At 41.8% G+C, this 144,179-nt stretch overlaps 5 protein-coding genes, 2 non-coding genes and 2 pseudogenes across 8 annotated transcripts; 2 read left to right on the plus strand and 7 right to left on the minus strand.

Moving 5' to 3' along the window:
- The first annotated feature begins 18,016 nt into the window (after positions 1–18,016).
- LOC125999957 (U1 spliceosomal RNA) lies at positions 18,017–18,178 on the plus strand. The gene has a single exon (XR_007492380.1). It is a non-coding gene; the product is annotated as a U1 spliceosomal RNA (small nuclear RNA).
- Positions 18,179–29,768: 11,590 nt separating this feature from the next.
- Positions 29,769–50,278, minus strand: LOC125999059 (YEATS domain-containing protein 4-like; annotated as a pseudogene).
- LOC125999809 (small nucleolar RNA SNORA51) lies at positions 43,952–44,084 on the minus strand. Its single transcript, XR_007492278.1, has one exon. It is a non-coding gene; the product is annotated as a small nucleolar RNA SNORA51 (small nucleolar RNA).
- A 437-nt stretch (positions 50,279–50,715) lies between the features above and the next one.
- On the plus strand, positions 50,716–51,045 carry LOC125999558 (developmental pluripotency-associated 5 protein-like; annotated as a pseudogene).
- Positions 51,046–65,962: 14,917 nt separating this feature from the next.
- LOC125999569 (spindlin-W-like) lies at positions 65,963–66,349 on the minus strand (the record flags this gene model as incomplete). The annotated part of the gene is made up of 1 exon (XM_049767650.1): positions 65,963–66,349. A coding segment is annotated over one exon (387 nt), but the record flags the coding sequence as incomplete, so codon positions are not given.
- Positions 66,350–70,514: 4,165 nt separating this feature from the next.
- Positions 70,515–84,070, minus strand: LOC125999550 (YEATS domain-containing protein 4-like). Of its 2 annotated transcripts, XM_049767634.1 has the most exons (7): positions 84,023–84,070; positions 83,028–83,147; positions 78,077–78,143; positions 77,889–77,983; positions 76,819–76,911; positions 76,643–76,730; positions 70,515–70,681 (listed from the first exon to the last, which is right to left on the minus strand). In XM_049767634.1, exons 1-7 carry the CDS (start codon positions 84,068–84,070, stop codon positions 70,515–70,517), a joined length of 678 nt encoding a protein of 225 aa, XP_049623591.1. The 2 variants fall into 2 exon arrangements, with proteins under 2 accessions (XP_049623591.1, XP_049623592.1); XM_049767635.1 differs by lacking the exons at positions 77,889–77,983; positions 78,077–78,143.
- A 10,753-nt stretch (positions 84,071–94,823) lies between these two features.
- LOC125999566 (YEATS domain-containing protein 4-like) lies at positions 94,824–109,897 on the minus strand. Its single transcript, XM_049767647.1, has 7 exons — positions 109,856–109,897; positions 108,763–108,882; positions 103,144–103,210; positions 102,957–103,051; positions 102,158–102,250; positions 101,985–102,072; positions 94,824–94,990 (listed from the first exon to the last, which is right to left on the minus strand). The coding sequence occupies exons 1-7, from the start codon at positions 109,892–109,894 to the stop codon at positions 94,824–94,826; spliced, it is 669 nt and encodes a 222-aa protein (XP_049623604.1). The 5' UTR covers positions 109,895–109,897.
- Positions 109,898–114,019: 4,122 nt separating this feature from the next.
- On the minus strand, positions 114,020–117,223 carry LOC125999060 (zinc finger BED domain-containing protein 4-like). Its single transcript, XM_049767036.1, has one exon. The coding sequence runs from the start codon at positions 117,221–117,223 to the stop codon at positions 114,020–114,022; it is 3,204 nt and encodes a 1,067-aa protein (XP_049622993.1).
- An 8,541-nt stretch (positions 117,224–125,764) lies between these two features.
- Positions 125,765–127,535, minus strand: LOC125999513 (heterogeneous nuclear ribonucleoprotein L-like). Its single transcript, XM_049767582.1, has 2 exons — positions 126,041–127,535; positions 125,765–125,954 (listed from the first exon to the last, which is right to left on the minus strand). The coding sequence occupies exons 1-2, from the start codon at positions 127,533–127,535 to the stop codon at positions 125,800–125,802; spliced, it is 1,650 nt and encodes a 549-aa protein (XP_049623539.1). The 3' UTR covers positions 125,765–125,799.
- Positions 127,536–144,179: the final 16,644 nt, after the last annotated feature.

Below are 144,179 nucleotides of genomic sequence, written 5' to 3' on the forward strand. Positions count from 1 at the left end.
GTGTTTTAATCATGCTGAATTCTACATACAGAGAGTAGACGTTTGCTTATTTTTTCAGGCTTCAGTTTAAAGCAGACAACATATTTGACACCAGCAATTTATATTGCACAAATTATACAAAATGTTCTGGCAGACTTTAGACTTTTAAAAATTTTACAATTAAAAATCACTAATTAAAAAAAAACCTTTAAACTGCACATCAATGTTCTTCTTAAATTCTTGAGTATTTTCTTTAAAACAAAAGCCTTTATTTTTTTAGCTGTTTATAGTACCTCATTATTATGTCATCTTTACCCAATAACATATGAACACTGTATATGGTTTAAAACATTTAATTTGGGGGGGTCACACCGGGCCGTGCTCAGTGATTACTCCTGGCTCTGCACTCAGAAATTGCTCCTGGCAGGCTCGGGGTACCATATGGGATGCCGGGATTCAAACCGCAGACCTTCTGCATGTAAGGCAAACGCCTTACCTCCATGCTATTTCTCTGGCCTCATAATTTTTTTTACACAAAACATTGGCTAATTTCTGAGTTAGAGGCATTTTAATAATTAATAATAATGATAATGATAATCCAACTTAATCTGACAGTTTTTTTTCTTAGTACACCTTTTCAGTTCCTTTTACATTCTCAAATTTTCTGCATTCACCCACTTTCCTGTTTTCTTTCTAAATTTACTCTACAAATTTCCTTCAGTTTTACGAACTGGCTGCTCTTTTTCAGTTTTATTTTCTTTTTCCCACTATTAAATTCATCTGGCATAACCACATATCCTTCTACATAAATAATGTTTGATAAGACTTTTAATTAAAACACTAAATAAAATTTTAAAGCTATGATTTTCTATTGTACTTAAATATTTCATGTTAAAGTTCCTATAAACCAGGTTGACAAAATTTTTAAACCAGTGCAAAACATTAATTTTCTTAAGACTATTTTCAATTTAAAATTTAGAGGAGTTATAGTTCTTAAAGTCTGATCTTTTCACTCAATTTTAATTTTAATTACTTTTCTGAACAACAGAACATTATCCAAAATGGTCATTTTTCTTTAACTATTTCAGACATAGCATTTTTCAGTTTCTAAAAAAAATTATCTTACAATCCCTTACTGCTCTATAACTAATCATAGGTCTATATGAGTTTACTTCAAATCTACCCTGCTTATTGATCAAAATGCCCAATTTATGACAGTGTCCAGAACATATTATGCCTTAAATTCCAATGACCAAGTTACTTAGGCTTTACAAGATGCAACTCCAGCAAATGAGAGGTAGGTATTGTAACCATCCAAGCACTACAGTATAACTTAAATTATAAAAATTTTAGAGATATTAAATATGACTAGTTTCACTCCAATTTTAAAAGGTCTGCACTTTATACAAATACTTAAAACTTTTATTTTTTAAATTTTTCCAATTAGAAAACAAATTGCTAGAATTACTTTTATCTGACAGGACCTAGTCGTCCTTTATTATATTTAGTAAAGACGTGTTAAAACATTTTCATATTTAGATCTTAAGACTTCATTAAATTCCATATAGTTATCTAAATTTACTTATCTTTACAATATTGAGCACTTACAATGTTAACAATGTGATCAAAATGCTAACCACATTTTCTAAACAGTTTTGGCCTCTTAAAATTAATACAAAATTTTTAATGAACATAGAAATAGAAAGACTCCTATTATACCTACATTACAATGTTGTTGTAACCCGTTTTAAAATTGTAAAAGTTTCTTTCAACTGGTTGATAATTTCTCCTCCCTCTCCAAATTCCTTAGGACAGGTGGCATTTTTTACTTTATTATAACTCGATTTCATCAGAAAAGTTAATTCCAATAATTTGCAACATTTCCCACCAAATTATTCATTCAAAGAAACCTCTAAGTCAGAGAAATTTTTCAGAGAGATTTAAAGGCCCAATTGTTCCTTCTGGACTCCCCAACCACATCTCTCCTTTGATATGTAAACCCTGGGGGGAAGGGAGTTGGGTGAGTCTCCCTTTCTTAGATAAGCTCCAGTAAAGAATTTTAAACTGACCAAATTTTTCGCTCCCCAGCCAGAAGCAGCAAGACAGCAGCTCTTAAGATTTTTCTGATTTTATCTTTCTGCTGAGGTGTCACAAAGTCCGGCCTCTCCAGGACAAATTTAAGTCCTGCTGACCAGTAAGGAGGCAGAATTTGCGAACACCACCCTGCCCTGTCCCTAACAGAGCCTGCCTTGAAATACAAAAACACATAAAACACAATTAAACAGAAAGTAACAAGGAAGTATAGAAATTGTCACTCAAGACAATTTTTTGCAACTCTGGGAAGTTCGCCAGCAGGAGACCTTGGCCTGAGCGTGCTTCATGGTTGACTGAGAAAAGGCAATAGATAATAAAACAACAGTCAAGAAACTAGCTATCACACAAATTCCCACACATTCTGCCAAGCACTTCACCATTCACAATGGCTGGTCCACAGAAACACTTCAAGCGGTTTGACATTCATTTGCCACAACGGGCCATGCCCTCTTAGGGTCCGGAGGGATGGTCTCGCTGATCCTGGGTGGTTTCCAATTTAAAAGGAAAAAAGAAAAATGAAACCAAACCAACCTATAAAGGATCTGCCAAGGGATCGGGCCCAATTTGCAAAGCCCGGCCCGGACTTGAACTGATCTTAGAGCTCTGTGGAGTCTCCTTGTTTGGAGCCAGAATTCCTGTTTCCTGCTGAAAAGGCCTTGCCCGACCTCCTCCCTGCTGAGAAAAGCCCGCTCTGGCCATGTCTCCCTAGAGCTCCTCAATAAAAGCAAGCCACAGGAGACAAGACAAGACAGACAAGGAGAAACAACACACAAAAAACAGTAACAGAGAGACAAAGAAAGTCTGACCTGGGTCCTAATTCTTGGGCAGTTCACAAATGTATACCACACTTACATACAAAAGGATATACTTAAAAAAGGGGCTTCCAAGGGTCCTCGGGATCCCCAAACTTCACTTCATGTCTGTGACCTGCAGCCCTCTGGACAGTTCTGTTGGTGGCTACTGAGAACCTCACGGGCCCTTATAAGAGTCACACTGCCCACACAAAGTTCAAATTTAACCTCCTGGAGCCGGTAATCACTAATCCCGGAACGGAGACTTGGTGTCCTTGAACGTGGTCTACCTCGGTGAAACCTCCAATTGAAAGAACCAGAGAGCTGTTCAACGACACCAAGACTCAAAGTTCATGCAAAAGCGGGGGTTTTATTGTTCAAGCATATATGCATGCATGGGCACCCAACATGAACATCATGGGCTAGAGGCTGCGAGCCCTGATCACAAACCCAGCAGTTCTTTTATAACACTCCAGTATTATAAATGGAAAATTCACATTCCCTATGGTCTCAAAAGTCAGCCAGGAGCAAATTTTATACTTCAGTGGGTCCTATAGCAATGAATACAGCTGCATAGCCTCTTTACTTGAGAGCTTTATATTTATGAAGCGCTTTGACCCTTTTACTACTCTAAGATGGGTCAGTTTTATAACTGTAATTATTGATCAATTAATTATTTCTGCGTAGGTCTCCTGATCACATTTATGTTAGGCTAATGTCTGTGTTGTACATAGCTCTGTTCATATCTATGTTCTACATAGCTTGCTACATTTCCCTTTTTCTGCCTGTCATTCAGCAAAACCTTTTCTTTTTTCTTTTTTGCGCCACACCTGGTGACACTCACTCTGGGGGATCCTAGGTCAGCCACATGCAAGGCAAATTGTCCTACCAATGTTCCACTGCTTATGCCCTGGAATGTGTATTTTTCTTTTTTTTTGTTTTTGTTTTTCAGGCCACACCCATTTGATGCTCAGGGGTTGCTCCTGGCTAAGCGCTCAGAAATTCCCCTGGCTTGGGGACTATATGGGACGCTGGGGGATCGAACCGCGGTCCTTCCTTAGCTAGCCCTTGCAAGGCAGACACCTTACCTCGAGCGCCACCTCGCCGGCCCCGGAATATGTATTTTTCTTATAAAATAATGTTATTGGTGGTGGGATTTTTGCACTTATGAAGAGGGGTATTCTTTACATGACTGAAATCATACAGCTACAATCATATTTGTAATCACAGTGTTAAATAAAGATAATATAACCTTAAGAAAGAAAAAAATAAAAATAAATAAATGGAAAATTTACAAAACAAAACATGACCATTGATTTAGTGACTTTTACATTTCAGGGAACATTTGGAACATTTTCCACAGACACTATAACAGGTTGTACAGGTTCAGTGAATTGGCCATCACAGTCACCTTAACCTTTTGGGGGCTTTCCAGGCTTTTGCAGAGACATTTTAAACTTTTTAATTAATTTGTGTCCCTTTTCAAAAGGACTATCTAATCAAGGCAGGAAGAGGAATGTAAGGTCATCTGTTTGACTGGGGTACAAAATGAGAAAAGCATCCTCACTAGAGGATCCAGGTCTCAACCAGAAATGCAAGCAACCTTCCTGCAAGGACATACTGCTTGGAATAAGGAGCCCTTGGGAAAGTACAGACAGGCCTCTTTACAATGCAGAGCACCAGTGCAGAATACCAGTATCAGCTTTTAAAGTGGTATAACCAAAAAGGAGCGCTTTACAAAGCTGCAACAAATAAATCTGCTCAGGAGGTCACTGCCTATAGGGTACAGGACTACCTAGTCAAGACAGGAATGAGGACCCTAGGGTCATCTGTCCGATTAAGGACAAAAAGAGGAGAGCTTCCTTGCTTGCTAGAAGCCCTGGATCTCAGCCAGAGATTCAGTCAAACTACCTGAATGATATTCTGCTTGGAAGAAGGAGCCTTCAGAGGCTACATACAGAGAGGCCTCTTTACAATGCAGACCTCAAGTGCAGAATACAAAAATCTGGTTTTGAAATGGGATGGCCAAACAGGAGTGATTTAGAAAGCACCAATGCCCATTGGGGCTGGTGTAAATCTCCTCAGAGGGTCACGGCCTAGTCAAGAAAGGAAGGAGGACACTAGGGTCATCTGTTCGACTGAGATACAAAATGAGAAGAGGGTCCTCTCTAGAGGACCAGGTCACAACCAGGGATTTATTCAACCTACCAGCAAGGATATCCGCTTAGAAGATGGAGTCCTTGGGAGGCCACAAACAGGCCTGTTTAGAATGCAGAGCAACAGTGCAGAATCCAAAAATCAGCTTCTGGAATAGGATGGCTAAAAAGCAGTGATTTAGAAAGCTGCAACACTTAAGACTGCTCAGGGGGTCATGCCTCCAGGGTAAAGGACTAACAAATCAATACAGGAATGAGGACTCTAGGGTCATCTGTTCGACTAAGGGACACAATGAGGAGAGTGTCCACACTACAGGCCTTGGATCTCAGCCAGAGATTCACTCAAACTGTCTGGAGTGCTGCTTGGTAGAAGGACTCCACTGTTTGGTACCACTGCTTGGTAGAAGGACTCCTTCGGAAGATACAGAAAGGCCTATGTGGAAGGCAGAGAACAGAGAACCAGTGCAGAATCCATAAAGCTACTTTTAGAATGGGAGGGCCAAACAGACGGGATTGAGAAAGCTGCGACAAATAAATCAGCTCAGGGGGTCACCGCCTCCAGGATACAGGACTAACTAATCAAGACAGGACTGAGGACTCTAGGGTCATTTGTTCAACGGGGGTACAAAATGAGAAGAGGTCCTCGCTAAAGGACCAGGTCTCAACCAGGGATTCATTCAACCTGCCTACAAGGATATCCTGCTTGGAAGAAGGAGCCGTGGGAGGCTACAGAGAGGCCTCTTTAGAATGCAGAGTTCAAGTGCAGAATTCAAAAATCTGCTTTTGAAATGAGAAGGCAAATCAGGAGTGATTTAGAAAGCTGCATTTCCCATTGGGTCATGGGTAAATATCCTCAGGGGTCACTGCCTCCAGGGTACAGGACAACCTAATCAAGACAGGAATGAGGGCTTAGGGTCATCTGTTCTATTAGGGGACAAAATGAGAAGAGCGTCCAAGCTAGAGGACCCAGGTCTCAACCACTGTTTCATTCAAACTGCCTGCAAGGCCATACTGCTTGGAAGATGGAGCCCTTGGGAGGCTACAGACAGGCCTCTTTATAACGCAGAGCACAAGTACAGAATACAAGAAATAGCTTTTGGAAAGGGACAGGGAAAAGGCAGTAATTCAGAAAGCTGCTGTTGAACTCTTAAATAGTTCAGATGGTTAAAGCCTCCAGGGTAGAGGAATACCTAATCGACACAGGACTGAGGAATCTAGGGTCATCTGTTCTATTGATGGACAAAATATGAAGCTCGTCCTCGCTAGAGATCCCATGTCTCAGCCAAGGATTGATTCAACCTGCCTGCAAGGTTAACTTGCTTGCAAGAAGGAGCATTCTGTGGCTACAGAGAGGCCTGTTTAGAATGCAGAGCTCAAGTGCAGAATCCACAACTCTGCTTTTGGAATGGGATGGCCAAAAAGGAGTGATTAAGAAAGCTACAATGTCCATTGGGTCACGCGTAAATCTCCTCAGGGGTCAAGACTCCAAGGTACAGGACTGTTGTGTATGTTAACATTTTTATGGGATTATTATGTTACTGAATCTAACCTGATCGGTGATTGTACCCTACCCTAGGGTGTGACCTGGCATTCTGCTCCCACCCTAGAGTGGTACCTGATTCTGCTCCCACCATTGGGTGGTATCTGATCCCACCTTTGGGTGGTACCTGATTCTGGGGCATAAAAGCAGGTTCTGTGGAAGGTGAGAGGCTTCTTTCCTGGGGCCTATTCTTAGGCCTTTTGGCTTCAGCCTCTTCAGGGAATAAAGAGCTGTTTTCTTCAGAAGCCTGCCTGCCTGTAGGCTTTCTTCACGCCTCATTCACTTCAGAACTGCTGGCTGAACAGGGTAACAGAACCGGAGGAGAAAGGTCTCATCCTCCATCCCTCCTTCAGTCAACCTCATCAGGGGCTCATTTGCAACACAGGACTACCTAATCAAGACAGGAATGAGGACTCTAGGGTCATCTGTCCTACTGGGGTACAAATGAAAAGACCATACTCGCTAAATGTCCCAGGTCTCCGCCAATGATTCATTCATCCTGCCTGCGAGGAGTACCTGCTTGGAAGAAGGAGCCTTGGGAGGCTACAGAGTGGCCTGTGTACAAAGCAGAGCACCAGTGCAGAATCCAAAACTCTGATTTTGGAATTGGATGGCCAAACAGGAGTGATTTAGAAAGCTGCAATACTTAAATATTCTCAGGGGGTCAACGGCTCCAGGGTATAGGACTACCTAATTTGGACGGGAACGAGGACTCTAGGAATATCTGTTCGACTGGGATACAAAATGAGAAGTGTCTTCGCTAAAGGACCAGATCTCAACAAGGGATTCATTCCACATGCCTGAAAGGATATCCTGCTTGGAAGAAGGAGCCATGGGAGGTTACAGAGAGGTCTCTTTAGAATACAGAACTCAGGTGCAGAATCCAAAATTCTGCTTTGGAAATGGGAAGGAAAACAGGAGTGATTTAGAAAGCAGCAATAGCTACCTAATCAAGACAGAAATGAGGACTCATGCAACATGTTTTCTAATGGGGGACAAAATGAGAAGAGCGTCCCAGCTATTGGACCCAGGTCTCCTCCACTGTTTCTGTCAAACTACCTGCAAGGCTACCCTGATTGGAAGCTGGAGCCCTTGGGAGGCTAAAGACAGCCTCTTAATAATGCAGAGCACCAGTGCAGAATCCAAAAATGAGCTTATGGAATGGGATGGCCAAAAAGGAGTGATTTAAAAAGCTGCAACACTAAAATAGCTCAGGTGGTCACCGCACCCAGGGTACAGACTACCTAATTGACACAGGACTGAGGAATCAAGGGTCATCTGTTCCACTGGGGTACAAAATGAGAAGAGCAACCTCGCTAGAGGTCCTAGTTCTCCATCAGGGATTCATTCATCATGCCTGCGAGGATATCCTGCTTGGAAGAAGTTACCCATGGGAGGCTACAGAGATGCCTGAGTAGAATGCAGAGAACAAGTGCAGAATAATGGAATGGCCAAACAGGAGTGATTTAGAAAGCTGCAATGCTTAAATCTGCTCTCACTGCCTCTAGGGTATTTACTCCCTAATCAAGATAGGAATGAGGACTCTAGGGTCATCTGTTCTATTGAGGCATTAACTGTGCAGCATGACCTCACTAGATTTCCCAGATCTCAGCCAAGATTGCTTCAACCTGCCTGCAAGGATAACCTGCTTGCAAGAAGGAGCATTATGAGGCTACAGAGAGGCCTGTTTAGAATGCAGAGCTCAAGTGCAGAATCCACAAATCTGCTTATGGAATGGGATGGCAAAAAGGAGTGATTAAGAAAACTGCAATGCCTATTGGGTCATGAGTAAATCTCCCCAGAGGTCACCACCTCCAGGGTAGAAGACTACATAATCAAGGCAGGACTGAGGACTCTAGGGTTATATGTTCTACTGGGGTACAAATGCGAAGAGCATCCTCGCAAGATGTCCCAGGTCTTGGCCAGGGATTCATTACTCCTGCCTTCGAGGATAACCGGCTTGGAAGAAGGAGCCCTTGGGAGGCTACACAGTGGCCTGTGGAGAATGCATAGCACCAGTGCAGAAACCAAAACTCTGCTTTTGGAATGAGATGGCCTAACAGGAGTGATTTAGAAAGCTGCAATGCTTAAATCTGCTCAGGGCTTCACTGCCTCTAGGGTGTTGATGACCTAATCAAGATAGGAATAATGACTCTAGTCCTCATCTGTTCTATTCAGGAACAAATGTGCAGTGCGTCCTCACTAGAGGTCCCAGATCTCAGCCAAGGATTGCTTTAACCTGCATGCGAGGATAACATGCTTGGAAGAAGGAGCCTTGGGAGACTACAGAGAGGCCTGTTTAGAATGCAGAGCTCAAGTACAGAATCCACAAATCTGCTTTGGAATAGGATGGCAAAAAGGTGTGATTAAGAAAACTGCAATGCGGTCTAGCAGGAGGAGGTTTGGTAGGCCCACGCCATGCCGGAGGCCTGCTTGGCCAGGCCTAGGGGGGGTGCAGGATTTGGGTAACCCCAGCACCCCTCGGCCACCTTGCTCCAGATCTCCAGGGCTTCCCCAGGCCACACGCCTGGGCAAGCCGGTGAGTTGGGTCCCTTGGTGGAGCTTGAAGGTACCCTAGGCCTTCCCCCACTATCCATGCGGCTCCTTAGCGAGGGTCTGGGTGGGGCTCTGAACTTCTGTTCTCCCAGCTTCTTGAAGGATCTCTCCTTGCTGGGAGCCGGGAGTCTAGCAGGAGGAGGTTTGGTAGGCCCACGCCATGCCGGAGGCCTGCTTGGCCAGGCCTAGGGGGGGTGCAGGATTTGGGTAACCCCAGCACCCCTCGGCCACCTTGCTCCAGATCTCCAGGGCTTCCCCAGGCCACACGCCTGGGCAAGCCGGTGAGTTGGGTCCCTTGGTGGAGCTTGAAGGTACCCTAGGCCTTCCCCCACTATCCATGCGGCTCCTTAGGGAGGGTCTGGGTGGGGCTCTGAACTTCTGTTCTCCCAGCTTCTTGAAGGATCTCTCCTTGCTGGGAGCCGGGAGTCTAGCAGGAGGAGGTTTGGTAGGCCCACGCCATGCCGGAGGCCTGCTTGGCCAGGCCTAGGGGGGGTGCGGGATTTGGGTAACCCCAGCACCCCTCGGCCACCTTGCTCCAGATCTCCAGGGCTTCCCCAGGCCACACGCCTGGGCAAGCCGGTGAGTTGGGTCCCTTGGTGGAGCTTGAAGGTACCCTAGGCCTTCCCCCACTATCCATGCGGCTCCTTAGGGAGGGTCTGGGTGGGGCTCTGAACTTCTGTTCTCCCAGCTTCTTGAAGGATCTCTCCTTGCTGGGAGCCGGGAGTCTAGCAGGAGGAGGTTTGGTAGGCCCACGCCATGCCGGAGGCCTGCTTGGCCAGGCCTAGGGGGAGTGCGGGATTTGGGTAACCCCAGCACCCCTCGGGACCTTGCTCCAGATCTACAGGGCTTCCCCAGGCCACACGCCTGGGCAAGCCGGTGAGTTGGGTCCCTTGGTGGAGCTTGAAGGTACTCTAGGCCTTCCCCCACTATCCATGCGGCTCCTTAGGGAGGGTCTGGGTGTTCTCCCAGCTTCTTGAAGGATCTCTCCTTTCTGGGAGCCGGAGTCTAGCAGGAGGAGGTTTGGTTGGCCCACGCCATGCCGGAGGTCTGCTTGGCCAGGCCTAGGGGGGGTGCGGGATTTGGGTAACCCCAGCACCCCTCGGCCACCTTGCTCCAGATCTCCAGGGCTTCCCCAGGCCACACGCCTGGGCAAGCCGGTGAGTTGGGTCCCTTGGTGGAGCTTGAAGGTACCCTAGGCCTTCCCCCACTATCCATGCGGCTCCTTAGGGAGGGTCTGGGTGTTCTCCCAGCTTCTTGAAGGATCTCTCCTTGCTGGGAACCGGGAGTCTAGCAGGAGGAGGTTTGGTAGGCCCGCGCCATGCCGGAGGCCTGCTTGGCCAGGCCTAGGGGGGTGCGGGATTTGGGTAACCCCAGCACCCCTTGGCCACCTTGCTCCAGATCTCCAGGGCTTCCCCAGGCCACACGCCTGGGCAAGCCGGTGAGTTGGGTCCCTTGGTGGAGCTTGAAGGTACCCTAGGCCTTCCCCCACTATCCATGCGGCTCCTTAGGGAGGGTCTGGGTGGGGCTCTGAACTTCTGTTCTCCCAGCTTCTTGAAGGATCTCTCCTTGCTGGGAGCCGGGAGTCTAGCAGGAGGAGGTTTGGTAGGCCCACGCCATGCCGGAGGCCTGCTTGGCCAGGCCTAGGGGGGGTGCGGGATTTGGGTAACCCCAGCACCCCTCGGCCACCTTGCTCCAGATCTCCAGGGCTTCCCCAGGCCACACGCCTGGGCAAGCCGGTGAGTTGGGTCCCTTGGTGGAGCTTGAAGGTACCCTAGGCCTTCCCCCACTATCCATGCGGCTCCTTAGGGAGGGTCTGGGTGGGGCTCTGAACTTCTGTTCTCCCAGCTTCTTGAAGGATCTCTCCTTCCTAGGAGCCGGGAATCTAGCAGGAGGAGGTTTGGCTGGCACTGGTAATCTCTGTCCAGTCTACATTTTCAAGAAACATTAATAGTACTCTCACAAGAAACATTAATAGTACTCACTATCATTGAATTATTTTTTTATGTATGCAGAATATCCATTTTGTACTCTGCCCTTTTGCATACCCCTTCATAAGTTCATACTTCTCTTTAAGTTCTTTAACTCCTATCATCATTACTCCTTTTTTACCCTTTCTAACTTAAGTACTGTTGAGTCCTAATTCACAGACCAAAGTGATGCCCTAGAGTTAACACCCACCCAACTATTTTAAAAGGCATAAAAAGGACACATATCTTTTCAACATTTTATGGGTGTTTTCTTTGACGGCTATAACTTTTGCTAAATACTTTCTTATACAGTTTTTTATCTTCTCTTTGTGAACTGCTCAATATGGAATTTGGTGTGAAAGAATCCCTCAGTTTAATACTTATGTTTGAACCAAGTCATGGGTCTTGTTGGAAATGTTCTTATGCCCCACGTGGCTTTATATCTTGTTTGCGTAGGCACACTAACATGGGAAAATACGATACATACCAATAAGTTCTTATCTAATAGAAATGGGAACACACAAATCTTGTAGTGCAATGAGACCTTACACCCTGAACATTGACATAAAGACCTGGCACAGGCCTCAGAAGAATGGGCATTCTCCATTTACCCCTTGATCTACAGAAGACATTTACAAAACATCCAAGGTTGTATATAACATCACCCGGAGGCATTCCTGTACCAGGGACGATCCTACAGCTGCTCTGACATCGATCTACTCAAAAGAGACATCCCTTAACACTGAGAAGACAACAAGAACAATGACCTGCTTACTGGACAGGGCTTGCTGTATTGCCCCTTTATGGTGCGGTTTGTCTATAACATCACCTGGAAGCAATCCTCTACCATGGAAGACCCTACCACTGCTCAGACATCGTCCTGCTCAAAAGAGACTTCCCTTAACACTGAGAGGACTTAACAACAACAACCTGCTTACAGGACAGGGCTTCCTGCATTCCCCTTTCATGGTGAGGTGAAATGAGAAGGCACTCCACATCATGACTTCAATGTAGGACATGCACATTCCAGAATCTTTAATACAGAAACATGAGGCCAACAACAGAGACTGTGTGATAAGTGTGTTGGCACTACGGACAATGTCTTGGAGCGAACGATAACTTTCCTGAGGCCTAGAGCTGGTCTTATGCCAGGAAACTTCAGGGGTAAGGATCTCTTTGTATTTAGGTCAAGGCTATTCCTTTCCATTCATATTTTGGTGGGCCTATGCAAACAACAATTGCCACTGTAACACCGTTTTTACTGTGCTCCTTTGACTCTAATCCTTAAAACACACCCACTTAAAATTTGAGGTTAACTTAAGCTAATATGCATGTACATGGAAATGTAAAAAATACTATGCCTCTAATGTTTAAGGAGTTACGTAAGTTTGATGGCTTTAGATTGCCTTGTGTGCTGTTAAGAAATATTATAATGTGCTACAATCTGGGGACTTGAGGGAAAAAGTAATTGCACATGGATTCTGTTTTATTTATCTTAACTTTCTTTGGTGAAAGTTCAAAGTTAAGATATCAGCAAGGGGACTTCTTCAGATAATTATGTTATGGGTGATTGTCCTTCCACTGTAACTTTACCTTATCCTCTTTCTTTGCATCTTTTGTTCTCATAATTCATAATAAAAAAAAAGTGAAAAAAAATTAAAAAAAAAAAAAAAAAGAAAACTGCAATGCCCATTGGGTCATGAGTAAAGCTCCTCAGGGGTCACCACCTCCACGGTACAGGACTTCATAATCAAGGCAGGAATGAGGACTCTAGGGTCATATGTTCTATTGGGGAACAAATGAGAAGAGCATCCTTGCTATGTGACCCAGTTCTTGTCCAGTGATTCATTCACCCTGCCTGCAAGGATCACCGGCTTGGAAGAAGGAGCCTTGGGAGGCTGCAGAGTGGCCTGTATAGATGCAGAGCACCAGTACAGAATCCAAAACCCTCCTTTTGGAATGGGATGGCAAAAAGGAGTGATTTAGAAAGCTGCATCACTAACGTAGCTCAGAGGGTCATCGACTCCAGGGTAAAGGACTAACTGATCGACACAGGACTGAGGACTCTAGAGTCATCTGTTAGGCTGGGGTACAAAATAAGAGGAGCGTCCTCTCTAAAGGACCCAGGTGTCAACCAGTGAATCATTGTAACTGCCTGGAGAATAACCTGCTTGGAAGGAGCCCTTGGGAGCCTAGAGAAAGGCCTCTTTATAATGCAGAGCACCAATGCAGAATCCAAAATCAGCTTTTGGAATGGGATGGCCAAAAAGGAGTGATTTAGAAAGCTGCAACACTAAAACAGCTCAGCTGGTCACTGCACCCAGGCTACAGACTACCTAATCGACACAGGACAGAGGACTCTAGGGTCATCTGTTCCACTGGTGCACAATATGAGAAGAGCTTCCTCGCTAGTGGTCCCAGTTCTCAGCCAGGGGTTCATTCGTCATGCCTGCGAGGATATCCTGCTTGAAGAAGTCACCCCTGGGAGGCTACAGAGAGGCCTGAGTAGATTGCAGAGCACAAGTGAAGAATTCACAAATCTGCGTTTGGAATGGCATGGCCAAACAGAGGGATTTGGAAAGCTGCAATGGTTAAATCTGCTCAGGGCGTCACTGACTCTAGGGTATTGAATGCCTAATCCAGATAAAAATCAAGAGATAAAATGTGCAGTGCTTGGTCCCTAGAGGTCCCAGATTTCAGCCAAGGATTGCTTTAATCTGCCTGTGAGGATAACCTGCTTGGAAGAAGTAGCCGTGTGAGACTACAGAGTGGCCTGTGTAGAATGCAGAGCAGCAGTGCAGAATCCAAATCTCTGCTTTTGGAATGGGATGGCCAAAAAGGAGCGAATCAGAACGCTGCATTGCCCATTGGGTCATGAGTAAATGTCCTCAGGGGTCACTCCCTCCAGGGCACAGGACTTCATAGTCAAGACAGGAATGAGGACTCTAGGGTCATCTGTTCTACTGGGGTACAAATGAGAAGAGCGTCCTCGCTAGATGTCCCAGGTATTGGCCAGGGATTCATTCAATCTGCCTGTGAGATAACCGGCTTGTAAGAAGGAGCCCTTGTGAGGCTACAGAGTGGCCTGTGTAGAATGGAGACAACCAGTGCAGAATCCAAAAATCTGCTTTTGGAATGATTTAGAAAGCTGCAACCAGGCCTAGGAAGGGGTTTTCCCCTTTGAGATCTGTTTTATAAGCAATACTGGTAGAAGAGTATCTCTGTATGGATTTCATGTTTGAACCAAGTTACGGGGAATGTTGGACTTTATTTTTTGGCCCCCAGATGCACCGACAATATCTTGTTGCATTGCTTCTCTTTTGCATAGGCACATTAAAATGGGAAAATAATACATATGCAAATAAGTTCTTATCTAATAGAGATGGGAATACAAATTTGGTAATGTATTGAGGCCTTTTACCATGAACATTGGCATAATGATTTGGCTCAGGCCTCAGAAGAATGGGCATCGCCCACACACACCTGAACAATGGAAACCATCTATGGAAACAACCACAATTGTCTTCAACATTACCAGGATCCAAGCCTCTACCAGGAAAGACCAACCACTGCTTTGGCATTAACTTACTCCAAAGAGTGCTCCCAACACCCAGACGACTCAGCAACAGTCTGCATGCAGGGCAGATCGCTCCGTATTTAAGGGTATGCTGAAACTAGAGGATGCTGCACATCAGCCTGACATCGATGGAAGAAATGCACAGAATCCAGAGTCTTTAAATATAAGAATCTTATACCAACAATAGCAAAACTGTGAAAAAGTTTCACCGGGACCTTGAGAATGACTGAAGTTGGATACACTGGTATGCCTGGAACCCACAGTCTGTCTTACGCCAATAAACTTCTGAGGTGAGGCCTTTTTGTTATCAGGTCAAGGATTTTTTTCCAATTTCCCCATTTTTCTGGACCTATGCAAACAATGGCGATTGCCACTCTCACACCTTTACTATATTTTTTTACTCTTATCCTTTAAGGAAAAAAATACAACTTACGGGGCCGGAGAGATAGTGAAGCGGCAGGGTGTTTGCCTTAGACAGTGAAGGACAGTGGTTCAAATCCCAGCATCCCATATGGTCCCCCGAGCCTACCAGGAGCAATTTCTGAGCACAGAGCAAGGAGTAACCCCTGAGCGTTGCCGGGTGTGACCTAAAAACCAAAAAAAAAAAAAAAATACAACTTACTGAACTTAAAAACAAATTACTGTAGTAGAATGCCTGTCTCAAATACAGGCAGGGGATGGGAAGGGGGAGAGGGTAATGTTTCACTGGTGAAGGGGGGTCTTCTGGTTATGACTGTTACCCAACTATGTTCATGTTACTTAAAGAAAAAATATATTTAAAAAAAAAGAAGAAAGCTGCAACACTTAAGTAGCTCAGAGGGTCACTGCCTCCAGGTAAAGGACTAACTAATCGACACAGGACTGAGGACTCTAGGGTCATCTGTTAGGCTGGGGTACAAAATGAGAGGAGCGTCCTCTCTAGAGGACCCAGGTGTCAACCAGGGATTCATTGAAACTGCCTGCGAGGATATCCTGCTTCGGTAAAAGAGCTTTGGGAGCCTAGAGAAAGGCCTCTTTGTAATGCAGAGCACCAATGCAGAATCCAAAAATCAGCTTTTGGAATGGGATGGCCAAAAAGGACTGATTTAGAAAGCTGCAACATTTAAATAGCTCAGGTGGTCCCCGCCTCCAGGGTACAGGACTACCTCATTGACACAGGACAGAGGACTCTAGGGTCATATATTCTACGGCGGTACAAATGAGAAGTGTCCTCCTATATGTCCCAGGACTTGGCCAGGGATTCATGCATCCTGCCTTCGAGGATCTCCTGCTTGGAAGGAGTCACCCTTGGCAGGCTACAGAGAGCCTAAGTAAAATGCAGAGAACAAGTGTAGAATCCACAAATCTGCTTTTGGAATGGCATGGCCAAACAGAGGGATTTGGAAAGCTGAAATGCTTAAATCTGCTCAGAGGCTGACTGCCTCTAGGGTACTGGACACCTAATCAAGATAGGAATGAGGAGTCTAGGGTCATCTGTTCTATTGAGGGACAAAATGTGCAGCGCGTCCTGACTAGGGTCCCAGATCTCAGACAATTATTGCCTCCACCTGCCTCAAGGATAACCTGCCTGCAAGAAGGAGACTTATGAGGCTCCAGAGAGGCCTGTTTAGAATGCAGCGCTCAAGTGCAGAATACACTAATCTGCTTTTGGAATGGATGGCCAAAAAGGAGTGATTTAGAAAGCTGCAATGCTTCAATCTGCTCAGGGGGTCACTGCCTCCAGGGTATAGGACTACTTAATCAAGATAGGAATGAGGACTCTAATATCATCTGTTGTATTGATGGACAAAATATGAAATGCGTCCTCCTTAGAGATCCCATATCTCAGCAAGGATTGATTCAGCCTGCCTGTGAGGATAACTTGCTTGGAAGAAGGAGTCTTACTACTTACAGAGAAGCCTGTTTAGAATGCAGAGCTCAAGTCAGAATCCACATATCTGCATTTGGAATGGAATGGCCAAAAAGGGGTGATTAAGAAAGCTGTAATGCACATTAGGTCACGAGTGTATATCTCCACAGGGGTCACCACCTCCAGGGTACAGGACTACCTTATCAAGACAGGAATGAGGACTCTAGGGCCATCTGTTTGACTAGGATACAAACTGAGAAGGGCACCCTAGCACAGGACCCATGTCTCAGCCAGGGATTCATTCATCCTGCCTGCGAGGATAACCTGCTTGGAAGAAGGAGCCCTTGGGAGGCTACAGAGTGGCCTGTGTAGAATGCAGAGCACCAGTGCCAAATCCAAAAAGCAGCATTTGGAATGGGGTGGCTAAAAAAGAGTCGTTTAGAAAGGTGTAAGACTTGGGGCCTGGAGAGAAAGCACAGCGGGCGTTTGCCTTGTAAGCAGCCGATCCAGGACCAAAGGTGGTTGTTTCGAATCCCGGTGTCCCATATGGTCCCCGTGCCTGCCAGGAGCTATTTCTGAGGAGACAGCAGCTATTTGTGAGGAGACAGCCAGGAGTAACACCTGAGCACTGCCGGGTGTGGCCCAAAAACAAAAAAAAAGAAAGAATGAAAGCTGTAACACTTAAGTAGCTCAGTGTCACCGCCTCCAGGGTACAAGACTAACTAATCAAGACAGGACTGAGGACTCTAGGGTCATCTGTTCCATTGGGGTACATAATGAGAAGAGCATCTTCCTAGAGGACCCAGGTGTAAACCAGGCATGCATCAAACTGCCTGCGAGGATATCCTGCTTGGAGGAAGTCGCCCTAGGGAGGCTACCGAGAGGCCTGAGTACAATGGAGAGAAGTGCAGAATCCACAAATCTGCTTTTGGAATGCCATGGCCAAACAGGGATTTAGAAAACTGCAATGCTTACATCTTCTCAGGGGTCACTGTCTCTAGGGTATTGATGTACCTAATCAAGATAGCAATGAGGACTCTAGGGTCATCTGTTCTATCGAGGGACAAAATGTGCAGCGAGTGCTCCCTAGAGGTCCCAGGTCTCAGCCAAGGATTGCTCCAACCTGCCTGTGAAGATAACCTGCTTGGAAGAAGGAGCCTTAGGAGGCGAGAGGCCTGTCTAATATGCAGAGCTCTAGTGCAGAATCCGCATATCTGCTTCTGGAACGGGATGGCCAAAAAGAAGTGATCAAGAAAGCTTCAATACCCATTGGGTCGTGAGTAAATCTCCTCTGGGGTCACAACCTCCAGGGTAGGGGACTACCTACTCAAGACAGGAATGAAGACTCTGGGGTCATCTGCTCTACTGGGGTACAAATGAGAAGAGCGGCCTCTCTAGCTGTCCCAGGTCTCGGCCAGGGATTCATTCACCCTGCCCGTGAGGATAAGCTGCTTTGAAGAATGAGCCTTGGGAGGCTACAGAGTGGCCTGTGTAGAATGCATAGGTCATACTTACCTGGCAGGGGAGATACCACAATCTTGACGGTGCTTTTCCCAGGCGAGGTTTATCCATTGCACTCCGCATCTGCTCACCCCTGATATTTCCCAAATGTGGGAAACTCGACTGCATAATTTGTGGTAGTGTGGGACTGCGTTCGCGCTCTCTCCTGAAAAAAAATAACGTACAGCTCAAGTGCAGAATCCACAAAACTGCTTTTGGAATGGGATGGCCATAAAGGAGTGATTAAGAAAGCAGCAATGCTTAGTTAGAAAGCTGCAACACTGAAATCTCTCAGGGGGTCACCGCCTGCAGGTTATAGGACTACCTAATCAAGACAGGAATGAGACTCTATGGTCATCTGTTCCACTGGGGTACAAAAGGAGAAGAGCGTTCTCGCTAGAGGTCCCAGTTCTCGGCCAGGGATTCATTCATCCTGCCTGCGAGCATGTACTGCTTGGAAGAAGGAGCCCTTGGGAGGCTAAAGAGAGGCCTATTTAGAATGTAGAGTTCAAGTCCAGAATAAAAAAAAATCTTCTTTTGTAATGGCATGGCCTAAAGCAGCGTGACTTAGAAAGCAGCAATGCTGACTGGGTCATGTGTAAATCTCATCAGTTGCCACAGCTTCCAGGAATAGGAATACCTTTATCAAGATAGGACTTCGAATTCTAGGGTCATCTGTTTGACTGCGGTAAAAAAAAGTCATGCTCAATTTGTAGGTTCTGGAATCCTCAGCCTTCACCGAAGAGGCAGTTTATGGCTCCTAACTGTATAAGCTTCAGACCAGGTGGATGCTTCAGCTGGTGGCTAGTGGCACTGCCAGCATCAAGAGGAATGAATAAAAAAAAATAAAAACATAAAAATAATAATAATAATAAAAGAGGGATGGATCCTCAGATGGGAGGAAGCAATGCAGACTCTCGAATTAGGCTCTGGCAACAGGTGAAGCCAGTTTTCAAGCACGGATCCAGGTGTTGCATATTCACAGCAGACTGTGGGCAGAGCTGGAGGGAATCTGGCCTGTTTTAAGCTGCTGTGACCTAATCAGAGTATCTCCTGTTTAGGCATCTCTGTCTTTCTTGCATGAGTCACTCCGTAACTTCCTTCCCAAAGGTTACAAATTAAAAAATAAAATGTTTAAATAAATTAAAAAATGCTTACATATTAACGAGAATGTTGGTGAAAAGTTAATGCTTCCTGAGAAATTTAGAAAGAACCAATTGGTACTGCCTTAGAAAATCAATGGGAGCAGTCACCATCAGCACACCTGGGGGCAGACAGGTGCCGACCTACCTCTCCTGCAGGTACTGGGACTTGAACCCGGAAGGTTGTGGTGCACGCCTGGGGAAGGACGGGTGGCGACCTGTCTCTCTCACAAATATTGGGGCTTGAGCTCAGGGGAGGCTGCCGGTCAGCCAGATGACCTGCTTCTCTCCCAGTAACTGAGGGCAGAGCTCAGGGAAGGTTATCATTAGCAGTACCTGGGGAACTGGACGGGTGGTGATTTGCTCATCTCACAGCTACCAGGGGTAGATCTGAGGCAAGGCTATCAGAGATTGCCATTATCAGAGCTGGGGGACTACCCCCTATCACAGGAATTGAGATCATGGAGATCTGAGAGCAGGATCAAATTTCAGTGACCACCCTCACCATCCCCACCTCGGGCCCCACTCCGGAGTAGGGACCCACCCACATGCCACAGGTGACATAGGAGGGCTGAGAACAAGAACAGAACACTATGAACCACCAAAAGCAAAGAAATATGGGGAAACCAAGGAAGACACTATCAGCCAGAGATATGGATAGAAATCCTAGCAAGTTTCTAAGTCCACCAAAATAAATGAACCCAATAGATGAGGACATAAAAGTGGCATTGAAAGCCGTCCACAGTAACACACCTAGAAACAATAAGCCAATTTAGCAAAGTGGCTGGATACAAAATCAATACACAAAAGACAATAGCATTCCTCTGTACAAATAAAGAAGCAGAGAAAAAAAGACATTAGAAGTTGATTCCATTTTAAATAGTATATAAAATATCAAGTACCTGGGAATCAACTTGACAAAAGAAGTGAAAAAACCTATATCCTGAAAACTTCAAATCGCTTCAGAAAGAAATTGAAGAGGACCTAAGGAAAGGGAAGTACATCCCCTGCTCATGGGTAGGAAGAATCAAAGTAATCAAAATGTCTATCTTACCTAAATTGTTATATATATTCAAACCAATCCCTAACCAAATTCAGACATCCTTTTATAAGGAACTTGAACAATCAATTATAAAGTTCATCTGGATCCACAAAAGACCTAGACTAGCCAAATCCATACTAAAAAAAAAAAAAAACAAAAAAAAAAACAAGAAACTGAGTGGCAATTTCTTTACCTAACCTGAAGCTTTATTATAAAGCCATAGTCATCAAGACAGCATGGTACTGGAACAAAAACAGAGTCTCACACCAGTTGATTAGAACAGAATATCCAGAAATAAGGCCCGGAGAGATAGCACAGTGGCGTTTGCCTTGCAAGCAGCCGATCCAGGACCAAAGGTGGTTGGTTCGAATCCTGGTGTCCCATATGGTCCCCCGAGCCTGCCAGGAGCTATTTCTGAGCAGACAGCCAGGAGTAACCCCTGAGCACTGCCGGGTTTGGCCCAAAAACCAAAAAAAAAAAAAAAAAAGAAAAAGAATATCCAGAAATAAACCCCAAAATATATGGTCAAATAATATTTGACAAAGGATCCAAGAACCTGAAACGGAACAAAGACAGTCTCTTCAACAAATGGTGTTGGAACAACTGGATAACAACATGTAAGGAACGTTTGTTTTGTTTTTTTTGTTTTTGAGTCACACCCGGCAGCGCTCAAGGGTTACTCCTGGCTCTCAACAGCCTACAAGAAACTAAAGATTGAGCTATACTTCACACCCTACACAAAAGTCAACTCAAAATGGATTAAAGACCTTGAAATCAGAGCCAAATCTAGAAAGTTCATCGAGAAAAAATAGGAAGGACGCTCCAAGACATATACCTCAAAAATGTTTTTGAGGATGGAATGCCAATGGCAAGAGTACTATCATCAAACCTGAATAAATGGGATTACATCAAACTAAAGAGTTTCTATATGGCAAGAGAAACACTGTCTAAAACCAGAAGACAGCTAACAGAATGGGAAAAATATTCACACTTGACGTATCAGATAAAGGAATGATACCTAGGATATACAAAGCACTCAGAAAGGTGAGCTCCACAAAACCTAATAAAGCCATAGAAAACTGGGGCATGGAAATGAATACTTTTCCAAGGAATATTGACAGATGGCCATGAGACACATGAAAACATGTTTACCATCACTTGTCAGTAGGAAAATCCAAATAAAGACAACAATGAGGAACCACCTTACACCAGTGAGGAGAGGATGGCACACATAAAAATAACAGAACCAATCTCTGTTGGCCTGGATATGGTAAGAAAGGAACTCTCATCCATTGCTGCTGGGAATGTTCCCTGGTCCAACCCCTATAAAAAACAGTATGGAGGGTGCTTAGAAAAATCAGAATTGAGATGCCATATGACCCAGCAATCTCACTCCTGGGTATCTACCCCCAAGATGGAAGAATATTCATACCAAAATATGTATGTACTCCACTATTGATTGCAGCAGTCAGCACAATAGCCAAGATCTGGAACCAACCTGGATGCCCAACAACAGATGATTGGATCGAGAAAATGTGGTGTATATATACGCAATGGAATACTACATAGCAGTTAGAAATGACACAATCTTGGATTTTTCAGCAATATGGAGCTACAAAACATTATGTTAAATGAAGTAAGCCAGAAGAAAAGGATAAATACAGAATGATTTTTCTGTATTTTCTGCACTTTTCTGAGGTACTCAGATTATACACCACATATACATATAATACCCAAGAACAATTACAATGGCCTAATAGGGTAGAAACTCCAAGCACTGTAGTTATCAGCATTTACTTGGGAGAAGTGTTCAAAACAAGTGGAAGAGGAACAACACAAAGCCTCAACTACGTATTATACCATAGAGAAACCAGCAACAATGGAAACAACTGTTTAGAGTGAACAGGTACATTATCAGCATCTTACTACGAAGGGCTATAATAATGTCTTAGGGAGCTTATACACAGATAAAGGTGAAGAATATTATTGGAAGCCAGTGACTCCAGTGGCAGCATTTCCAAACAATATGCTTTAGTGTGTTAATCTTACTAGATATAAAATAACCTCTCAGCTTCTCTGTCCACAGGGATTCTTGGATACAAAGGGCAGAAACCGTAATTTTGACACCTCAGTCATACCTGATACCATACTCAGTTTACTTTGTGAAAATGTCTTGATAAAACACTCCACCACACGCTTTTTTCTCTGGTTTATGTCCTCTATTAGGACCTGAAGCATATGATCATTCAGTCCACTGAAACTGTCAACTGCAAACACATTTGGGCAAATTAACATCTCCTTTCTCTCTCTTCACCTCTCTCTTCTCCCTACTTCTTTCCTTACCCCCTCTCTTCTTCTTCCTCTTCTTCCTCCTCATCATCAATTCAATCTATGTCAAATAAAGCCCACACTAATAGTTTCTCTTTAGTAAAGGAACTTCGATACATAAGATGCAGCAGCGGACAATACTATAAAGGGTAGCCACCTACATAAGTAGGCCTCATTAACACATTGTTTAGTACTAGACACTTGAAACCTATGTAAATCCTAAACTGCTCCAGCTATTATCTAACCCTGAAATCTTCATTTTGCAGGGCCCAACCCCATCACTGATGAAATGCCTAGAAACTGGGAAAACCTCCCAACTCCAACACACCAACCCAATCTCTTTTATTTGATTTATTATTATCTTTTGCTCTCCCTTCCTCTCTTTCTTTAGCTATAAGGTTATGATTTATATTAATTCAAGCAGTCCTTAAGAGCTCAAACCCACCTTATTAGCAATACCTTAAGAATAGATCACTAATGTATGTCTTTATGTGGGCATGAGTACACAGAGAGAGGTCTCCTCTATGAGAGCCAAACCTAAATTGTAAACAATTCATGCCTGAAATATATATAGCCCTTCCTATATACTATTGCTCCTCCCACTTCAGAAATCCTACTATCCCTTCACCCTCCAATTCCAAGCTGATATGCTGCATTATTAATGCTCTTTACCCTCAGTTCTTAACCCATTAGGTATCAAGAAAGACCACCTGCCCCAACAAGCCATCACCCAGCTCCCAAGCAAAGGGACACCCACTCAGCCCCACATCTCAGCCCCTGACAGGAAACTACAACCAACACTCCTGCTGACTCAAGCTCTCTGAACCTCCCACTCACACCCCCCAATATGTAGATAGTTGCTTGATACCAGACTCAGCTCCAGAAGGACCCCCAATGCAAGAACTCTACCCAAGCCTTTTCTGCCACAAAGCACTTCACAAAAGCAACAAGACCAGGGTGTCTGATGAAAATATGGCCTGGATTCCACTCCCCACAAAAAATACCCCAAAAGACAATGAGGAAGCCTATAAGTTTAAGACCTCCAGAATACTACCTCTTAAACTGTTCATATCCAAATGTAAGGTAGTCTCTGCATAACTTTATTCCCTTAATTATTTTTCTTTTAAATTCATTTTTTCAATGCTGATTATTCTTTAACTCATTTTCATTTCTTTTTCCTTTTTATATATACATATATGTGAGTGTATATATGTGTGTTTGTCCTGTTTTTGTTTTATTCTCTTCCTTAACTGCACCTTTTTTGGTTCTGCTTGGTACAAAAACCTACAAGAAAGAGTCTTGCCTGGGATAAAAGCTCAGGTCAGAACCAGGGCACAGAGACACTCTCACACCCAAATGCACCAACAATATAATATAGCACCAATACTTTTTCTACAGGAATACTAAAAGGGGAAAATTTTATGTATATAAACAAGCTCTTAATACTAGGGATAAGATATCATACATTTTACAATACAGGAAGCCAATAATACTTTCCTATTTTGCAGAGCAATAATAATTGCTTCCGTCAAAGAGTATCTATGTGCTAGAATGCCTGCAAATAAGACATATAGTCATGTGCTAGAGCAATAGCACAGTGGGTAGCATGCTTGCCTTGCATGCAGGTGAGGTAGTTTCATCCCTGGCATCCCATCTGGTTCCCTGGTCCCACCAGGAGTCACCTCTGATCACTGCAGGGTTTGGCCCATAAAACACCAAAGAGAAGTGGTCATGATACTATGATGACCAATTAACGGGAATCCAAGAGCTCTCCAAGTGCTTCCAAAAGGAAGAAACACATCAAACACAGGATCAGAAACAATAAATCACATTTATTAGTACTTCAGATAAAACATGGCTGGATAAGACAAGAACTTAAGAAAGTAAATAGACATTAACTTTAATAATTCTAAATACAAGGTAGTATACAAAATCTGTACAATAAGACATTATTATGAAATTCCTATGCCTATCAAAGAATAAGCAATAGATATAAAGGCAATACATAATTTCAAACTGTGAACGAAGTTTAAACATAACAGACCAATTAATCTCACAGTACAATTTGTATAAAAAAGGGCATAATCGTGTTTTATAGAAGTCTGTTATCAAAAATGTATGTCAAAAATCTTTACCTTATAAACTTGTACTTCCAAGGCATTTTCTTTTTGTTTTCCTCCCTCTCCCCATTTTTAATTCAATTTAAAACGTACAGGTCCCTATTCGGTGGCATCTCAGCTAAAACCAAATATAGAATACGAAAGAGGGAGAATCCAGTGTAATTCATTTTTAAAACTGTGAAAAAGTAATTTAATAATGTAACATCATTTCCTATCAGATGTTTAATTCCTATCAGAAGATTAAACTTCGTACACTGAAGCATAGGGAAATATTAATGTTACACAATAGGATCCAAAACACTAGGGTATTAAGGATTCCTTATTAGCGAATAATATATTTTTAGCCAGTGGTGCTTCTCTTAAGCTAGCAGGATGGAGAGTTTGGTGGAGAACAAAGACAGATGCCTCTGAAACAGACACACCAAGAAACAGGTTTTTTTTCCTCTAATGGACTTTAAATTTTGGCGTGCCCTCCAGTCCATCAGATTTTGAAACTATGTTCCCTGTACTTCTGATGTTTATTAGAAAACTATCACTCGTGAAGAGTAAAGAAATCAGCGTAATCCCTGCAGGAATAGCAGATGATGAGGTTTGTGGATAAGTCTCTATCAACTACAGAGCTATCGTAAACTGATGCCATTGAAGCTTCTCCCATTCTGTTTCAAAAATGCAAAAGCAGGGAGAGAGGAATATATCTACAGTCTTCCTATAGGACTGAGAACAGCTAGACCTGTTGAAGGCTAGATCCTTCTGCTACAGACAACTCTTCTCCATATAGAAGCTAGCTGAAACCTCTGGCTACTCCCTAACAAAGAGGGAATAACCTCAGGCCTCTTCCCTTAGGCATGGGGGAAAGTAGATCATAAGCAATAGTTGGTCAAATATGTGCTCTTGCCTTTCACCCTGGTGGTATTTGAGCTCCTTAATCTCCATTACCTTTTGAGGCACTTGCCTAGAATACAGCCCATGTGGTTTGATTCTCAGCATTTCATATCTGAGCATGAACTTCCAGGAGTGATTCCTGAGTACAGAGCCAGGAGTAAGACCTGAGCCCTGTTGGCTGTGACCAAAAACAAACAAAAATTTTTCAAGGAATAGGAATTATGGCCACTATTTGACCCAATTGGTTAGTTCTGCTGTTAAGACACATGAGCTAATGAATATTATTTATTGTAAGAATTTATTCAAGAGACAAAATTGATTAACATAATGAGGTAAACTAACATAACATAATATAGTGACATAACATAACATATAATATAATTGATATAATAATAATACATGTAAGTCAAAAAAAGTTTCTGATTAAAAACATATTTTTCAATAATGGCTTACATATCTTTCACAGTAGTATTTTAGATACATATTAACATTGGGTCAGGGGAATACCCATCACCAACTATGTCTTACCCCCATTCCAATTCCCTTTCTACAACCCATATACCCCACCATCACCCCCTGGGCTGCTAGAGTAGGTGGACCCCTCTTTGTCTGACTTACTATTAGTGATCACATATCTGTTTGGTCCTGGAACCCTCGTTTCCCCTTCTATTTAAGAGGCAGAGCTAGAAAAATCGAGGTATGTGGTTTTGTTTGAAGGCAAGAAAAGCAATAGAATGGGGTACAAAATAAGAGGGAAAAAAAAAGAAGTCAAAAGTCAAATATGTTGAAAATGGGCTGAGTCTCTCTAGAGGCTTCCAACCTCAGTTTGAGAGAGGATGTGAAAAAGGTAATTGAAATACCACAACAATACCAAAAAAATTATCAAATCAAATAACCGGTGAGCACTAAAGCAATAAAGATAGGCACCACACAATAGTCTTTGTTCTGAAATCAACTCATGCTTGAGTGCAAAAAGGAAGAGAAAGACAAGACAAAATAAAATAAAATAAAATAAAATAATATTGGAGACATCAACCGTAATCTCCACACCAAAATAAAGACGTCAAAAAAATCGATCAATCGATAAATAAACATGTGGAAAAATGATTGTTTTGTGCTTTTTTTTTCTCCTTTTCTTTATCCCCCTGCATAGGCACAGTAACTATTTTGGTTATTGTAGAGGGAATTCCCTTGACCTAAGAAACACAGGGTTTCTCCACCCCTGAAGTATACTGTCATGCGATTAACTCTAGACTCCTTGCTTTGATATGTGTGAAAGCCAAGATCGCTATATACTGCTTGTTGCAACCAAGACTGGACAGTACACATCCAGGGACCAACAACAACAACAACAGCAACAAAAAACTCTAGCCTAGCGTTTGCAATACAATCTGTTCAACAAACAAGAGCTCCAATTCCAGAAGGTTGACTGAGACAACCACAACTGAACGGGTCTTCCGGAAACATAACGAAAGACTTTATCCCATGCTCCATAACGACCCATGCAACATAACGACCAATAACACCAACTACAGAAGATGGATTAAAAAGGTAACTGAAGAAACATAACTGCTAGAACCACAAAGAAAGACTTCATCAACTCCATTCCCTGAGCTGCACAGCCACAAAGATCTCTAGAAACAGAGGCCTGATTTTACCATCCAAGACAAAGCAGAAGTCTTCCACACACCACGAAAGCAGCAAGGGGAGAGTAAATGATCATGCAAGGAGCTAATGAATATTTAAGGTCCTAGCTAACCTGTTTCTGTAAGATGAAAGTACTCCATAAGTACAGTGGATTGGGTGCTTAACATACGTGCAACTGCCCACGTTTGGTCCTCAGCATCCCATAAGGAACTGAGCACCACCTGGAGTAGTTCCTGTGGTTTTAAAGAAAAACCTAGTTTGTACCCCCTCAGTTTTCTGTTTTGTTTCTCTAGTTTGGGCTTACACCTGACTGCAGCCATCATTCTGGATCCCTAGAGGTACTCTGGAAACCTTACGTGTTTGCAAGAATCAGATTGGGATTGACTCCATGCCTGACCCCCTCTACTGTCTCCCTGAACCTCTCAGTTCAAATTAAATCTTGTCTTTAACTCTTGGCACTAACCCTCTGTTATCATTGTCCTGTGGTATACATCTGCTATATTATTTATACTGGAGTCGAAGATGGCTAAATGCAATCCAGAATACCAAAACCCAGCACCTGGAGACACAGAACTGCAGGCAAGAGTCCAGGCTTTTGTTTTAGTTTACTCCTGGCTCCATCATCAGATCAGCCCTGGATGGAGCCTAGAGTACCCTTTGGGGTTCTGAGATTGAACCCAGTTCAGACATGTGCAGGGCAGACACCCACACACTGCCATCCATTCCGTCCCATCTACAATGTTTTTAAAAGAAGTTCAACACTGTAAATCATGCAGTGATTTTAAGACCTGGTTTGAGGGTTCGAGGGAGAGTGCAGAGGGAAAGTTCACCAGGAATAGCCTCTTAAACTGATAGATGTGGCCCAATAGTCAAGCAGAAAACACCTGTTTAGAATTTCCCCCAAAGTGTTTTTCTAGGTACAGTTGATTATCATCTCCCCTGAGCCTGTCCATTCACCCCTTCGCAGATGGTGAAAGATCCCATGGTGGAAATTTGTCCCTGTGTTTATGAATTAAGTTTACCACCATGGAGATTTCAGGGTTGTGATGTACTTGCCCTCTGCTCAACTTCGTCATCAAAGCTACTTGGGATTTTTGCTGGTTTGACAGAAGCCTTTATTCCTTGAGCTCACATATGTTCAGATAATGAGTTTGTTACTTGCCACAGGAGGGGAAAGCTGCTTCCCCTTTCTTGAGCTGGTGATTGTACTCTGTCCCCTATGTGCAACCAGAGGACACTGTACTGTACTTATAGTTATCGTTAGCAAAACAGCTTTAGGGAATATTTTGTATAGAAACTGTCATTCTAACTATGACTCTGGCTTTGTCTCCAGCCTAGTGTTTACTAGCCTCTGCTCTGTAAGACTTTGGTAAACAGATTTAGAGGAAAAGTCTTCTGGCTACCTTTGCTTCAGGAACTCTCAACTATTAGGTTAAAAACACCTAATTACTAGCTGGTTGTCGTGCATGTGTTTATGGAAAGGGGGAGTGGGGTGGGTAGCAAAAAAGTTTGGGTATTGAGTAAATAGTGAAGTACTTAACCCTGCTCAATATATTCCTTTCCATAGCCAGATGTGGTTACCTCACTCTTGCCTTGCACACAGCTCCCAGAAGCCCAGGCCAGGTTCCACCTGTCTCCAGAATGGAGTCAGGGATTATTTGCTCCTGCTGCAAAAGCTGTGTAAACTTTCCTGGCCGGTACTGGAAAAGGGAATACTAGTTATCTTTAAATCCTGTGTATTTTGTCATGGTCTGCTGACTCCCTGTTTCACTTACCTCAATAGTTCTATATTGTGTATTGGATAATATTGTAAAAGAACTTTTTTAAAAAGCTTTGATCCCTGGAAGTGTGTAGATTTATTTCCATGTGAACTGGTTATTTTGTTTAAAGTACATTCTAAAACCAAAAAAAAATTTCGAACTGTGCTTAACATCAGGGAATTAGCTAAGAATGGGTCAATAATTACCTTATGGCTTTCATTTATTATACACACATATTTCTTGAAAGAGTACTTAAAACTTACAAACACTTTGACCCTACTGCTGAGAGAAATCGATGATCAACAACTATGTATGCAGTTTTCCTAAGCAACATTATTCTCCTTAAAGTCCATTTCTCCTTTAAAATTCACTTTCTTCTTAGAGTGACTATGGTGTGTAATGGGTAGGACGAACGCCTTGAATGCGGCTGACCCGACACAGACCGAGGTAGGAATCCCGACGTCCCCTATGGTCCTTTGAGCCTGCCAGGAGCGCCTTCTGAATGCAGAACCTGGAGGAACCCCTGAATGCCCCCCAGTGTGACCCCTTAAAGTCCATTTCTCCTTTAAAATGCAATTTATTCTTAGAGTGACTATGGTGTAATGGGTAGGTTGAATGCCTTGAATGTGGCTGACCCGACACAGACCGAGGTTGGAATCCCGACGTCGCCGATGGTCCTCTGAGCCTGCCAGGAGCGCCTTCTGAATGCAGAACCTGGAGGAACCCCTGAATGCCCCCCGGTGTGACCCCCTAAGCAAACAAACATAAAGATAAAAAAATTCACTTAATTTCCAATCATCTGATAATAAAATTCTCTTCAGAATTCTTGATATCTCATTTATCTGATCATTTCTAATTTCATTTGTAAACAATTTATACTTTCCTGGCTTGCTTTTAATTGCTCCTTAAGTTCTGCGATTTAAAGGCTTGTCTTTTTTTTTGGCAGCTTCTAATTTTTCTCTGGTTTTCACTTCAAGTTCTGCAGCTAAGGAAAATACTTTTAAGAAATTATTTCACTTCTCCCACATGTGTAGCTTATGTCATAGACTAGAGTAATAAGTATGCCATTCTTTTAAGCTTCTTTTCTATGATGAAATGTGAGTAACTTAAGATATATAACATTACACACAGGAAGGTGAGTAAGAAAGTCTGAACTCCCAAGAGAGGATAAAAATAGTTTCTAGAACTAAGAAGGAAATTCTGAGGGCCGAAGAAATAGCGCAGCGGGAAGGCCATTTCTTGCACACTGACGACCCAGGTTTGATCGCAAGCATCCCAGATAGTCCCCCGAGCCTGCCAGGAGTGATTCCTCAGTGCAGAGCCAGGAATAACCCCGGATCACACCAGGTGTGATATGAAATAAGAAATTCTGGGCACTAATATTTTAATTTAAGATTCAATGAACATTTCTTTTTCTTCATATACTTAGTAATTTAGAAACAAGGAGGTACACAATTCATAGACAGCTCTCAGTTTTCCACCAGCTCTCTACCTCCTAGGATACTGCACAACTTTGGCTCTTCTCCCCAGTGGTCAGGACCCTAGTGTCTGCATTTCCTCACACAAGCAAGAATCCCAACCCCTTAATCACAAGCCCTAGGGAGCAGGAGATGTGACTCTACCATGTTTCCCCACAGACCAGCATTTAAGCCTCAGGAGAGAGAGAGGGATGGAGCGAGGAAGGTAGGGAGGGAGGGAGGGAGGTGGGGAGGGAGGGAGGGAGGGAGGAAGGAAGGCACCTACTCCGCTGTGCGATCACTCCTGCCCTTAATCTATTTCTATCTCTAAAATGTATTTCTAAAATGGAGATGATAGCAGAAATACGTCCTAATATCTATTATATACTAATGAGGATGTCAGTGGCTTAATGTATATAAAGTATACACTGCCTAGTACATCAAGAATCTTATTAACTTATGATGATCAAACATTAAACAAAAACTAAAATATTGTTATTAAAAAAGCTCCTTGGTAAATTGCTAAAGAAAACATCATTACTGCAAAATAGAACCCATCTTTTAAATACTCCATTTAGAGCAGCATTGGGTTTGACAAACAGAAGAATGCACTCTCTCCCAACAGCGCCATCTAGTGGACTCGTCATTTAGGCACTGAAACAGCTCAGAAACTTCACAGATGATAAACCAGCCTTAAAGGAAAAACTGACAGGTCTACTCTAAGACAAGAGAGACCAACAAACACAGCAAACTTATCTACAAAGATGACATTAAATCCTATGACAATCATCTCCCTCAATGTCAATGGACTAAATTCACCAATTAAAAGACACAGAGTGGCAAAATGGGTCAAAAAGATGAATCCAACCTTTTGCTGCCTACAAGAAACACATCTGAATAGTCAGAACAAACATAGACTCAAAATCAAAGGCTGGAAGAAAATTATCCAAGCAAACAACACCCTGTAAAAAGCTGGGGTGGCTATATTAATATCAGATAACACCAACTTTATACTCAGAAAAGTGGTAAGGGACAAAGATGGACACTATGTACTAATCAAGGGTATGTGCAACAGGAAGAAATCAGACTATTAAACATATATGCACCCAATGAGAGACCAGCAAATTATCTAATACAATTACTGACAAATCTGAAAGAAGAAATCAATAATAACACAATCATTGTGGGAGACTTTAACACAGCCCTATCAACACTTGATAGGTCAACCAGACTGAAACCCAACAAAAACATACTAGCCCTGAAAAGAGTTATGGAAGAAAGAGGACTAGTAGACATATACAGGACACTCCATCCCAAAAAACCTGGATACACATTCTTTTCCAATATACATGGGTCATTCTCCAGAATAGACTACATGCTGACATATAAAACATGCCTCCATATAATCAAGAGGATAGAAATATTGCAGGCTACCTTTGCTGACCACAAGGCTCTGAAATTAGATGTGAACTACAAAGCCACACAGAAGAAAAACTTTAACAATTGGAAATTAAACACCCTGCTACTGAACAACCAGTGGGTCCGAGATGAAATCAAAAAGGAAATCAAAACTTTCCTGGAAACAAATGATAATGAAGACACAAACTGCCAGAATCTATGGGACACAGCAAAAGCGGTCCTGAGAGGAAAATTTATAGCTCTACAAGCACACATCAGGAAGGAAGAAGGAGCATACCTGAATAACTTAATGGCGCAGCTTAAAAAATTAGAAAATGACCAACAAAAGGAACCAAAAATAGGGAGACAGAAGAAAATAACAAAGCTGAAAGCAGAACTCAATGAAGTGGAAAACCAAAAAGCAATCCGAAAGATCAATGAAAGCAGAAGCTGGTTTTTTGAAAAAAATAAATAAGATTGATAGACCATTGGCAAAACTCACAAAGAAAGAGAGAGAGAGAAATCTGATAACCCGTATTAGAAATGAAAAGGGGGAGATCACAACAGAAATTGCAGAGATCAAAGGATAATCAGAGACTACTTTGAGAAACTTTATGCTACAAAACATGAGAACCTAGAAGAAATGGAAAAATTCTTGGACATTATATAACCTTCCACATTTAAGTAAGGAGGATGTAGCATATCTAAACACCCCAAAAGCAATCCAAAAGATCAATGAAAGCAGAAGCTGGTTTTTTGAAAAAAATAAATAAGATTGATAGACCATTGGCACAACTCACAAAGAGAGAGAGAGAAATCTGATAACCCGTATTAGAAATGAAAAGGGGGAGATCACAACAGAAATTGCAGAGATCCAAAGGATAATCAGAGACTACTTTGAGAAACTTTATGCTACAAAACATGAGAACCTAGAAGAAATGGAAAAATTCTTGGACATTATATAACCTTCCACATTTAAGTAAAGAGGATGTAGCATATCTAAACACCCCATCACTACTGAGGGAATTGAAACTATAATCAAACATCTACCCAAAAAGAAAAGCCCAGGCCCAGATGGTTTTCCTAATGAATTTTTTCAAATCTTTCAAGAAGAGCTACTACCAATCCTAGCCAGACTCTTCCATGAAATAGAAAAAACAGGAACACTCCCAAACAGCTTTTATGAAGTCAACATCACCTTGATACCAAAACCAGACAGAGACGCTGCCAAAAAAGAAAATTACAGACCAATATCCCTGATGAATGCTGATGCAAAGATCTTCAACAAAATCCTGGCAAATAGGATCCAATGCATCATCAAGAAGATCATACACGAAATCCGCGAAAGTACACCGGCCCAGTGGGGCTCAACTGTGAAAGACTGTGAGTGTGACCTGTCTATGTCTGTCTACTGTCCTCTTGCGTGAAACTCTTGCGAGTGGGGCAAAAAGAGGCTCAGAGGAGCACGGCCGCTCCGCTTCACTACGCGGCCGTGCACTCTTTCTAAGGAAAGAACTCTATTGCAACAAGAAGGAAAAATCACACTAAGAACGGCGCTATATCACAGAAGCAAACATTTCTCTCTGGACTGTCTTCTCTGTTGCATGCTCGGGCCTAAGATTTGACCCAGTGTGAGGCTTCATCCACGGAGGACTCCCCTCCCTTAGAGGCAAGTCAGCCCATCCAGAAAGGGAGGAGCCAGAGGAGTGTGCTGCCTACATCATATAGACAATGAATACCACTACAACACGTAGAAAAACCCACAATACAAGTGTGACAATGGGGAAACAACGCAGGCCAGCATCAGACATAGAGAATGAAGATGACAATTCTGAGGACCAGATAATGACTGAACAACTAATCAACCTCTCAGATAAGGACTTTAGACTAGCAATATGGAAGGTGCTCAACAGACTCCAAGAAACCATGGATCGAGTTGAACAGAACACTAATAAGAACCAAGAAAATATGAAGGCAGAAATGACAAAACTCCAAACTGAAATAACATGTCAACTAACAGGACTGAAAAAGTCAGTAAACGAAGTGAATGACAAAATGGATAAGCTCTGGGACAGGGTATCAGAAGCTGAGAATAGACTTGGTGCTGTGGAAGATGAGATACATAACAATTCCATACAGCAGGAGAGATTGGACAAAAAACTTAAAGCAAATGAGCAGACAATGGAAAAATTAGTCAAAGAATGGGAACAGACGAAAATAGAAGTCTATGATAAGATCAACAGAAACAACTTAAGAATCATTGGAGTCCCAGAGACCCAGGAAGAAAATTTCCAGGAAGAATCAATGGTCAAGAACATCATTAAAGAGAAACTTCCAGAGCTAAAGAATATATGTGATCAAATCCTGCATGCCCGAAGAGTACCAACCAAAAGAGACCCCAGAAAAACCACCCCAAGACACATCCTAGTCACAATGACAAATCCCACAGATAAGAGACAGAATTCTGAAAACAGCAAGATCAAAAGGGGAAATCATGTTCAAGCAAGCTTCCCTGAGATTTACAGCAGACCTGTCACCAGAAACGCTCAATGCCAGAAAGCAGTGGTGGGATATTGTGACAAGACTGAATGAAATGAATGCTTCACCCAGAATACTATACCCAGCAAAACTCACTTTCCGGTTTGATGGAAGAATACATGGTTTCACAGACAAAAAACAGCTCAGAAACTTCACAGACACAAAACCAGTCTTAAGAGAAAAACTGAAAGACCTAATCTAAGACAAGACTACCCAAAAGACACACCAAATTTTGAAATAAAGATGGCGTTAAATCCCAGGACAATTCTTTCTCTCAACGTCAATGGACTAAATGCACCAGTTAAGAGACACAGAGTGGCTAAATGGATCAAAAAACTCAATCCAACCTTCTGCTGCCTACAAGAAACGCACCTGAATAGTCAGAACAAACATAGACTCAAAATAAAAGGCTGGAGAAAAGTTATCCAAGCAAACAACACCCATAAAAAAGCTGGAGTGGCCATACTAATATCAGATAATGCAAACTTTATACTCAGGAAGGTTGTAAGGGACAAAGACGGACATTTTATATTAATCAAGGGGTACGTAGAGCAGGAAGAATTCACTCTCCTAAACATATATGCACCGAATGAGGGGCCAGCAAAATATTTAATACAACTGTTGACAAATCTGAAAAATAATATCAACAACAACACAATAATTGTGGGGGACCTTAACACGGCTTTGTCAACACTGGACAGGTCAACCAGACTGAAACCCAACAAGAATATACTAGACCTGAGGAGAGAAATGGAAGAAAGAGGCCTAGTGGATATATATAGGACACTCCATCCCCAGAAACCTGGATACACATTCTTCTCCAATGTACATGGGACATTCTCCAGGATAGACTACATGCTGGCACATAAAACATACCTCCATAAGATCAAGAGGATAGAAATTTTGCAGACTACCTTCGCTGACCACAAGGCTCTGAAATTATTTGTGAACTCCAAAGGGACTCAGAAGAAACACTTTAACACCTGGAAGTTAAACAGCCTCATGCTCAATAACCAGTGGGTCCGAGATGAAATCAAGGAGGAAATAAAAAGGTTCCTGGAAACAAATGACAATAAAGACACAAACTCTCAGAACTTATGGGACACAGCAAAAGCAGTACTGAGAGGAAAATTTATAGCTTTGCAAGCACACATCAGGAAGGAAGAAGGAGCTTACCTGAGTAGCTTAATGACACAGCTAATAGAACTAGAAAATGCTCAACAAAAGGACCCAAGAATAGGAAGACAGAAGGAAATAACAAAGCTGAGAGCAGAAATCAACGAAGTGGAAACTCAAAAAACAATCCGAAAGATCAACGAAAGCAGAAGTTGGTTCTTTGAAAAAATAAACAAGATTGATAGACCACTGGCAAACCTAACAAAGAAAGAGAGAGAGAGAAACTTGATAACTCGTATCAGGAATGAAAAAGGAGAGATCACTACTGATATGACAGAGATTCAAAGGGTAATCAGAAACTACTTTGAAAAACTCTACGCCACTAAAAATGAGAACCTGGAAGAAATGGATAAATTCTTGGACTCTTATAATCTTCCACGGTTGAAGGAAGAGGATGTAGCATATCTAAACACCCCCATCACCATTGATGAAATTAAAACAGTAATCAAATGTCTGCCGAAAAACAAAAGCCCAGGTCCAGATGGATTCACTAATGAATTCTATCAAACTTTCCAAGAGGAACTACTGCCAATCTTGGCAAGACTCTTTCATGAAATTGAACAAACAGAAACACTTCCAAATAGCTTTTATGAAGCCAACATCACCTTGATACCTAAACCAGACAGAGACGCTACCAAAAAAGAAAATTACAGACCAATATCACTGATGAATGCAGATGCAAAGATCCTCAACAAAATCCTGGCAAATAGGATTCAATGCCTCGTTAAGAAGATCATCCACTACGATCAAGTAGGTTTCATCCCAGGAATGCAAGGCTGGTTTAACATCCGTAAATCTATCAACATAATACACAACATCAATAACAAGAAAAATAAAAACCACATGATCATATCAATAGATGCAGAGAAAGCATTTGATAAGGTCCAACACCCATTCTTGATCAAAACTCTCAGCAAGATGGGAATGGAGGGAACCTTTCTCAATATAGTGAAGGCCATCTACCACAAGCCAGTGGCAAATATTATCCTCAATGGAGAAAAACTGAAAGCCTTCCCTCTAAATTCTGGCACAAGACAAGGCTGTCCTCTCTCACCACTCCTATTCAACATAGCACTGGAAGTACTTGCTATAGCGATTAGGCAAGAAAAGGATATCAAGGGAATCCAGATAGGAAAGGAAGAAGTCAATCTCTCACTGTTTGCAGATGACATGATACTCTACTTAGAAAACCCTAAAGACTCTATCAAAAAGCTTCTAGAAACAATAGACTCATATAGCAAGGTGGCAGGCTACAAAATTAACACACAAAAATCAATGGCCTTTCTATATACCAATAGTAATAAGGATGAAATGGACATTAAGAAAACAACCCCATTCACAATAGTGCCACACAAACTCAAATATCTTGGAATCAACTTGACTAAATATGTGAAGGACCTATACAAAGAAAACTATAAAACTCTGCTCCAAGAAATAAGAGAGGACACACGGAAATGGAAACGCATACCCTGCTCATGGATTGGCAGGATTAACATCATCAAAATGTCAATACTCCCCAAGGCATTATACAGATTTAATGCCATCCCTCTAAAGATACCCATGACATTCTTCAAAGAAGTGGATCAGACACTTTTGAAATTCATTTGGAACAATAAACACCCTCGAATAGCTAAAGCAATCATTGGGAAAAAGAATATGGGAGGAATTACTTTTCCCAACTTTAAACTGTACTACAAAGCAACAGTTATCAAAACAGCATGGTATTGGAATAAGGATAGGTCCTCAGATCAGTGGAATAGGCTTGAATACTCAGAAAATGTTCCCCAGAGATACAACCATCTAATTTTTGATAAAGGAGCAGGAAATCCTAAATGGAGCAGGGAAAGCCTCTTCAACAAGTGGTGTTGGCACAATTGGATAGCCACTTGCAAAAAATTAAACTTAGACCCCCAGCTAACATCATGTACAAAGGTAAAATCCAAATGGATTAAAGACCTCGATATCAGCCCCAAAACCATAAGATATATAGAACAGCACATAGGCAAAACACTACAGGACATTACAGGCATCTTCAAGGAGGAAACTGCACTCTCCAAGCAAGTGAAAGCAGAGATTAACAGATGGGAATATATTAAGCTGAGAAGCTTCTGCAACTCAAAGGAAATAGTGCCCAGGATACAAGAGCCACCCACTGAGTGGGAGAAACTATTCACCCAATACCCATCAGATAAGGGGCTAATCTCCAAAATATACAAGGCACTGACAGAACTTTACAAGAAAAAAACATCTAACCCCATCAAAAAATGGGGAGAAGAAATGAACAGACACTTTGACAAAGAAGAAATACACATGGCCAAAAGACACATGAAAAAATGTTCCACATCACTAATCATCAGGGAGATGCAAATCAAAACAACGATGAGATACCACCTCACACCCCAGAGAATGGCACACATCACAAAGAATGAGAATAAACAGTGTTGGCGGGGATGTGGAGAGAAAGGAACTCTTATCCACTGCTGGTGGGAATGCTGTCTAGTTCAACCTTTATGGAAAGCGATATGGAGATTCCTCCAAAAACTGGAAATCGAGCTCCCATACGATCCAGCTATACCACTCCTAGGAATATACCCTAGGAACACAAAAATACAATACAAAAACCCCTTCCTTACACCTATATTCATTGCAGCTCTATTTACCATAGCAAGACTCTGGAAACAACCAAGATGCCCTTCAACAGACGAATGGCTAAAGAAACTGTGGTACATATACACAATGGAATATTATGCAGCTGTCAGGAGAGATGAAGTCATGAAATTTTCCTATACATGGATGTACATGGAATCTATTATGCTGAGTGAAATAAGTCAGAGAGAGAGAGAAAAACGCAGAATGGTCTCACTCATCTATGGGTTTTAAGAAAAATGAAAGACACCCTTGTAATAATAATTTTCAGACACAAAAGAGAAAAGAGCTGGAAGTTCCAGCTCACCTCAGGAAGCTCACCACAAAGAGTGATGAGTTTAGTTAGAGAAATAACTACATTTTGAACTGTCCTAATATTGAGAATGTATGAGGGAAATGTAGAGCCTGTTTAGGGTACAGGCGGGGGTTGGGTGGGGAGGAGGGAGATTTGGGACTTGGGTGATGGGAATGTTGCACTGGTGATGGGTGGTGTTCCTTTTATGACTGAAACCCAAACACAATCATGTATGTAATCAAGGTGTTTAAATAAAAAAAAAATTATGCATTAAAAAAAAAAAAAGAAGATCATACACTACGACCAAGTAGGCTTCATCCCAGGAATGCAAGGATGGTTTAACATCCGTAAATCTATTAACATCATACACAACATCAACAACAAGACAAATAAAAAATCACATGATCATTTCAATAGACGCAGAGAAAGCATTTGATAAGGTCCAACACCCATTCTTGATCAAAACTCTCAGCAAGATGGGAAAGGAAGGAACCTTTCTCAATCTAGTTGAAGCCATCTACCACAAGCCAATGGCAAATATTATCCTCAATGGAGAAAAACTAAAAGCCTTTCCTCTAAACTCGGGTACAAGACAAGACTGTCCGCTCTCACCACTCTTCTTCAACATAGTACTGGAAGTTCTTGCTATAGCGATCAGGCAAGAAAAAGATATCAAGGGAATCCAGATAGGAAAGGAAGAAGTCAAGCTCTCATTGTTTGCAGATGACATGATACTCTACTTAGAAAACCCTAAAGACTCTACCAAAAAGCTTCTAGAAAGAATAGATTCATATAGCAAGGTGGCAGGCTACAAAATCAACCTTCAGAAATCAATGGCCTTTTTATACACCAATAATAATAGGGAAGAGATGGAAGTCAGGAAGGCAATCCCTTTCACAATAGTGCCACACAAACTCAAATATCTTGGAGTCAACTTGACTAAAGACGTGAAGGACCTATACAAAGAAAACTATAACGCCCTGCTCCAAGAAATAAGAGAGGACACACGGAAATGGAAACACATACCCTGATCATGGCTTGGCAGGATTAACATCATTAAAATGGCAATACTCCCCAAAGCATTATACAGATTTAATGCAATCCCCGTAAAAATACCCATGACATTCTTCAAAGAAGTGGATCAAACACTTATGAAGTTCATCTGGAACAATAAACATCCTCGAATAGCTAAAGCACTCCTAGGGAAAAGGAAAATGGGAGGCATTACTCTCCCCAACTTTAAACTGTACTACAAAGCAATAGTTATTAAAAAAGCATGGTATTGGAATAAAGACAGACCCTCAGATCAGTGGAATAGGCTTGAGTTCTCAGAGAACATTCCCCAGGCATACAATTACCTAATTTTTGACAAAGGAGCAAGAAATCCTAAGTGGAGCAGGGAAAATCTCTTCAACAAGTGGTGCTGGCAGAATTAGTTAGCCACTTGCAAAAAAGCGAACATAGACCCCCAGTTAACATCATGTACGAAGGTAAAATCCAAATGGATTAAAGACCTTGATATCAGACCAGATACCATAAGGTATATAGAACAACACTTCGGTAAAAACACTCCATGACATTGAGACTAAAGGTATCTTCAAGGAGGAAACTGCACTTTCCAAACAAGTGGAAGCAGAGATTAACAGATGGGAATACATTAAACTAAGAAGCTTCTGCACCTCAAAAGAAATAGTGCCCAGGATATGAGTCACCCACTGAGTGGGAGAAACTATTCACCCAGCATCCTTCAGATAAGGGGCTAATATCCAAAATATACAGGGCACTGACAGAACTTTACAAAAAAAAAAACAACAAAACATCTAATCCCATCAAAAAATGGGGAGAAGAAATGAACAGACAGTTTGATAAAAAAGAAATACAAATGGCCAAAAGGCACATGAAAAAATGCTCTTCATCACTAATCATCAGAGAGATGCCAATCAAAACAACGATGAGATACCACCTCACACCACAGAGATTGGCGCACATCACAAAGAATGAGAACAATCAGTGCTGGCGGGGATGTGGAGAGAAAGGAACTCTTATCCACTGCTGGTGGGAATGCCGTCTAGTACAGCCTCTATGGAAAGCGATATGGAGGTTCCTTCAAAATCTGGAAATTGAGCTCCCATTCCACCCAGCTATTCCACTCCTAGGGATATACCCTAGTAACACAAGAATACAATACAAAAACCCCTTCCTCACACCTATATTTATTGCAGCACTATTCACAATAGCCAGACTCTGGAAACAACCAAGATGCCCTTCAACAGACAAATGGCTAAAGAAATTGTGGTACATATACACAATGGAATATTATGCAGCTGTCAGGAGAGATGAAGTCATGAAATTTTCCTATACATGGATGTACATGGAATCTATCATGCTCAGTGAAATAAGTCAGAGAGAGAAAAACGCAGAATAGTCTCACTCATCTATGGGTTTTAAGAAAAATAAAAGTCATTTTTGTAACAATCCTCAGAGACAATGAGAGGAGGGCTGGAACACCAGCTCACTCCATGAAGCTCACCGCAAAGAGTGGTGAGCACAGTTATAGAAATAACTACACTGAGAACTACCATAATCAAGAGAATGAATGAGGGAACTGGAAAGCCTGTCTGAAGTACAGGTGGGGGTGGGGTGGGATGGAGGGAGATTTGGGACATTGGTGGCGGGAATGTTGCACTGGTGAAGAGGGGTGTTCTTTATTTGACTGAAATCTTATCACAATCACTTATGTAATCAAGATATTCAAATAAAGAGAAAAAATTAAAAATAATTCAATGAACATTTCATTTTTCTTCATATACTTAGTAATTTAGAAACAAGGAGGTGCACAATTCAGGCATTAAACTATCTATGATATTGTTAAATCTATTCTTTTTTAAATAAACATTTATTAATTAATAAATAAATAAAATAAACAATTTCACTCCTATTTGCCTTACAGAAATAATAAGATACATTCCAAAAGTAACTGGGGTCTGGAGCAACAGCACAATGAATAGGGCATTTGCCTTGCGTGCAGCCTACCCCTGGCATCTCATATAGTCCCCTGACACTGCCAGGAGTGATTTCTGAACACAGAGCCAGCAGTAACCCCTGAACACCACTGGGTGTGGCCAAAAAAACATAAAAGAAAAGCCAGGCTATCAAGGAAAAGACAGAATATGCCCGGAAGAGAGAGATGGGAGACCAAATAATGCTTCTCCCCAACAAACCTCTGCTCCTGTCTGTCCCAGTGTCCTGGCTCAAGAAGAGCTGCTGAGCCCTCTGCCAAATGGAATATAAAGCTCTGAGAAAGCTTCTTGGGGCGACAGCTCTCAGTTTTCCACCAGCACTCTACCTCCTAGGATACTGCACCACTTTGGCTCTTCTCCCCAGTGGTCAGGACCCTAGTGTCTGCATTTCCTCACACAAGCAAGAATCCCAACCCCTTAATCACAAGCCCTAGGGAGAAGGAGATGTGACTCTACCATGTTTCCCCACAGACCAGCACTTAAGCCTCAGGGAGGGAGTAAGGGAGGGAGGGAGAGAGGGAGGGAGGAAGGAAGGAAAGAAGGAAGGGAGAGAGGGAGGGAGGGAGGGAGGGAGGGAGGGAGGGAGGGAGGAAGGAAGGGCGTTAAATCTACTCTTAAACAAAAAACCAAAATGAAAATAATTTTAAATCACATAATCATTAATTTTTTTTTAATTTATGGGCAGATAAAATACAAAAACAAAATCAAACTTTAAAAATGAAGTCAGTATTTCTCGTAACATTATTTTAAGCTAGTTTAATATATTTGGTTTCTGGATCACTCCTGACAGCACTCAGGGGTCATTCCTTGGTGGTGCTTAGGTGACCATATGGGATGCCAGGAATCGAACTCGGGTCAGCCATGTGCAAGGCAGGCACCTACTCCGCTGTGCGATCACTCCTACCCTTAAGCTATTTCTATCTGTAAAATGTATTTCTAAAATGGAGATGGTAGTAGAAATACATCCTAATATCTATTATATACTAACGAGGATGTCAGTGGCTTAATGTATATAAAGTATACACTGCCTAGTACATCAAGAATCTTATTAACTTATGATGATCAAACATTAAACAAAAACTAAAATATTGTTATTAAAAAAGCTCCTTGGTAAATTGCTAAAGAAAACATCATTACTGCAAAATAGAACCCATCTTTTAAATACTCCATTTAGAGCAGCATTGGGTTTGACAAACAGAAGAATGCACTCTCGCCTAACAGCGCCATCTAGTGGACATGCCATTTAGGCACTGGCGTTCTTTGATAAGATGACTGTGGTATTTCAATTGAAATAAGCATTGCTAGGCCTGGAGAGATAGCACAGCAGTGTTTGCCTTGCAAGCAGCTGATCCAGGACCTAAGGTGGTTGGTTCGAATCCCGGTGTCCCATATGGTCCCCCGTGCCTGCCAGGAGCTATTTCTGAGCAGACAGCCAGGAGTAACCCCTGAGCACCGCCGGGTGTGGCCCAAAAAAAAAAAAAAAAAAAAAAAAGAAATAAGCATTGCTTGATATTAGAAACAAAACAGACAAAAACACACACCTTCGGCATCAGAAATACTTGATTATGTTATAATACGTTACTGAATATTAACTAGTCGAATGCTTTCTATCTCTACATCTCCTTTAATCTCTCGCTCTGTTTTTCAATTTGGTTTTTGGCCCACACCAGAGGGCACTCGGGTTACTCCTGGCCTGAGCTCAGAAATCGCTCCTGGCTCACGGGACCATATGGGATGCCGGGGATTGAGCCCAGGTCCATCCTGGGTCAGTCGCATGCAAGACAAATGTCCTACACTCCTGCACAATCGCTCCGGCCTCTATTTTCGTTTTGTTCTGTTCTTATTGGTGTGCATGAGCTCTTTAATATATGTATCTTATGTATCAAAGAAACCAGTAATTTGTGATATAATAGTTTTCAGGGCTTACATCGGTTTAGTTTTCATGGCATACATGTACCATGATTTTGCTGGGGTGGGTAACGTGGCTCTGGGGACCATCATCCAGCAATGCTGCATCAACTGTTTAGAAAAATCTATTCCTTCTTTACTCAATTTCCACACCCAGTGCAAGACAAAACCTAAGTGATAAGCACTTTTGATCAGACATAGAGGCATAGAGATAGGAAAGAACAGATACATGCCTAAAGGTGCCACGAGGTTTTCAGGAGATCTTAAGGCATGGATGGGATTCACAAAGAGGAAAGGAACGGCTGCTTGGACCCTGAGCCAAGCATGACAACTCTCCGTATTCTTTGTTTTGTTTGTTTGTTTGTTTCTTTTTGGTTCACATCCAACAGCACTCAGGGGTACTCTTGCCCCAAAGCTCAGAAATTACTCTTGGCAGGCTCGGGGGACAATATGGGATGCCAGGATTCAAAGCACCATTCTTCTGCATGCAAGGCAAATGCCTTACCTCCAGGCTATCTCTCTGGCCACTCTTTATTCTTTTCTACATGTATTATCTGAAAATCTATTGAGGATTTTTTTTTGTCCCCCACCCCCCATTCACAATACAGGCCAGGCAAAGGGCCTGGTTTGAGGTGCATATGGGGAACATTTACCGTACCTCCTCTTTCTATACAGTCAGTGTAAAGAACACAGCCTGTGGTAAGTATTGGAAGGCCTTATATTTTCTTTTCTTTTTTGATTTTTTATATGTGTAAAAAAAAAAACCTTCACCAGTGCAACCTTCCCATCACCAATATCCCAACTGTCCTTCCTCCCCACATCTAACCCCATCAAAAAATGGGGAGAAGAACTGAACAGACACTTTGACAAAAAATAAATACAAATGGCTAAAGGGCACATGAAAAATTGCTCCACATCATTAATCATAAGGGAGATGCAAATCAAAACAACTATGAGGTACCATCTCATGCCACAGAGATTGGCACACATCAGAAAGAATGAGAACAAGTAGTGCTGGTGGGAACGTTGAGAGAAAGGAACTCTTATTCACTGCTGGTGGGAATGCCGCCTAGTCCAACCTTTGTGGAAAGTGATATGGAGATGATTTCTCCAAAAGCTGGAAGTTGAGCTCCCATACGATCCAGCTATACCACTCCTAGGGATATATCCTAGGAACACAAAAGTACAATACAAACATCCCTTTCTCACACCTATATTCACTGCAGCACTGTTTACAATAGCCAGACTCTGGAAACAGCCTAGGTGCCCCTCAATAGACGAATGGCTAAAGAAACTCTGGTGCACATATAAAATGGAATATTATGCAGCCATCAGAAGAGGTGAAGTCATGAAATTTTCCTATATGTGGATGTATATGGAATCTATTATGCTGAGTGAAATAAGTCAGAGGGAAAGAGATAAACACAATGGTATCTATGGGTTTTGAGAAAATGAAAACCATTTGTGTAATGATTCTCAGAGACAAAATAGAGGAGGACTGGTGGGTCCAGCTTCCGACATGAGCTCACCACGGGGATTGTTTAGTGCAGTCACAGAAATAATTACACTGAGTACTGTCATAACAAAATGTGACTGAATGAGGGATGTAGAAAGTCTGTCTAGAATACAAGCTATTGAGGATTAAGATGAGTTCATGCAAAGACAGAGCTAGCAGAATACAAACAGGAAGCACTCAACAAATTTCCTATTTCGAGAATCCCAAATACTGACTGAATGCAACACCCTCCATTACGAAAAAGTATACTCCTGTTTTTGAGGACTTGGATCAAAATCCATGAATTGCTTTACTGGGAGACTAAAGGAGAATCTTCTGACACAAACAAGGCACAAGAATTTGACGTTCCCTATATCCACGTAACACCTACAAACTCCTCTTGCTGATCCAACACAATCAAGGGCACCCATTGAACTTGGTTTATATTTTTAAAATAATTGTTGGGTCAAGTGTCTCCCCATCTTCCAACTTTATTAGTCATTCTTTCTTTTGGTTTTTGTTTGTGTGTTTGTTTTTGTTTTTGGGTGACAATCAAAAGTAGTTACACCTGGCAAATAGGCTCAGGTAACCATAGGATGTTGAGGATTAAAACTGGGTCAGCTCCATGCAAAGCAAATGTCCTACCTACTATGCTATCGCTCTGAGTCAGTATTTGATCTTAGTTTTGTTAATTTATTAAATGGGCCTTTCTTTAAACCTATGCTAGGGTTTTCAAAAAGTACATTAATCCATCGCTTATTTTCGTTCTTCTTTTGGGGGTTAAACCTGGTGCTGCTCAGGGGTTACTCCTGGCTCTGCACTCAAGTCGTTCCTGGCGGGCTTAGGGACCATATGGGATGCCAGAAATGTAACTGAGGTCCATCCTTGGCTTGGGGAGTGCAAGGTAAACACCCTAACACTGTGCGACCGCTCCTGATCCCTTGGCTTATTTTCTATAAAAATTATGTGTTGGGGCAGGAGCAGTCGAACAGCGGTAGGGCTTTTGTCTCATATGCAGCTGACTCATGTCGCCCGAGCCAGTAGCGATTTCTGAGAGCGATTTCTGAAAGTGTAGCCAAAAGTAACCCCTGAGCAACACTAGGTGTGGCCCAAAAACCAAATAATAATGATAATGATAATAATAATAATAATAATGATTTTCTTCAACTTTTATAGGGCATGGCATGTACCTCATTTTTTTCTTCACAGTCATGGTTCTTCCCACATTTCTTTATTTATAGTCACCTCAACTGAAAAATGTTAAAAGTATCCAGAGTCAGTGTTTATCTGCCTTCGCACGTATTCCTTTAGTACCACGTTGTGTCACAATTTATAAATTTATCTTTATACGCTTCTCCATATATATATATATATATATATATATATATATATATATACGTATATACGTATATACATATATACATATATATAAAATCTTGAACGCATACTTTTCTGCAAATAATAAAGTCTTAGTACAATGGATACCCTTATTACTATCTGAACTATTAGGGGCATCCTCTATCCAATCTGTTTAAAACTGTACTAATATTTCCCAAACCTGCATCTCAGAATTTCACCACCTCTATGAAAAGCAATACTTTTATGGGCTGGAGCGATCACATAGCAGGTAAGGCCTTTGCCTTGAAGACAGCAGATCCAGGTTCAATCTCCAGCCACCCATTTGGTCAGCCGAGTCTACCAGGCTTTATTTCAGAGAGCAGAGCCAGAAATAGCACCTGAGTGCAGCTGGATGTGGCCCCAAAACAAAACACAACAAACACAAACAAAGTCACAGTATTTTTCAAGCCACTTGATTATTCTGAAAACCCCCGCTCTTTCGATCTTCAAAATAGAATCAAAATCCAACTACCTCTCATTGCCCCTATTGCTATCATTTTGGTTACTTCCAATTCTACCATTATCTAAATGACTGGATTTGATCTAATTTTATTCTTTCTGCTTTACAGCCTCTTTTCAGTAAAAGCTAGGATAAGTGACCTTTTTGAAAACATTAGTCTTCTAGTGTCACCTTTATTTTCAAAATCCAAAAGAAACTTCATAACACCTTCAGTTTAATAATCTGAAGTTGGCACAGTTAGCCATATGATCTGTTTCTGGGCCATGAAGATAGTACAAAAGTAAGGCAGGAGGGATTTCTGAGCAGAGCCAGGGGCAAGCTCTGAGAACAGCCAGGTGCACCTCCAAAACAAAGGGCCTACCACCCATTCACTTCTCTTCTATCACTTCTAATGCCCAGTGCCTTTCTTGTTCACTCTACTGGAGTGTGGACTGGCCTCCTGACTACTCAGCAAGGCGAACTCTTCCTGGAGGGCTCTTCCTACAGGTAACACCTTTCCTTCAGGTGAACACTGGGCTCACTCCATTAAGCATTTGCTCAAATGCCACCATTTCAAGCAGCAGTCTGACCAGATATTTAAAAGTCCATCTCCTCCCTGAAAAATGTTTCCTCTCCTCCTTAGTTTTCTTATTCCCTCACTACCTTATGCTGTTTTCTACTTAATGTCAAGTTTCTTTAAATAGTAAGTCTCTTTCATGAGGACAGGGAATTTAGGAGAGGAGTAAGAGGCTTGGGGTCCTCCACTTGGGTGCTCAAGGGCTATTTCTGGCTGTGTGCTCAGGAGTGAACACTGGCAGGGCTTAAGAGGCCATATGTGATGTCAGGAATTTGAACCAGGGCTGGTGGCATCCAAGATAAATCCCTTCATCCCTGTGTGAACTCTTTAGCCTCCAGGGAGGACTTTTTGTCTGATTTGGACACTACTCTGTCCTCAGACACATACTACGCCTGGTACACAACCAGTGAATGGGAGATCACAGAACTACTAAAGAGAAACTACATGGTCAGTGACAAATAGGTTCCACCTGGAATGCTAAAGAGACGGTTGGCAGTAGCTGCATGGGGGATATGTAGGGAATTCAGAGGTGATGTCAGTCAGAGGAAGCTTTACCAGGATTAACAGTCTGTCACTTTGATATCCACCATTCCTGTATGAATTTGATACTATAGAAATAATATCAACTAAAAAAAGGACAGACTTGCTCATCATCTACAAACATTATTATATCTTATAAAATTCATCAAAAAACTTTTGTTAACAAAGACCAGAAAACAGAAAATGACTGGAAAGGGTTAATAACTAAGATAACAAAATGCTATGCTTAAATATAATAGAGGAATAAAAGACAAAAGTATGTTAGAGAATTTGAGAGGCTGGTTATCTTTTACCTTTCTGAAATGAGGTCTACTTTGAAAACAATTTCAAATATCCTTTACCGAATTCCAAAATACATGTATTAATTTTTAGCTAAAATTTACTTCAATATATTATTGAAAATATTAGTTATCGCTAAACATACAATTCTTATGCTACTACATCATAAAGCATTTTTTCAGTAGAAATTAAGAATTCATGGCACTTCCAGCCTGTTTCATGCTAATAGGCACCTGATGTAAGCTGACGAGATGTTGTCAATAATGCTGCATCTTTGGTGCAGGATCTTGAAATACCTAGTAGGACAGAATTTTTAAAAAAAAAGTCCAATAACTTCAGAGTTCTGTAACTGAAAAGACACTCAAATTCTTATGGTATCTACTTACCATTTCATCGTAGAACTCAGAAACCACCTTGTGTTCCCCTAGCATTGCATTGCTATCTGATAGAAGCAGCTTCACTAAATGATACAGGGTTACCTGTGAAGTAAAAATAGAAGAGACGTTGGTGTTCTGGCAAAGACAATTGTGACCAATTTCCCAAACCCTGTTCTTTGAGGCACAGCAGCCCACAGCCAAACCCAACAGGAGTAGCACAGTTCGGGTTGACACCAAAAACAAAACAACTGAATATTGCCGTATGACAGAGTTTGTAGATTCAACTTATTAGTAGAAAACAAATGAAAGTAATAACTTTTACATGTTTTCTTGCTGTAATAAGATTTCCTTGTATTTTTTCCAATAATGGTCAAATTATATCTGTTTTTGTATTGAGTTTATAAAAGGCACATCACTTAAAACGGACAAATTTATTCACTTAAGGCAAGAAACATCATGTCATAACTTTACACAAAGTATGTCTGAATAAAATGTCAACATGTGGGGGCAGAGCGGTGGTGCAAGTGATAGGCTTGCATGTGACTAACCTAGGTTAGACCACGGTTCGATCCCCCGGCGTCCCATATAGCCCCAAGCTAGGAGCGATTTCTGAGCACATAGCAAGGAGTAAATCCTGAGCCATCACTGGCTGTGTCCAAAAACCAAAAACCAAAAAAAAGAAACGTCAACATGTACCAGGCTATTACTTACTGTTACATTTTCACAAGTACTGAATACTATAGATCTTCAAAAGATTAACATTACTCACAGGTCTTTCATTGGGATCACGGAAAAATATTTTGACGATTATTTCAAATTCACCCCATCCTGCTTCAGTAATTTCAAAATGTGGTTCAGTAACAACTGAAGAGAGCATAAAGTAAAATCATTGTAAATGACTAGTGTTCTAGATCCCTTAAATTTTTTGTTATAAATAAGAAACACTGTACTATACCTCTTTAAAAATCGCCTTAACTTTCATGCAATTTAAATTGAATTTTCTTCACATAAACTGACATATCCTAAAACAGAGAGAAATTAAATATGCATAAAACTTGGAGAAAATAAAATACATTGAGTATATGTACCTAATTTTACACAATATACCTGCCTTTAATTATGTGGCATTTACAGTTTTAAAAGAAAAAAAAAACACAGGGGCTGGAGTATAATAGTACATAAATAGGGTTGCCTGGACTTGGAAGTGGTCAACCCATATTTTATCCCTACCAGGAGTGATTCCTATGCCCAGAGCTAGAAGTAATCCCTGAACATTACTAAATGTGTCTATGAAACCCCTAAAAAAAAGAAAAGGGGGCCGGAGAGATAGCATGGAGGTAAGGCGTTTGCCTCTCATGCAGGAGGTCATCGGTTCGAATCCCGGCGTCCCATATATGGTCCTCCCGTGCCTGCCAGGAGCAATTTCTGAGCCTGGAGCCAGGAATAACCCCTGAGCACTGCCGGGTGTGACCCAAAAACCACAAAAAAAAAAAAAAAAAAAAAAAAGAAAAGGAAAAAATAAAGCATAGGAAGCCTGAAAATTATGTAACAATTCATAATAAAGTAGGACATATATACATACATACATATAATTCACTTATATTGCATTATTTTTTATTCTACACATATGCTCTATCCAATTTTGCTTTTTCATACATAGTCTACACCTAATCATTTTTAAACCAAAAACTCTATAATTGATTTTATAGAACAAACTGTAGATATAATTAAGGTCAATTAAACTAAGGGAACCAAAATGTTGGGTATACCTTTCCACAGCTTTTCTGTGACCTGGAACGGGTCATGGGGTCCCTGCGGGCTCAGGCGCATCTGGAGGAAATATTTTTCTCTCCAGCGGTTGAGCGGCTGCTCCGTGGTGCTAAAGACCAGGGTGCTAAAAACCCTGGGTCTCAGCCAGGGAATCCTGCAAACTGCAATTCTTCTGCTCTTTCAGAATAACAGACGAGGAAAGATGGGGCTGCACCTTCACAACTCCAGTACCCAGGGCCACGCAATGTCTTGAGAACAGGCTTCTGACTCTTGGTGATCCAGGTAGCTCTCGGACCCTCTGGCTTTTCTGCAGTCCATAAAATAAAGACTGGCTCATCAGGGAAATGAACATTCGTGCAGGTATTATGCAGTGGGACGCTCCCAAATATAGACCAAGATAATTTTTCTAAAAATTGCTGAGAGCAGTTCCAGGCCACCACAGAGTGACACGGTTGGTTTTGAGGCCCTGCCGATGGGGACACTGCCACAAAGGAAGGACATCACACCATGGGTGAAGGTTTCCGAAGACCTGAGAGACCCTGAGGTGTTCCAGCTCCAGATGCGGCTGCTGGAAGCCATCTTCGCCTACTTTGACCAAGTGAGCAAAGTCATGCTCGAGTTCAAGGTTCTGGACCTCACTGACCTCACTGAAGAGGCAATTTATGGCTCCTAACTGTACAAGCTTCCGACCAAGTGGTTGCTGTAATCGCTTACCGAGTGCAACCGCCAGTGTCAAGAGAGAGGGATGCTGAGATCAGAGGAAGCCATGCAGACTCTCGAATTAGGCCCCTTTAAAAAGTGAAGCCAGAGGGCCCGGAGAGATAGCACAGCAGTGTTTGCCTTGCAAGCAGCCGATCCAGGACCAAAGGTGGTTGGTTCGAATCCCGGTGTCCCATATGGTCCCCTGTGCCTGCCAGGAGCTATTTCTGAGCAGACAGCCAGGAGTAACCGCTGAGCATCGCCAGGTGTGGCCCAAAAACCAAAAAAAAAAAAAAAAGTGAAGCCAGAAGACTCTGGAAACAACCAAGATGCCCTTCAACAGACGAATGGCTAAAGAAACTGTGGTACATATACACAATGGAATATTATGCAGCTGTCAGGAGAGATGAAGTCATGAAATTTTCCTATACATGGATGTACACGGAATCTATTATGCTGAGTGAAATAAGTCAGAGAGAGAGAGAAAAACGCAGAATGGTCTCACTCATCTATGGGTTTTAAGAAAAATGAAAGACACCCTTGTAATAATAATTTTCAGACACAAAAGAGAAAAGAGCTGGAAGTTCCAGCTCACCTCAGGAAGCTCACCACAAAGAGTGATGAGTTTAGTTAGAGAAATAGCTACAGTTTGAACTGTCCTAATAACGAGAATGTATGAGGAATATGGAGAGCCTGTCTAGAGTACAGGCGGGGGTCGGGTGGGGAGAAGGGAGACTTGGGACATTGGTGATGGGAATGTTGCACTGGTGATGGGTGGTGTTCTTTACATGACTGAAACCCAAACACAATCATGTATGTAATTAAGGTGTTTAAATAAATTAAAAAATATTTAAAAATTGAGAAAAAAAAAGTGAAGCTAGGTTGCTCGCAGCAGATCCAGGAGCAGCATCTGAATAGCAGATTGTGGGCAGAGTTGGAGGGGATCTGGCCTGCTTGAAACTGCTGTGGCCTGATCAGAGAATGTTCTGTTTCGGCATCTCTGTCTTTGTCACTGTAGCTTTCCTCCCAAAGGTTGCAAATTAAAAAATAAAAATTTTATATACCTAAAAATGTTTAGATTAACAAGATTGTTGGGAAAATGTTAATCCTCCCCAGAAACTTAGAAAGAGCCAGTTGTTACTGCATTAAAAATCAATGGAAGGGACCTTAGCAGTGGCACAAGCAGTAGGGCATTTGTCTTGCACAAAGTAACCTAGGATGGACCAGGGTTTAATCTCCTGGTGCCCATATGGTCCCCCAAGCCAGGGCCGATATTTGAACGCATAGCCAGGAGTAATCCCTGAGTGTCACCAGGTGTGGCCCAAAAGCCCCCCAAAAATCAATGAGAGGGCCCAACGCTTAGCACAGTATGTTAGGCCTTTGCCTGGCAAGTGGCCCACAGGAGTTAGATCCCAGCATCCCATAGATCCCCCAAGCACCACCAGGTGCAACCCCTGAGTGTCGCCAGGTGTGGCCCAAATGCCCCCCAAAAATCAATGTGAGGGCCGAACGCTTAGCACAGCATGTTAGGCGTTTGCCTTGCAAGTGGCCTACAAGAGTTAGACCCCAGCATCCCATAGATCCCCCAAGCACCACCAGGTGCAACCCCTGATTGTCGCCAGGTGTGGCCCAAAAGCCCCCCAAAAATCAATGTGCGGGCCCAACGCTTAGCACAGCATGTTAGGCCTTTGCCTTGCAAGTGGCCCACAGGGGTTAGATCCCAGCATCCCATAGATCCCCCAAGCACCACCAGGTGCAACCCCTGAGCATCCCTGGGTGTGGCCCCAAAACCAGAAAAACGATGGATGGGAGGGAGTCAACCAACTCAAGCCCCTCGGGTTCGTCTGCACCCCGACAACAACGGCAACAACAACAACAGCAACAACAAACACGTTTCTTGCTTTTTCAGTAGGGTGCTCAGGTGACCAAAACGGGGTGCAGAGGACGGAACACGGTGGGCTACGTACAGGGCCACCGCCCTGCCCACTGCACCATACTACCACTCCCAGCCTAAACTGAGCTCATCGGTGTGAAATCAGAGAAGCCGGGAATGGAGGCGCTGACGCAGGCGGGCAATGCTGGAGGACCTGGAAATCTAGTCAGGCGAAGTCCAGTCAGGCAAAGTCTAGTCGGGCAGCAGGCCGAGAGGGTCACGTGGGAAAAGCCAGGAGCGACTATTAGGGGGTCCGGGGATCGAACGGGGTCCTGATGGCTCCCGCGCCGCCCACGCACTGCCCTTCATTCATTCTCCCCGGGAGTCAGGCCCGAACTCGGCCATTCTCTGGAACATGTGCCTGAGGAAGAAGCCAGGGCGCTGCCAAAAAAGACACGGGGCCCCTCCCACGCCCCGCGTCGTGCATGCAGCTCCGCGGAGGGTTCCTGCAGCCGGGAGTGGAGGCGCTGAGGCGGGCAGTCTGGGGGACGAAGCTCGAGGACCTTGGACCCTCCGGGCAGCCGCGGTGAACGAGTTGTGCAGGAAATGGCAGAGGTAGGACTGGAGCACGAATGCACGCTCTGTACTTCCGAGACCACGGCGCATGCGCACTCTGCACTTCCGGGACCACGGCGCATGCGCACTCTGCACTTCCGGGACCACGGCGCATGCGCACTCTGCACTTCCGGGACCACAGCGGCTGCGGACTGGAAGTCTAGTCAGGCCTGCAGGCAAAAGGCTGTGGTGCACAGTGCGCAGGCGCTACGGGACCACGCACGCACGCTCTGTACTTCCGGGACCACTCTGCCACTGTCTGGAAGTCTAGTCAGGCGTGCAGAAAAGGCTGAGGCGCACACTGCGCAGGCGCTACGGGAGCACGCACATTTGTTCACTGGCCCAGAAACCCTGAGGCAAAACCACTTAAAGTTTTGGGGCCAACTTAAAATAATATGCATGTGCATGGAAATGTAGAAAAACGACTATTCCTTCAAGTTTAAGGAGTTACATAAATTTTATGCCTTTAGATTTCTTTGTGGACCACTAAGAAATGTTATAATGTACTACAATCTGGGGTCTTGAGGGACAAAGTAATTGTACATAGGTTCTGTTTTATTTTTCTTAATGTTCTTTGACTGTAAGTTCAAAATTAAGGTGTCAGCAGGGGGATTTCTTCTGAGAACTCTTTTTTTGGGTGATTGTCCTTCCACTGTAACTTTATCTCCTTCTTTGCATCATTGTTCACATAATTACAAATATATTTATATATCAACCCTAGATGGTAGCAAGGCTTTGTTAATTCATGTCTAACATATCTCAGAAGCATGGAAAAGTATTATATGAACAATCTTTAAAATAAGCACAGAAACTTACACATGCTAAAAATGTATATAATGGGAAAAAGTATGGAAAACCTAAGGCGCCCCTCCATTAACAATAGTGAAAACCACGGTGTCAAAAGACAGAGAGACAGAGAGTGAGAGAGAAAGAAGCAAATTGCCTATACTAGAGACAGGTGGGGGGGGGGGAGGGAAGAGGGAGACATTTGTGGCAGGAAGAGTGCACTGGTGAAGGATGGTGTACATTATGTGACGGAAACCCAACAATGAACCATTTTGTAATCCCAGAGCTTGAATAACGTAATAAAAATGAATTCTGATAGAAATTTCATATAAAGCCAGCAGGAATATCCTTATCATTGTAATGTGAATTTGTGTTTATTTAATGTGCAAATGATACTGGCTTCAGCAAATCATTTTTGAGGAATATTTCAGTAAGAGATTGGAGAATATTTTAGCATATTTTAATGCTAGTCACCCAGGCAGATGACAAAATTAACTTTGACAAACCTCCTAAAACCAAACAAAGAAGGGGCTTTAGATCAAATGAAAGAAATATTGATTTGTGTTCCATCCTTCTACTGTAAATCACCTTCCTATCAAGTTTCTTCATAAATATAAGTCAGAGAATACGGAAGGGGGAAACTACAGCCAGAATGGAAAGGTCTAAGAAAGAAAAACTCTGAATATTTGGCAAAGGCAACAAATGATATCAAGGATGCCATTTGAATGGAGTTGGAAACTCCATCCCTAGCTTTTAGACTCTCTTTAAGAATTGTTATGAACCTGGCTTTTAAGAAATGGTAGACAGGAACTGAAAAACTAGCTCACTGCTTGATTCTAACATTGTTTTTCAAGGAAATTTTTCAAGGAAAATTCCTTTTCCTATTTGAGATTTAGCTGCTGGTGGGTCCTTGTCAACGAGGTAAACATTTTGATAGATTATTCTCAGATTATTTCTTATGCATAATTTCTCAGCATAATTTGTGGACTCATTATCAAATGGACTCAAGTAACATAACAAAACAAGACTGATGAATTGAAAATCATACAAATGGTAGGTGACTAGACTAGCAGATCAGTAGCAACCGGTATAGTCCTTAATGCCTCATTGAAAAATTTCCTTCCCTCTTCCTAACCGCTCTCTCCAATAATCTGCCAAGTTTAAGGTTTGAGGCAGTGGTCAAGCTCCATAGCATAAGAATTGGTGTTCCTCATAATGTTTTTCACCAACATGACAGGCTTGAAATTTCTTCCAGCAAAACAAGAAAGCCAGGTACAGATCAACATGGCGGCTGCTGCTCCACCACCAGCACAGTAATAGGCCCAGCCAAGCTGACAGGTACCTATAGAAATAGGAACAGAGACATGAGGATAGGATTGTCTTCTCATATATTCTTTGAAGGCTATTAAAATTGCAGTAATAAACAGTAAATTTAACTTGGCTTCCTTTTCCTCCTTCCCTTCTTTGTTGATTATTGGTACTTGCTTTAGCAAGAGCGTGAACAGTATTCTGTCTCAAGAAGAACCGAAACAGAATGATGTAGGCATGTAGGTAGTGAGATTTATAGTGATTCTCATGACACTAATGGCAAAACAAATTTGATCATGTGTCCAAAATTGTGCTATGCCTTGAGCATACATATTATTTTAATTCAATAACTATAAATATATGTCAATTAGACATTTGGGGGTAGTCCATACCCGGTGTTGTTCAGGCCTCCCTCTTGGCTCTGTGCTCAGGAGTTACTCATGATCATCAGGTGGTAACAGTGATTGAAACAGGATCAGGATCACATAAGTGTACATCTCACGAGCCCTTACTAGGTCTACACCTCTAAAAATCATTCTTATTATCTCCATTGTACACAAATGAGGAGCCAATGTATAGCTTAAATTCATTTTAAAAAATATCACCTCTAAGGCAGTAGTCTAGGTATTAACCTGACTCATCTTGACTCTAAAGGTGCATCGTTTTTAACCCGATCATTACAATATAATACGGATACTGTTTTCAAAGACTAATATCCTTTATCACCAGGACATTTGACACATAAAATCAAATCTATTAAGTTCTATTTAATGTCTCTATATGAAGCCTTTCAACATCCAGCTGGGAACTATGTATTGAATGCAAAGCCAATTCCTAAGGGCTTTGTTTAATTAATTTTTATTGTGACCCATGTAAATTACAGGTCTTTCAGAGTTATACTTAAGGTACATAGTGACAGTGAATTAGGGCCATTCCCATCACCAGTGTTGTCCTCCCTCCACCTGTATTCCCTGCATTTATCCCATACTTCCCCACTTTTCCCCCTAAACTGCTAGTGTAACGCATCCCCTTTGTGTATAGCTTGTTGTAGATTGGGTTATCTTGATTTTGTTGTTGGCTTTGGGTTTGGTATTTCAGTCTGATTATTTTTTATGTCTTCAGTCATGTGACTGTTTGCTCCTGGTACCATCCACTTTTATTTGTCCTTAATTTATGAGGCAGAACAAAATGACTCAATTTCTGTGGTTCTCGTGAAAAAAAAAAAGAGAAAAAAGCAAAATAAAAAAGAAAGCTTGGAGGAATCCGTCTTGAAGCTATTAATTAGTAATTTGAAAGAGGAAAGGTAAAAAAACAAGCACTGATAAAAGAAACACAACAGCAACAAAACTTTCTTAAATTTAAATGGGAAGGTAAAGAAAAACTACTTCAAACTATTCTCAACACCTACCATTTTATGAGGTGTATTCGGTATATTCTTACTGTTAAATATGTTTTTATTTAGAGTTATCTCAGAAAAAGTTAATGCCTCCCCAAATTACAAGTTTATAGTATCAAATAATAATTAAATTATTAATTGAGTTACCTATATTTAGGCAGATGCCCAATAATACAAATTTATAGGACAGTCAAAAAAAGATATGAAGTGACCTACAAACACTTCAATTCTTGAAGAAAAAAAGCTACGATTCACTACAGTCTGATGAATAGTTGAGTAAAATTTTATATTTTTGTTTGTGGTGTTTAGTGAGCCTTTTTAGTATTAGTTGATTAGTGTTTCATATAAAAATTTATGATTTTTCCAAGTTATACTGCCTTGTTTTTCCAGCCAGACCAGATTAATTATTCCCAAATTTCACACTTCAGAAATAATAGTTTTTCTACTGCCAAGAGATTTTTCTCATATTAATCAATTTATATCTTTCTCAGAACAGTAATCAGAATTTACCACCACTAAGAAGATTTCTTTTTCTTGTGGGAAAGGTTTGGGCCTCACCCAGTGACACTCCTGGCTATGCACTCAGAAATCACTCTTGGTTTGGGGGACCATACTGGATGCTGGGGATCAAACCGTGGTCAGTCCTTGGTCAGCCGCATGCAAGGCAAAAGATTATCTGCTGCACCACTGCTCCAGCCCCATAAGGTTTCTTTAATTGACACCATCACAACCAAATAACAATTGAGGAATTCATCTCTGCCCCATACCTTTACATAAGTATAGTCTTTGATGAAATTCTAGAGTAAGATCATAAGATTTAGTTAACCTTTGCACAACCAACAATTCTATTGATGGTTCCATAGAATTAATGTAATTTTATAATAATTCTTTCCATGTCTCCATGTCCTTTCAAAAGTGCTTAGTATGGGCCGGAGAGATAGCATGGAGGTAAGATGTTTGCCTTTCATGCAGGAGGACAGTGGTTGGTTCCACAGAATTAATGTAATTTTATAATAATTCTTTTCATGTGCCATGTCCTTTAAAGAGTTCTTAATATGAATAGTTTGCCAAGAAATTTGTCAATGATGGATATATTTTGAGAACATGGTGTGATTCAAAGTGCTGGAGAACATGCTTTGTGTAACGATATCAACATTTGATCACCAACACTACAAATTTCCATGAAGACTGGTCAGAGTGAGCACAAGCAAATTCTGTGACTCCAACCCCCAAATATGATGGATGAAATTTTAATCTTCTACAATGAAACCTGACATCAGTTTTGAGAAAATTTTACAAAACCAGCTACAGTATTATTATATTGTTTCTGAAATAAACCTAGTCAATTTTGAATAATTCTACACAAGTCATATCAATCATCATTTCTTCAATAAAACTTTACCTAAATTCCTTAGGTCAAATTATTTTATTCAACTTCCGCAGCAATTTGTATCTTTTCTTCTATACATTATTTCTGTACTTGAATGAATGAAATCTTTATGAATCCTAAGAAAGTGTGAAATATTTTGTCCTTTGGGAGAGATAGAACTTTACCCATGGAATGAAGCAGTCAGGACCCAAGCTTAATGATGCTAAGAATAGGAGTGCAATATCTATAGGAACAATGCAATATTTTGTTAGCTAATACCTTATTTTAGCTAAAACAAAGGTTTTCTCTGGCTCCTTTGTATGTTTGTTTATAACTTGGATTTACCCTAAAACAGATTGTCTTACTTGTAAACCTGGGTGGGACTGACTTAGGACAGCCTCAGTTATCTTTTCTTACTGCCACACCCAGGGGTGATCTCTGTACTCAATAAAACATCAGTTCACACAGGCATCATGGTGAAGATACAAGGCAGAAGATTGCCAGACTATATGTGTTTCACCCTCAGCCTGGTTTGGATTATTTTATGAGTGACCCCGATTCAGATTTTTCCCTAGTTATGGAGATACGGTATGTGGGGTGATTGTACAATATTCAGAGAAAGTGTTTAGTGTTTTTGTTTGTTTGGGGGCCAAACTTGGCTATGCTTGGGTATAATCCTAGCTCTGTGCTGAGGATTCACTTAAGGTGGTGCTCATAGGAAGGTATGTGGTAGCAGATATCCAACAACATGCAAGCAAATATCTAAAATGCAGCACTGTCTCCTCAGGCTAATATTTGGAGATGGATAACAGGGGTGAAAGCTGTTTGGATAATGTGACATGCTCACACTGTAGATCAGGATTTCTATTTCTATCTAAAGAGATAATCAAATTATAAAACATGATGGAGTTGGGCTGTGAAGAAGCTGTTGACCTGGCAACAAGAAGTTATTCTGTGTTACATTTAGTGATGAGACATTTGTCTGGACTCAAACAAAATAAGGGAAGGAAAGACCCTAAGGATTAAGAAACTGAGAGATAATCAGCATATTTCCATCAACCTCACATTCAAAAACAGAAAGAATGCAGAGAATTCTTTTTTTTAATATCTTTATTTAAGCACTTTGGTTACCAACATGATTGTAGTTGGGTTTCACTCATGTAAAGAACACTTGACTTCACCAGTGCAACATTCCTATCATCAATGTTCCAAATCTCCCTCTTCCCCACCCCACCCCCTGCCTGTACTCAAGACAGACTTTCTACTTCCCTCATTCATTCACATTGTTATGATATTCTCAGTGTAGTTATTTCTCTAACTGCACTCACCATTGTTTGTGCTGAGTTTCATGTCATGTACTAACTGTTAGGAAAAATTAAGTCATGAAATTTTCCTAGACATGTATGAACATGAAACTAGGGGCTAGAGAGAGAGGGTGTTTGCCTTGCCTGTGGCTGATCTGGGACAGAAACTATGATGATAAATGAAATACGTCCAATGGAGAGATATAGTCACAGAATAGTCTAATTCATTTGTGGGACTTAAGAAAAATAAAAGACATTACTGTAGTAACATCCAGAGACAATAGTGATGAAGGCCGAAAGGACCAGTCCATGATATGAAGCTTACCACAAAGAGTGGTGAGTGCAGAGAAATATGTACACCAACTATCATGGCAATGGTAGTGAGTGAGAAAAATAGAATACCTGTCTTGAAGACAGTTGGGAGGGTGTGGAGGAGGGAGATGGTGAACACTGGTGATGGGTAGGTTGCTCTGGTGAAGGAGGGTATACTTTCTCTGACTGAAATCCAATGAGAAAAATGTTTGTAACCATGGTGCTTAAATAAAGATACTAATAAAACAAATCTAGTATCCTACTTCTTCTATAGCTTCTAGAGTAAAAGATAGCTAGTGCCAATGAATCTGTGAAGCGAGACCCAGAACCTGTAGATGATTGTAGGAAGTTGCCATAATTTGTTTTTAGAAAAACAAAACCAAAGAAACTTAAAAACGTAGCCTCGAAAGTTTCAGTAAGTCAGATAAATATATTGTTGCCAAAAGCCACTATTTTACACAATTGGGTAAATATTCTGAGATGTCAACTTCATTCTTGCTAGGAAGTAGGGCACACTCAAAAACATCAAATCTGTCTGGTGTTAGAGATATGCTAATTATTATGATGTCAGGTATGTGATAATAGCCAAAGGAAAAGAATTAAAAATGTAAACAAACTATTGATATGATAATTGCTATGGTATGAATAATAAAAGTACATTAATGTACACTTAAATGGGAAATAAAAGTTTTCACAAAAAAAAAAAAAAAACAAAGGGGCCGGGCGGTTTCGCTGGAGGTAAGGTGCCTGCCTTGCCTGCACTAGCCTAGGACGGACCGTGGTTCTATCCCCCGGCGTCCCATATGGTCCCCCAAGAAGCCAGGAGCAACTTCTGAGCGCATAGCCAGGAGTAACCCCTGAGCGTCGCAGGGTGTGGCCCAAAAACCAAAAAAAAAAAAAGTTTTCAAAAAATAGGAAGTTATATAGATGATAAAATGAAGACAGTTACTGTTAACAAAGAGGATTAACATGGCAAATAAATACAAATAATATCACTCAACATATTTATAACACTTTACAATTTGCAAGACACCTTCTCTTCCCATAATCTCATTTAATTTTTTCTCTGATTTATGAATTTTCTCTGATTTATGAATCTCTGATTCATAAAGTTCCAGACATAAGAAGAAATATTGTTATAGAGGAAGAAACTCAATATTCACATGACACTTTTGACCATGGTTCTAACTTACGGTGTAAGAAAATAATCGCAGGGTTTGGAGAGATAGCATGGAGGTAAGGTGTTTGCCATGCATGCAGAAGGATGGTGGCTCGAATCCTGGCACCCCATATGGTCCCCCGAGCCTGCCAATTTCTGAGCATAGAGACAGCGGTAAGACCTGTGCACTGCCGGGTGTGACCCAAAAACCAAAAATAAAAATAAACAAACAAACAAACAAATAATCACTACCCATGTATGCTTGGGCATGTGATATAAGTGAGTGCTTTACTGAAATGTATTTGAAAACATGCCCTGATATTTATAAATTAGAGCTATAGGCAAGATATTTAACTTTTCTGAGTTTTAATTCCCCCTGAGTAAAATGGAAATGTCACCACCTAATACAATACATATACATCAACAAGTATGATGATCAGTTTCCAATATCATTTCCACTAAGCTAGATACTCTGAAAAATATTCCACGAGTTTCCAAAAAAGCTTACAACTTAAAATCTGTTTTAAAATCTATTTTAAAATAAAGATGTATAGGCCGCACTTCAGAGAATTAATATCTCTCAGGAAGGGATGCAGATGATCATGATCTATAGTCCAGTGAGAATCATGCCAGTGAGAATTTATCACTCCCTCAAAGAGTGTACGTTTTGGATTAAAGCAGAAAGAAATCAACATTCTTGAGAACCTACGATGGTTATTAATACAGTACTAGGGACTGTCACTTAAAAGCTGATTTTTCTAAGCAGGAACCATAGAACAGAGTAGGGTATTTGCCTGGCATTCGACAAACCTGGGTTCAAGCCCTGGCATTTAGTATGGTCCCTCAAGCCTGCCCGGAGTAATTTCTGAGAGCAGAGCCAGGAATAATAAATACCCCTGAGTGCCACTGGTTGTGGACACCCCCCCCAAAAATAGCAACCTGGAATTCCTGGGTCTATGGAAGCTCAATGTTGTTTATTGAGAAATATCCTTATTGTTTTCCTCGGGGGTTGGACCATACAACAGTCTCATGTTGTCTGGGATATACATGGCGGTGCTCAGTACTTTCTCCAGCTCCTAGTCCTTGCTTTGTGCTCAGGGATCATTGTGGCAGTCAATGGGAGTTCCTTTTTCACCACATTCCTGCCAAAAATTGTTTTGAGTATTTTTGATATGAACCACTCTTACTGATGTGAGATGATATAAAAGATGTATTTTTCCCAATTAATAAATTCAACTGGATGAAGCTTAGTAAAGAAGGTTTGAAAAGACTCATATATTGTGGTACATAGTCAAAACATATATATACATAGTTGTATATCTACCGTTGATATGGGCATTTTTCCAGAGCATGAAGGAGTTTTGCCTTATTATTTTTCTGATTCCTGTCTTTAAATTGCATTTCAGTCTCTTAAAAACACTTTTATTTTTATCATTGAAATATCTGTTTATTAATAATTGGTGCAGTATTTGTTTTAAATAGAACATAAAATGAAGTATTGTTTGTATAAGATATGGAAGTCAATCTATTATAGTTATTCAGATATTGATCAGAGCCAGAATAGAAATTAAACATACATTTTAAAAATTACAGTAAATCACATTCTAAAGAGCACTAAAAGCCACTTGTGGAATAGTTGTGTTCCTGTGTAAGCCAGAATAGGAAGAAAGTCTACTTGTAACACAAAGACAAATTCAGGGAGTAAAGCATCAGAATTGTATGTCATAAAGGGATTTAAAGAAAACACAATCCAAAATTAAATTTAGTAGAAATCGCTGTCATTTCTAAGAAATTGGTGTTTGCCATCATTGGTACTTTAGAAAGAGAAAATAGAATAGCTGTATCCCATTAAAATCTTTGAGTATCCTATTGAAAGCAATGTAGAGAATTTTTTAAATTAAAACAATGAAGAATAGTTGAATGAAGTTTTCCAGTTTTCTTGTTTTGTTTTGTTTTTTGGGCCACACCCAGTAACGCTCAGGGGTTACTCCTGGCTATGTGCTCAGAAGTTGCTCCTAGCTTGGGGGACCATATGGGACACCAGGGGATCGAACCGCAGTCCGTCCAAGGCTAGCGCAGGCAAGGCAGGCACCTTATCTCTAGCGCCACAGCCCGGTCCCTTTCCAGATTTCTTAAAGTAGTCCTCACGATAGAGAGTCTGTCTCTGTCTGATTCACCACTTCCACAGAAAAAGGTCTGATTTGAGAAAAAATTTTGTTAATCTTGAGACCTGACCTCCCACCTGGACTCTGAACCCTTGCAAGAAATTTGGAGAACGGAGCTGCTTTACTCTCCTTTTGGGAAAGTATTGAGGGAAAAAAGGGTCCCAAATACCAGAGTAGATGGTTTTCTCTGGGAACCTTAGTCTTTTAATTTTATGTAACACATCTGTTCTGAGCATTTGGCTTTCCAGGGAATGTTTCTTAAAAAAACACTTTTCGAGGGACCCGGAGCAATAAGCACAGTGGATATTGCTTTGCATGTGGCTGACCTGGGACAAACCTGGGTTCAATCCCTGGTATCCCATATCGTCCCCTGAGCCTGCCGGGAGGGATTTCTGAGAGCACAAGGAGGAATAACCTCTAAGCATCTCCTGTTTTGGCCCCAAAAAAGAAAAAAAAACTTGTAGAAGACAGAGAGATAGATAGTTTAAAGGGGTGTAGCATAAACTGTGTATATAGGAGACCTGGGTTTGGTCCCTGAGCACTTGGAGGAATCTCCAAAATACACAACCAGAAGTAGTTCCTGATCACTTCGAAGTGTTCAACATGTCCATTCTCCCACCCCCTAAAAAAACTCCACAACTTTCTGCTTCAGTCTAGCCTACAATAATAGCAACAATTAAAATATAAATCATTGTTAGCATTGAGTGCAGGCCCTCTAATCAATGTGTTAAAGACATCATCTTAATTTTATCCTCAGAGTCCTGTAAAATGGACTGACCGCAGCCCATGCAGCCATTTTTAAATTCTCCTTAAAAGGGGTTGGGGGGGGGGGGGCTTAGAATAAAGTATCATTCCAAAATAGACAATGATAACACTAACAAAAATTGAGGAAACAAATGCAGCCCATAATGAGGTTATAGAAGAAAACAAGAAAAAGGGGAAAGTTAAAGCTTGCATCACTTTCTTGGGCCTCCTAACTAAATGGAGGACTGGCAGAACTTGAATTGGAAAACATTAGCCTGACTTTATCGCCCTCGTGTGGTCGTGAGATGTACAGTCAGTTGACAATGCTGCATTTATTGAATGTAGGGAAATAGACCTAGTAAATCAGGGGACCTTCTTCGTTTAGTCTTGTCTTCCCTCAAGGTACTAGACTGGAAGTCATCTTACTGATCAACTATTCCATAAGTGAGAGTGTGGGTCTTTCTCATGTGTGGTATTTTGTTGACATCAGAAATATATATAAGCATCATCATATATATTCTATTTGAAACGATGATTTTAGTATCCCATGACAAGGCATTCTACTTTTCTCATTCTTTAACATTGTCATGCTAGCTGTTAGTGTAGTTGTTTCCATAGCAGCGTTCATCACTCTTTGTGGTGAGCTTCAAATTGTGAGCCTGTCCTTCCGGCCCTTCCAGCCGGACATTATTACAGTAATGTTTTTAATCTTTCTCCAAACCCATAGATGAGTGAGATTATTCTGTGTCTATCTCTCTCCCTCTGACTTATTTCACTCAGCATAATAGATTCCATGTACATCCATGTATAGAAAAATTTCATGACTTCATCTTTCCTGACAGCTGCATAATATTCCATTGTGTATATGTACTACAGTTTCTTTAGTCATTCCTTTGTTGAAGGGCATGTTCATTGTTTCCAGAGTCTGGCTATTGTAAAAAGAACTGCAATGAATATAGGTGTGATAAAGGGATTTTTGTATTGTATTTTTGAGTTCCTAGTGTATATCCCTAGGAGTGAAATAGCCAGATCATATTGGAGTTCAATTTTTTGAGGAATCTCCATATTGTTTTTCACAAAGGCTGGATTAAATGGAATTCCTACCATTAGTGAATAATAGTTCCTTTCAGTCTATATCCCTGACAGCATTGATTGTTCTAATCTTTGTGATGTGTTCCAGTCTCTGTGGTGTGAGATGGTACCTCATTGTAGTTTTGATTTGCATCTATGGGAGATAACTTTTAGTTGCTCTGGAGAATATGGTGAGCCCTTATTGCGGGGCTCTCAAACCCAGAACATCCCCCCACAGATCCATAATGCTGACAATGGCCTCTTTTTGTTATCTATGTGTGGTAAAGTTTCTAACCTTCTGCATAACCCAATAACATGAGCCGTGCATGTCCTCTCGCTGTCTTCCCAACACCCATGGAGAACCTGACATTTGACTCTCAAGTTCACTTCTTTGACCCCACCAACTCTTATTGATTTTGATATCTTGCCACAAGTACCTCCATAAAAACTTTCTGTGCAAATGGGAGTGTTAGGTATTCCCCTAATGAACACTTAAATAGCATCATAAGGGCACACAGAGTGTTATAAAAATATTATGAGCAACAGTTTGCTGAAATGTAATGAAACATATAAGATCTCATATAATTGGAAATATGAAGCTCAAATAATATCACTACAAATCTTTTTGAAAACTAAATTATTTACTAAAAGAAAATGTATATCCTAGTGACATAGTTGTTCATAATACATTTGTTTCCAGATAAGTGTAAGGAAAGTAACTGAAAACACAGAAAAAATTAAAATGCTAATTCTATCAATATACTAACCTGATAGTAAGCATAACCTATCAATTACTCACATCTAGAATTCGCCCAATACTTCAATTACCATTTTTATATCTAGAAATTGTACCTGTAATAGTTCCATCAATTTGGCCGATCATGATGACATCTAGGATGTCTTCACCCAATCATACACCTAGATATAGAAATCATCATCAAACTTGATGAAGTAGCTAGATAGTTTGGCTTCTCCTTGATGGGTGACCATGCCAGCATTTTTAGAGCCATCTTCCCCAGCATATTTCACCTTTTTGCTTACCAGGCTGTCCACAACTTTGCCTGGTTCCCTTTCTTCTGAAGGCAAATCATTAGAGTCAGGCATTATGCGAACGTCGACTTCTAAGGGCCGGTACAAGTACAAGACAGAATCTTTTTCAGAGGTTATATAAAACCATGTGTACATTCTTGGTGTGCATGCTAACTCCATTACCCTCCACTCATCTTTAGAACCATCTTCAGTCTCAAACATGTGCTTCACAGCTTTGCCAATCATCGTGCCTGCTAGGTGTGCATCGCTGATCCTAGACGTTTGTAAGATTCAAGGTCCCCCAGTTTCAATCACTCAAGCCCTAGTTTCCTTATTCCTGGTGGGCATCCAGGATAAGAGTGTAGGGGAATCTGAGAAGAACTTTCATCATTTTAACTTTTGCGGAAGGGGGGGGGCGGGCATGTTCACACCTAGTGATGCTCAGTGGATACTTTTGGCTCTGCACTTAGGAATTACTTTATATGCTCAGGGACCATATGAAATGCCAGGAATCAATCCCAGGTTGGCTGTATACAAGGTAAGTGCCCTAAATGGTATATTATCACTCTGGCCTCCATCTTTTTAACTGTTGTGTATTCCAACTCGAACCCAGTGTCTCACACAGGTAAGGCGCACACTTTATAAGGAGTGTCCCTATTCCGTTCATAGTTATTATAATAGCAATAAAAACAGTAGAAACCTATCAGCCAGTGCACATACATAGCAAAATTTAAGATACTAAGGGCAATGCTAAGGACAGGTTACCCCAAATACCTCCTATGAGATTTCAAATGCTCAATTTCTTAATATTTTATCTATCAGGACAACATGGGAATCTATCTTTATTGGGCTTGCTTGGCAGTGCTCAGGCCTTACTCCTGGCTATGACCTCAGGGATCACTCCTGGGGGCCTCAAGAGACCATGTGGGATGTAGGAGATCAGATCCTGGTAGAGCACATGCAAAGAAAATAACCCACCCACTCTACTATCTCTTTAGTCCCACTTCTTTCATTTTCTGAGGGCAGCAAGATTCTTATCTCAATGTTTTCCTTCATGCCACCTGGTATTCCTATTTGACAGTCTCAAATTACTCTAGTTAAAGAAAGGAGACTTGAGACATACTTAGATGTGAACAACAGAAAATTCAAAGATGCTAATGCTTTGAACATGAGACCAATTAGTATTATTGTTGCAGAAAAGTTTAGAGTTGTAGATTACCAGTCAAAATCACATTGTTGGTGGATTAAACATCTGGCAAATGTTTAAAGCCACTTTTGAGCTATAGTTGAGTATTAGTGAAAGCACTCTAAAGTTGCTTGAGAAACAGCTCTGGTTTTAGTAAAGACATGAGGTTGTGCAATCATCAACACTAATTCCAGAACATTTCATCACCCCTCAAGGAAATCCCCTCTTCCCTTCCCCAGGAAAACTTATCAACCGGGTTTTTGTGGACTTGCCTGTTCTGAAGATTTCTCCCAAATGGAATTCTGTAATCTGTGGCTTTTTGTGCTTGACTTCTTTCACTCAGCACATTTTCAAGCTTCATTCTTTCAAGTAGAATCTGATTGATATTCTATTGTTCTGGCATAATGATATTTCACTGGACGGCTATACCATATATTCACTTACTGGTTAATGGGCATTTGAGGTTGCTTGTTTTTTGATGAGAAACTTTCATACACATGCTTTTGTGATCATATTTTCTTTTGGGGAAATATACCTGGAAGTAGAATTACTGAGTAACAAGGTAAATAGCTTTCTGACCAACTGTTAATTATTTTTCAAAGTGGTCACACCACATTTTATTCCCGCCATTAATGTATGAGTGGTACAATTCCTTAGCATCCTTTCCAATTTGTTTCAAATTACCCTACTAAGGTGCCAGAGCAATAGCACAGTAGGTAGGGCATTTGCCTTGTACATGACCAACCCAGGTGCAATCCCTGGTTTGATCCCTGGCATCCCATATGGTACTTAAATCTGCCGGGAATAATTGATGAGTGCTGAGTAGGAGAATCCCTGAGCACTGTTTGGTGTGGCCCCAAAACAAAACAAAATATCATTCTAATGAGAGGCCAGATATTAGTACAGTGAATTTACTTGCCCTGCATGTGGCTGAACCAGATTTGATCCTCACTATCATATATCTACCCCTGAGCACAGTATGAATAATTCTGGAGCTCACAATAAGGAGTAACTTTGAGAAGCACTGGTGGTTCCGTGTGAAAATCTCATTTTGGTTCTCATTTGCATTTTATTAATTTCTGAAGTGGAACATGTCATGTTTTTATTGGTCATCTGGATTATGTTATTTGGAAAATATCTCTTCAATCCTTTGATCTTTAAAATGGAGTTTTAAAACTTGCTGAGATATGAATGGGGCGATCCAAGGATGAAGATTAAAGATAGGAGTTATGGTGACAGTCCATTGAGTAGGGCCCTTGCCATGCATGTAGCTAAATCAGATTCCACCCGATGGAATACCACTGGGTGTGGCCACACATAAAAAAGATGAAAGACAACACAGAAATAAGACCTGACAGAAGCAAAGTGGTTTCATATTATATTTGAACCCTGCTACTGATCCATGTATAATGTCCAACTTAATTTCGTGAACTTTGGGACCATGAGCCCAAACATTTGAGGATTTGAGGGCGTCATCTGGAGGATAACTCCGTACTTATGACCTGGACGTATTCCCCATTAGCTTTACTGATACACTTCTTAAGCCCCACTCTGAACTGTGTGCAGTGAGATAAGAGTCAGGGAAAGCTCCCTGAGGCCTGGACAACTAGAAGGGCCACTCCCTCCAGAGGGCCTCCTGTCAGAAACTTCAGACTGCAGAGGTGTAGTCCCAGCACACCTATAAGTGCCATGATGGAAAAAATAAAGCAACAGTAACCAAATCTACTGGGGCAGAGAGAGTGCAAATAGCTGCAAGGGCCTAGTTATGACTCAATAGAGTAGAATTTCTGCATTATGCATAGGCAATGTTGCCATTTTGGGTGCTGGGTAATGCACATGCTTCCAAAATGCCTTTTTGGAGGGATTCCTGTCCCTAGGTTGCCAACATGGGTTAAAACACTATTGCATTTAAAATTTAGTATTATTTCATTTTGGGTTTGGGCCACACTGGGGATGCTCAAGGGTTATTTACTCCTGGCTCTGCACTCACCAATTACTACTAGCCATGGTTGACGTCCACATGGGATGCTGCTAATTGGACACTAGTTGACAGTGTGCAAAGCAAGTGACTTACTGCTGTGCTACTGTCCAGACCCTAAAATTAGGTATTACAAGGGCCAGGGAGGCAGCTCCTCCAAGGGTCCTGGGAATAGCTCATTCATAGTTGAGTTTAGCCCCAAAGCAGAGCTACGGGATGGAGAGACAGTGTTATAACACTCGCCTTACTTATTTTCAGACCTGGTTTAATACCCAACATCACATATGGTGCCATGAGCACTGCTAGGAATGACCCCTGTGCACAGACCAAGGAGTAGTTCCTTAGTATACCAATATACGATTGGTATATTTCAAAAACAAACAGCAAAACAAACACATTGGGTAATTGTGTAATGTGAGCAAGAAAGGCTATGAAGGAAAAAGTAAAGATATTAGCAGTGATATATGAAGTTTCTGTACATGTTTCCTATATGAATCTTGTAAACATGAATAATTAAATATTTTTCTACAAAAAACAATAATAGTTTTCTAGTTGCTATAAAGTGTTTCTATATGCTAATAAGAGCATGGGCACAGTGGGTAGGGTGCTTACCTTGCATGCACGTGATCTATTTTTGATCCCTGGCACCCTATATGGTCCCCGGGTCCCACCAGGGGTAACCTCTGATCACTGCAGGGTTTGGCCCATAAACAACAAACCAGAAGTGGTCACAACACTATAACTATGATTATGATGATCAATTAACTGTAATCCAAGAACTCTGCAAGTGCTTCCAAAAGGAAGAAACACATCAAGCACAGGATCAGAAACCAAAAATCATATTTATTGAGTACATCAGATTAAAAATGTCAGGATAAGACAAGAACTTAAGAAAGTAAATATACATTAAGTTTACTACTAATTCTAACTACAAGGGTAGTCTACAAAATCTGTACAAGTCAGACTTTACTATGAAATTCTGATGCCTATCACAAAATAAGCAATAGATATAAGGCAGTACAAAATTTGAAACTGTGCTTAACATCAGGGAATTAGCTAGCAATAGGTCAATAAATACATACGGCTTTCATTTATTACACACACATATTTCTTGAAAGAGTACTTAAAGGTTACAGTTTGCCCGCACTGCTGAGAAATCGATGATCAACAACTATATATGCAGTTTTCCTAAGTAACATGATACCCCTTAAATTCATTCTCCTTTAAAATTCACTTTACTATCATTCACCTGTCAATGAATTTCTCTTCACAGTTGTTCATATTTCATTTACCTGATCATCTTCAAGTTGTCGAATTTCATTTTTTAAACCATTTATAGCTTCCAAGTTTGCTTTTAATCTCTCCTTAAATTTTTCAATTTCAAGGCTTGTCCTTTTTTGGGCAGCTTCTAATTTCTTTCTGGTTTTCATTTCAAGTTCTGCAACTAAGGAAAATACTTTTAAAGAACTATTTCACTTTTTCCACATGTGTAGCTTATGTTATAGTGTAACAAGTATTCGATCACTTTAAGATTCTTTTCTATGATGAAATGTGAGTAACTTAAGATACGTAACATTAAACCCAGGAAGGTAGGTCAGAAAGTCTGAACTCCCAACTTCTGGTCTACCTGGACTTGAATGGAAAAGGGGCTGGAGAGATAGTACAAAAGTTAAGGCCTTTGCCTTAGACGCAAAAGGATGGTGGTTTGAATCCCGGCATCCCATATGATCCCTTGAGCCTGCCAGGAGCGAATTCTGAGCGTGGAGCCAGGAGTCTCTCCTGAGCGCTGCCAGGTGTGACCCAAAAACCAACAACAACAAATAATGAAAAGATGCTACTTCTTGCCTGCTACACAACCTTTCTGGCGTCTCTTTGAAGGATGTATGTACATAGTAGATTTTTCTTCTAAGGAGCTTGTAGTTGATTCTTTGATACATGTCTCTGGTTTTAGACATCCTATGTTTTGTTTAGGTTAGAAGTTTTTATTTACATTGTCCTGTGATTTGCTTATTCAAATGGCTGTTCTTTTATTATTTACTAGTTTTTCCTTTAATACTTGTAGACAATATTGTTTGTTTACTAAAAACAAACAGGGGAATTGTTGTGTATGTAAACATTTTAATGGGATTATTATGTTACTGACCCTACCCTGATAGGTGATTGTGCCCTACCCTAGGGTGTGACCTGGCATTCTGCTCTCACCCTAGGGTGGTACCTGATTCTGGGGCATTAAAACATGGGTCTGTAGAAGGCACGAGGCTTTTTGTCCTGGACCTATTCTTAGGCCTTTTGGCTTTGGCCTTTTCATGGAATAAAGAGCTGTTTTCATCGGAAGACTGCCTGCCTGTTGGCTTTCTTCCCCTCCGCATTCACCTCAGAACCGCCGACTGAACAGGGTAACAGACGTGTGGTCCGAGCTGGAGGAGAAAGGCCTCATCCTCCATCCCTCCATCAGTCAACCTCTTCAGGGGCTGACTTGCAACATTATATATAAAAAATAGTTTCTAGAACTAAGCAGGAAATTCCGAGGGTAGGAGAAATAGCACAGCAGGGAGGGCATTTGCTTGCACATTGACGACCCAGGTTTGATCCCAAGCATCCCAGATAGTCCCCCAAACGTGCCAGGAGTGATCATGAGTGCAGAGCCACGAATAACCCTGGTTCACACAAGGTGTGGCCGAAACACCAAAATGAGAAATTCTGGTCCCTATTTTTTTTTTTGTTTTTTTTTTTTTGGGGGGGGGGCCACAACCGGCGATGCTCAGTGGTTACTCCTGGCTTTCTGCTCAGAAATCGCTCCTGGCTGGCACGGGGGACCATATGGGACACTGGGATTCGAACCAACCACCTTTGGTCCTGGATCGGCTGCTTGCAAGGCAAACGCCGCTGTGCTATCTCTCCGGGCCCTAATTTTTTAAATTTAAGATTCAACAAACATTTCATCTTTATTCATATACTTAGTAACGTAGGAACAGTGAGGTACACAATTCAGACACATTCAACTATTTATGACAGTGCTTCTCAAATAGTGACCCGCAACCCCAGGGTGCGGGGCGCGAGGCTATGTCTCCAGGCCCGATTTATGATAATCTTAAATCTTTTCTTTTTTCTTCTTATTAATATATTTATTTAAACACCTTGATTACAAATATGATTGTAGTTGGGTTATAGTCACGTAAAGAAAACCCCCTTCACCAGTGCAATGTTCCCATCACATTTGTCCTAAATCTCCTTCCTCCCTACCCCACCCCATCCTGCACTCTAGACAGGCTTTCTACTTCCCTCATTCATTCACATAGTTATGATAGTTCTCAAACTAGTTATTTCTCTAAGTGCACTCATCACTCCTTGTGGTGAGCTTCATGTTGTGAGATGTGCCTTCCAGCCTTCCTATCTCAGAATTATTGCCAAAAATGTCTTTTATTTTTCTTAAAACCCACAGGTGAGTGAGATTATTCTGCGTCTATCTCTCTCCCTCTGGTTTATTTCACTCAGCATAATAGATTCCATGTAAATCCATGTATAGTAAAATTTCACAGATATGTGCAACAGGAAGAAATCGCACTACTAGACATATATGCACCCAATGAGAGACCAGCAAAATATCTAATACAATTATTGACAAATTTGAAAGAGGACATCAATAATAACACAATAATTGTGGGAGACCTGAACACGGCCCTGTCAACACTTGTTCAACTAGACTGAAACTCCACAAAAATAAGAGAAATGGAAGAAAGAGGCCTAGTAGATATATTAAAACTATTCTTAAATAAAAAACCTAAAAGAAAAAATATTTAAAATCACATAATCATTAAAATAATTCTTAAATTTATGTGCAGATAAATACAAAAACATCAAAGTTTGAAAATGAACTCAGTGTGTGTGTGTGTGTGTGTGTGTGTGTGTGTGTGTGAGGTCTTGAGTCATACCCTGCAATGTTCAAGGCTTACTCTGCTTGGCTGTGTGCAAAGCAAATATCCTTCCCTCTATAGATCTGTCTGGCAAACCATATATTATTTCTTGTTTTGGGGGGATCCTCACCCGGTAATGCTCAGGGTTTACTCTCGGAGCTCAAAATATCACTACTGGCTTGGGAGACCATATGGGATGCCAGAGGATTGAACCCGAGTCAGCCATGTGCAAAGCAAGCACCTTCCCCACTGTGTGAACATTCCGACGCCTTAAGCTACTTATATCTCTAAAATTTATTTCTAGAATCGAGATGATAGTAGAAATACCACCTAACATCTATTTAAATGACTTAATGTATATAAAGTATACACTGCCTGGTACATCAAGAATCTTATTACCTTATGATGATAAAACATTAAACAAAAAATAAAAATAGTGTTATTAAAACAAAGCTATTTGGTTACATTTCTAAAGAAAAATCATAACTGCAAAAGAGAATACATCTTTTAAATATTCCATTTAGAGCAGCATTGATTGGGTTTGACAACAAAAGAATGCACTCTCATCCGAGTGCCATCTAGTGGACTCATCATAAAAGCATTGGAGCCCTTTTGATAAGATGTCTGTGGTTCCACAAAGAGTGGTGAGTGCAGTTAGAGAAATAACTACACTGAGAACTATCATAACCATATGAATGAATGAATGAATGAATGAATGAATGAATGAAGGAACTGGAAAGCCTGTCAGGTGGGGGTGGGGTTAGGTGGAGGGAGATTTGGGACATTGGGGATGGGAATGTTGCACTGGCGAAGGGGGTGCTCTTTACATGACTGAAACCTAATCACAATCATGTTGTAATCAAGGTGTTTCAATAAAGATATTATTAACAATTAAATAAAGAAATAAAAAATTTAAAAAGACAGAATTAAATATTCAAGCCAAAGGTAACAACAATGGATTCAAGAGACCCAAACTTGAACAATCTAAACTTAAAATGAACCTGTCAATCTGAAGGACAGGAGTAGGGGTGGTGGTACGGGATGCACTTGGAGAACATTGGTGGAGAGAAATCAAAACTGGTGGTAAAATTGACCTGATTTATTGTATGTCTGAAACCCAATTATGAAAGGCTTTTGTAAATCACAATGGTTTCAATAAAATAAAATTTAAAAATAAAAAATATGTCTGTGGTATTGCAATTGAAAATAAGCATGGTGGGGGAAGGGAAAAAAGAAAAAAAAAGAAAATAAGCATGGTTTGAAATTAGAAACAAAACCAGACCAAAATACAAAACTTGGGCATGAGAAGCACTTGATTATTTTAAAATACACTATTGAACCTAATTAGTTGAATGCATTCTATATAGACCTCCTTAATCTCTCTCTCTGTCTCTCTGCCTCTCTGTCTCTGTCTCTGTCTCTCTCTCTCTCTCTCACATTTTTTGGGCCACACCCACATCGCTTAGGAGTTACTCCCGGCTCTAAGCTCAGAAATCACTCCTGGCTCGGTGGACCATATGGGATGCTGGACTTGAACCCTGGTCTGTCCTCGGTCAGCCACGTGCAAGACAAACACCCTACAGCTGCGGAATTGCTCCAGCCTTATTTCCATTTTTTGTGTCAGGTTATTAGCTGTTCTTTTTGATGTACATGAGCTCTTTAAATAGTAAAGAAACCAGCATTTGCGATATAATAGTTTTCAGGGTTCACAGCTATTTAGTATTCATGACATAGTGTACCTTGATTTTGCTAGCCTGGGGACCACCATCCAGCAGTGCTGTATCAAGTGTTTAGAAAACTTTATTCCCTCTTCCCTCAATTTCCAATCCCTCATTCGATTATACTGGAAAACCCAACTTTATAGATCTTCAAAATAGAATCAGAATCCAACTTCTTCTCATTGCTACTATTGCTATTATTTTGGTTGCCTCCAATTCTAGTACGATCAATATCACTGGAAGAGCTATGTAATGATTTGATCTAATTCTATTCTTTCTGCTTTATAGCCTCTTCTCAGTAAAAGCTAAGACAAGTGATTTTTTTTAAATTAGTTTTATAGTGTCACCTTTATTCTCAATATTCAAAAGTAACTTCATAACGCCTTCAGTTTAATAATCTGAAGTTGTCACAGTTACCAACAACTCATTATATGACCGAATTCTGGGCCATGAACTTTGTACAAAGGGAAGGCAGGTATGATCTCTGAGCAGAGCCATGGGTAAGCTCTGAGAATAGCCAGGCTTACCTCCAAAACAAAGGACCTACCCCCTATTGACCTCTCTACCCTCACTTCTCATGCCCAGTGCCTTGTACACTCTACTTGAGTTTTGACTGCCTCCTGACTATTCAGCAAGGCATGCTGGCATGCTCTTCCTGGAGAGCTCTTCCTACAGGTAACACCTTTCCTTCAGGTAAGCACTGGGCTCACTCTATTAAGCATTTTCTCAAATGCCACCATTTCAAGCAGCAGTTTGACCAGATATTTAAAAGTCCATCTCCTCCATGAAAGATGTTTCCTCTCCTCCTTAATTTTATCATTCCTTCACTACCTTATGCTTTTTTCTATTTAAAGTCAAGTTTCTTTAAATAGTAAGTCTTTTCCATGAGGACAGAGAATTTATGAGAGGAGTATGAGACTTGGGGCCCTCCACTTGGGTGCTCAAGGGCTATTTCTGGCTTTGTGCTTAGGAGTGAACACAGGCAGGGCTTAAGAGACTATATGTGATGTCAGGGATTTGAACCAGGGCTGGTGGCATCCATGATAAGTCCCTCCATCCCTATATGAACTCTTTAGCCTCCAGGGAGGACTTTTTGTCTGATTTGGACACTACTCTATCCTCGGAAATATACTATGCCTGGTACACAACCAGTGAATGAGAGATCACAGAACTGCTAAAGAGAAACTACATGGTCAGTGACAAATAGGTTCCACCTGGAATATGAAATAAGGATGATTGGCAGTAGCTGCATGGGGGATAAGTAGGAAAATCTGAGGTGCTGTCAATCAGAGGAAGCTTTACCAGGATTATCAGTCTGTGAGTTTGGTATCCAACATTCCTGTATGAATTTGATACCACATAAAATAATATTAACTAAAAAAGGGCAGACTTGATCATCATCTACAAACATCCTTATAATTTTTAAAATTCATTACAAAACTTTTAACAAAGAGCAGAAAAAAGAAAGTGACTGAAAAAGGTTAATAACTAAAATGAACAAAAAGCTATATTTAAATATAATAGAGGGATAAAAGAAAAAAGCATGTTAGAGAATGTGAGAGGCTGGTTATCTTTTATCTTTCTGAAATGAGATCTAATTTGAAAACAATTTCAAATGTCCTTTTTCAAATTCTTATATATATATTGATTTTTAAACTAAAAGATCTACTTCAATAATTATTGAATATCTTAGTCATCACTAAACATACTTTTCTTACTCTACTACATCATAAAGGTTTTTTTCAGTAGAAATTAAGAATTCATGGCACTTACAGTCTGTTTCATGCTTATAGGTGCCTAATGTTAGCAGACGAGATGTTGTTAATAACTCTTGCATCAATGCTGTAGGTTCTTGAAATATCTAATCGGACAAAATTAAAAAAAAAAGTCCAATGACCTCAGAGTTCTATAACTGAAAAGACACTCAAATTCTTATGGTATCTACTTACCATTTCATCATAGAACTCAGAAACCACCTTCTGTTCCCCTAGCATTGCATTGGTATCTGATGGAAATAGCTTCAGTAAATGATACAGGGTTACCTGTGAAGTAAATATAGAAAGGATATTGGTGCTCTGGCAAACACAACGGTGACCAATTTCGCAAACCCTGTACTTCAGTTTCTTTGAGGCACAGCAGCCCACAGCCAAACCCAACAGGAGTAGCACAGTTAGGTTTGGCACTAAAAACAAAACAACTGAATAGTGGCATATCACAGAGTTTGTAGACTCAAGTTATTAATAGAAAACAAATGGAAATTGTAAATTTTAAATGTTTTTTTTCTGCTATAATAAGATTTCTTGGTCTTTTTCGATAGAAAATCTCAAACTATGTTTTTGTATTGATTTTACAAAAGGTACATCACTTAATAATAGATAAATTTATTAATTTAAGTCAAGAAATATCATGCCATATTGCTTTCCATAAAGGTTGAACTAGACGGCATTAATAACTTTCAGACACAAAAGAGAAAAGAGCTGGAAGTTACAGCTCACCTCATGAAGCTCACCACAAGCAGGGAGGAGTTTAGTTAGAGAAATAACTACGTTTTGAACTATCCTAATAATGAGAATGTACTAGGGAAATAGAAAGCCTGTCTAGAGTACAGGCGGGGGGTTGGGTGGGGAGGAGTGAGATTTGGGACATTGGTGATGGGAACGTTGCACTGGTGATGGGTGGTGTTCTTTACATGACTGAAACCCAAACACAATCATGTATGTAATAAAGTTGTTTAAATAAAGAAAGAAATATCATGCCATAACTTTACATAAAATATGTCTGAATAAAATGGTAATGTGGGGCCCAGTGGTGGCACAAATTGTAGGGCTTTGTTTCTAAGATATCTTAGAATGGACTGTGGTTCTATATCCCGGCATTCCATATGCCCCTCAAGCTAGGAGCGATTTCTGAGTGCATAGACAGGAGTAACCCTGGAGCTTCACCTGGTGTGGCCAAAAACCAAAAACCAAAAAACAAAGGTATTAAAAACTACAGATTTTTAAAGAGTAACATTACTCACAGGTCTTTCATTAGGATCCAGGAAAACTATTTTGATGGTTATTTCAAATTCATCATATCCTGTTTCAGTAATTTCATAAGGTGGTTTAGTAACAACTAAAGAAAGAAGAAAAATAAAATAATTGTAAATCCCTAGTTCTCTCGTTCCTTTAATTTTTTTTGTTATAAGTAAAAAACAACGTACTATACCTCTTAAGAAATTGATGTAACTTTCATGCAATCTAAATTGGATTTTCTTCACATAAGCTGACATATCCTAAAACAGAGAGAAATGAATTATGCATAAAAACTTGGAGAAAAATACATTGAGTATATGTACTTTAATTTTACATAATATACCTCCCTTTAAGTATGTGGCATTTACTTCTTTAAAAGAAATAAACAGGAGCTAGAGTATAATAGTACACAACGAAGGATTGCCTTGGCTTGTCAATGGTCAACCCATATTTGATCCCTACAAAGACCAATTCCTACACTCAGAGCTAGAAGTAACCCCTGAATATTACTAACTGTGCCTATGAGGCCCTCCTAAAGACCAGGAAAAAATATAAATAAAGCATCGGAGCCTGAAAATTATTTCACAATTCATAATAAAGTAGGACATACATACATATAACTCACTCATTTTTCATTATATTTGATTCGACACATAATGTTCTATTCAATTATGCTTTACCATACATAGTCTACCCCAATCATTTTTAAACCAAAGAACTCTATAATTGATTTTAAAGAACAAATTGTAGATATAATTAAGTTCAATTAAACTAAGTGATCTAAAATGTTGGGTATAACTGTCAGAGGCTACACTGTGACGCGAGTGCAGTTCATGAGTCCCTGTGGGTGCTGGGGCATCTGGAGGAATGATTTTTCTCTCTGGCCTTGGCATGGCTGCTCTGAGAAAACCAGAGGCCCCGGGTCTCAGACAGGGATACATGCAAACTGACTTTTTTTGCTCTTTCCGAAAAATACAGAAGGGTTAAGATGAGGCTGCACCATCAAAACTCCAGTTCTCAGGGCCACCCACTGTGTTCATAAATGGCTTCTGAATCAGTGTTCTTGGGTCACCCCTGGTAGCTCTCGGACTCTCTGGCTGTTCTGGAGCCCATAAAATAAAGACTGTACACAGTGATATTCCCTGAGATGGCCGTGAGTTTCCCTTCAGATGAATGGCCATGCCTGGACACCTCTCAAATTACACTCTCTATGGATGTGATGCTGGAGACCTAGCAGCACCTGTGGGACATAGGACAATGCAGGATGAAGCCTACACTGATCAAGTGGCTGGAAAAAGGAGCCCTTGGGGGGAGGCGGCAGAGGGACATGTTTTGAGAATGCAGAGCACCAGTGCAGAATTCCACCATTCAACAATTTACTTTTGGAATGTGCCAGAGCATACCTAAGCTTTTAGGGGGCTCACCCACCAGATGTATCCTCAGATCTTCCTGGTGGGTAGAACTAATTTATTCCCCATGGTGTTCCTCAAAAGGCCTGCTGTGGACGCCTTTTTCCCCTGCGTGGATGGTTGAGGAATTTCCAAAGAGACGCCTGGCATTACATTTTAGCCAGTATTTGACTATCTCTCCTTTGTATATATCAGGCAATATAATGGTCTCTATCAAATAAGTTGGCTCAGAAATTCCAGCACCATAGTTTATTTGAGAACCCCTTTTTCTGGATATAGCCAGTCCTAAAAGCAAAGACAATTTTTCTCTTTGCTACTGCAGTTTCTGGTAATCAAGGGCATAACCAGAATGCGGATCTTGACCCTCCTGTAGAAGTAAGAAAGCTCATTCTTGGGGATTTGGTTCCTTCCTTCACTTAACCTCTAAAACTATAGAATCCAGCCTAGAAAGATCATGTTTCTAGATATTTTCTACTTCCTCCTAATCCTGATTTTGCATTTAAAGTAAGCTTGCAAGGAGTTACCTTGAGTTGTGACCTTCTCTCTTGTAACTTAGAATTTTTATATCACACCCATAGCTTAGGTATTGTTATTGTTATACTAGGCTTTGTGATTACAATTATTCTTCACCTGTGGGTAATTTTAGCCCTATAAATTCCCATGCTCAAAACTTTGAACTTGTCGCACTCCTGCCAGAAACGAGTTGAGCCCACAATCTCTGTGTGGTTTCATTTATTTCATATTTCATATTCAGACACTCGTGCTTCCGCTTTCTTCTCGTGAAGTGCTATGACCCACGAGAATTGCTGAGATGCAGCATGTCTACAGCAGGGATGGAATCTCCAAACAGGAGTGAGTTGGAAAGCTGCAAAACCCGCTCTGTTTTGTTTGATACTGTGCTGTGGGCCACATCCTTGAGAGAACAGTCTTGCCTGTATAGTGATGAAAATGAGGACTCTGGGGTCATCAGTTCCATTGGGGGCCAGAATGAGGAGAGTGTCCTCGCTGTGGAGACCCAGACTATTTGTCACAACACTCCTGAGCCTGGTCCTTCCAGTCCCTGGATTCAGTACTCCACAGTTGGGTCACTTTCTGCCTAGCAACCAAATGTGTTTGCTCCGAGCACCTCATGTCAAGAGGCTCACAAGAACATTCTCCATGGAGTAGGACTCCTACAGGCAATCAATGAGGCAATGACTTCCCTGTGCTTGGCACTGTGATATACCCTCAGATACCCCTATTACACAAGATTCCTCTGACAGTTAGCGAAGTGGACACACTCTGAGTCAAAGGTCACACCCAAATGATCCTAAATCTAAGAATTGGGAAAGGCAACAAAAATATCATATATGTCTTGATATTGGCAAGGCCTTAAATTACTCTTCTTTTTTTTTTTTTTTTTTGGGTTTTTGGGCCACACCCGATAACGCTCAGGGGTTACTCCTGGCTATGCGCTCAGAAGTCGCTCCTGGCTTGGGGGACCATATGGGACACCGGGGGATCGAACCGCGGTCCGTCTCCTAGGCTAGCGCTGGTAAGGCAGGCACCTTACCTCCAGCGCCACCGCCCGGCCCCTCAATTACTCTTCTTCCCTATTGGACATAAGAATATTCATACAGGAAAAAGCTTACACATGTCAAGAATGTGGGAAGGCCTTCACTCAATCCTCAATGCTTATTAGGCACAAGAATACTCATATAGGAGAGAAGCCTTATTCATGTCAGGAGTGTGCGAAGGCCTTCACGCGATCCTCATTCCTTATTAAGGACAGGACTATTCATACAGGAGAGAAGCCTACATATTAGGAGTGTAGGAAGGCATTCACTCATTAATCATGGCTTTCTGTCCACATGAAAATTCACACAGGAAAACTAAGTAAATTGATGCCTTTTGAAGTGGTTCATGTCGGGCCATGCATAGATATCTCCATTTAAGGGAACTCAGGCCCACTAGATGTATCCCTGGATTTTCCTGTTGTGGAGAATTGAGAACCCTAGAGGGTTCTTCAAAAAGCCTCCCCCTGTATGAAGGTTTGAGGAATTCCCCCCAAAATATTTATGAGATGTGTGTTATGAAACTCATATTAAATCACCTTCATATTATTCGGCCTTAAAACCAATTCTCTTTTCTACTGATATTTACAGGCAAAACATAGTCTTGATTAAAACCCCTTTCCTGGATAATATTTAGCACTAAAATCAAAGACAATGGTTTTTTCTCATTTTCAAAATGTCCTTGCATCCTCAGTTTCTGATATTCAAGGGCTTAGCCAGAAATCAGATTCTGGGCTATTACCTCTTCCCAGAAAATGGAAACTGCACCTTAGTGGATTTAGCTCTTTCTTGCACTTGATCTCTAAAATAATAGAGCCCATCCCAGTGAAGACAGAGTTCCTAGAATTTTTTCTACTTCTTACTAATCCTTTAGTTTGCATCTGACATTAATTTGCTAAGAACTGCCTTGAGTTGTGACCTCCTTGTAACTCAGAATTCTTACCGCTCACACCCAGAGCTTAATGTACTGTTTACTGCTAAACTCTGCCTTGTTATTGTAAACATTCTTCTTAATACATGTTACTGACTTTTACCCCATATAAAACTCCCTGATTAAAGATTAAATTTGTCACAGGCTCTCCAGAAGCTGAGTACCCAAACAATTCATTTGTGTAGTCTCATTTTCTTCAAAATTATTTAGTATGCCAGTCCATGTTTCATCCACCACCTGAAGTGGGTTATTGAAGCCCACTGAATCTGTAAGACAGAAGCCACTTGCAGCAGGTCCCCATTTGTTTCCCTTTTGTTACTATGTCTCAATCAGTTCGTATTTTTCTCCCTGAGAGGAGGGGTTTGAATTTTGGAATTGAAGTTGAATAAACTGAAGGAGAACTGTATAGCCCTGAGCAGCACCAGGAATGAGCTCCAGAAATAAAGTTTTAAATGAAAAAAACCATTCAAGTGAGTTATTCTGACCTACAGTTTGCCCATAGTGTAATTTATGTAGCCTTCAATGATTTTAGTAAACCTAACATTGTGTATCCATGACCAAACACTTATCAATTTTATTACACACCAAGAAATCTCATTAGCAGGGTTTCTCTAAAGCCTTTCTACCTTCTGACAAATACTCTTTTTGGTATAATCACATAACATATAGCCTTTTATCTTTTTTCTCACTTACCATGTTTTTCATTATCTTTCATTGAGAATTAGCATGTATTTTTGTATCTTTTTATTGCCAAACAATATTGCACTATATAGATACTCATATGTAAGTTTTGGTTGTGGATTTTGGAAAGTTCTAAGTACGGAATAGGTTACCCATTCAATAAGTGCATTTATTTGGAGGGGGAATCATGCTGGGCATTGCTCAGGGGTTACTCCTGGCTCTGCATGCAGATATCACTCCCGGCTGGCTCAGGGGTCATGATGTATACTTGGATTCAAACCACCTTTCATCCCAGATGGTCTGTGTGCAAGGCAAACACCTACCTCTTCACTATCTGTCCAGCCCCCTCTTTCAATAAGTACCTTTTAAATATATATATATATATATATATATATATATATATATATATTATTTAGGCTGTATTCTAGGTTCTGGAATTCAGCAGCAAAATGGAAAGAACAGCAAAATTATTATAAAATTATAAGTTTAGAAATATTATGGTGAAATATAATTTAATTCTATGTAAACCAACTGTAGATGAAGATGATCATAGAAGAAACAAGTGCCTACCTCATTTATATACGGTTTCACATACACCGTCCACTCGTGGGTATGCCCGTCCTCTTCTCTTTCCTTTCCAAAATAGCGAGCAACATTACCATAAACTATTGATTTAACGATAGTAACTCCCTAAAAGAAAAAGAATAACTAAATAAAATAAAAAGCACAAATGTGGTTGGAGAGACAGTACAGAAAGTAGAGCATTTACCTTGCACATGGCTAACAATAGGTTCAAATTTCAGTGCCCCATATGGTCCTCTGAGCCTACCAGAGTGATTTCTGCAAGCAAAGCCAAGAGTATGCCTTGCGTTTTCACCTGTGATGAGGGATTTAAATTGTTTTGCTTTTGTTGTATTGCGGTGGGGGACACATCTGGCAGTGCTCAGTGATTACTCTTGGCTTGCTCTGCACTCAGGAAACACCCCTGGCAGAATCAGGGGACTGACTATATGTGATGCTGGGAATTGAACCCAGGTCACCCTGTACAAGCCAAACGTCCTACCTGCTGTGCTATTGCTCCAGACACAATTGATTTTTATGGTACTGACTTCTCAAGCATCATACAAATAGTAGGGCAATTGGCTAGAAAAATTTGGGGTAGACTAGAGGTAAGATTTTTTGTTTTCTTACATGTGTTTGGTTTTGTTATTTTCTTTGGAGCATCATCAAGAAATGCCTGGCTCTGGTTTACCTAGTAGAGTTCAGGGAACAATATGCAGTTCCGGAAATTAAAATGGGGTTCGATGCATGCAAGAGATGCACGCACCCCTTTACCATCTCTCCATTCCTTGCAACTGTTTTCTTTCTTTAGTACAGAAAAATTGCAACTAATCAGTAAAACCACAATTTCAAAAATAGTAACACCAAGAAAGGAGCTGTTAAAAATGGATTAAAGACCACATTATCACCAGGAATATCCCTGAGCACAGAGAAGGTATGTCCTGAGAACAACTCTGTGTGGTCCCCCGACCAAAAATTAATGTAAATAAAAGTGAACACTACACTGTGTGCCCGCCAGAGTCAGGCCCCAACTCGGCCATTTTCTGGAACATACTGCCTGAGGAAGAAGCCATGGCGCCTCCACAGAAAGACTCGGGGGGGGGGGGGGGCCTTCACACACACAGCGTTGTCCACGCAGCCTCCTCGGAGGATTCCAGAAGCTGGAAGTGCAGGCGTTGAGGAGGTGGGGGGACACGCGAGGACCTTGGACTGTCCCGGGTGTCTAATTAGACGACGTCTATCTAATCAGACGACGTCTATCCGGGTATTAGGCCGAGCGAGTTGCTGAGGAAAAGGCGCCAAAGCACAGTGCACGTCTAATCAGACGACGTCTATCCGGGTATTAGGCCGAGCGAGTTGCTGAGGAAAAGGCGCCAAAGCACAGTGCACGTCTAATCAGACGACGTCTATCCGGGTATTAGGCCGAGCGAGTTGCTGAGGAAAAGGCGCCAAAGCACAGTGCACAGGAGCGAGGGGAGCACGAGTTCGCACTCTGCACTTCCGGGATGAGGGCGCACTCTGCACTTCCGGGACTGTGATTGCTGTCACTGAATTCAAGGAGACATTAGTTGTATCTTAATTCATGTAACTTACTTCCTTACAAGGAGAGGACGTCGAGGTGGCCACAAACCCAAGAGGGGGTCCTGGGAAAGGACCTTCCTGCTCAGCTCGCAAAGGAGCCCTGAGGACCCCGTAAGCCAGTCTTCCAAATTCCAGACTTTGAGATGATCTATCTCTGGTATGTAGGGAACCTGTGAACACTGGTGAAGAGAAGCTGGCAATACTGGTGGATTGGTGCTGAAACCATTGTATGTCTAAAACTTAACTACAAAGAACATAGTAGATTACAGTTTTAACTTATAAAGAAAGAAAAACATAACACTAAAAGCTCCTTAGTGTTAACCCTAACCATAAACACAGGATCCCCTACTGCTAATTCTATCACTAAACTGACCCTGACCCAAGAATGAGTATAAACCTGTCAACTAGTCAAATAAGTTTGGCTAAACTTTAACAATTTCCCCAGTATTTCGCTTGCCTTTTTTTCTCTGAACACAGCAATACCTACGTTTAGGTCTCCTTCTAGGTGAAATATAAGACATCTGCCCCTGAATAAAGACCCCCTGACTCTATACTTGGTGCATAAATGTTGATCAATATGAATACGTCTTGCTTTAATGTTTCCCTGATCAGTAAGTAGTGTCCATCTTTGTCTCAGAGTACTGTGTTGAGGTTGAATGCAATTTGTTCTAATATAATTATGGCTGTCCCAGCTTTTTGTTTTTCAATGACTTGTATAATTGTGTCTATCATTTTACTCTGAGCCTGTGTCTCTCCTGAATTTTTAAGTGTTTTCTGCAGGCAGCAGAGGACAGACCTCAGGTCCTTGAGCCTGCCAGGAATGACAATCATGTTTGTAATCAAGGTGTTTAAATAAAAGTTTGCGTATTTTTCTTGTTATATTGGGGGCTTAAACCTGGTGCCTTTTAGGGGTTGCTCCTGGCTCTGCTCTCAAGTCATTCCTGGCAGTGCCCTACCACATTTTTTTCATGAACCTTAGACATTTTTTTTCTTCTTTGAGGAAAACTCTGTTTATCGCTTCTCCATTGTTTTTGCAGGGATTGGGTTTTCTTCTCTTATAAAGTTCTATCAGTGATAGTACTATCACTTATAGTAACCCCTTATCAGATGGTTGGTAGTCAAAAATTTCTCCGCATTCAAGGACTGTCTTTATGTTTCTGTTTGTTTGTTTGATTGTTTTTTGGGTCACACCCGGTGTTATTTGGGGATACTCCTGGCTCTGTGCTAAGAAGTCACTTCTGGCAGGCTCGGGGGACCATATGGAATGCCAGGATCTGAATAAGCATAATTCCTGGATCAGCTGTGTGCAAGGCAAACGCCCTTCTGCTGTACTATCTCTCCAGCCCCAGTGGACAGTCATTTTATCCTGGTCATCATTTCCTTTTAAGTGCAGAAGCTTTTTAATTTAATTTAATTTAATTTTTAAAATTTAATTCCATTGTTTCTTTGCTTCCACTCGCGTGGTCATGGTATTTCATTCTTAAAGATGCCTTTACTTTCAATGTAATAGAGTTCTCACTGTTTCTCTCCATATACTTTATGGATTCAGGCCTAATATCAAGGTCTTTAATCCACTTGATCTAATTGTGTGCATGGTATTAGCAAGAGATCTGAATTCGTTTTTTCTTTGTTGCAAGTACTTGACCATTTTCTCAAAAATACTTGTTAAAGAATTTGTTCAACTATTTGAGATTGAGAAAAATAAAGCCTCTCATCTCTTTTTCTTAATAGTTGCCTTAATAATGGAAGATTATTGTTCCATATAAATTTTACAAGTGTTTAGTCTATTTACTTGAAATATATAATGGGCATCCTTATAGGACTGCATTAAATCTGTATAGTCCTTTGGAGAGTATTGCCATTTTGATTATATTAATCCTCCCAATTCATGAGCAAGGGATGTGTTTCCATTTCTTTGTGTCTTTATTTCTTTAAGTAGTGTTTATAGATTATTTTTAAATAAACACTTCACAAGTCCTTTCTTTACTTTTTTATTTTTGGGCCACACCTGGCAGTGATTACTCCTGGCTCTGTGCTCAGAAATTGTTCCTGGCAGGCTTGAGGGACCATATGGAATCCTGGGCACTGAACCTGGGTCCATCCCAGATCTGCTTATTGCATGGCAAATGTTCTGCCACTGTGTTATCTCTCCAGGCCATATAGTTTTCTTCGTATAGATCTTTCACCTAATTTTTTGTTTTTAAGCCAGATTTGGTAGTGCTGAAGGCTAACTCTTGTATATGTGCTCAGGGATCACTTCTAGTGGATTCAAGGGACCCTATTGGATGCTAGAGTTCAAACCCAGTTGGACTACATACAAGGTAAGCACATTATCCGCCATACTATAACTCCAACCCAGTTTCACATCGCTTCTATTAAGTTGTTTCCAAGGTACTTGATTTTGTGAGGCACATTGTGTTGGTTTTTTTTTTTTACATATCTTTCTCTTCTCTCATTATTTACATATAAGAAGCCATTGAGATTTGCATATGAATTTTGTAGCCTGCTACCTTGCTACACAAATAAATTATTTCTAGGAGGTTTTTCTGGTCGAATCTTTATAATTTTTTAAATACTGTTATCATCTAGTCAAATAGTGAATTTGACTTCTCCCTTTCCTATCTAGATGTCCATGCTGTCTTTCTCTTGCTTAATTTATTTGGCAAGTACTTCTAATACTATATTGAATACAGTGGTGAGAGTAGACAATCTTGTCTTGTTCCTTGATCTTAGTGGGAAAGATTTTAGATTTTCTCCATTGAGTATAGTGCTTGGTGTGGGCTTGTGGTAAATGTATGTTGAGGAAAGTTCCTTCAATTCTCATTTTGTTCAGTTTTTATCATGAACGACTGCTGGATGTTATCAAACACTTTCTCTCATTGTATTGATATGATTATGATACTTATCTTTTATTGATATAGTGTATTATGCTGATTGATTTGCATTTATTAAACAATCTTGTGTCCCCAGGGGTGAATCCCAATTGGTCATGACATATGATCGTTTTTTTGTTATTTTTTCTTTGGGTTATACCTAGTAGTAGTCTGGTGTTACTCCTAGCTCTGTACTCAGGTATCATTTCTGACAGTGTTCAGGGAAGCTTATGGGATGCCAGGGATCAAATTCAGGTTAGCTGTGTGTAAGGGAAGTACCCTATTTGCTAAATTACTGCTTGACCCATCAACTTTCTGATAAGTTGGTGGATTCTATTTGCTAGTATTTTGTTGAGAATATCTGTATCTGTTGTTCATTAGGGAAATAAGCCTATAATAATATATAAAAATAATGTTTGCTTCATAGAAGTTGTTTGGGGATGTTTCCGATTCTTCAATTTCCTGGAAGAACCTGAAAAGGATTGGCAAAAGGGTTTGAAAGAATTTGCGTAATTGGTAAAAGGGTTTTTGACTTGCATTCGCCCCACCCAATTAAGTTCCCAGAACTGCATATAATTTCCTGAGTGCCACTAGGGACCACTTCTGAGCACAGGAACAGCCCCTGAACTGCTGGATACTGGTATGACTTAACACTAGATACAGATATATATATATATATATATATATATATATATATATATATGACATTTGAGAAGATAAAGAAAAACAGGATTTAAAAAAAAAAGAAAGAAAAACAGGATGAATGATAATGTCTAAGTAAGGGCTAGCCAGAATGATAGAACAGCAAGTAGCACATTTGTCTTGCGTGCAGCTAACCCAGGTACGATCTCCAGCTTCCTCTAAGTCTGCCATGAGTAATTTCTGAGAGCAGAGCAAGGGGTAATCCCTAAGCACTGTCAGGTGTGGCCCAAGCTCCCCCAACCCAAAACAACAACAACAACAACAAAGAAAACAAGCAAATAAACAAAAAAATTCAGGTAAATTTGAATGGATTCAGTGATGTCAATGATGTAAAAAAATCAGGTTAACTGTAGCTGGTATGTACAATTGGAAGAGACTTGTGGTTTCTATTGTTCATATAATTAAGTCAAGTAGGTTGACATTTCTTTTTATTTTCGAGATCATGATTTCACCAGATTAACTGGAAGGAGAATAAAGCATAAGCAAACGATTTTTCTTAAACATAACTGTGTGAATAACAGGTAGGTCCCTTTTGCAGTTCAATTCTAATATCATTGGTTTCCAGGATGCCAAGTCATAGATTTTCCTCCAAACCTGGGAAGCTGTGTGCTAAGATTCTACGATGCTGCTCCATTGGGGAATGTGGAACTCACATTATCACTTTGGCCCCAATAGATCTGACTTGAAAAGTGATTTATTTTATTCAGATGTTTTCCCCCTTCATCAAGGAGGAAACAGAATTAAATTCAATTCTCTAAGCTTTAAGCTGCCTTCCTTTTTCTGACTCTATTAAATGGAAACGTTGAGTTTATTAACTGGAAATGTTCAAATGGTGATGAGGAGGAATTCACTTGGGGTAGATGGAAAAAGTTTTCTCCTGAATCCTAAAGAACAAGAAAGTCTTGAAAAGGGCAAGAGCAGAGCAGCCAAGGTTAAGGGTTAGAAAAGAGAGTAAGCACATCAAAGTGGGGGTGCAAGAGGCTCTGCAGAGTTGGCAGTTGTAATGGGGCACTCAATACAAGGCAAGTAGAGTCAAAGTTGCCTATCAATATAACAATTGATTGCTACGATTTATGTGTGCATAAATATCTGGAAACTCACAGGGATTTCTTTCCCAGTGGTGCTCGGGGTTGTACCTGGGTGCCACACTCAGCGTTCAGTGCCTGTGCCCCTGCACGTGGCAGATGCTCTGTGCCCCAACTGTCATCTTTCTCAGGGCCAGTCCATCCACAATGAGTGCAGCTCTTGGTGATTTTGAGATTTCCCTGCCTCGTAAACTTGGGGATAATTGTGAAAACACCCCACACTCCCTTGCGCCAAACATTCCACAGGTTTTCTGAGTCAGTAATTTTGGAGTTTTGACACAGGCCCATGAGGTGGCCTTAGGTATTTCAGGTACCTGCCTCCTCCACCTGTGCAAACACGTGTCTGGGAAGCCCTGACACTTGAATCAGCAAGACTGTCTAGTTTACTTTCTGGAGGACACAGAGTACTCCCCCTCCTGCAATCTTATTCCTCTACTGTTTCAGAGAGGCAATAAGGTTCAGTGGGCAGGTCAATGTCAAACTGACCCCGAAAAATGGGTAAGGCATTTATAGGCAAGCAGGACAAGAGTGGAGGGGAAACTGAGAAGAGCTTTCATCTTGTGTGTGTGTGTGTGTGTGTGTGGTTTATGGGTCACACCTGGCAGTGCCCAGGGGTTATTCCTGGCTCCAGGCTCAGAAATTGCTCCTGGCGGGCACGGGGGATCATATGGGACGCTGGGATTCGAACCGATGACCTCCTGCATGAAAGGCAAATGTCTTACCTCCATGCTATCTCTCTGGTCCGAGCTTTCATCTTTTTAACTTTTGAAGAAGGGGCAGGCTCACACCTAGTGATGCTCGGTGGATACTCCTGGCTCTGCACTTAGAAATTACTTCATATGTTCAGGGACCATATGAAATGCGGGGAATCAAACACAGGTTGACTGCATGCAAGGTAAATGCCTATGTGTTGTACTATCACTCTGGCCTCCATTTTTTTTTTTTTTTGATTTTGAATCACACTCGATGACACTCAGGGGTTACTCCTGTATATTTGTTCAGAAATCACTCCTGGGGCCGGAGAGATAGCATGGAGGTAAGGCGTTTGCCTTTCATGCAGAAGGTCATCGGTTCGAATCCCGGTGTCCCATATGGTCCCCCATGCTTGCCAGGAGCAATTTCTGAGCATGGAGCCAGGAGTAACCCCTGAGCACTGGCGGTGTGACCCAAAAACCACACACAAAAAAAAAATACAGAAATCACTCCTGACTTGGGAAACCATATGAGGCACAGGGGAATCGAACCGTCGTCCTAATTTAGTGCATGCAAGGCAGATGCCCTACCGTTTACGCCACCGTTCAGGCCCATAGCCTCTATCTTTTTAACTTTTGTGTGTCATAGTTCAAAACCAGTGTCTCACACAGGTAAGGTGCACACTTTATGCGGATTGTCCCTGTCCCCTTCATAATTACTATATTAGTAGTAAAGACAGTAGAAGCCTATCAGCCAGTACACACACAGCCAATTTTAAGATATTAAGGGCACTACTAAGAACAGAGTAACCAAAATAACTTCTATGAGATTTCAAATAATCTATTTCTTAAAAGTTCTATTTCTTCTTTTTTTGGGAGGTTGGGTCACACCCGGCTCATCTCAGGGGTTACTCCTGGCTCTACGCTCAGAAATCACTTCTGGCAGGCTCGGGGGACCATGTGGGATGCTGGGATCCGAACCACCGTCATTCTGCATGCAAAGCAAATGCCTTGCCTCCATGCTATCTCTCCAGCCACATATGGACAACACTTGGCAGTACTCAGGATTTACTCCTGGTTGTGCACTCAGGGATCACGTCTGGGGGGCTCAGGAGACCATGTGGGTTGTAGGAGATCAGATCCTAGTAGACCACAACCAAAGTAAATTCCCCATACACTCTACTATCTCTTTAGTCCCACTTGTTACATTTTCTGATGGCAGTAAAATTCGTATCTCAGTGCTTTCATTCATGCCACCTGGTATTCCTATTTGATAGTCTCAAATTACTCTTGTTAAAGAAAGGAGACTTGAGACATACTTAGGTGTGAACAACAGACATTCAAAGATGCTAATGCTTTGAACATGAGAACAATAAGTATAATTTGGGCAGGAAATCTAGAGTTGTAGATTATCAGTCTAAATCACGTTGTAGGTTGATTAAACATCTAGCAGATGTTTAAAACTACTGTAAGGCTAAAGTAGAGTTGGTATTAGTGAATGCATTCTAGAAATGCTTTACAAACAGCTCTGATTTCAGTAAAGGCATGAAGTTGTGCAATCATCAACACTAATTCTAGAACATTTCCTCACCCCTCAAGGAAATCATCCTCCACTAACAACACATCAACCAAGTTTTTGTGCACTTGCCTGTTCTGAAGATTTCTCCCAAATGGAATTCTGTAATCTGTGGCTTTTTGCGTCTGATTTCTTTCACTCAGCACATTTTCAAGCTTCAATCTTTCAAGTCGAATCTGATTAATATTCTATTCTTCTGGCATAATGATATTTCACTGGATGGCTATATCATTTATTCATTTACTGGTTAATGAGCATTTGAGTTTGTTTCCTTTTTGGTTGTCAAAGCATAATTTTACCACAATCTTTCATGGACATTTTTTGTGTGAACATGTTTTCTTTGGGGGAAATATACCTGGAAGTAAAATTACTGAGTAATAAGGTAAATGCATAGCTTACTAACTGTTAGTTTTCAAATTCATCACACCACATTAGATTCCCAGCAAATTATGATGGGTCTGATTCCTCAGCATCCTTTTCAATTTGTTTAAAATTATCCTAATAAGGGGCCAGTGCAATAGCACAGGTTAGGGCATTTGCTTGTACACGGCCAACCCAGGTTCGATCCTTGGCATCCTGTATGGACCCTAACCCTGCCAGGAGTAATTTCTGAGTGTTGAGCCAGGAGGAACCCCTGAGCGCTCCTGGGTTGGCCCAAAAACAAAACAAAAAAATCATCCTAATGAGAGGCCAGAGAAATAGTACAGTGAATACACTTTCCCTGCATGTGGCATACCCATATTTGATCCCCAGTACCCTAGATGTTTCCCTGAGCACAGTAGGAATAATTTTGGAGCACAAATTCAGGAGTAGCCTTGAGAAGCACTGGTGGTTCCATGTGAAAATCTCATTTTAGCTTTCATTTGCATTTTATTTCTTTTTTTTTTTTTTTTTTTGGTTTTTGGGCCACACCCGGTAACGCTCAGGGGTTACTCCTGGCTATGTGCTCAGAAGTCGCTCCTGGCTTGGGGGACCATATGGGACACCGGGGGATCGAACCGCGGTCCGTCCAAGGCTAGCGCAGGCAAGGCAGGCACCTTACCTCTTTAGCCACCGCCCGGCCCCTGCATTTTATTTCTGAAGTGGAACACCTTGTGTTTTTTTTTTTTGGTCATCTGGATTTTTTAATTTGGAAAATGTCTATTCAATACTTTGATCTTTAAAAATTGGTGAAATATGAATGGGGGGATCCAAGGGTAAAGATTAAAGATAGGAGTCAGGGAGACAGTCCATTGGGTAAGGGCCCTTGCCATGCATGTAGCTAACCCAGGTTCCACCTCAGCATCCCATATGGAATACCACTGGGTGTGGCCCCCCCACATAAAAAAGATGAAAGACAACACAGAAATAAGACCTGACAGAAGCAAACCGGTTTCATATTATATCTGAAACCTTGTACTGATCCATCTATAATGTCCAACTTAATTCCATGAACTTTGAGTCCAGGAGCCAAAGCATTTAAGGATTTGAGGGTGTCATCTGGAGGATGATTCTACTCAGTACTCATGACTGGACGTATCTCTCATTCGATTTACTGATATACCTCTTAAGCCCCACTCTGAGCTGTGGGCATTGGGATAAGAGTCAGGGAAAGCTCCCTGAGGCCTGAACAACTAGAATGGCCACTCCCCACTCCCGAGGGCCTCCTGTCAGAAACTTCAGACTGCAGAGGTGTAGTTCCAGCACACTGATAAGTGCCATGATGGAAAAAAATAAAGCAACAGAGGAACCAGATCTAATGGGAAGAGAGACAGCAAATAGCTTCAAGGGCCTAGTTATGACTCAATAGAGAAGAATTTCTGCACTATGCATAGGCAATGTTGCCATTTTGGGTGCTGTGTAATTTATGTTAATGCACATGCTTCCAAGATGCCTTTTTGGAGGGATTCCTGTCCCTAGGTTGCCAAGATGGGTCAACCACCATCGCATTTATAATTAACTGTTATTTCATTTTGGGTTTGGGCCACACTGGGGATGCTCAAGGGTTATTTACTCCTGGCTCTGCACTCAGTAATTACTACTAGGCATGGTTGGGGCCCATATGGGATGCTGCTAATTGGACACTGGTTGACAGTGTGCAAAGCAAGTGACTTACCTGCTGTGCTACTGTCCAGGCCCTCAAATTAAGTATTACAAGGGCCAGGGAGGCAGCTCCTCCAAGGGTGCTGGGAATAGCCCATTCATAGTTGAGTGTAGCCCCAAAGCAGAGCTACGGGATGGAGAGACAGTGTTATAAAATTTGCAGTACTTGTTATCAGACCTGGTTCAATACCCAGCATCACATATGGTGCCCTGAGCACTGCTAGGAATGACCCCTGAGCACAGAGCAAGGAGTCGTCCCTTAGTATACCAATATACAGTTGGTATATTCCAAAAACAAACAGCAAAACCAATACATTGGGGAATTGTGTAATCTAAGCAAGAAAGCCTACGGAGGAATAAGTAAAGATCTTAGCAGTGATATATGAAGCTTCTGTATGTTTCCATTATGTATCTTGTGAATATGAGTAATTAAATATTTTTCAGAAAAAAAGAATAATACTTTTCCAGTTAGGCAAAACAATAATATAATTGCTGCCATCAAAGTGTTTCTATGTGCTAAAATGACTGCTAATAAAAGACATAGTCATGGACCAGAACAATAGCACAGTGGGTAGGGTGCTTGTCTTGCATGCAGGTGTCCTAGGTTTGATCCCTGGCATCCCATATGGTACCCTGCAAGGTATGGCCCATAAACAACAAAAGAGAAGTGGTCACAATACTATGATGACCATTAACTGTAATTCAAGAACTCTGCAAGTGCTTCCAAAAGGAAGAAAAACAACAAGCACAGGATCAGAAACCACAAATCACCTTTATTGAGTACTTCAGATAAAAAGATGTCCGGATTAGACAAGAACTTAATAAAGTAAAGATACACTAATTTTACTACTAATTCTAACTACAAGGGTAGTGTACAAAATCTGTACAAGTCAGACTTTATTGTGAAATTCTGATGCCTATCACAAAATAAGCAATAGGTATAAGGCAATACAAAATTTGAAACTGTGGTTAGCATCAGGGAATTAGCTAGCAATGAGTCGAGAAGTACCTTACGGCTTTCATTTATTATACACACATATTGCTTGAAAGAGTACTAAACATTACAAACTGTTGGACCCTACTGCTGAAAAATCGATGATCAACAACTAAATATGCAGTTTTTCTAAGTAGCATTATACTCCTTAAAGTCCATTTCTCCTTTAAAATTGACTTTATTTTCATTCATCTGACAATGAAGTTCTCTTCACAGTTGTTTATATCTCATTTAGATGATCATCTTCCAGTTGTCTAATTTCATTTTTTAAACACTTAATAGCTTCCATGTTTGCTTTTAATATCTTCGTAAGTCCTGCAATTTCAAGGCTTGTCCTTTTTTGGGCCGCTTCTAATTTTTTTCTGGCTTTCACTTCACGTTCTGCAACTAAGGAAAATGCTTTTAAGGAATCATTTCACTTTTCCCACATGTCTAGCTTATGTCATAGAGTGACAAGTATTCCATTCCTTTAAGATTCTTTTCTATGATGAAATGTGAGTAAATTAAGATACATAACATTAAACCCAGGAAGGTGGGTAAGAAAGCCTGAATGCCCAAGAGAGGATAAAAAAATAGTTTCTAGAACTAAGAAGGAAATTCCTAGGGCCAGAGAAATAGCACAGCGGGGAGGGCATTTACTTGCACACTGTTGACCCAGGTTTGATCCCTAGCATCCCAGATAGTCCCCTGAACATGCCAGGAATGATCATGAGCGCAGAGCCACGAATAACCCTGGTTCTCACAAGGTGTGGCCCAAAGACCAAAATAAGAAATTCTGGTCACTACCTCATTAGTTTAAGATTCAACAAACATTTCATTTGTCTTCATATACTTAGTAACGTAGAAACAGTGAGGTAAACAATTCAACTATCTATGATAGTGCTTCTCAACTAGTGGGGCAGGACTCCAGGGGTGGCACGAGGCACAGTAAAGTGGGGCCCGTTTGACCTCAGCAAACACTGTCATAACAAGCTAAGCCCAGTGTTTATGTCTCTGTATGTCTCTGGAGCTGAGAGTTGCTGTGTCCTGCTTAAAAACCCCTCTTTGAAAAGCTGTGCATTATAGAATCCAGAATCTTTAAATATACCAACAGCAGCTAAAGTGTTAAAAAGTTTCACCGGGACCACGGAGAATGATTCGGGTTGGACAGACTGGTATGCCTGCAGCCCAGAGTCTGTCTTATGCCAATAAACTTCTGGGATGAGGCCTTCTTGTAATCAGGCCAAGGACTTTTTCCCCCCATTTTCCCCATATTTTTCTGGGTCTATGCAAACAATGGCGATTGCCACTGTCACAACTTTACTAGTGTATTTTTTAACACTTATCCTTTAAGAAAAAAAAAACAATTTACTGAACTTAAAAACAAATAGCTGTAGTAGAATGCCTGTCTCAAATACAGGCAGGGGATGGGAAAGGGGGAGGGGGCATTCGAGAGAAGAATGTTACACTGGTGAAGGGGGATGTTCTGTTTGTGACTGTAACCCAACTATAATCATGTTTGTAATCATGGTGTTTAAATTAAAAAAAAAGAAAAGCTATGCATTGCCAAATGTGCTCATTGTAGCCATTAATCCAGACATCACCTCTGATTAAATAATCAGCTCAAATTATTTTATATATCCTCTGGTGTCTGACGAGCTTTGACCTCACACTGAAGCCTCGCCCACACTCCCCACAAACATGGGGCTTCTCTCCTGTGTGTATACTTTGGTGTATTAGATGTGACCTTTGACTGAAGCCTCGCCCAGACTCCCCACAAACATGGGGCTTCTCTCCTGTGTGTATCCTTTGGTGTATGATGAGATTTGACCTACAACTGAAGCCTCATCCACATTCCATACAAACACAGGGCTTCTCTCCTATATGTGTCCTCTGGTGTTTTATGAGACTTGACCTATCTCTGAAGCCTTGGCTACACTCCCCACAAGCATGGGACTTTTCTCCTGTGTGTATCCTTTGGTGTGTGTTGAGATGTGACCTCTGACTGAAGCCTCGCCCACATTCCATACAAACATAGGGCTTCTGCCCTGAATATGTCCTCTGGTGTTTGATGAGATTTGACCTATCTCTGAAGCCTTTCCCACACTCCGCACAAGCATGGGGCTTCTCTCCTGTGTGTATCCTTTGGTGTCTGATGAGACTTGACCTCTCACTGAAGCCTCGCCCACATTCCCTACAAACATGGGGCTTCTCTCCTGTGTGTGTCCTCCGTTGTGTAAGGAGAATAGACCTACAACTGAAGCCTCGCCCACACTCCCCACAAACATGGGGCTTCTCTCCTGTATGTGTCCTCTGGTGTCTGACGAGATGTGACCTCACACTGAAGCCTCGCCCACACTCCCCACAAACATGGGACTTCTCTCCTGTGTGAAGTCTTTAGTGTGTGATGAGACTTGACCTATGACTGAAGGTTCGCTCACACTCCCCACAAATATGGGACTTCTCTACACTGTGTGTCTTCTGCTGTGTGATGTGTTTTGACCTTTGACTAAAGCCTTGCCCACACTCCCTCAAATCATGAGGCTTCTCTTCTGTGTGTGCCTTCTGGTGTATCACATTTGATACAAGAGTGAAATCTTTTCTAGGCCTCACATTCTTATCTTTTAAAAATCTTTTTTTTCCTAATCCTTGACCTACTTTACCTGTGTCTTCCGGATTTAATGTATGGCAGGTGTTAGTAATTTCCGCATTTGAAATCTCATGTATGTTAAAGCTCCCTATTTGAATGTAGCATAATCTAGATAAGGCTGTTGAAATTTCTTTATCTAAAGGTATGGAGCTTTTTTGTGCTTTTGCCTGTCAAGTTTGTCATTTCCAGTTTTGTCATTGTAAGTATTAGAATGTTTTTGCCATTGGTTCTGATTCCGAGGATAGGAGTTCTCTGAGGAAGCTTGCTCTCTTGGCAATGCTCCTGGGACTATCCAAGAGGGATGAATTGGGTTCATGTGATGACTAAGGAAGTTCTGATTGGAGAAAGTCCATGACCAGAAGGGACATGGGTAGATTTCTGGATTTGGTTCTGCAAACATTCCTCTTGGCAGCCTCTCCAGGATTCCATCCTCCAGCCAGGAGATCAGCAAAGGTTTCACCTTGCAATGCCCTACTGCCCGCAGGTGCTCATACGTCTCCAGCATCACGTCTCTGTAGAGCTTCCGCTGAGAGGCATCCAGGCACAGCCATTCCTCCGGGGAGAAGTTGACAGCCACCGCAGGGAAGGAGACCATGTCCTAAGCACATACACAGGGGTTTAGGGCCAAGGCTCACCTGGGGACTTGACATCAGACGCTGAGGGCCCATTTCTGCAGCCTGGATCATTCCCGAAGAGCAGCAGCAAGGCCCATGGCACACACTGCTGGAGAACAGACACCGCGTGAGCAACCAGGGAGAGCAGAACCCTGTCCAGCTGCTTCCTGCTGGTTCTCGCTGGGGCCGAACCGGATCCTGTCTAGGTCAAGTCTCATCACACACCGGAGGACACACACAGGAGAGAAGCCCCATGTTTGTGGAGAATGTGGGCGAGGCTTCAGTCATAGGTTAAGTCTCATCACACACCGGAGGACGCACACAGGAGAAAAGCCCCATGTTTGTGGGGAATGTGGGCGAGGCTTCAGTCATAGGTTAAGTCTCATCACACACCGGAGGACGCACACAGGAGAAAAGCCCCATGTTTGTAGGGAATGTGGGCGAGGCTTCAGTGAGAGGTCAAGTCTCATCAGACACCAAAGGATACACACAGGAGAGAAGCCCCATGCTTGTGCGGAGTGTGGGAAAGGCTTCAGAGATAGGTCAAATCTCATCAAACACCAGAGGACACATTCAGGGCAGAAGCCCTATGTTTGTATGGAATGTGGGCGAGGCTTCAGTCAGAGGTCAAATCTCAACACACACCAAAGGATACACAGGAGAATAGCCCCATGCTTGTGGGGAGTGTGGGCGAGGCTTCAAAGATAGGTCAAGTCTCATAAAACACCAGAGGACACATATAGGAGAGAAGCCCCATGTTTGTAAGGAATGTGGGCGAGGCTTCAGTCAGAGGTCAAATCTCATCATACACCAAAGGATACACACAGGGGAGAAGCCCCCCCATGTTTGTGGGGAGTCTGGGCGAGGCTTCAGTCAATGGTCACATCTAATACACCGAAGTATACACATAGGAGAGAAGCCCCATGTTTGTGGGGAGTGTGGGCAAGGCTTCAGGCAGAGGTCAACTTTCATCAAACACCAGAGGACACATTCAGGGGAGAAGCCCATGTTTGTGGAAAATGTGGGCGAGGCTTTAGTCCCAGGTCACATCTTACCACACATCAAAGGATACACAAAGGAGAGAAACCCCATGTTTGTCGGGAGTGTGGGTGAGGTTTCAGAGATTCTTCAGGTTTCATCCAACAGCAGAGGACACAAAGGAGAGAAGCCCCATGTTTGTGGGGAGTTTGGGTAAGGCTTCACAGATAGGTCAGGTATCATCACAGAAGAGTATTCACACAGCGGACAAACCAGATGTTTGCAGGGAGTGAGACGTTAGGTCTCATCACACTCGAAAAGACATTGGAGAGATGCCTCATGATTGTACAGAGTTTCAGAGAGGCTTCAGACTAATTCCAGAGGTCATCCCTATGTTTGAAGCAAAAATTTCTAATGAACAGTCACATTTCTGCATCTACAAAGAACTAATCAGCCAACACAACAGCATGACATATACGAGAAATCGACATAGGAAAACTTCCAATATCTTCCTTTATATTTTGCCTTATTCACTAATAAACTTTTTCTCTGTATATTTCTCATCCATAATATTTCCTTCCCCCTGAATGTTGGGGATAGGCTCATACTATCAACAATTGTAAACAAAAATTTGTCCCTGATTAAGTATTTATGATCAGCATGTTACAGTCGTAATAAATTGATTCCTAGGCTTAGGCAGAAAAAAATTATTTTATATATTTTTGTTTTGCAGGTTAAAGTTTCTTTAATAAAGAAACTATTTACAGTCACGAGGGGGTCACGAAAATGTTTTCTTCTTTCTGGGGGGGGCATGACAGAAAATAATTGAGAAGCACTGATTTATGATAATCTTAAATCTTTTCTTTTTTCCTTCTTATTAATATCTTTATTTAAACACCTTGATTACAAAGATGATTGTAGTTGGGTAACAGTCATGTAAAGAACACCCCCCCTTCACCAGTGCAATACTCCCATCACCAATGTACCAAATCTCCCACCTCCCCACCCCACCTCAGCCTGTACCCTAGGTAGGCTTTCTACTTCCCTCATTCAATCACATAGTTATGATTAGTTCTCAAAGTAGTTATTTCTCTAATTGCACTCATCACTCTTTGTGGTGAGCTTCATGTTGTGAGCTGGGCCTTTCAGCCCTCATCACTTTTGTCTCTGAGAGTAACTGCAAAAATGTCTGTTATTTTTCTTAAAACCCACAGATGAGTGAGACTATATTGCATTTCTCTCTCTCCCTCTTGGCTGCTCAAGGGCTATTTCTTGCTTTGTGCTCAGGAGTGAACATTGTCTGTGCTTAAAAGACCACATGTTGCCAGCATTTGAACCACGGCTGGTGACATCCAAGATAAGTCCCTTTATCCCTGTATGAACTCTTTAGAACCCAGAGAGGACTTATTGTCTGATTTGGACACTACTCTATCCTCAGAAACATACTACGCCTGGTACATAACCAGTGAATGAGAGATCACAGAACTACTAAAGAGAAACTGCATGGTCAGTGACTAATAGGTTCCACCTGGAATGCTAAATAGAGATGGTTGGCAGTAGCTGCATGGGGGATAAGTAGGAAAATCTGAGGTGCTGTCAATCAGAGGAAGCTTTACCAGGATTAACAGTCTGTCATTTGGGGATCCACCATTCCTGTATGAATTTGATACTATAGAAAATAATACCCACTAAAAAAGGACAAACCTTACCAAGTCCAAAAAACTGTATGATCATTAAATAGTAATAAAAATTATCAGACTTAATCACCAAATCCAAAGCCACCAACAACAGAATCGATACTCAACCTACAACAAGCTAGATACAGAGGGGATCACTTATACTAGCAGCCCGGGGGGTAAGGGAGGGGTATCGGATGAATACTGGGAATGAGGGGGGGGGAGGTCAACTTTGGTGGTGGGAATTTCCCTGATTCAGTGTTAATATGTACCTAAAATATTACTATGAAAGATATGTAATCCACTTTGATCAAAACTAAAATTTAAAAAAAGATAAAAAAGGACAAACTTGCTCATTATCTACAAACATTCTTATAACGTCTAAAATTCATTACAAGCTCTTGTTAACAAAGAGCAGAAAACAAAATGACTGAAAAAGGTTAATAACTAAGATGAACAAAAAGCTATGTTTAAATATAATAGAGAAGTAAAAGACAAAAGTATGTTAGAGAATTTGAGAGGCTGGTTATCTTTTACCTTTCTGAAATGAGATCTAATTTGAAAACAATTTCAAATGTCCTTTTGTTCAAATTCTAAAATACATGTATTGATTTTATAGCTAAAAAATTTACTTCATTTCCAGACACCACACACACACACACACACACACTCACACACACACACACACAACCCTGGGATATGGCAATGAGTATGTATGGTTGTTCCCTTGACAATATGCTTCAAGAGTGGAGAAACCCTGAATCTCTTAGGCCACAGGAATTTCCTTCCTTCCCCAATACTTACTGTGCCTATGCAAAAAAAAAAGTGGGGTAACACCAAACCCTGCCACTCCAGCATTCCTTTTTCTTGTTTTGTTTTGTTTTGTTTGTTTTTGATATCATTTTCCTTCTTTTTTCTTCCACTTTTTTCTTTCTTTTTCATTCTTGTGAATATTATTTGGTGATTTTCTTTTAGTAGTTGATACCAAAATTTCTTCTCTTTTCCTTAACCTTTTTATCTCCAATAGAATAGCATAACTTGAATCATTCAGCCTCATAAATTGAGAGGGGGAATGATGATACCAGGATCAGTCATATGAACATGTAGTGTAAATAAAAAATGACCAGACTGGAACACCAAACTCAAAGTCAATGACAACGGAATAGATACCCAATCTACAAAAAGCTGTAAAGTGGAGAGCAGTTACAGTAGTATTCTGGGGGTGGGGTAAAGGAGGGAGATATGGAAGACATGCTGGGAACAGGAGTGGAGGGAGGACAACATTATTGGTGGTGGGAATGCCCTTCATTCATTGTCACTATGTACCGTAAATAATTCTGTGTAATACACTTCAGTTACAATAAAAATAAAAAAATGACTTCAATATATTATTGAAAATATTAGTCATCACTAAACATACTTTTCTTACTCTACTATATCATAAAACTTTTTTTCAGTAGAAATTAAGAATTTATAGCACTTACAGTTTGTTTCATGCTTATAGGCGCCTAATGTTAGCACATGAGATGTTGTCAATAACTCTTGCATCATTGCTGTAGGATCTTGAAATATCTAATAGGACGAATTAAAAAAAAGTCCAATAACTTCAGAGTTCTATAACTGAAAAGACAATCAAATTCTGATGGTATCTACTTACCATTTCATCATAGAACTCTGAAACCACCTTCTGTTCCCCTAGCATTGCAGGGCTATCTGATGGAAACAGCTTCACTAAATGATACAGGGTTACCTGTGAAGAAAAAAATAGAAGAGACATTGGTGCATTGGCAAACGCAATTGTGACCAATTTCCCAATCTCTGTACTTTAGGTTCTTCAAGGCACAGCATCCCACAGGCAAACACAACAGGAGTAGCACAGTAAGGTTTGCCACGAAAAGCAAAACAACTGAATATTTCCATATCACAAAGTTTGTAGACTCAATTTATTAATAGAAAAAATGGAAATGGTAACTTTTAAAGTTTTTGTTTTGCTGTAATAAGATTTCTTTGTCTTTTTTCACAGAAAAGCTCAAATTATATGCTTTTGTATTGATTTTATAAAAGGACAATCACTTAATAATGGAAAAATTTATTGATTTTATAAAAGGACAATCAATTAATAATGGACGAATTTATTATTCAAGTCAAGAAACATCACGGCATAACTTTACATAAAGTATATCTGAATAAAATGTCAACTTGTGGGGGCGCAGCGGTGGAACAAGTTGTAGGGTGTTTGCCTTGCAATCGATAACCTAGGATGGACCCTGTTCAATCCCCCTGAGTGCCATATGGCCCCCAAGCTAGGAGCTATTTCCGAGTGCATAGCCACGAGTAACCCTGGAGTGTCACCAGGTGTGGCCAAAAATCAATAAAAAGAGTCAACATGTACCAGGGTATTAATTACAGTTACATTTTCACAAAACTATAGATTTTCAAAGATTATCATTACTCACATGTCTTTCATTAGGATCCAGGAAAAATATTTTGATGGTTATTTCAAATTCGCCATATCCTGTTTCAGTAATTTCATAAGGTGGTTTAGTAACAACTGAAGAGAGAAGAAAAATAAAATAATTGTAAAACCCTAGTTCTCTCGTTCCTTTAATTTTTTTGTTATAAGTAAAAAACAACGTACTATACCTCTTAAGAAATTGATGTAACTTTCATGCAATTTAAATTGGACTTTCTTCACATAAGCTGACATATCCTAAAACAGAGAGAAATGAATTATGCATAAAAACTTGGAGAAAAATACATTGAGTATATGTACTTTAATTTTACATAATATACCTCCCTTTAAGTATGTGGCATCTAGTTCTTTAAAAGAAATAAACAGGAGCTAGAGTATAATAGTACACAACGAAGGATTGCCTTGGCTTGTCAATGGTCAACCCATATTTGATCCCTACAAAGACCAATTCCTACGCTCAGAGCTAGAAGTAACCCCTGAATATTACTAACTGTGCCTATGAGGCCCTCCTAAAAACCAGGAAAAAAATAAAGCATTGGAAGCCTGAAAATTATTTCACAATTCATAATAAAGTAGGACATACATACATATAATTCACTCATTTTCCATTATATTTGATTCTACACATAATGTTCTATTCAATTATGCTTTACCATACATAGTCTACCCCCAATCATTTTTAAACCAAAGAACTCTATAATTGATTTAAAGAACAAATTGCAGATATAATTAAGTTCAATTAAACTAAGTGATCTAAAAATTTGGGTATAACTTTCAGAGGCTACACTGTGACGCGTGAGCGGTTCATGGGTCCCTGCTGGCACAGGGGCATCTGGAGGAATGATTTTTCTCTCTGGCCTTGGCATGGGTGCTCTGAGAAAACCAGAGGCCCCGGGTCTCGGACAGGGATACATGCAAACTGACTTTCTTTTGCTCTTTCCGAAAAATACAGAAGGGTTAAGATGAGGCTGCACCATCAAAACTCCAGTTCTCAGGGCCACCCACTGTGTTCAGAACTGGCTTCTGAATCAGTGTTCTTGGGTCACCCCTGGTAGCTCTCGGACCCTCTGGCTGTTCTGGAGTCCATAAAATAAAGACTGGACACGGTGATGTTCCCTGAGATGGCCGTGAGTTTCCCCTCAGATGAATGGCCATGCCTGGACACCTCTCAAATTACACTCTCTATGGATGTGATGCTGGAGACCTAGCAGCACCTGTGGGACATAGGACAATGCAGGATGAAGCTTTCACTGATTAAGTGGGGGGAGGCAGAGAGGCAGAGGGGCGTGCTTGGAGAATGCAAAGCACCAGAGCAGAATCCCACCATTCAGCAATTTACTTTTGGAATGGGGTCTCCAAACAGGAGTGAGGTGGAAAGCTGTAAAACCCGCTGTGTTGTGCATGACACTGTGCTGTGGGCCACATCCTTGAGAGAACAGCCATGCCTGTATAGTGATGGAAATGAGGACTCTGGGGTCAGCAGTTCCATTGGGGGCCAGAATGAGGAGAGCGTGCTTGCTTTGGAGACCCAGTCTATTTGTCACAACACTCCTGACTCTGCTCCATGCAGTCCCTGGATTCAGTACTCCATAGTTCGGTCACTTTCTGCTTAGCAACCAATAGTGTTTGCTCTGAGCACCTCATGTCGAGAGGCTCACAAGAATATTCCCATGGAGTGGGACTCCCACAGGCAATCAATAAGACAATGACTTCCATGTTCTTGGCACAGTGATGTGCCCTCAGATACCCCTATTACACAGGATTCCTCTGGCAGTCAGTGAAGTGGACACACTCTGAGTCAAAGGTCACTTTGACTCAGATCACCAATGATCTTGAAACTAAGGAAGTTGGGAAAGGCAACAAATGCCATATATGTCTTGAATATGGCAAGGTCTTCACTTCTTCTTCTTCCCCTATTGGACGCAAGAAAATTCATAAGGGAAAAGTCTTATACATGTCAGGCGTGTGGGACGGCCTTCACTCAATCCTCCAGGCTTATTAGGCATGAGAATACTCATACAGAAGAGAAGCCTTATTCATGTCAGCAGTGTGCAAAGGCCTTCACTCGATCCTCATTCCTTATTAGGGACATGACTATTCATACAGGAGAGAAGCCTACATATTAGGAGTGTAGGAAGGCATTCACTCAGTAATCATTGCTTTCTGTCCACATGAAAATTCACACAGGAAAACTAAGTAAATTGATGCCTTTTGAAGTGGTCCATGTAGGGCCATGCATAGACATCTCCATTTAAGGGAACTCAGGCCCACCACATTTATCCCTGGAATTCCTGGTGTGGAGAACTGAGAACCCATAGGGTTCCTCAAAAGGCCTGCTTTGGATGTTTCTGCCCCTGCATGGAGGTTTGATGAATTCCCGAAAAGATATATGTAAGAGGTGTATTATGGAACACATTAAAATACCTTCATATTATTCGGTCTTTAAATCCACTGTCCATTCTACTGATATTTACAGACAAAATATAGCCTTGAATAAAACCCCTTTCCTGGATACTATTTAGCACTAAAATCAATGACAATGTTTTTCTCATTTTCAAAATGTCCTTGCATCCTCAGTTTCTGATATGCAAAGGTTTAGCCAGAATGCAGATTCTGGGCGATTACCTCTTCCCAGAAAAACGGAAACTACACCTTAGTGGATTTAGCTTTTTCTTGCATTTGACCTCTAAAATAATAGGGCCCATCCCAGTGAAGATTGAGTTCCTGGGATTTTTTCTACTTCTTTCTAATCCTTTAGTTTGCATCTGAAGTTAATTTGCTCAGAGCTGCCTTGAGTTGTGACCTCCTTGTCACTCAGAATTCTTACTGCTCACACCCAGAGCTTAATGTATGTTTTACTGCTAAACTCTGCTTTGTAATTGTAAACATTCTTATAAATACCTGTGACTGCCTTTTACCCCATACAAAACCCCCTGCTTAAAGATTAAATATATCACATGCTCTCCAGAAGTTGGGTTCCCACACACTTCATTTTTGTGGTCTCATTTTCTTTAATATTATTCCGTATGCCGGTCCATGTTTCATCCTTAAACAGGAGCCCCTGAAGTGGGCTCATTGAAGCCCACTGAAGCTGTGAGACAGAAGCCACTTGCAGCAGGTCCCCATTTGTTTCCCTTTTGTTAGTGTATCTCAATCATTTGGTATTTTTTGCTCCCCAAGGGGAGGAGTTTGAATTTTGGAACCGAATTTGAATAAATTGAAGGCAGGAGATCTGAGCTAGAGCTATCATCTTGGCTTGTGGTTCCGTTTGTTGGAGCGACCGGTTTGTGGGTGAACAGCTTGCCGTGTAAATTTTCTTGCCTGCTATTTCCTCAAAAATAAAATGAAATAAAATGCTGAGTATAGAGTTTCTTTCCTTTATATAAAAGTATATACTCAAGTATAAGCCAAGATTTTCCAGCACAAAATCTGTGCCAAAAAACCCGAACTTGGCTTATACTCTGGTTATATAGGTTATTGGATTCGGTGCGTGCACACTGAATCCAATGCACACATTCTCCAGTCATCTTCTTCCATATGCTAGGGGGCTGTGTGGTGCTTGAGTTCAGTCCACAAGTCATGGCTGAGCTGAAGAGGTAAGCAGCTGAAGTGAACTGGATGCCACTGAAATACTGAACCCACAATATTCAATGGCACATTGAATTAAATGAAAAACCCATTAAGGCAGTAAAGTCATGTAAATGAATGTTTATAAATCCTGAATCCTTATAATCAAAGGTTTTGGAGTAAAATCATTCAGGATTTTTAACCATTTATTTACAATGCTTTACTTTCTTAAATGATTTATTCAGTTTATTGAAGTTGCCACTGAATTCTATGGGTTAATATAGTATGTTAATGGTAAACAGGTTATCAAACAATCATGTATTGTATATGTAATCATGTAGTTATTTCTTTGTTTGTTTATTTACTGATTCCTCAATGATTGGAATTGTTTTGGGTATATATTTTCATTTTTGAAATTTAGCAGTGGCTGCTGCATTTTCAACCTCGGCTTATACTCAAGTCACTAAGTTTTCCCAGTTTCAGGGTAAAATTAGGAGTCCCGGTTTATACTGGGGATGGCTTAGACTCGAGTATATACAGTAAATACAGGAGAATACTCATTAGTTATGTGACATAAAAAGTCTTCTCTCGGGAGTCAAGAAAAAGAAAGCATGCACAACAGTTAAGTCACATACAACAGTGGTGTCCACTAAACTATATTATTTGCTGCTAGGAATGCTTCTATTCTCATTAAATCCATACACATTTTAATTGGGATCATGCCATATCTTAGTAATAATGTCTTAATTGTTTCCATCTCAGCATTTATTGTGAAATATTTATGAAGCAAAATGTCACTAACATCTCTAAAGACTCCTTTTGGAATACTTTCACTTTTCCCCTACACTAAAAGTCACTACCAACATAGGGGATTCATAGATTCTGTTGGCAAATATTAGACTCTGCCTGTGTAGTGGAGAGCAGAAAAGATGGCTGCTTTAGTGTAAACTATATTATGCATACATTAGATAATATGCCATGGAAGGAGCCTGTGCAATCTTTGCAGATTGAACAATTAGAACAAGAGAAACTGATCCTTAAACTAAGACCAAAGGAAACCTTAGGAATGAATGAGGCTTAAGAGTGTTCCTCTGGAAAAGGGAGACTAACTTAGTATTAGTCAAATGTCAATCATTTGAAATGAGACAAAATACAGTTGCAGATATGGGAAGGGAAAAGGTTTTGGAAAGAAAATAAAACATGGTAGTTTCAACTTGTATCATGAGAAAATGCATAATTATTGATGATGTCTTAAAAAAGGAATTAGACAAAATGGACAGGGATTAAGGCATGCAGACTTAACACTTGATGCAGCTATTCCTGATTCAATTCATGGGACCACATCCATGATCCTCCTGGAACCACATAGTACCCCAAGCTACTGGGAACGATCCGCAAGCACAGAGCCAGGGTAGCCATGAGCACCATCAGGAATGAGCTCCAGAAATAAAGTTTTAAATGGAAAAAAACTCAAGTGAATTATTCTGTCCTACAATTTACCCAGAATGTAATTTATCTAGCCTTAAATAACTTTTAGTAAACCTAGAATTGTGTATCCATGACCAAACACTCTCAATTTTATTACACACCATGAAACCTCATTAGCAGGGTTTCTCTAAAACCTTTCTACTCACTGACAAGTACTCTTTTGGTATAATCACTTAACTTTGTATCTTTTTTTTTACTTACCATGTTTCTAATTATCTTTCATTGAGCTTTAGCATGTATTTATGTATCCTTTTATTGTCTAGTAATATTGCACTATATAGATACTCATATGTAAGTTTTGGTGTGGATTTTGGAAAGTTCTAAGTACAGAATAGGTTACACATTTTGGGGAGGCGGGGCACACCAGGAAGTGCTCAGGGGTTCCTCCTGGCTCTGCATTTAGATATCGCTCCTGGCTGACTCAGGGGTTATGATGGATACCGGGATTCAAACCACCTTTCATGTCAGATCGTCTGCATGCAATACAAACAGCTACCCCTGTACTATCTCTCCGACCCACTCTTTCAGGAAGTACCTTTTGAATATATATATATATATATATATATATATAATTTAGGCTGTAGTTCAGGTTCTGGAATTGAGCATCAAATGAAAAAAACAGCCAAATTATTATAAAAGTATTTATAAGTTCAGAAATACTATTGCAAAATACAATTTAAGTTTATGTAATCCAACTGTAGATGAAGATGATCATAGAAGAAACAAGTGCCTACCTCATTTATATACGGTTTCACATACACCGTCCACTCGTGGGTATGCCCGTCCTCTTTTCTTTCCTTTCCAAAATAGCGAGCAACATTACCATAAACTATTGGTTTAACGATAGTAATTCCCTAAAAGAAAAAAGAATAACTAAATAAAATAAAAAGCACAAATGTGGTTGGAGAGACAGAACAGAAAGTAGAGCATTTACCTTGCACATGGCTAACAATAGGTTCAAATTTCAGTACCCTATATGGTCCTCTGAGCCTACCAGAGTGATTTCTGCAAGCAAAGCCAAGAGTATGCCTTGCGCTATCAACTGTGATGAGGGATTTAAATTGTTTTGCTTTTGTTGTATTGCGGTGGGGGGCACATCTGGCAGTGCTCATTGATTACTCTTGGCTTGCTCTGCACTCAGGAAACACCCCTGGCAGAATCAGGGGACTGACTATATGTGATGCTGGGAATTGAACCCAGGTCACCCTGTACAAGCCAAACGTCCTACCTGCTGTGCTATTGCTCCAGACACAATAGATTTTTATGGTACTGACTTCTCTAGCATCATACAAATAGTAGGGCAATTGGCTAGAAAATTTGGGGTAGACTAGAGGTAAGATTTTTTGTTTTCTTACATGTGTTTGGTTTTATTAAGAAATGCCTGGCTCTGGTTTACCTAGTAGAGTTCAGGGAACAATATGCAGTTCCAGAAATTGAAATGGGCTTCGATGCATGCAAGAGATGCACGCACCCCTTTACCATCTCTCCATTCCTTGCAACTATTTTCTTTCTTTAGTACAGAAAAATTGCAACTAATCAGTAAAACCACAATTTCAAAAATAGTAACACCAAGAAAGGAGCTTTTAAAAATGGATTAAAGACCACATTATCACCAGGAATCTCCCTGAGCACAGAGCAGGTATGTGCTGAGAACAACTCTGTGTGGTCCCCCGACCAAAAATTAATGTAAATAAAAATGAACACTACACTGAGCTCGTGGGTGTGAACTCATCAGTGTGAAATCAGAGGGAGGCTCCTGACAACAATCGAGGATCTGGGGGTCGAGCCCGGTCCCGCTGGACTCTAGCTGCCTGCCCGGGCACTGACCTGCATTCTCCCGCCGGAGTCAGGCCCGAACTCGGCCATTTTCTGGAACGTATTGCCCGAGGAAGAAGCCATGGCGCCTCCACAGAAAGACATGCGGCCCCTCACACGCCCGAGTCGTCCACGCAGCCCCAAGCAGGGTTCCTTAGGCCACACGCGAGGACCATGGACTGGTGGAGTGGGAGGTGCGGTCCCGGGAGTCTAATCAGGAGGAGTCCAGTGAGGCGGCAGGATTAGCGAGTTGCGCGGGGAAAAGGCACCAAGCACAGTGCGCAGGCGTGAGGGGCGCATGAATGCGTGCTCTGCACTTCCGGAACTACGATTGCTGTTCTTCAATCCAAGGAGACATTAGGTGCATCTTAATTCATGGGACTTGCTTCCTTACAAGGAGCGGACATGGAGCTTGCCACAATCCCAAGTGGCGGGCCCTGGGATAGGACCCTCCTGCCCAGCTCTCAAAGGAGCCCTGAAGACTCCGTAAGCCAGTCTTCCAAATTCCACACTTTGAGATGACCCATCTCTGGTATTTAGGTCCTTCATACCCCAGTAGCAGTCTGTGGTACTCTCTTACAACAGCTCTACGAAATGAACACTCATGCCCTCAAATCACTCACTCCAGCGTTTGTTAGTGATTTTTATTATTTTTTGGGTTTGGTTTTGCTTTGGGGGGCCACACTTGCTGACGATCAGGGGTTACTCCTGTCTCGGCACTCAGAAATTGCTTCTGCTTGGGGGACCATAAGGGAGGCTGGATATCATATCCGGCTCCATCCTGAATCGTCTGAGTGCAAGGCAAATGCCCTAGCGCTGTGCTCTCTCTCTCTAGTCCCCTATTTTAATTTCCTAACTCGTGCTCGGTCCATTTAGGCTTTTTACTTCCTTCTCTTTCAGTTTTGAGAAATTACACAACTCTAAGAGTCTATGTCTTCAAGATTTTCTAGACTAAGAGCATACTGTTTCTCGTAGTAACCTAGCATTATATTTTGAATTTATTACTTCCCTCCTCCTCCTCAATTTTTAGTTCGGTTGCTATTCCTTCTAAAGACGTTGAGATGTATGTTTAGCTTGTTTTGAACTTTTACTTTTCTCTGACTAAATAATGCCCTAATTACCATACATTTCCCTCATAGTAGAGCTTTTGTTATATCCCACAGAGTCTGATAGCTTGTATCTTTATTTTGATTAGTTTCAAGTAATCTTTGCATTTCTCTTGATTTCTTCTTTGATCAGATATTAATTAGTTAGCAGTGCTTCGATCTTCCATGTTTTAAAGGTTTTCTCTATCTGCCTTCTATGGAACTAGGGACTGAAAACTTATTTTCCACAGTTTCTATATTTCTATACTTATCATGTGCTGGGTGAAGGAAAATGCACCTTCTAGATGAGTAAAACTTAGAGGATAAAAAGTACTGACTTAGGACTCTCAAAATTTCAGACTGTTACATTAGACTCAAAGAAGAACTGTGACTGTTTCATTTAATGCATTGCTGTAAGCCTTTTCAAAGTTATTCCCAGCTTCAGGGAAGATGCTTTGTTTATTTTCTTGTTCATAAAAAATGACCCTTAGCTATATTTCTGTCATGTTAACCACAGATTTGTTCACTGCAGTTGCCCAATAATACAACCAGAATGCAAGTCTATCCATAGGGTCTATATACTTAGCTATGAAAACGGAGGTTTCACATTACAAACATATGGTTCATCTCAGTTACTAAGCCTAGTTATCTCTTCCAGTCTGTCTCTACCTGTACTACATAAATGTACACAGTCCACATGACTGGAGATATCCAGAATCCGTTGAAGCCCAGTCTAGAAAAACTGAGTGCAGTTGAGGAAGTGGATGAATCGAGTCTTTGTACCTTTAGTTTTGATGAGCCCCCAAGACAGGAAATCTGTTTTTGCTGTCAATGTTAGACACGCTGTCAGAGCTTAGAAATGTATTTTTACCAGGGTCTCCAATGAATCAGAGACAGTGTAAAGAGACAGTAGAGAAACAACAAGGTCTTTGGGGGATATGTCTAAAATTTTTTTGAACTGACCTTGTTTTTAGCTAGTAATGTGGGGCATTGATGTCTATGCATGATTCAGTTTGGCATGATGGCACTGGCATAAGGACACTTTGCTTCAGGTGCTTCACATTTAATATTACATAAAAATTAGGGAGAAAGCAATTTCCTGATGCTAATTTAGTATCAGTAGATCTGGATGTGAAAAATCAGATTTTGTAAGCAGCTTGCTTTGATCAGACAATGTTCAGAGCCCACAGCGAAGTCTGGTACTTTAAACACGAAGCAACCTACAATACAATGTGTCCGGTATGATATACAGATATGGAAAACTCTAGTTCCCATCATTCTGACTTATACCTAACATAGCAAGATGGTAAAAGCATGGGAATGCAGAAAATGAATTAGTAGATGATTCAGAAATACTGTGTCGTATACTATGTGACCGTCTCATTAAGAAAAAGAGAAATGAAAAAAGCATAAAGGAAGGGATAATCAACAATTGAAATCTCTCTTTGTAACATGACTGAAACCCAAACACAATCATGTATGTAATCAAGGTGTTTATATATATATGTATATATATAACAATATTCCTTGTAAAGTTTTAAAAAAATAAATCTCTCTTTGCATCAATCACCTGGTGATGATTTATTCTTTATTTAGAAAATCACAAATAAAAAGTTTAATTTCAGAAACTGAATTCACCATTTATAAATACCATCAGGCATAGCTAAACAATACTGTATTTTCTCAAAACTTTGTAAAAGTTCACAAGCAACAGTGGCTGTTTCACCCAGAATATCTAACTGGTTTGATATTTGAGACTACAAACCCTTTTCTAAAATGTTGAAGTGAAACCTTGAACTCGGGCTGTTTAAAGAATCTGACGATCGATACTTCATTTGGAGATCCTTGAGATTCTGAAATAGCATGGTGATGACTGGATCTTCCCTAGTTTAAACTTATAATACCAACAATGATAAGGAGAATAATAAAATAATAATAATAATGATGATAAAATAATAATAAACATATAATAATAATAGCCAACACCTGAAGCTGCCCTTCACGCGGTTAGGGTGCTGCAACCCTCCCTGGCAGCCACCCCACAGATGACGCTTCCTATTCAGGGATGTGGTCAAACTGAGGGCAGAGGCACTCATGTCAGAAATGGGCTTCACAGTGGAGAGGCAGTGAGTCGGGCCTGGGGAATGGGACTCACAGAACTGGGATTGCATGCCATGAGTGCTATCTGCTGGCTGGAGGACCCACATCACAAAAGCCATGACAGAGGGGGCTTCTCAAGTTCAATGAGCAGGGAAAACCTGAATGCAAAACTGGGAATGGGAAAAACTCGTTATCAAATCGCCACAGAATGGACATTCTGGGCTATGCCAGGGTTGTGTGTTTGTCTTCGAATGCCACATGGCTACAGGGGAAAACAGTTACCTTCCAGGATAACCTGCCTTCAACACATGACGTGCCTGCAACTACACACTGCTCAGTCAGGATGGCTTGGACTCTACCTCTTTTTTCCGCATTTCATTCCACAAGTGCTAAGGCTGTTTGATTGCAACTTAAGCAAATTTAAGGAGACCACAAGAGTTGATTTGTGGGGTTACATAATTGAACGTAAAGTCTACAGAATCAAACTGCTGACATCTTCTCTGCCCCTCTAATACAGCAAATGCTTGCCCTCAACTTTTCAAAACCTTGACAGTTAGGATTGGAACCAGATCATTCTCTTACATAATTGATGGACAGGTGCTCTTAGTGGGAGGCCACATGGGCCTGGCCACGAGGAACAAGGCACAAACTGATGCTGTAGCGACAGGGCAAGCCCCACCCCTCACCGTGGACCTGAGTGCCAGGCTGGTGCCGCCCAGACCGGACAGAACAAGCCACTGCCCCAGATCAACAGATGATGCCTGCTGAGCAATAATACTTGCAGTCAGGCTACTCCATCTGAGATTCAATATTAAATACATATACATATATCTGTTTGGGTTTTGGGTCAGACCCGTTGATGCTCAGGGGTTACTCTTGGCTATGCAAGTGCTCCTGGCTTGGGAGAACATATGAGACAACAGGGGATCATCAAAATGTGGGGAGCCACATGCAAGGCAAACACTCGACTTCTGCGCCACAGCTCCATCCCCTAATATTGGAAGTCTATTAAGGGAAGGTTTACATTTAGAAAGATGAGTTTTTCAAAGTGTTCCATCGTGAGCCTGGACCGGCCAACGCCATCATGCTCTAAGGGCGTGTTTAAGAATTTCTCGGCAGGGACAATGCTCGGAGGGCAGCCCAGGAACCTGAAGGCCAGTATGGAAAGACTGGGCCAGGCCTCCCTCTTCAGGTTCCAGTAGGTGAGGGGGTCACAGCTAATTTCCAGCACCTCCTCCGCCAGGTAGGCTAGCACCATGTCTTCAGGCAATGGGGCACTGTCCCGAGGGCCCGGCTTTTTCACCGAGGCCAACAGGGACCATAGGCTCTCCTTACCTGAGGAGCCCTGCACAGGGGCAGCTGGGTCATGCCTGCTGCAGACGGGCCTGTGGTGTGAGGCAGGATTTAACATCTTGAGTTCTCTGATGAGATCCCGCCTGTAAAGCTCGGCCTCCTCCTTGGAGAACAAAGAGGCTTTGTAGCGGGGGTCCAGCAGGGTGGCAAAGAGGTAGCTGGGGTTGTGCAGCATGGCAGTGAGACTGCTCCCCATGCCCTCCTTCAAAGACTTGAGAATGGTGTCGATGCCCATGGTCTCCTCAAACAGCATGTCGATCTTCCTGTGGAGGATGTACATCATGGGGATGACCTGGCTGAGCGTGGCCGTGCGGGTGCTCATCTCGCAGCTAGCAGCGTAGAAGGACCTCAGGGCACGGCACACAGACCGCATGCCCTCCCACTGGTCGAAGCTGATGATCTCGGGGAAGTGGCACTCGATGGCCAGCTCATGGACGGCCCTCTTCTGCTCGATGAGCCGCTCCAGCATGTTGAGCAATGTGGTCCACTTGGACGGCTCGTCCTGAACGAGGGTGTGCTGGGGCAGTGCGTACTCCTTCTGCAGCTCAGCCAGCTTCTCCTGGGCTCGGGGAGACTGCTGAACCCACTCACAGGTCTTGCGGGCGATGCTTAGCAGGTTCTGGACCATCTTCTGGGTCTTGAAGGCCTCGCTGAGGATGAGGCTGAGGGTGCGGTTGAAACACTGCACGCTGGTGAGCTCGCCCTCACTCAACGTCTTCCCTATGCTCAGGTTGTCTGTCACCGTGATGCCCATCTGGAGGCCGGTGGAACTCACCCAGGCCTCCCACCAGCACTCCATTTGCTTCTGGAGGCTGTTGCCACGACAGCCATAGTCGACCTGAGACAAATCCAGCAGGGCTGAGCAGTGGTGGTTCTCACAGTGCAGCCGGACAGAGGACTCAAAGGTCACCCAGTGGGCAGTGAGCATCAGGTACTCCGGGGTCTGGCTGCTCTCCCACACCCCCAAGGTGAAGTGGACCACGCCGCTCTCGGCCTTCTTCAGGCTGGCCTTGATGATGCGTTTCACGCTGTCGTACATGTTGGGGATGGCGGTCCCGGAGAAATAAGCTGGGGAGGGCAAGGAGTACCAAGGGTTCAAGTAGCCGAGCAGCCTGTTGAAGCCAACGTTATTCATGAGCGAGTAGGGCTGGAGGTCCAGGGCCATCATCTCAGCGACGAGCCTCGTGATTTTTTGGGCAACCGGATGAGACTCTTCAGCGGTGCTGTTGGAGGATGTGGACACGTCTGTGCTCATGGGAACAGGGGGACCTGGAGAAGAGGGCCGGGCAGTGACCGGGACGTCAGTCTTCAGCACCACGCTGCTGTGGAACCTCTTTAAGTGCCTGGACAGGAGACAGCTGGTGCCCAGATTGGCTGGCTTCTTGTCCGTGCTGATCATGTGGCCACAATGCAAGCAGATCACTTTAGTCGGCTCTGTGGAGCAGATGGAGAAATGATTCCACAAGGTTGAGGTCTTTTGGCTGCACACAGCCTTGAGACTGTCCACGGGTGGCAGAGAGACGTGCTGCGAGACCTCGAACCTGAGTCTCTTCATGACTCGTTGGTTCCGTTGGAACAAGGCTCCAGACTCGGGCAGCTGAGGGCTGGGTCCGGCATCTAGCTTCTCCCTGGGATTCAGAGGCGACTGCAGGTCCTCAGGCAGCTGGTGAGGGGAGGACAATGCAGATGGGGACACTGGGACCCAATTCCCCAGGGATGATGCCATGGAGCTGGGCTCTGGATCTGGTGGTGGCAGGGCAGGCAAAAGTGCGGGGAGGTCAGCTTGCAGGGGTGGGGGGCCAGGATCGCCTTCATTTTCCTGCAGCTTGATGGTCTTGTGAGCACGCCTCAAGTGGCGGATGAGGCAGCTGGTGCCCAGGCAGCGGACATTCCTGCCGAGACTGAACTCCTTCATGCAGTGGATGCAAATGGCCTTGGACCTGTCCAGCCGGGACGGGTAGAAGTGCTGCCACACGACCGAGCGCTTCCGAAGGCTCTGCTTGCTCTGAGGGACCAGGAGGCGCCCCTGGAAGGCATTCTTCAGAGCATCATCATCATGCAGTGTTGGGAGAAGGGCAGGGGGCTCCCCCAGGGCTTCCTCCCGGCAGTACTTGTCTGAGCGGGACAGGCTGGAGGAGGCTTCATCACAACGGACGTCGGAAGTCACCGTCTCCTCTGCCAGCTGGTCAGGGGAGAGGATTTTGGAAGCCATTTGGGGGAACGCCTCCAGGCTGAGGATAGGAGAGAGGACGGGGCTCTGGTCCCTGCCATGGGAGGGCTGTGGCAACAGCAGCTGCGTGGGGGCTGAGGAGGGTGGGGCGGCCTCGCTGCCCTCCTCAGGGTTGAGCACGGTGGGGTGCACCAGCCTCATGTGCCTCATGAGGCACCTGGTGCTCAGGTCCTTCTCTTTCTTGCCGAGGCCTAACTTCTTCATGCAGTGCCTGCCGGTGGCTTTCGTGCTGTCCCAGGGGGAGACCAAGAAGTGCTTCCAGACCGGAGACGTCTTTCTGGAGCTGGTACTGCGGTGGAACTGGAGGCTCTGGGCCCGATCAGGCAGGGTGCTGCTGTCCTGGAACAACAGGGACCCGCCTTCCTCCTCACAGGCAGGGCTTGAGCGCCTTCCAGGCAATGCTACCCAGTGCTGCCTCCAGCCTGCGCCCTGGGCTGGCTCACCTCCCTTGTCAGCCTGGGCATTGCCCTCCTGCTGGTGCTGCTTGCAGCCCACCCTCTCCAAGCCACCGGGATCCCCACCATCATCTTCCTCTCTCCTGACAGTGATCTGAATTTTATCAGACAGACAGCCACCATCCCCTGTGGGACGACTTTCTGGGTTCCCTGCCATCACTATTATTCCGGCAGCTTTATAGCAACTTCTGGCGGCTGCTTGTGAATGAAGGTGCCCCTGCAAACACGTGCCTCGCTGCATCAACAAAGCCCCAATGAGGCCTGGGACCCAAGAGCCATCCGGTGTGACCCCTAAAAAAAAAGAAAAAGAAAAAAGAAAAGAAAAACACTCTCACTCACGCTTTTATTGCCTCAACATTGCAAATTATTGCTATGCAGATTTTCTTACCATTTTCAGCTTCATTTCTAGTTGTATGTAGGAATAGTTCTCCCAATAAAATATTAAGTCCATAAAATTTAAAGCTAGTGACTTTAAAATGCTCTTAGCACGTGACGCCACAAAACTGAGAAAATAATTTTCATTCAAATGGATTAAAAACCTTTCTTTTCAGCTCATATGCCTGTCAAATCCTGCCACGAGTTTATGATTATATTAAGTGACAATTGATAGTTTTGTTCAAGGTTGCACTGGTTAAGAGGGGTGTTGATTTTTGCAACTGAGACCCAACTACAAACATGTTTGTAATCACGGTGCTTCAATAAAGATACTATTTTCAAAAATAGAAATTCCCTGCACGGAAACCACACACACACACACACACACACACACACACACACACACACACACACTCTCACTCACTCACTCACTCACTCACTCACTCACTCACTTTGTTGTCTGGGATTAAACCCACAATTTCACAAGTAAACTATGCACTCTATATTGCTGAGTTCTGTCCCTGACCCACAACAGGTTCTCTGTTTAACATTTAAAAAAGTTCACGAACAATACTTTTGAACAGTGAAATAAAATAAAGATACTTGATGAGATTTATTATAGATATGTGTTTGCAGTTCAAAAATTCTTAAGTGTCTGTCAATATCTTATTTGATTTTGGTTTTGGGGTCACACTTGGCAAGGTTCTGCACTCAGGAATCACTCCCAAGAATGCTCAGAGAACCAATTGACAGGCCAAGGATAGAACCTGGTTGGGCAAATGCACTACTTGCTGAACTATGACTCCGGTCTCATCTTTCTTGATTTTAAAGACACATGTATTGAACAGAGTGATGATAGTACAGCAGGTTGAGAGTTTGCTTTCCCGGCAAACGACCCAGTTTTGGCAGAAAATGAGCAAACAAATGAATAAATACATAAATGCCTATCTTGAATACTTAGATTCAAAACCTGGAACATATTGGGTACAATGCTTGCTTGGCTAGCTGATGCACTTGATTCGATCCAGCCTCCTATAGCTGCTAAGCTTTCACTCAGTCCCCTCTTTTCTATGAGCGCAGGGCCAAGAGGAACCCCTGAGTGTCAACGGGAGTTGCCACCCAAAAATAAAATAAATTATAAAGTTCAAATATGTAAACCACTTAAATTTAAGATGCTGATTTTGTTTCAGAAGGCTGTCTACCCACAAAATTTATACTTTGAAATAGTAACTCCCAACGTGCTGAAATAATAGTCCGAGTCTTTGAAAGACACTTATGTCAGGAGGGCAAAAAGTAAGTGAATGAAATGGATGCCTTCTAAAATAGCCTATGAATATGAGTGGGGCTTTGTCTTTCAGAAGGGACTGCTAAGATTTGTGTTGGGAATGGACACTTGTGAAGGGTTGACTGTTTGAATAGTGTAGGACTGAAACTCAACCATGAAATACTTTTTACACTGTATCTAGTGTTGATTCCATAATAGGATTATATCGGTAATAACAATCACCACACTGAAATTTTTCAGACTTTTGATGACAAGATTCAAACGAATATTTTTGCCTATTTTCACTTCTTTTACCTCAAAAATTGCAAGTTAATATGGCTATGCCTGATACGTGATAATTATTTTAAGAAGTTTTCTAATTTTTATTTTTAAAATAAGATTTGAATCGGGGAGTGTTTAGAATTTACCTGATCTCCTGAACACCACCTGAAAAATAGAACCATAAATAATGCTTACTTGATGCCAGGAATGATGAGTTATTGTCTGATTACAATATATACTTAGTTTCATTTGTATATCATATTTGTAGGGAGATGTGATTGAACTCAAGTCTGCCTTTTAATCTTCTTTCTCTTACTGGGGACAACAAAGTTTGATAGGTCTGTAATTCAGGCGAATGCGGTGTTGAAAGTCTAAAGAACAGCAGTATCAAATTGATGCCATTTCCTTCCCATGTTAAAGAGATACTGTGTGTATGCATTTATTTTCCTGTTTGGGAAAACTGGGATAGAAATATGTCGACTGCTTGCGGAGAAAATTGTTACAAATGAATAAAATGAAGCGATTTAGAGAGATGAAGATAGATTAATATAGACTAGAACAATGCTTTATGATTCAGAATAATAGATTTTAATAAAATATCATTAGATCCATCGGCGTGTGAGGCTTGTGGCACGCGGGGCATGCGGGGCGTGGCTGGAAGTCTGGCAGGAACTGCAGAGGGCGTGCTTTTAGGGAGTCGAGCGGGGCCAGCCGGCCTGGGGTGGCGGGCATGGCCGAGGCCAGGATGAGGCGGGAGCTGCTGCCGCTCATCTACCAGAGTCTCCTACAGGCCGCCTACATGCGCGAGGCATGGGAAGTGAAGGAGCAGAGTGGCCAGAAAAGTTTCCTGGCACAGTCTGTAACCCTTCTGGACATCTACACACACTGGCAACAAAGCTCAGAAGTGGGCCAGAAGCGCAAGGCCGAAGACGATGCAGCACTCCAGGCCAAGAGGACCCGGGTATCAGACCTTGTCAGCAGCTCTGAGAGCTCCGAAGAGGAGGAGGAAGCAGAAGCAGACACCCTGAACCAGTAAGAAGAGCCCTCCCTGCTTGCTGGGCCCTCAGAGGTGTCCCTTTGTTGCCCCAACCTTGGAATCTGAGAGTGAGGAGGAGACAACTGCCACAGTGATGGGACAGGTACAATCTGTGAGAAAAAGCCTCCCCACAAAATTTGCTTTGATGCCTACCAAAGGAGCCTCGGGGCAGGTACTCTCTCGGAAGGCGGGGCCTTCAGCAATCCAGACCAGGACTGAGATGTCCGAAGAGTGGACAAGCAGTGAAGAGGAATCAGACAGTAAAGAAGCAGCTAAGACTTCAGCCCAGGCAAAGGCTTCAGTGAAAACCCCACAGACAAAAACTACCCCGCTTCATCTCCCAGAGCAGCTTTACCTAAAGGGGCCATAGCATCCAGAAAAACAATCACTGCAGCTGCCCAAGCCGAGCAGGGGTCCCCAGTCAAGATGAAACCCACAGCCAGAACTCCTCAAAGCAGTGCTCTCCCAACATGGAGCCTAGCGTGTGTGAAGACTGCCAGCAAGGGAGTGGTGGCCACAGCACAATCCCCATCAGCACCTGTTGTAGCTGAGGAGGAGGAAGAGCAGTGAGGGAGAGACACCTACTTTGGTAAGCCCCCAGGGATGAATTCCCAGGTCAGAACTGCTTCATTCCCTGCCAAGGGGTCCCCCAGCAAAAGGGCTGGCCCAGCATCTGCTGGAAAGGTAGACCCCACAACCACTCAAGGAGGGAGGCACCAGGAGGACTCGGAAAGCAGCAGTGAAGAGTCTGACAGTGAGGAGGAGGAGGAGGAAGAAGAGGAGGAGGAGTCAGCCACAGGGAACACCATCCAGAAGGAGGATAACTCCAAAATTTCCAAAAGGAAGAGCCCGGCCTCAGTGACCCAAAAGAAGAGCCCAAAAGAGTCCTCGGAGAGCAGCGATGTGTTTCCAGCAAGCCACGTGATTAAACTCCCTCTGATTTTTGTCGACCCTAATCGTAGTCCAACTGGCCCAGCAGCTGCCTCTGCATGAACCCAGACTGCAGGCAGCCCAAGGAAGGCCCGGGCCTCAGCGAGTGAGGATGAGGATATGATCCCTGCCACGCAGTGCTCCATTCCTGCCGTTAACCTCAGTATGGTGAGTGAGCCCACGACCCCCACGGAGAGCACCCCAAAAACCCCTGCTTCTGAAACGAGCAGCACCAAGACCTCCAGCTGGATCATGGATGGCAAGAAACAGCAGGCAGCAGGCACACAGGTGGACAGTGCTCCAAGGACCCACCCTGGGACCATACCTCAGGGTACCACCACACAGGCCCATGTCACTGCCAAGCCCAGAAAAGCTGCGGTTCCTGCAATCTCTCGGGCTAGCACTTCCTCCAGTGACAGGGATAGAAGCAGTGGCCGTTCTTCAGAGAAGGAGGAGAACCAGGGGCCCCAGAGGGCCCATTCTGCCTGCAGCTTTGGTGCAGCTTCAAGCAGGGATACAATAGTGGAGGAGACCTTAGCAGCATCCAGCAATGACAAGATGCTAGTGCCCTCCCATTCTCTCTCTCAGGTTGTGTGACCTCTCGGCCGATCTCAGCCACTCCCCATCCTTCAGAGGCCAATCCCAGGTCAGACCCCAGTGCCTTGGGTTTTTTTACTCTAGTCACCAAAGATGCTCTCAATGGCAAGCAAGGGCAGAGCCCCAACAAACAACAACTGTCATCTCACCTAAAGCAGGCAATAAAGAGTCTGGCATCACCTCTCAGAAACCCCGGAAGCCCAAGAAGGGAACTTTAGCCCCCAGGCCTTAGTTGTAGCCCTGAAGAGTGACACACAAATAAAATAAAGAGTGGGACGCAAGTGCAGGCCTCAGTGGTAAAGATGCTGGCCGAGCTGCTGGACCAGGAGAGGAGGAAGGCCCTGGAGTTTACCAAGGATAGTGATGGCCACTCAGCCTTCAAATGGAAGCTGCAGGGGGACCAGGCAACTACCAAGGTCCAGGAGGAGGACAAGGAGGAGGACAAGGAGGAGGACGAGGAGGATGAGGAGAAGGAGAAGGAGAAGAAGAAGAAGAAGAAGAAGAAGAAGAAGAAGAAGAAGAAGAAGAAGAAGAAGAAGAAGAAGAAGAAGAAGAGGAGGAGGAGGAGGAGGAGGAGGAGGAAGAAAAAAAAGAGGAAGAGGAAGAGGAAGAAGAAAACAGGTTTTCGCTCCCAGGAGACCTGCCAGAAGAAGTGCAGGGGCAGGCAATTTTTAAAGGTGTCAGCTCAAAGGACAAGAAGGAGAAGAGGAAGTCCAACAAAAAGACAAGGAAAAAAAAGGAAAAGAAGAAAGCATAAAAGGCCTCAACCAAAGATTCCAGTTTACTATTGCAGAAAAAAGAAGGCAGAGCAGGCTGTCTGAAGGACCAAGTAGCAGGGACAGTTGCCAAATGGTGATCAGCCGCCTGCCTCTGCCCTTCGCCCGCCATGTTTTGGAATCTTACGTTTGTAATCTCCCTTCCCTCTGTGACATGTCCATACTGGCCAGGCCCAGGAGCCTGCAAAGAAGCTGGTGCAGGATGAAGTGCCAGCTCTTATGACCTCACTCACACCTACTCCTGACTCTAGTCGTGTCCCGGGACACTGAGTGTAGATGTGTACAGTATATTATATATATATATATATATATATGTACTTAAGTGATCTGCCTTTCTCCCTCAGACCCATTTTAAGACTTAAGCCTAATTTACATAAATTCTCAAACATAAAAATGACATCAAACATCCTATTAGTCCAAAATGCTACAGATATAGAGATTGTAAAAAGAAGATATGAAGAAATTCTTATACTTGGAGACTGAACAAACAGCACACTGATTAATAACAGATAGGGTAATAAGAAAATTAAGGAATACATCTCAAGATTCCTTGAGACTAATTGTAATGAAGATAGAAGTTACAAAATATATTGAACACAGTAAAGAAAACAGTAATTAATAAAGGGACACATAAGGAAATAGAAGAAAGATAATACTCATTAGTTTAAACACATGGCTTATATGTCTGGAGTACCAGTAACAAAGAAACCCAAAGACTAGTAGAAGAAAATAAATAATAAAAATAGGACCAGAAATCAATGAAGTAGTTGCCAAGAGAGCAATACAGCCAGCCAATGAAATCAGCAGCTGCTTCTTTGAAAGAAGAAAGAAGATAAACAAACCATTGGCAAGACTCACGAAGAAAAAAGAGTGTTCAAATAAACTGAACCAGAAATTAAAGGGGAGAAATTACATTTGAAGCTCCAGAAATCTAAGGCATGAGGATATGTATTGAAGACACAAAAGAGTCCACAAAACACTTTCAGAAACAATAAACCAATATAGCAATGTGGACTTCTTTAAAGAAGTCATTACACAATTACCGTATTTTCCGGCGTATGAGGCGACTTTTGAAACCAAAAAAGTCAACCGAAAACCGGGGGTCGTCTTATATGCTGAGTATATCCCGAACAATGTTTCAATATGCTGCTAAACAAAACAAAAAAAAATCAGGCCGCAGAGTTTCCAAATCTCTTTCTTGGGCACTCCCAAACAGTAATCAGGAGATCTGGGGGCCACTTCTGGCAAAACCCAGCTAACCGTTTTGGTGGTTCAGTGCTAGGGTCCGAGGATGGGGTGTTGTTTGGTTCATGTAGTGGGGGAGATTAACTGGTGCCACCAGGGAATTGCCAGAAAAGGAGCCTATGATAAGGGAGCAATCCCTGCAAGGCTGCTCGGACCGCCTCTCTAACTCCGCCAATCCAAGCAGGCTTTTTATGCATGCAAATTAGACAATGTTCTGGACCCGAATCTACACTGTCAAAAGCCTGCTCAGATTGGCCAGAGTCAGAGAGGAAGTCTACTACAGTATAACCTTTGAACCTGTGCTTGTTGTGATTGGCTCACTGTGGTACATATAGTTGCAGCACAGGAACGTTCTGTCTGGTGCAGCGAATATAGGCCTAAACCTATGTTTTACCTGCAAAATTAGGGGGTCGTCTTATACGCCCAGTCGTCTTATGTGCCGGAAAATATGGTACATACTTTTATACTAATAATGTATCAAAGTACAAGATAAATTGTCTATTCCCTTTAAAATAATCTCAAAAACATAAAGTACTTAGGTATCGATTTAAAAGTGGTGAGAGCGACTGTCCAGAATATAGAATCGACACAGTTCTTCACAACATCTACAAGAACCAGAGCCCATCTGGGACATCCTGAATACTACTCGATCTCCAACATGAGTCAGTTCAAATATGATATCCTGACAAGGAGGAAATTGGGAACAAATGGACATAAGAACAGGTTATCCTACTGTATCATCTAATGATAAAACAAAATCAGAAGACTTACCACACTATGGGCTGTGCAAAAGCCAAGAACGTGATCTAAGGATGACCGGCTGATAGAACCATGACCGGGCAGTATGTATTCTGGGACCAACAAGAGAGCCCTAGTCTAGGGTTTGGTCTACGGCCTGCATAACAACAATCATGATCTCCAATTCCAGAGTCCTGACTGAGGCAATTGCAACTGAACGGGTCTTCTGGAAACATAACGAAAGACGATATCCCAGGCTCCATCTGAGTTTCGGTGCAAGGGCCAAGACCACTAACCACAGAAGACAGATTGAAATGACATCGAGGAAACAGAACTTCTAAAATCACAAAGTCTTCATCATAAATTCCACTCCTTGACCTGTGCACAGACTGAGACCTCTAGATTTAAAGGTCTGTTTTTTGTTTTTGTTTTGTTTTTTTAAGTGGGAGAAGAAAGTTTAAAAAATGGTGTTGAAACAAATAGCTATCTGTTCGGGATAAAAATAAAATTAGATACTTATACCTTGCACCATATAGAAAAATACATACATTACTGATGGATTCCAGAGTAAAAAAAAAAGGCAAGTACCCCGAGTTCTACATACAATTTCAAGGAATTCGCGAACTCCCTAAACGTCGGTCACGGACCTCAAGATCATGGAGAAGCAAAAGTGTACCAGTAGCTTCTTGACTTAGTGCCAGTTACCAAGCACGTTTTCAAAATCAAATCACAAGCGGCAACTGAAGAGGAAGACATTAGCCAACCGTCGACACTTTATAAAACCTTTGAACTGGAAACAGAAACAAAGGTACGAGGGTACAAACGCAACATGACAAAATTAAGAAAACCACCCATTTAAAGACGCCTGAGTGCGGACCGTGGACGCGAACCCGTGTTAGCCTTTCAGAAATATAGAATCGGCGACATCTGTAGTAGTCAAAATTCCATCTGTGCAGAGTCATTCTCAAACTCAGTTAAAACAATAAATACAAGGTGTTCTATTTACTAGGGATAGCTGCAACATCAGCACAATGTCTAAATGTGTAGTAGGAATTCTCGAATACTCAGATGCGACACTGTGCCCTGCATTCCTCTCATACACAGTGAAACAATAGTTGCAGATAAGTAGCATCGAGAATGCAAATCTATTCTCAGCGTGGAAGGGAAAGCGCAAGATTAGAAATCATACGTATCTGTCATCTACAGGGAAGTCGTGTAGAGAGCCTACCAGGGGGATGGCATTCTAGTCTAAGTGAAAACGACTCTGTGGGTATTCTAGTCTAAGTGAAAACGACTCTGTGTAAGCTGACGACAAACTTACCCAAGGCAAAATATGTTTATTGCAGAACAGAATATTCAAATCCAAGTAAGCAAGGCAACCTCAGATCGAACATTTTAGGGTTCTTTTAAAATGAAGTAGAGCTTTAGAACTAGAGTAGTAGAGTAGAGGAGAGGGATCATAAATTCTAACGTGCTCTTCTCGCCTCTTCTTATAAATGGGATGACTTAGAAAAGCAAAGTTTCAACGTGTAGGGATTGGAAGCATTCGGGACCCGGATCTGGTAGTGATGAAGCGCCGTCAGGGCCTCCACCGCATCGGTCTTGCATTCCCACTCCAGGAGCCCAGAGAGTGTCTTGGCAGAAGCTGAAGCAAACAGAAGCCGGTTAGTAGCTGCGCTTGGATCAATTACCCAGGCAACGGAAGTTCCCACGAGAGCGAGCCCAACTTACGTTTCACGTGGAACACCTTGAACTTGATGAAGGTGGGAACCTCGTGGTCGTTGCACAACTTGGTGAAGGTCTCTTCGGTGACACACAGGGGGACGTTGTAATAATGCAGCACACACGAGGGCGGCTGGATGATGTTCTTGGCTGCCTGGCCGGCGCTGGTAAAGCTGTTGTTTCTGCTCATCGCGAAATCCTTATAGCTGCTCGTCCCATCCTCCAGTCGGAATGTCTCACTTGGAAACACCGAATGCTGCTTAGACACGTAGACGTTGAGCCTTTTCCCGAACAACTGGACGTTGTTGAGGTGCGCCACGGCTCTTTCCACAGCACGCTCGTCGCCCATCTCTACCAGCGCCGTCCCGGGAATGGTCTTCATGAACTTCACCTTTTCAATATTTCCGTACAAGCAGAACAGGTTGAAGACCCTCGAGCAGTTCATCTTCAAGGGATGCAGGCCGCTGACCATCGCCACTGAGCCCGAGGGCTTCCCTCCGTGCACGTAGGAGGAAGAGGCCTGCGGCAGCGGGTACGCCACAAGTGCAGGGGTATGGCGGGAGCCCATTCTGTAGCGGCTGGGCAGAGGCAGCAATGGGCCGTGGGAGCCAGAGCCATCGTGTCTACACGAAGAAGCATGCTCTCCCAGGATGGCTTGTCTCTGGCGACCCTTTCCTCTCTCTGGGCTGCTCAGGTACGGCTTGGTGTAGTCCCAGCTGTCCTTGTCGTTCCTAATCACGTTGAGACGCGTTGGCCTGGCATATTCGATCTTCAGTGTGCAGCACCCAGCATAGATGTCTGCTCCGTTGAGTGCCGCCTTAGCTTTCTGGGCGCAGAGGATGGATTCAAACTCGACCATTGCTTGGATCCCGTTTCTCTTGAAGATGACAATGCGTTGCACTTTTCCCACAGGGTTGCACAGGGTATATAAAACATCCACGGTGATGGGATAAAGGGGGTTCTGGATGGACAGCAGAAGGACCTTGTTGGCCCCCGAGGGGTCGTCCGTGCTCCCGGGCCGCGTGATCCTCTTGCTGGTGGAGTAGTCGAAGAAGGCCCGCCGGCCGGCGATGCGCAAGGGCTCCTCGGCCGCGAAGGTCACGCACTCCTTGGCGCTGTGGATGTTCTCGAACTCCACCAGGGCCTGCCGCCTGAAGGGCATCATCACCACGTAGCAGACGGTCCCAAATTTCTGCAGGGCCTCCACGACGTCGGCTTCCACCACAGACGCACAGAGCCCTCGGACGTGGACGACGGGCGACACGGACACTTTGTGATGGCCGCCACCCGCCTCAGGCGGAGCAAAGCCCGGGCAGCCTCTGCCTCTGCCGCCTCCGCCGCCGCCATCGCCCCCGTCCCGGGGCGCCGCTTCGCGCCGGGCGTCGCCGGCCTCGTGGAGCGCGTAGTCGATCTCGGCCTCCTCGGTCTTGAGGCGCTTGGCCTGGCTCTCGTAGGCGCGCTCCTCGCCCGGCGCCTCCCGCGGCAGCGACGACCACGACGACATGGCGAAGGCGCCACCAAGCGCCCTGCGGCTGCGGGGGTGGGGGGAGGAGTAGGAGGAGGAGGAAGAGGAGGAAGAGGACGAGGACGAGGAGGACGAGGAGGACGAAGAGGAGGAGGAGGAGGAGGAGCGACCCTCGCCCTACCGCTCCCCGCCGCTGCCACTTCCGCTCCCCGCGGCTGCCACTTCCGCTTGCCGCCGCCGCCACTTCCGCTCGCCTCGGACTGCCCTGCCAGGCCTGGCCTGGCCCGGCCCGGCCCGAGCCTCCCTAGAGGTCTGTTTTTCACATCCAGATCGGAGCAGAAGTCTTCCATACGCCACAAAAACACCAAGGGGAGAGTAAATGAACGTGAAAGGAGTCTATAGATAATCCCATGACAATATATCCCAACGGTAGAGAAACCCTGTATCTCTTAGGCCAAGGGGACTCCCGTTTCGGATGACCCCAAGATTTACTGTGCCTATGCAAGGGGGGAGAGACAAAAAAACACTAAATAATCCTCCTTTTTTATTTTTCTTTTTATTTTAATTTCTTAACTTTTATTATTTTTTACCTAGTTTTCTTCGATTTCTTTGTTTTGGTGTAGATTTTGAAGTTATATATTATATATATAATGTATATTATATATTTACTTTTTCTTTCTTCTTTTCTCTTCTTCCTCCTTGCGCCTTGTCATATTTCCTATCTCAAGACCATGGCAACTATGTGGTGCATATTTTTATGGCCGCAGTGCTCACTGGATATCTTATTTGAGTCCTCTTTTTGAACTGCTGTGGTGTTTCACCCGCTTCTTTTCCCCTTCGTCCCTCAGACCACGGATGAGAGCCTCTAGAATGACTCTGCTCACAGTCGGCGTAGTCGATTTTTACCCCATTATATGACCTTTCTCTTCCTCAAACAAAACCACATAACTTGAACTTTCTAGTCCCACCTCCCAATTAGAGAGTGTAGTAATGGAGGCACCAAGACCAAACAGTTATAAGACCACTAAGTAATAAACTGGACACAGAAGGGACCACGCAGTCTAGCACCCCCTGGGGGGTGGGGAGAGTGGAGGATATGGGAGGCAGGATGGGAGCGGTTGTGGGAGGACAAATCGGTGGTGAGAACTCCCCAGATTCAATGTAAACATGTACATGGAATATCACTGTGAACCATATGTAAGCCACTATAATTACAATAAATATTACCTTTTTTTAAAAGTGGTGAGAGACTATACCATGAAAACTTCAAAACACTTAATAAAGAAATTGAAGAAAACCCATAAAAATGGAAAAATCATTCCATACAAATATAGAGGAAGAATCAATATTTTAAAAAGACCATCTTACCTGTACTACTATAAACCTTCACTACAATCCTTATCCAAATTCAAGCAGTGCTATTCAAGGATTTAGAAAAATTTATAATAACGATTGCAAGGAATAATAAAAGATATCAGATAGCCAAAACATTTCTGAAAAACTGAACTGGCTCTTATTTGAAGCCATCATACAAACCCATAGCGATCAGAACAGCAAGATATTAAATAAGGCAGACCTTCTGAACAATGGGTCAGAAATGAATAGCAAAGAACAAATTTCTTTTTTTTTTTTTTTTTTTTTTTTTTTTTTGTTTTTGTTTTTGGGCCACACCCGTTTGATGCTCAGGGGTTACTCCTGGCTATGAGCTCAGAAGTCGCTCCTGGCTTGGGGGAACCATATGGGACGCCCGGGGATTGAACCGCAGTCCGTCCTACGCTAGCGCTTGCAAGGCAGACACCTTACCTCTAGCGCCACCTACCCGGCCCCGCAAAGAACAAATTTCTAAATATATGATCAAAAAAATTTTAGAGAGGAGAATATGAAGTAAAATAAAGACAGACTCTTCACCATACATGAAGCACAATAAGTTACCCTGTGTAAGAAATTAAGGCTAGATATGTATTTCCTATCTTAAAAATTAACTCATAGTGGATCATAAACCTCGAGATCAGACATGAATCTAAAATTACATTTATCAAGCATGGCAGAACACTCCAAGTTATGGCTCCAGGAGTCTTCAACAATATGCTGTCCATTTCAATGGCTTCAAAAGCAAAAGTAAAAAAGTCAGACTATCAAATTCGAATGTTTTATTATAGTGAAAGAAACACAGGCTAAAACTAACAGACAGTTGACTAGGAGGAATATATTTGTAAGCAACATATCAAAAATAAAGGATATACAAAGTAATGACAGACATTAACTCCCTAATTCATTTTTTCAGTGTCATCTTCATAAAAATGGCATTTTATTGGAACCATTGTGATCCACAAAGTCCTTTACAGTTGAATTTCAGATATACAGTGAGTTAGGGCCATTCCCACCCTCTGTGTCAAACTCTCTCCACCAATGAACCCAGACTGCATCCTATACCACCACCCTTTGCCCCCTGGCCTGCCAGTATAACAAGCCCATTTAAGTTTAGATCCTTAAAATTTAGGTCTCTCGATTCTATTGTCATTGTCTTTGGCTTGGATACTTAGTTCTGTCCTTAATTTTTCTCCACCAGTGCATCTGAGACCACTTGGCCCTTGGCCCCCAGCCTTTCTTTATCCTTTCTTTTTAGTTTTATAGAAAAAATGTGGAAATATGTGGTAAAACAAGGTAATTCATGTTCCGAGGTTCTATAAAAAATGTAGGAGCCCCATTTTAAAAGATAATAAAAAAAAGAAAAACAAGAAAAAAGAAAAGAAAAAAGAGTATGTTTTTTTTTTTTTGAGTATGTGCAGCAGAAAATGAGAAAAAGAAAAAAATTTGGCCTAAAAACAGGGAGCTCCTACCCATGAAGAATCCTGCCATAAGACCACCTACAAGCTCTGGACATATTAAATTGTAACCACAAAGACTTTCTTTGTGGTCCCAGTTAAAGGTATTCTCAATCACAGTTGTCACAGTTAGGTTTCTGTAGTTAGAGATCCTGGTTATGGCACAGATCCTTTGTCTAAGGCAGAGTGTCAGGAAGCATCTTCTGGTTTCATCTCACCATTAGGTGGCAATGCAGGGAACCCGCCCTAAAGGCATGTTGTTGCTGTTTCCAAGTCGTCACGATGTCATGGGAACCTACTCTGGTGCAAATAAGTGTCAGGGCAGCATGAGGGCCTGCCCTGATAGGAGTCCGATTCCTGGTACTGGTGAGAAAAAACATGCCAGTTGTAAAGATGGAGTCCAAGGTTCTGGAGTGAATATGGCTAAAGTCTAATCAATTGAAGTCTGTCAAGTCACTATGACAAATGTTCAAAGTGAAAAGCCCCTGCAATATAAAATGTATTAATTATTATCCCTATTAGATAAGAACTTCTTTCTATGCATCAGATTTCCCGATTTTAATGTGTCTGTGCAAAAAGGAACAATGCCACATGATATTACTGGTGCATATGGGAGTAAAAACAACAAGTTAAACAATCCCTCTCACCTGGTTCTAACATGAACTCAGAAACCAAGAGAAACATGTTTACTAGAATTTCTACTAAACAGATCCAAAAAATGCAATGGGGAAAAATACCTCTACATAGGGAAATAGACCATAGGAATTATATCTATTAAGGAAATGCATCCAAAGAAATATACAAGGTAGATGTACGTGTCCCCATTATGTATTTTGCAATAGTATGGGGGGGCAATAAAATCCAGAGCACAGCTCCAGCCTGCAACATAGTGCTGTGTAGTTTGAAAAACAGCTGCCAGAAGTAACATATCAGGAACTGTCCTCTGGCTGGGGATTTCACAAAAACCCAATCTGGTAGCAGAAACAGTCCACAGCTAAGGGAGGTGGTAAATAAGGGGCCACTGATAGCAAATCAGCAGCTACTCGGGCTGAGGCAAGGTGGGCTGGGAATCTGTCTTTTTGCTATGGAAGTTGTTTGGCAACTGGTTATGAACTGAGGGTAAAAAGGGTTAAATGGGGAGAGTGAAGGACTGGAAAAGAATTTCCAAGGTGATAAGTGAGGGGGAGGAGGAGTTATATAAAACAGGGGGGAAATACAACAGAGACAGACATTATGTATATTACAAACTGACATAAGACAGGCCTTGAGGTGGCCAACACACACAGGATCGATAAATGTTTTACAGTTGAAAAGCTGGCCCAGGTGAGCTTAGAAAATAGAACACTTCAAAATAGAAAGCGTGCAAGTAAAGGTTTTCCATTTTTAGGCCAAATATCATTGGTGAGGGTAAACTTTACTGAAGACAGGCTTCCTGGGTTCGCTTGTATAAAACATTCTTAAAAAGAATCATAATTTTCAAGTCTGAAAAACTAAGCAATATGGTAACGAGCACTGTAAGAGGAGTCTACTCCATGAAGTATTATCTAGCAAGGGTTGAGTATCCAGGTTCCTTTTCTATAGGAAACTGAACTCATGAGCATTATGGAAAACAATATGGAGATTTCTCAAAAAACTGGAAATCGAGCTCCCATACGATCCAGCTATACCACTCCGAGGGATATACCCGAGGAACACAAAAACCCAACACAAAAAGCCTTCTGCAACCTATAATTCATTGCAGCACTATTTACAATAGCTACACTCTGGAAACAGATGCCCAACAACAGATAAGTGGCTAAAGCAACTGTGGTTCATATACACAGTGGAACGTTATGCAGCCATCAGGAGAGATGAAGTCATGAAATTTTCCTATACATGGATGGATCTGGAGTCTGTTATGTTGAGTGAAGTAAGGCAGAGGGAGAGAGATAGGCACAGAGTAGTCTTACTCATCTATGGGATTTAAGGAAAAAGACACTGTTATAATTATACCTGTTGTGTATGTAAACCATTTAATGGGATTATTATGTTACTGACCCTACCCTGATAGGTGATTGTGCCCTACCCTCGGGTGTGACCTGGCATTCTGATCCCACCCTAGGGTGGTACCTGATTCTGCTCCCAGCATTGGGTGGTTCCTGATCCCACCATTGGGTGGTACCTGATTCTGAGGCATAAAAGCAAGGGTCTATGGAAGGCGAAAGGCTTTTTTCCTGAGGCCTATTCTTAGGCCTTTTGGCTTCGGACTCTTCTCGGAATAAAGAGCTGTTTTCGGAAGCCTGACTGCCTGTTGGCTTTCTTCCTGCCGCATTCTCCTCAGAACCACTGGCTGAACAGGGTAATAGAGATGTGGTCCGAGCTGGAGGAGAAAGGCCTCCTCCTACATCCCTCCATCAGTCAACCTCTTCAGGGGCTGAGTTGCAAGAAATAGCCAGAGACAATAGAGAGGATGGCTGGAAGGACCAGCCCATGATATGAAGCTTACAGAAAGGAATGATAAGCAGAGTTAGAGAAATAACTACGCTGTCAACTACTATGACAATGATAGAGAGAAATACAATGCTTGTCTCAAAGACAGGCAGGGGATGGGGGAGGAGAGAAATTGGGACATTGGTGGATAGAAATTTGCACTGGTGAAGGTGGTGGGTGTACATGTTATGGGTGGTACAAATCTACAAACATATTTGTATCCATGGTTATTTGTTTTTTTCCTTTTGTTTTGTTTGCTTGTTTGGGTTTGGGGCCACACCTCGTGACTCTCAGGGGTTACTCCTGGCTCTGCATTCAGAAATCGCTCCTGGATAGGGGAACCATATGGTCCATCCTAGGTCAGCTGCATGCAAGATTAATGCACTACCAGTTGTGCAACCTCTCTGGCCCTATTTATTTATTTTTATTTTTCTACTTTTCTACATATTTTTTTAATAAATCTTTATTTAAGTACCATGATTCCAAGCATGTTTGCACTTGGGTTTTATTCATAAACAGAATACCGCCCTTCACCAGTGCAACATTCCCACCACCAATATCCCCGCTCCTAGCCCACCTCTGCCTGTATTGTTTCTGAGCGTTATTACAGTAATGTCTTTCATTTATCTTAAAACTCATAGATGAGTGAGACTATCTTATGTCTATCTCTCTCCCTTTGACTTTTCACTCAACATAATAGATTCCATGTTCCTAGGGTATATGCTGTTACACGTCACTCAGGAAGGGCACACACATTAAAAGTGTTGCACTCCTGAAAAAGAATTATTTGCCAAAAGGCCCGCTTAGTGAAGTCAATCATTTGACCCTTTGCGTGGATCATTGGCAGTAATTCCAACATGGCTGTAACATTACATCCTTTCTCTATTTGGCCATTATAGAAATTCAGCTCTTCTAAACAAAGAAAGGACAGTGCCCAAAAGCCTGCCAAAAGTCTCCTGCTGAGAGCTCCTTTGTGATCTCTCTCTCCCTCATTTTCTTAAAGGTATCTGTTTCTCCTTACCTGTCTCTTCACATGCTAATTCTAGCTCTGATCTCATTGGTTTATCCCCTTTTTCCTTTCTCCCTGGCTACACCCCAAATATCCCTCTATTTAAGGCCCAATAAAGCTATGGCCTCGCTCTCTCTGGCCTCACCTCTTGTTTTCACCATGTAATTCTGTGTGGTCTCATTTATTTCATATTTCATAATTCATTATTCCATACTCACCTTTTCGTGCTCCCGCTTGACTCTCAGTGGGAAAATGAACTCACTAAGGTTATGCTTAGGAACTTTTTATCTCATCAGAATAAAACAGTCCGCAGCAATATCCCTAGGAGTGGTATAGCTGGATCATATGGGAGTTCAATTTCCAGATTTTTGAGGAATCTTCCTATGTTTCCATAAAGGCTGGACTAAACAGCATTCCCACCAACAGTGAATAATAGTTCAGTACTTGACATACCATATGCATCCCAAGCACTTCCAGCATTGATTTCTGAGCACAGAGTCAGGAGAAGGAAAACCAGTGAGCACCGTTGAGTGTGCTCTTCCCCCAAAATAAAAAAGTAGAATTTAGTCAACACTGGTTTCAAAGAATTCCAAAAACTGACAGCATGGATTTACTATATTAAATGACTATCCAGAATAATTAATCAACACTCATCAGCTGCCCAAATCCAATCATTGACCCAATCTATGTAAATTGTCAAGCAATAATTCTGTTATTAGAAAAAATAATTATTATTTTTTTTGGTTTTTGGGCCACACCTGGGGATGCTTAGGGGTTACTACTGGATGTCTGCTCAGAAATAGCTCCTGGCAGGCAAGGGGACCATATGGGACACCGGGATTCGAACCAACCACCTTTGGTCCTGGATCGGCTGCTTGCAAGGCAAACACTGCTGTGCTATCTCTCCGGGCCCAGAAAGAATTATTTAAAAAAATCTTACAATGAGCTGAGTAGGCTAATTGCATATGATAATCAGGAGAAAATAATGAAAGACATTCGGGGGCAGAAACATAGCATAGAGGTAGGGCGTTTGCCTTGCATGCAGAAGGAAAGCAGTTCGAATTCTGGCATCCCATACGGTCCCCCGAGCCTGCCAGGAGCAATTTTCAAGAGTAAAGTCAGGAGGTGTGGCCCAAAAACAACAAAACTTTTATTTTTAAAAATGAAAGACATTTTTTTTTTTTTGGTTTTTGGGCCACACCCGGTAATGCTCAGGGATTACTCCTGGCTATGTGCTCAGAAGTTGCTCCTGGCTTGGGGGACCATATGGGACACCGGGGGATCGAACTGCGGTCCGTCCATGGCTAGCGCACGCAAGGCAGGCACCTTACCTTTAGCGCCACCGCCCGGCCCCCATGAAAGACATTTTGTACGCCCAGGAGAAACCTAGAGTTAAATTTCTTACCAGTCATTTATCCAGAGATAGAACTGATGTTTACATTATAGTGTGAAACTAAGTACTGAGAAAAAGATGAGCCTCTATTATTAGACATTAGTCCCTAAAAATCTCCAAGGTCAAAACAACCACAACTTTCCCTCTCAACCTCCCCAATGCCCTCTTCTCTTTCACACACACTCTCCCTCAGCAGACTCTGGGGTAAGTTCTCTTTCTTTTCGGATATTGTGTTTTGCACTACTGTTAATGAAGGGGTGCCATGTGGCTAAGGGGTTACATGCATGTCCCTTTTCTAGTAGACCCTTCTCTATTAACTGCACTATTGACACTGGCGGCAGGAAATGTGGACTGGTGAAGGTTTTAATCCAGTGTATGACTATCAATCAACCATGAGCAACTTTAACTGTGAAAAATCCTGTTGTATAAACAACCTTATAATCACGGTGTGTTTAAATAAAACTAAAAAGCCAACCATAAGGGAAAACAAACATAACAGTATACAAATGAAAAATGCTAACATGTGACCAACAGGAAGCATCCTAGTGATTAGATTGCCACGGCCTTAATGTGATGAACTTTAAAAATACTTGCTGATTATTTTCACAGGATGCTATATCAGTGAAACTGTTTCAAATATCATGGTGTTTGCTCTTAATAGAGCTGCTAACTCTTCTCAATGTCCCTGGTAACAAAAGAAAATGCTTCATCTGTAGGAATCAGCTATTGTACTGGGAGTACGGTCATTTTGTTCCCTTGCTTGCGACCCTGGAAGCTATCTTGTCACCTGACGAGTCCCTGTATCATTCTTTGCAGCTGAGGCAGACACACAGTAAGGGAGGCTCCTCCAATCCATAGCAATGAGTTCTTTACATTGCTATTATGAGCATTACTCTCAAGACCCCTCTTGTGCACACAGTGACTAAGGCCTGGTAATAATTCTGCCAGATAAGACCTTCACTGCCACTGCAGGCCCAGTAAAGATGGATCCCACACCCAAAGAAGCTCTACCAGGAACGGCATATCAAAGACCACCAACTACTCCCAACTCTTCTCCTAACAATTACCTAGCAGAAAACCTAAGTAAGCCTCAAATGGGCCACAGACCTAGGGAATCCTAACATAGCTTAAGAGGGGAAGCCCTAAAAAAGCAAACTTAGAACAAAGGAGGTGCACACATGTGTTATCAGTTTATACAAATGATACTTTTATGATTATGTCCACATCTCTCTCCTCTTGACATGAGTACTTCTGTAACTTTCGTGCTTTGACCCTCGACTGTGTACTAACATTTTTCTGCCTTTGGAGAAGCCCAGTTTTCTCCTGATCCTGTTACTCTCTTTCATGCTCGTCCTCTCCCTACATTTCTTCAGAAATTCCAAATAGAGCCCATTTTCCTGTTTTCATTTCATTACTTGTTCTCTTCCTGAAATTCTTTTCTGGAAGAAAGGTGATAGACATGAAGTGCCTGGGTAAGGCCTAGGACTCACAAAGAGTGAGGCTCAAAGTCCAACATTTCCCCCCAGACATGTACCTGGATGACCGAGATAGACAGAGATCAACGTATAGATTTCCTCATTGGGGCTTCTGCCTCTCTTCTTCCCACTTCAGGAAGGTCACCTGGAGACGCACCAAGATTATCACAACCAACTCTCCTGCACAGAACTCTAAGGTGCAAATCTTATTTGCTTAATTGTGGTGAATGACCAACTCTACGGGAGCGTATTCCTTATAGTACAAAATTACACGTGTCCATCATAAATTGTCTTTGACATTCCCATTTATCATGACATGTATCAGAGGAGTCTAGAACAAGAATAATATTTTCATATGAAACTAAAGCTGCTGAATCAACCTGACATTATTTCAGAGTGCCAAAGCATCAAATTCATCTGATCCCATATAACTAACAAATTTGAGACTTCATAGGGACCTTTAACTCAAGTATGCCCAATTGTAATCCTGATGCTTTATAGACTCTTCAAATGGTGTGATTTTAAATCAAAATTAGGCTTTAGAAGCTGTCCTTTGTTCACCTGGCACTACATAAGCTAGTTCTACAAATACCTCCCTTTATTTGCTAGCAGTAAATAGGTCTATGGATTATCTCTCAAATGGAGCCAATAATGTATAGTATTGAAAAAGTACCTGAGGGGCCGGAGCAGTGGCACAGGCTGTAAGGTGTCTGCCTTGAGGGCACTAACCATGGACAGACAGCGGTTCGATCCCCTGGCGTCCCATCTGGTCCCCCAAGCCAGGAGGGATTTCTGAGCACAGAGCCAGGAGTAACCCCTGAGAGTCACGGGGTGTGGCTGAAAAACAAACAAACAAAAAGAGTCACCTGAAACATTTCAGTTTGTTTCTTCAGCTCAGTGGAGACAATATAACTGGTAATGTCTATCTCAAAAAGATAATGAGAGTACATTCATTCTGCTTACTAAAAAGTAGCAATAAGGAGGCAGAGAAGTAGCCAGTGAGATATTTTTGAAGTAGATAGGAGCAATTCTCCTTGAGAGAAAGGAAGTTGTGAGTGCAACAGAAAGAACAGCAAGACTAAGTTTAGCATTACTCAAGTTTCATATTAATTAAACTATGGTACAATGAGGATCACATATAGAAATAAATTCTGGAGGTAACATGAAAGACAAATACCAAACTGTGAATTTAAATGAGATGATGGAAGTAATGGCTGGAAACAAAAGAAGTTAAACAACAGCATGAGTGTCTGGAGAGAGTACAGTGGGTAGGGTGCTGGCCTTACATGCAGATGGCCTTGGTTTAGTCCTTAGCACTACATACATTCCCATGAGCCCCTTTGGGAGATACAACAACACAGAGATAGAAAGTAAAGGATATATTCAAAATCAGAGCGAACCAAACAAAAAATAAGAAATGTGACCATATGTATCCTACAGAGCACCTTCTAAAGACATCAAGAAATAATAATTCACAGTAATAAGACCCTCTGAAGAAAACATGGCTGTGAAATGATGGAAAGCAACATTCAATCAGGTAAAATGAGTAACCTTACTAATGGTAAACGAATTTGTTATAGTTTAATGACAACAGGTCTCCGCCAAGGACTTACTTGAACTTCAGCAGCTTACTCTATCATTTACAACAAACTTCCCAGATGATTTTAAAAATTAAATTAGATTCCATGTGTAAGTGCTTAAGAGCACAACTCCATGTATAAAAGATTATTAAGTCTCACTTTACTCAGTTATCATCATAGAGTTTTAAAAGGAGAAATAAAAATGGAAGGATCTGGAGCACTACCAAGTGTTGAAGATGGCAGAGTGTGGCTGGAGAGTTAGCAGGATGGAGCCAGAGGTCCCAGAGATGGCATACATACATCAGGTTTATAACAGGTGCTGAGCAGGGCCCGGAGAGATAGCACAGTGGTGTTTGCATTGCAAGCAGCTGATCTAGGACCAAAGGTGGTTGGTTCGAATCCTGGTGTCCCATATGGTCCCCCGTGCCTGCCAGGAGCTATTTCTGAGCAGACAGCCAGGAGTAAGCCCTGAGAACCGCCGTGTGTGGCCCAAAACCCAAAACAAACAAACAATAAATATATAAATAAATACTATAAATAAATAAAAGATAGTAATTAGACAGCCTCAGAGATAGCACAGGGGTTAAGGCACTTGCTCTTGCCTTGCATCAAAATTCCAGTTTGATTCTCAGAATCATAGAGTACCCAGTGTCCCACCAGGAATGATCCCTGGGCACTATCAAGTGGTAGAATACATGCCTACTATGTTGGAGACCTGACTTGGGTCCTTAATAAACAATCAAGGGCCCAGAGAGATAGCACAGTGGTGTTTGCCTTGCAAGGAGCCGATCTAGGACCAAAGGTGGTTGGTTCGAATCCTGGTGTCCCATATGGTCCCCTGTGCCTGCTATTTCTGAGCAGACAGCCAGGAGTAACCCCTGAGCACTGCTGGGTGTGGCCCAAATACCAAAAAAAAAAAAAAAATAGATGCTGAGCAGTGAGGGACAAGTTCTTAGAAGGTAAATAAGAAGAGTCAAGGGTAAGCACCTCATTTTCAGAATTTAAAACCTATCCAGTCATTGTTGCAGATAACATTAGGGAAGCCTTTACTAAAGTTCCCAACAGAAATGATACTGAACAGAAACTTTTTTAGGAAACTATAGCCAACGCATCTTCATAAATCTAGTCTAAGTATACAGCATTTTCCAGATTCAGGATAGCTGGGCAAGGTGCTCTGCCTTCTTTTTTCTGTACCTTCTCCATATTTATTTTATATGCAGGCATATATTTTATACAACTAAATGACCAGCATGGTTTTTAAGATCTGGCTTCTCTAGTTACTTGTGTTACAAAGGCTTGGTTCTATCTCATAAAATAAAGATAATTTGAGTTGACCTTTCTCACAGGATTACTGTGAATTTCCAATGAGATAATACATGATAGGCTCACCTCGCAGAGCTCTGTTTATGCCAAAGTTCTGGATAAATGATGCAATGCAATGCTCTCTTACTAAGTATACCACAGTTTACTCTAAAAATGTAAATAGTACCAAGAAAATGTACTTCGAAATCAAATGCTCTCAGAGAAGAGGCATGCTAAATTGGAGTAAATGGCCAGGAATACTGATAGACACCTAAAAATCTCATGGAAAAATCTCTTAGTCTCTATCTTCTTTAACATCATTTAGCATGAGGATTTGAATAACAGTTTTTGGAGGAAAAGCATCCCTCTACATCTATCACCTCATTTCATTCCCAAGCCACAAATCAAGAAGCTGTCAGAACAAGCATAGACTTCAGGTCAGGAAAGTAGGAGCCATTATAGGTCATTCTCGCTGAGGCCCTCAGAGTCCAGCAGGGCTTGCTCAATTTCATCCTGCATGCGTGGTATTAATTGGCAGACAATACCATACATCCTAATTATGGTGCAGCTTTCCAAAGAAATAAGCACATGGAAAAAATCTGAAAGCTGCAAAATGTTCCTCTGAGAGTACAGAATGACTGTACAATGGCATATATAATACAGGTAAAACAATAATTTCTATGCTTTTTACTGAGCTCTTTTGACAAGTTGTTGGCAATGAAAAAGATATACCTGTAATTCAATACAGTTACTTTCCATTCTCTCCATAAACATGCTTTGTGTTCATCCATTGGCTAGCCTGCAAATTATTTATGTTCTTGAGAATCTGCATCTCTACCAAGATACATACCGATGAGCCCCTAACAACACGTGAGAGAAAAGACCATGGAAATTTTTTTCCACCTTTGACAATCCTTAATACTTGTACACAATTCATGAGAGAAAAACTTGAAAAATATTTAGTGATGATCAAATATTTAATTAACATGTAAGTGAATTTAATAGAATAAAAAGAATATACAGGGAGTGGGATAAGAAGGGAAACATGAGTAAAGAGAAGTTGGGTGGAAGTAGGGTAATAAGTGGTTAGAAAGTTTATTATATACCATTCTAGGTCAATATATGTGTATTTATGAATATTTGTTGCAGAATAATGTTCAGTGTGCTACACATAGTGTTTAGTGTGCTAACATGCAAAAAATATTTCAATAATCAAGAAAAGAATGGGAAATTTTCTTAAGCAAAAAAATCATCACCATTCCGTCCATAAATTTCTGTAGGTTTGTGAGCAAAAGCCATACATACTTTTCTGACTCTATATTTGGCGTGTATATGATGACCAGCATTAGTACTTATTGGTCTATTGCTCCCCTGATCAATAAATAGTGCCCATACTTGTCACTAATAACTAATGAATTTTAATACAAACTTATGTGATATAAGTTTAGATGTCCCAGCTTTCTTTGTTTCAATTTCTAGTGGCCTGTATAACTGTTCTCCATCCTTTTCCTCTGAGACTGTGTCTTGTCTGAGATTTCCTGTGTTTTCAGGAAGCAGCAAGTGGTTGAGTTTTGTTTCCGAATCCAACCCTCTACTCTGTGCCTTTTAATGGGAGACTTTATCCATTGACATTCAATGAAATTACTGGCAGAAAAGGCTATTTTGCCGTTATATGATGTAGGATTTTAGTTGTTACAATTGTAAAAAAGTGACCTTTGAATAGTTCGGTTTTGGTTATAGCAAATGCTGCAAGTTCTATTTTGTCTGAGAATGTTTTTATCCCTCATTCCCATATAAGTGAGATATTTGCTAGGTAGAGGACTCTAGGTTGAAATTTCTTTCATTTAATAATTTGAGTATATCATTCCTTTCTTTTCTGGCCTTGTTTGTTTCATATGGGACATTTACTGTGATCTTATGTTTGTTCCTTTATACTTATATATTTTCTTCTCCTTACTGCTTTAAGAATAAGTCCATATATATTTGGTTTTTTTTTGCCATTTTGGATTAATAAATATTATTAGTGATGTTCTATTAGGGTCTATTCTGTCTAGCACTCTTTTTGTCTCTTGGAATTTTATAGTGGTCTTATCCCAGAGAGTGGAGACATTCTTTCTTATAATCTCTCCCACTATGGGTTCTTCTCCATTTCCCTTTTCCCACATTCTCACATTCCTGTATTTCTTAGGTTATCCCTCTTGATTTTGTTCTTTAAGGAAGTATTTTACATGTTAATCTATCCCATTGTCTCTCTTTTCTTTTTATACTTCTTTAATAATGCTGGCTTGAACTTTGTTTTCAAGTTTGTCTATATAGAAATCCACCTGCTCCTAGGGGCTTACTACTCTATTACTTAGTTCTTTCCATTCCATTTGTATGCATTCTTGCAACTTCTTTATTATCTATTGTTTGCCTAACCCAAGGCCCAGTGCCTCTTTTATTTCTATTATTAAAGAATTGTGTCATGATTTTATGTCCTATTCTAACAGGCTCAAGTGTTTTTAATGGGCTTGGAAATTTATCATGTTTTCTCTCCATATCCCCAACTGCACATAACCTCCATAGTTTCCCATTGCTCTTTGTATTTTGTGAGTTGTATGACGGAGTTTCAGGTTCCCTGTTAAGAAAGTGATCTATTGAATTGATTATACAAAAGGTGGCTACAGGGGCCGGGCGGTGGCGCTGGAGGTAAGGTGCCTGCCTTGCCTGCGCTAACCTAGGACGGACCGCGGTTCGATCCCCCGGCGTCCCATATGGTCCCCCAAGAAGCCAGGAGCAACTTCTGAGCGCATAGCCAGGAGTAACCCCTGAGCCTCACAGGGTGTGGCCCAAACACCAAAAAAATAAAAAAATAAAAAAAAAAACAAAAAAAAAACAAAAGATATCTGCCTTACATGTTATTTTCCTAAACATGCAGGTTTATTCAAGGATGAACATAGTTCCTGGCTGTTTACTTGGTTTGATCAAATAAGTTTCTATTCTGTATATTATCTGAAAGAAAGAAGCTCTAGGGTTCATCTCCCTTGAAATATCAGATATATAGGAAATTATTCATGAGGACCTCCTGTTGGTGTCAAAATGATTTGGGGATGAGAAGGCAGATGGACATCAGAACAAGAGACAAGTTGGGATAGATTTTGAAGAAGCGAATCAGCAAATTGTGCTGGTTGCCTGGATAATCCAGGTTATTATTTAGAACTAAAAGTAATTCCCTCAGATGATGGACCTGGGATGGAAGGGCAGATGGACATCAGGATGGGTGATAGGCTGGACCTACAGCTTAGAGCAAGACATCAGTGAGTGGTGCGGGGAGTATGGAGAATCCAGGTACAATCCAGAACTCACGATGAACGTGACTAATACAAAGTTAGCATAAATTAGAAGCCTAAATCCCATTATTTAGAAAACAAAAATAGGGGCCGGGCGGTGGCGCTGGAGGTAAGGTGCCTGCCTTGCCTGCGCTAGCCTAGGATGGACCGCGGTTCGATCCCCCGGTGTCCCATATGGTCTCCCAAGAAGCCAGGAGCAACTTCTGAGCGCATAGCCAGGAGTAACCCCTGAGCGGCACAGGGTGTGGCCCAAAAACCAAAAAAAAAAAAAAAAAAAAAAAAAAAAAAAGAAAACAAAAATAATTTATACCAAAGCTGTCTGAAAATGAGAGAGGAAACCTCAGTTTCCTCTGGCCACCTTCCTTAAGCAATTCTATTTTTGACTGCCCCCATCTTACATTTTAAACATGCCTACAATTAGGAGACTAAAGTAATAGGCAATACCATCATTGTCCCCCATTTCCTTCCTCCTCTTCCTCCTTGCCTGTCTTCAAGCAGGCATTGTATTTCTATCTTTGTCATGGTAGCTGTTTAATGTAGCTATTTCTTTGACTGCACTTATCACTTTTAGTGATAAGCTTCTTATCATGGTCTGGTCCTTCCAGCCGTCATTTCTATTGTCTCTGAGTATTATTATTAAACTTTTATTTTTCTTAAATCCCACGTATGAGAGAAACTGTTCTGTGTTTATCTCTTTCGATCTGACTTATTTTACTCAACATAAAGTTGAGACAGAGTAAAATTTAGCACTACTTCATACTATGTAACAGATGACAAAAGAAGCAAGACAGGGTGAGACCAAGGAAGCAAGTGATGTAGTAGTTTGGCAATCACATAACCAAATCTTCGGGGAAAACGTTGATCTAGGAAGAAAGGAAGAGGATGTAGCATATCTAAACACCTCCATCACTACTGATGAAATTAAAACGGTAAATAAATGTCTGCCCAAAAACAAAATCCCAGGCTCAGATGGTTTCACTAATGAATTCTTTCAAACATTCCAAGAGGAACTACTACCAATCCTGGCAAGCCTCTTTCATGAACTTGAACAAACAGAAACACTTCCAAATAGCTTTTATGAAGCCAACATCACCTTGATACCTAAACCAGACAGTGATGCTACAAAAAAAAGAAAATTACAGACCAATATCACTGATGAATGAGATGCAAAGATCCTCAACAAAATCCTGGCAAGTAGGATTCAATGCCTCATTAAGGAGATCATCCACTACGATCAAGTAGGTTTCATCCCAGAAATGCAAGGATGGTTTAACATCTGTAAATCTATCAACATAATACAC

Source organism: Suncus etruscus, chromosome X, assembly GCF_024139225.1.
Source record: "Suncus etruscus isolate mSunEtr1 chromosome X, mSunEtr1.pri.cur, whole genome shotgun sequence".
NCBI lineage: Eukaryota > Metazoa > Chordata > Mammalia > Eulipotyphla > Soricidae > Suncus > Suncus etruscus.

What these genes read in the sequence shown, in the direction of transcription:
- LOC125999513 (XM_049767582.1), bottom strand. Translation starts at nt 127,535, where the DNA reads ATGTCGTCGTGGTCGTCGCTGCCGCGGGAGGCGCCGGGCGAGGAGCGC. An exon ending in CAAGGTGTTCCACGTGAAAC is followed by an intron (nt 125,955 to 126,040) that starts GTAAGTTGGGCT and finishes TGTTTGCTTCAG; the next exon opens with CTTCTGCCAAGACACTCTCT.
- LOC125999566 (XM_049767647.1), bottom strand. Translation starts at nt 109,894, where the DNA reads ATGGCCGAGTTCGGGCCTGACTCCGGCGGGAGAATGCAG. An exon ending in ACTCCGGCGGGAGAATGCAG is followed by an intron (nt 108,883 to 109,855) that starts GTCAGTGCCCGG and finishes TTTTTCTTTTAG; the next exon opens with GGAATTACTATCGTTAAACC. An exon ending in TGGATCCTAATGAAAGACAT is followed by an intron (nt 102,251 to 102,956) that starts GTGAGTAATGAT and finishes TTTTCTTCACAG; the next exon opens with GTAACCCTGTATCATTTAGT.
- LOC125999060 (XM_049767036.1), bottom strand. Translation starts at nt 117,223, where the DNA reads ATGGCAGGGAACCCAGAAAGTCGTCCCACAGGGGATGGTGGCTGTCTG.
- LOC125999550 (XM_049767634.1), bottom strand. Translation starts at nt 84,070, where the DNA reads ATGTTCCAGAAAATGGCCGAGTTGGGGCCTGACTCTGGCGGGCACACA. An exon ending in TTACATCAATTTCTTAAGAG is followed by an intron (nt 77,984 to 78,076) that starts GTATAGTACGTT and finishes TTCTTTCTTTAG; the next exon opens with TTGTTACTAAACCACCTTAT. An exon ending in CTATAAGCATGAAACAGACT is followed by an intron (nt 70,682 to 76,642) that starts GTAAGTGCCATG and finishes TATTTTCCTTAG; the next exon opens with TTGCAGAACTTGAAATGAAA.